Source organism: Pecten maximus, chromosome 19 (assembly GCF_902652985.1).
Source record: "Pecten maximus chromosome 19, xPecMax1.1, whole genome shotgun sequence".
Taxonomy (NCBI): domain Eukaryota; kingdom Metazoa; phylum Mollusca; class Bivalvia; order Pectinida; family Pectinidae; genus Pecten; species Pecten maximus.
The window spans coordinates 11,798,671-11,942,849 of NC_047033.1; the positions used below are offsets into that span (position 1 = coordinate 11,798,671).

The 144,179-nt window shown below is 36.1% G+C and overlaps 8 protein-coding genes across 12 annotated transcripts in view; 6 read left to right on the forward strand and 2 right to left on the reverse strand.

Moving 5' to 3' along the window:
- Positions 1–2,639: 2,639 nt before the first annotated feature.
- Positions 2,640–22,753, reverse strand: LOC117317807 (immune-associated nucleotide-binding protein 9-like). 2 transcript variants are annotated; one of them, XM_033872746.1, is made up of 8 exons: positions 22,627–22,753; positions 9,902–10,258; positions 8,974–9,057; positions 8,049–8,123; positions 7,544–7,621; positions 7,280–7,411; positions 4,617–5,571; positions 2,640–4,541 (listed from the first exon to the last, which is right to left on the reverse strand). In XM_033872746.1, the coding sequence occupies exons 2-8, from the start codon at positions 10,188–10,190 to the stop codon at positions 4,277–4,279; spliced, it is 1,878 nt and encodes a 625-aa protein (XP_033728637.1). In that variant the 5' UTR covers positions 10,191–10,258; positions 22,627–22,753; the 3' UTR covers positions 2,640–4,276. The 2 variants fall into 2 exon arrangements, with proteins under 2 accessions (XP_033728637.1, XP_033728636.1); XM_033872745.1 differs by lacking the exon at positions 22,627–22,753 and adding an exon at positions 13,410–13,801.
- Positions 17,395–20,046, forward strand: LOC117317405. Its single transcript, XM_033872215.1, has 2 exons — positions 17,395–17,585; positions 17,868–20,046. The coding sequence occupies exons 1-2, from the start codon at positions 17,395–17,397 to the stop codon at positions 20,044–20,046; spliced, it is 2,370 nt and encodes a 789-aa protein (XP_033728106.1).
- A 3,181-nt stretch (positions 22,754–25,934) lies between the features above and the next one.
- LOC117317920 (GTPase IMAP family member 9-like) lies at positions 25,935–49,851 on the forward strand. 2 transcript variants are annotated; one of them, XM_033872887.1, is made up of 9 exons: positions 25,935–25,997; positions 33,932–34,025; positions 36,187–36,224; positions 37,716–37,778; positions 38,456–38,809; positions 39,221–39,729; positions 40,392–40,700; positions 44,523–44,636; positions 46,092–49,851. In XM_033872887.1, the coding sequence occupies exons 6-9, from the start codon at positions 39,687–39,689 to the stop codon at positions 47,414–47,416; spliced, it is 1,791 nt and encodes a 596-aa protein (XP_033728778.1). In that variant the 5' UTR covers positions 25,935–25,997; positions 33,932–34,025; positions 36,187–36,224; positions 37,716–37,778; positions 38,456–38,809; positions 39,221–39,686; the 3' UTR covers positions 47,417–49,851. The 2 variants fall into 2 exon arrangements, with proteins under 2 accessions (XP_033728778.1, XP_033728779.1); XM_033872888.1 differs by lacking the exons at positions 25,935–25,997; positions 33,932–34,025; positions 36,187–36,224; ... (2 more) ...; positions 39,221–39,729; positions 40,392–40,700 and adding an exon at positions 44,340–44,414.
- A 4,033-nt stretch (positions 49,852–53,884) lies between these two features.
- On the forward strand, positions 53,885–59,014 carry LOC117317637 (mammalian ependymin-related protein 1-like). Its single transcript, XM_033872492.1, has 5 exons — positions 53,885–54,125; positions 55,196–55,305; positions 55,728–55,849; positions 56,482–56,687; positions 57,193–59,014. The coding sequence occupies exons 1-5, from the start codon at positions 53,900–53,902 to the stop codon at positions 57,393–57,395; spliced, it is 867 nt and encodes a 288-aa protein (XP_033728383.1). The 5' UTR covers positions 53,885–53,899; the 3' UTR covers positions 57,396–59,014.
- Positions 59,015–59,629: 615 nt separating this feature from the next.
- Positions 59,630–66,273, reverse strand: LOC117317638 (acylcarnitine hydrolase-like). 2 transcript variants are annotated; one of them, XM_033872493.1, is made up of 3 exons: positions 66,142–66,273; positions 63,795–65,381; positions 59,630–60,854 (listed from the first exon to the last, which is right to left on the reverse strand). In XM_033872493.1, exons 2-3 carry the CDS (start codon positions 65,348–65,350, stop codon positions 60,449–60,451), a joined length of 1,962 nt encoding a protein of 653 aa, XP_033728384.1. In that variant the 5' UTR covers positions 65,351–65,381; positions 66,142–66,273; the 3' UTR covers positions 59,630–60,448. The 2 variants fall into 2 exon arrangements, with proteins under 2 accessions (XP_033728384.1, XP_033728385.1); XM_033872494.1 differs by having other exon boundaries at positions 63,795–65,388; positions 66,142–66,270.
- A 3,882-nt stretch (positions 66,274–70,155) lies between these two features.
- On the forward strand, positions 70,156–78,485 carry LOC117317973. Of its 2 annotated transcripts, XM_033872944.1 has the most exons (7): positions 70,156–70,224; positions 72,064–72,223; positions 72,335–72,431; positions 75,334–75,532; positions 76,911–76,964; positions 77,249–77,395; positions 78,292–78,485. In XM_033872944.1, the coding sequence occupies exons 2-7, from the start codon at positions 72,108–72,110 to the stop codon at positions 78,456–78,458; spliced, it is 780 nt and encodes a 259-aa protein (XP_033728835.1). In that variant the 5' UTR covers positions 70,156–70,224; positions 72,064–72,107; the 3' UTR covers positions 78,459–78,485. The 2 variants fall into 2 exon arrangements, with proteins under 2 accessions (XP_033728835.1, XP_033728834.1); XM_033872943.1 differs by having other exon boundaries at positions 72,064–72,431.
- A 15,240-nt stretch (positions 78,486–93,725) lies between these two features.
- On the forward strand, positions 93,726–135,568 carry LOC117317395 (N-acetylneuraminate 9-O-acetyltransferase-like). Its single transcript, XM_033872205.1, has 21 exons — positions 93,726–93,861; positions 95,288–95,384; positions 96,162–96,348; positions 97,140–97,250; positions 98,237–98,288; positions 98,626–98,709; positions 99,415–99,505; positions 100,617–100,725; positions 101,108–101,232; positions 102,469–102,539; positions 104,736–104,856; positions 106,891–106,999; positions 110,431–110,520; positions 111,355–111,474; positions 120,293–120,449; positions 125,192–125,271; positions 125,794–125,898; positions 126,742–126,882; positions 128,015–128,092; positions 128,814–128,906; positions 129,421–135,568. Exons 1-21 carry the CDS (start codon positions 93,729–93,731, stop codon positions 129,676–129,678), a joined length of 2,412 nt encoding a protein of 803 aa, XP_033728096.1. The 5' UTR covers positions 93,726–93,728; the 3' UTR covers positions 129,679–135,568.
- A 5,029-nt stretch (positions 135,569–140,597) lies between these two features.
- LOC117317299 (kynureninase-like) overlaps positions 140,598–144,179 on the forward strand; it is a 10,827-nt gene continuing 7,245 nt past the window's right edge. The window contains exons 1-5 of the mRNA XM_033872084.1: positions 140,598–140,688; positions 141,244–141,315; positions 141,808–141,882; positions 142,519–142,665; positions 143,095–143,193. Coding sequence (XP_033727975.1) covers positions 140,602–140,688; positions 141,244–141,315; positions 141,808–141,882; positions 142,519–142,665; positions 143,095–143,193 — 480 coding nt within the window. The 5' untranslated portion in view covers positions 140,598–140,601. The remainder of the gene's footprint in view (positions 140,689–141,243; positions 141,316–141,807; positions 141,883–142,518; positions 142,666–143,094; positions 143,194–144,179) is intronic.

The window sequence follows — 144,179 nt, forward strand, 5'->3', positions numbered from 1 at the left end:
CTCGTAATAACGTAATGTTATACAGAAGAGCAATTTGGAAGGATGCGTTATATTTTGCTGTTTGATTTCTGGTTAAACAGTTATATCTCAATACACATGTTAAAAAATATTAGTGTAATATCAGTTTAATTTTACTCTAAACACACTGTAATCAGTTCTAACTTAATTATTGAAATCACGACAATTCGATGTTTCAACATTAAAATCACCATTTGTCTCGACGTCATATTTTTAGCTTACCTTCTCTCGGGGAAAGTGAACTACTGCCGTGATGCTGCGTCCACCGTCTGTTCAGCTTCTAAAGATGATGTGAACTTCGTGATGTATAAATAACGTCAAAGAGAGTAAGATTAAAGGACCTCAAAGACTAGAATATAGCAATGTATTTCAAATAGCTAAATAGCGTTTTCAAATATACGGAATACCAAATATTTTCTCTCCTCTCCACTTGTATGCCAAGGAGGCTAAACAACCGTCACGAACACCCTACTAACGGGGACCACATCATTCACATGGTCATCTTATACAAAATTGTGTCAGCTACAGATGAACTTTGGATAAAAGACCAACATGGCACGATACCGAGACCTACTCCTCCTCCCCAGAGGATGAGGGAGGGGAGGGGCAGCTTTTATCAAGACAAAATGCTTGAGGGTCGTATCAGTCGCTTTTGTGTTATATAGATGATATATATACTGATAGATGGTTTTCGCTCGTAAATTGTTCTGTTTTCATTTGTCTTTATTGAGCTAAATACGTACTTATCTTACTGTAGACTATCTTTATTTGTGGCACCGGCTTTACTTCTCGACTATGGATTTTTGAACTCCTGAAGTTTTATCTCTGTAACTGCGTGTATGTAGACGAGACTAATTTATCAGCTTAATGTTATGTTTTTATGTTAAGGCGTAAGTGGACTGCCTTCATTTTATATATCAACCACATTTTCTCTCCATCCTCGCTTCTCAATATTTGATGAGTGTGTGCCAGTCTGAACGAGTGCTGATTACATATTTTGTGCGAGTAGCACCATATGTGAATCCTTCTGACCCTTCTTTCCCTCCTACATTAAGTTCAGTCAGTTATTATGTGTCCGTTTCCTGGCGGCAATCTTATTGGGGAAAATAAAACTTTTTTTTTTTTTTTTTAATGTCTTGACCGTTCTGGATATTTATGTCAAAAAGTTGCTTTTCAAGTTTTAAAATACGTCTCGCAAACCCAAATGAGCTTGTTGTGTTTTCTTTTGTTTAAGATCACAAAATCATTTCCAAAGAGTTTATATTCTGGTTTATTTTTGTATTGAGGATTGAAAATCTATTTTCAGAACTGAATAAAAAGAATTTCAGCACTACCTACCTACCCACATGTAAAACTATATGTGTCAGACTTGCAAATTATTCAAAGCCCTTTCGTCTCTGCCTTAGCAATAAAATATCGACAAACTATCAAATAACACACAGAGATAGGTTATGAATTTAGGTATCCATTTCTAATTAATGTCTAGCATGAACCGGAGGATGCTGCATGCATGCTTTAACACAGTGTCGATATATATAGAACGACGTTACACCCTGAAACGTATAATGAGATTTAGGAAAAATAAAATTACTTAGAAAGAATAGAACAAACGAGATCCCAAATATAATGGTTTCTTTTATGTACTTGCACCTGCATGTTTGGAAAGAATTGTTATGTAGGTACACATCATTGAACACGTTTAACATGTGCCTATTCAATCATGGCCAATCGGGACAATAGGAATGAAGGTATATTGTCGTCGTATTACCATACAGCGGGTTAGTCTATTCAATAAGAGAATGTAAAATTAATGTGACATTATCTTTAATTCAAGCGAATCAATAGCGGGAGAAAAATCACATAAAATGGTGTCTGTACGTTTGAGTAGAAAAGCGTTTTAGATAGGCGTGTCAGTCACGGTTCGTCTTATAAATACAGTTTAGGTTTATTTATCTATCGTATAATACTAACAAATATACATGTACATGTATATCAGATTGTTAGTGGCAGACAATTATCCTGCGATTGTGAACTATAACTTTTTCAGTGTCTTTTTTTTCATCATAGCACTGTTAGTTGGATGTTTAGCATGGTAATGTAGTGTTATAACATTAAAACGCCATGTGTTTTATCGAATGTCTGATCAGGAAGTAATTCACGAATCATGATATAATGATTAACCCCGTTTTGTAAATGAAAAAAATACAGTAGATATGTTATTTGAGAGTTTATATAACCAAGAACGTAAACCCAATGTAGACCTATTTGACACCTGTAAAGTTACATATCGCTAATTGGGACACATGTTGATAGACAAGAATGCTAGTCAACAAAACATGAAAGGTTGGCCGAGTACCATTCTTTTCATGTTAACCGACGAGGCCTGATAATTAATTCACAATACCCTGTTTTACCATGTTTCATTGTTATCCATTTGTCTGTATTCTTTTTCTCTACACTACACTGTTTACGAGAATAAACAAATTGCCATTGTCAATTGTCATTGCCTGTAACAGGGAGCCCCAGCATGGAGCTATGACAGGGGTGCATTGTTAACGTCTTGAATAATCTAGATACCTAGTAAACACAATAGTTGATTAAACACGGTTGAATTTACAGACTGCGACGTGACATTAGTTTATCGTTATCTGTTATTATCAGTTTCCTGTGTGCAAAAAGAAACTGAAAAACAAATATATACACGTATATAATACATATAAAATTACCCTTTGCAAATGAATCTGCTGAAAAACAAGAACACCTTTACCCCAAGTACTAGACGTTTGATGGAAAAGTATTATTTTTCGTACTTCACGGGTCTCTGGTAATATCATATAAATGTCTTTGAAGCTATATAGATACACAAGGAGTCCAGGGCTGGACGAGTAGTATACAGAATGATGGACTGGGGGAAGCTGGAATGACTGTCGTTTTAACAGGACTTGTAAAGAAGTGTTTTAAATACAATAGGAACATCTTTTAGGTCTTTTCCACTTTCCCTAATTTGACTTAATATTTTCAAACACAGACAACTGCAACGGAAATGCATGTAATTGGCATTATCTGCATGTGTGTTCCGACATCCCTATACACAACACTTAGAAACAAACACTTAGTGTTAAAATAAGTGTCTGTGTACGAATAACTTCTATGCATCTATGCATATATCGCAATGAAAAGAAGATCGAAACTTTGTTTAATCACATGATAGGCCGAACATATTATGGGACATCGCCCTATTATTAGAAAGAGTATGATAGGGCTGAGTCGACCGCGTTGAATTTGTGACGTCACATATCTAAGACATTGAAACGGGGTCATCGCTCTCGGCTTACATGTGAGATCTGAAACGAAAGTTGCTATGATGTTCGCACTTTCTCGATGTTTCGTTTTATGAAATGACGTGTTTTCAAACTTAATATTGTGAATCATTCCGAGTCCATTTTAAGACCGAATTATAGGAGTCTGATGTCTTTGGTTTCGTGTCCATTTTTCACGAATCAAACATTGTGTTGTTTTTGAAACGTAACGGTAGGTTCCTAATCATATACCATGTTAAAGTAAAAGGCCAAAGATTTTGGGCTGATATATTCTAGATAGAAACTTTGATAAGGCAACATATTATTAAACAATTCAATGATAATATTTGTATGACACAACGTCAACAATGAAGTCATTAAAAATAAGAGATTCTTAGGTGGATTTAATTTAGTTATCATCTATACAAATATACATATTACCATGAACAATTTCTTTTCACGAATTAAGAAATAAGCGTCTAACTGAATTTAAACAGGTAACCATAATGATGAATAAGCGCATGAAAATATGCGGAATGATTTCAGCACGAAAAGACCTGAAATACCGCAGGATCTCAAAATGCGGCACCAAGAACTTCATTTTGGTAAGTTTTGAGAATTAGAAAAAAATTCAAATTCGACTAATCCGTTTAAATTCACTTACACATTCATATGTATTGATTTATTGATTTTACGTTTCATATCTTTGCCTACTAATGTAGAGTTCCCAGTTACTTTACCACTCTGACTTTACAAATACGGCAACTGAGGACGACTGTCGAATGACTGACTTACACTTCCTCTGAACGTAGAAGGTATCGGAGCTACAATGCATGCCTATCAATTAGGCGAATGATTTGAAGGATGATATTTGTAAAACAATTTAGACATCGACATCACAAAAAATAACACTTCATATAAATGAGTATGAGAGACCGTAAGTGTCCATTTAGATTCATTTACAGTATCGAACAGACTGATTTCTTTTTAACGTTTTCCATTTCATTTTTCTTTCGAAATTTCAGTATTTCATTATGCTCCTTTTCATTTTGTTCCTTTACTCGATTCAACTTCTCTTCAAGTTCCTGTTCTCTTTTCTTCGCATCCTGCACGAATTTGTCATATAATTCTTCTTGTTCCAAGCGAGCTAATTCAAAGGCTTTTTGTTTTTGTAATAACGATTGATGCTTTTCTACATAATTCTGCTTTATCTTGTTTTCTTCTTCCATTTTCTCGTTTTTACTTGTAACGAAAGTTTCTAAATTCTTTCTTAATATTTTTCCTTTTTCAGGATTCGTCGAGCAGCCTTCACTCATTTGCTTTGATAATTTTGCCTGTGTCTTTTCTATCAGCTCTTTCATATCACAATACTCTTCTTCGCCTTCTCTTTCTTCCATAAGCTTACTATTGCGCTTCTTTTCATTTACCAGTTCGACAAGCTCATTTCGAGTCCTCTCAGCACGGTCTTTTGCTTCCTGTTGCTCACGTCTCAAACGCCGATTTTCGTCTTCTAGCTCTTCTTGCGTTTTGCGGAGGTTTGTCTGCATTTCGCGCCTGACGTTTTCCTCTTTCTCTTTCTTTTGACTTTGCAATGCAGTCTTTCTGAATTCTTTCATGGCTTTCCGATACATATCGTTGGAGTAATGGGACCCACCATTGTCAGCGTTGCATTTATTTATCATTTTGATTAATGCTTTAGCTTGTTTTTCTCTTATATCCGGCGAAGCACGATTGTTAAAACCGATATACCGATTATCGCATTTATTCAGCAGTTTTTTCAGAGCTTCTGGGCTTCCCTCGATATATTTTGCTAAACTTTGTTGATCATGTTCCAAGTCATCCAACCGCGTAAATACCACAATAAGGTATTTATACATGGCTTTACCAAACAGTTTAGACAAATCTGAAACAGCTTGTTTTTCTTCCTCTGTAAATCTCCCTATACCAACTACAAGAATAATAGCATGGGGACCTGGTACCGTCATGTTGACAAGACGTCTGACCTCTTCAATTGTGTCCTCCCTTTTAACAGTAGTATCGCATGTTCCAGGTGTATCGACTATATAGATCCTCCTCCCGAATCTAGAAGCTTGTGCAGACTGACATTTGAATGTCACGGAACTTCCAGCAGCCTGAGATTCAAAGACATTTGCTCCAAGTATAGTGTTGGCTGTTGCACTTTTTCCAGACCCCGTCTTACCAATCAATGCAATTCGAAGCTCATCGTCTAACATCATGTTTTCGTAGTTTTGGGCTGAAATGTTTAATATTAAAAATCTGAGCACAATATGAAATATAAAAAGATAGATATGGAGACATCTTTGTGGCTACCAAACCAGCTAAATATCCCATTGGTAATTTATTAATCACGAGCTTCAAAGAGTTTAAATATCTCTTGTTCTTAATAAATAAAAATAAAAGGGAGCGAGCGAGCAATTTTATTATTTTATTTTTAAATTAATTTATTGATTTCTACTTTTTGGCGTAATCTCATTTACAGATTTAAGAGTCGAAGGGTCCCGATCTCGTGCGAGCGATATTCCTCCCCCTCCCCCCTAACTTTTTAAGTTAATTTGTATATTAATCGAGATTTCATGTACAAAAAAACTAAAAAAACAATAATTTGCATTTCAAAAAATCAAACTTGTGTCATTTGTAAAAAAAAATCCATATAAAATAGCAGAAAATTGGTGAGTGAGAGGAATGTTTTTGAAGAGTTCACAACAAATCTGAAATTTTACTTAGTTGACTCAAACAACCCATTTCCCATCCACCCTGCAATGATTACTTATATGAAATAACAATAACACAATATCATCGCACTGCTATTTTTCAATTATATTTAATAGGCTGTGAAATATACAAAATGAGTAATCTCGTACCAAAACAGAACAGATAAAGTAAATGAAATATAATAATTACTCTTGACAATTGACCGTATTACAATAAATTGTAATGCTTAATCTCAAAATGAAATCGTTTGAAGATAGACGGAAAACAATACTGATTATTATATTACAACCAATTCACATTTCAATTCTGCTCACACAGACAGAACCATGGTTTACAATATATTTCTATTGATTCAAATATCAAAGGCGTAGCTGATATTTTAATCTTCCAGGTTATCGAGTGGGATGTCTGATGCTGCGTGTGTTAATCGGCTTAATGAATAAATCGCAAAATATTTCATCATCGTTAGCATCGATGGCCGTTTTATATATATTTGTGTTGTTGCGCCCCTTGATACACTTACTTTCAAAACACCCAGATTAATTCTAATAGTACACCCGAAATCGGTTTCTTGTATTATTTATTTTTTTGTAAACCTATATCTCGTCTTCCCTCGTGGTTTCTTGTCAACCATTTTATTGTTATTATTCATCGGAATCAATGAGACGCTTACGCGACTCGTGTTTCAAACGTATAGGTGTGTTATAAATGACCGGGAACAAAATGGAAAACGGATAAAAACATTCCAGATTTGCCCGTGTGCGGCCAATTTTTTTTTAATTTTTTTTTTCGACATAAACATTTTATGAGCGGGATTCCCAAGTAATCATGTGCTATGTTACAATAACAAATATATTTCATTTTATCTTGCCTCTCAGTACCACGCATGCACAGCTTTCCGTTTTTATTATTTGGAATTCTGTCCAGAAAAATGACTGGAAGCAAATTCCGTGGGAAAACACTAAACTTGACCACTAGTGGTTTCCGCTATCGAATCGCAACGTTTAGTCCTACAGCAGGGTTTGAAAAATAATTATTGTTTCACATAGATGTTATGGGTCCGTTATTCTAAAAACAGCCATGATAATTATTTCGAAACAAATTAAGAATTTTATGATGTATGATGAAAGGACATCGTCCTACCGCTTGTGAGATTGATAAGAATGACAAATAGGCAAACATGAATAGATGCAACTGTTAAATCTTAATAGTTAATTCGGCTTACATACTTTGTGAATCACCGGAAGGATCGGTAGGAGACTGACTGCTACCAACTGGCTGTGAAATATGTGGTTGTTCAAAGGAACGGCGTATTTCGCTTACACGTGCTTTCTTATCTTCTTCGCCTTGCATTGCCGAGTCTAAAATAGCAAATGTCATCACCGATAACCAAGATGGCAACTGATATGTGTTATCATGACTCGAAAACTTAAGCGAAAACTCAAACGTTACACAACAACATGTATATTATGAGTGTTGTTAAAATGACCTACCTGATTTGTTTACTTGAGCATGTCTCAACTGTTCTTTGGTTAGTTGTAGGAAACCACCATGTTTCATGTCAGCAACACCTTTTTTTTGTAACAATAATTATTTCTATATTATTGCTTGAATATTTGCCTTTTCACTAGCCATTTCACAAAATACGAATTGCACATATCATGAAATAGCCTTTGTGTGAAGTGTTAACCAAATGTGAACGGTAAAATCTGATCAATAAAAGCCTACATTATTGGAGGCATAAATTGTTGCAAGAAATCATTGTTAACGGCTCTTCGAAAGCAGATACGGTCTTTTTCTTTACATTATAATCAATAAACATCATAAAACATCAAATTGAAAAGATTTTTTTTAAATCATTAAAATAAAATGTAATCATTAAACAGAAGAAATGGAAAAAATAAAAATCATTGAAAACATTTCTGTTTATTAAAAAAACATAAGATTATCAAAATAAATCAGTAGATCAATTCATCCCATACAGCTGAAATGTTTTACCTTTCCCGGCAGAGTAAGGCCTTGGATGAGGCATGTTTGATGACTTATCGATGCTTGAATCGCTTTTCCTTTTTTCTGTCAAAAAGAGTAGAAATAACTGGGGAAATTTGTTGTTATTGATTTGATGGCCCATATTAATTTTATATGATTTACAATTAAATAAAAAAAGGAGAACTATTTCAAAACGAAGTATATCACACTTGATTCAACATTAAATAAAAAAGTTAATCAAATTAAAACAAAACATTTCTTTTTACGATATTTGTTTCAATTGTGTATGGTGGAATATGTAAATACACAAATAATGATGAGGGAGAAAATGTATCAGACAAACGATTTATATATTTACTGACTTTCAAATAAATTGGGGTAAAATTATATAAAAGACATTTTTACTTTAATTTGAAAGATCCTCAAAAGCATATTAGGCCTAGTGATACGCTGGAACGAAGTACTCTCAAGTTCGTCAGAAAGAAAGATATAGACCAATTATTAAGTGCACGGTATGGAAATGTAATAAAATCTAGAGCTCCAAGGAATATGTAAGAAACACAGTCTCGTGATATTTCATTTTGGACATACAAGAATGAAGATGTATTAAGATTCGGATTCACATACATATAAAAAAGCCTTGAAAGTCGTATGAATAAAGTCGTCAAACAAAGTTTCTTATAACAATATTTTTTTAGCAAGTTTAGTCTACCTATCTGGATTTACGATATAATTAACTGGTGAGCAAAACAGGTCAATTCAAGCCTCTTTTTTAAACAAATTTATTCGTATTTAATAGTCATTTTATACTGATCATCAATATATAAAAGTTAATTAGCTAACTCTGTCATTGACAAGGAATGCAAATTGTGTATTTCTTATTCTGAACACGATTTATTCGTTTAATAGTTGGAGCTGTGCAGTACATATTTACCATGTGGTTCAGGATCTCGTTCAAAGGTACGTATTAAGTTTTTCAATGATTTGTTTCCATCTTCATCTTTTTGCGAAGTCAGATCTGAAACATCAATAACATTACTTAAATAAATTATGTCTGCTATTTTTTTCCCATGCACGTCTTTATTTACAAAAAAAATGTCTTAAATGTCGAAACGATTTTTAGCTCACCTGCCCGAATGGTCACAGGGATCAAATAGGCTAAACTCTTTAAATAACTTCTAAGCAAGCAAGAGATCGTAGGATGGTCTGTAGGATGTTAAGGTAAAGGGCTATAATACGTTTGTTCAATTGAATGACCTATGACCTTGACGCACATTAAAGGTCACAGGCGGTAAAATAGGCTAACACCTTTAAACAATAATTTCTAGATAGCCTCTTAGACGCTGAAATTATGCCTTAAGTATACTGGAAGAAGGACTAGGAAATGTATTTTGAAGAATAAGCCTAGCCTATTGTGATACTTAGATAAAGTGGTAATCAGCATAGTTTCTGCAAAAACGACCTATACTATAACTTCAAAATTGTTGTAAAATCAGGTGAGAGATAAGGCCAATTTGACCTCTTGTTACCGAAACAAGTTTTGCCCCTGTGCTGTGTACTACGAAACCGTGATTCGTTTTCACAACCGATTCATTTCAATTATGATTTTTTGCTGCAATGTTTCCAAACTTACTCGAAAGATTTATCTATTTTTACTGATCGAACTCACTACACATGTATATCAGGGTAATTCCTCATTGAGTATTTTCTTTTGAATTACAGATTCACAATTATTAACTACGGGGAGAACTTTAATCATACTGGTTTATTTTGGTATGGAAAGGGTCGTTTAGATAACTTCAAAAGATGCAAACGAAACGATATTTAGGGAGATCAAACGGGCTCAACAAATTCAAACGAACCTCGGTTTTGTTCAGGAGATTTCTTTTCATTTTCGTGCAATAAGTTGTGCGTTTTCTCTGTCTTATTTGAAGGTAACCGCTCCGGTTCTTTCACGTTTTCCTCTGTTATATGTTCGGACTCTTTTTCAAGCGGTTCTGCCTTTTCGGTATATTTCGATCGCCTTTGTGCTAGAACTAGCTCATATCTTTCCATTTCTTCTTTTAAGTCCGTGTCTACCTCCAATTTTCCCTCCTTTTGCTCATTGGAATCCAAACACTTTTCTGTCTCAGATTTTGGATGTGATGCCATATTGGTGCCTACGCCAATTTCATCCCTTTCTGTCAATATACCTTCTTCATCATTTTGTGAGTCCGTGTCTGAAATATCAAATGTTATCACCCAATAAATTTGACACTACCTCACTTTTGGCTTTGATTTGAAGGTTAGCCTCTGTCTAGAAGACAAGGTTATTTACTCTGTTCATAATTAAAATATCATTTGACAGTGCAATTTTTGGCTTTGATTTAAAGGCTAGCATATAACTTGGTATCATCTGCTTTAGCTTTAAAGGGACCAACCAACCAACCAACCAATTGTTTTCCCACAGACTTTAGTGTTAACGTTTTGGAGTTTTTCATTCAAATTCTTGAATTCATTATGACAATTATGGTTTATGGCAAAAGTTTAGGGTCTGATATAACACCTTATCAAAACATAGTTGGGTCCTTCAGCTCAAATTTTCTCCAGGGTAGCCATTTTGAAAATGGGTGAATTTCGCAGTAAAAAATCTTTAAAATCTTAAATGTTTACCTGTTAATTATTATTACCTGAAGTTTTGGGGAAAACATCAATCGGGCTTACGAAATTTATATCAACATTTCTTATTGATAGTTACCTATCAGGCTACATATCTTTTTTCTCACTTCATAACGTACTGGCCAATCAGTAGCTACCAGACATTTTATCCTCGGCTCAACTTTCGGTACACAGGGGCTGTTTCAAAAATATATTTTTGTTGGTTGTTACCTAAAGTTGGCTATAAGGACTGGTTCAGAATATAAGGCGACTCGTTGGGATGACTTTCAAGTGTAATTGCACTATAAATACTAGCTCCATCATTAGTAGAAACCTTCCTTCATTGAGCTTAATGCAATAATGCGGCGAAAAAGTACAGTTGTGGAATCGCACAACGCACCAGACGCACAACGCGAATACATCGTCCACACAAATGTACGATGCGCGATCGAATCGCTCAAATGTTACTGCTTCTTAAGACCAGACGATCAATATTGTGGAATAAACAGGTAACCATACAGGTAAATTCACTCTCCGTGTGTAATCATCTCACCGCGGGTAAGGGAATTATCGTAGTATCAATTAATTCAGTACAACATATTCTGCATTATTCAATTTTATCGTGTGTTCTTATATTGAATATAATCGCACTTGAAGCGTATATATTAAATGGGTTAAAGAATATTCGTTATGGCTCCTCTATGCTATGTTACACCTGAGATGTCATACCTCGATGGCGAGTCATAATGATTTAAGACATGGACAAGACAACTGTTTAAGCACAGGAAAAATGGCAACATTTAGTTTTATTTCTAAAAAAAAGAATCGGAGATTGATAAGCTGACATCTATTGGTTATTTCATTAACGATGTATATATACATTTTTTTATCAAATTTATTCCGAACGTTTTAACATCATTAGTAATGAATTCCTAAATTGATATCAACCGCGATTACTATTGAAATCACTTCGTTTTGATCGCCAATCACGCGCACGTGCGATTGTACAGTGCAATCGCACATTTACTCTATCGAGTTACATATATTAGACCATGTCATACATTTATTGCACTTGAAATGAGGCTTCCTGGAGCAATAGTGTTTGTCTGTACTACATTAAACTTCATACCGACTGCAACTTAGATTAATTATATTTCGTTCTTCATGAATGCATTACGTATGATCCTCCAAGAAACCATAGCAAACGTTTAGACTATATTTCAACATTTGAATATATCTAGTACTTTATTTCAACATTTTAGCATTAACAGCGCTGTATAGTGATGTATGATTATTTGACATTTTAAAGCAGAATATATCATACTTTTAGCCTCATTAAACAGAGCTTGGTAATCACATCAACAAATTCAAACTCCATTGAAATGAAATTCGTTATATTTTATAGTGACATCAAGACGGTATGGATACTTCTTCAGATATAAAACGTTCACGGTTCTATAATTATTTATCTCAGGTAAGGAGGAATACTGTACATTGTCATTATAATTCGTTAAGGTGTTCATATTAAGCCCATTTATACCATAGGACTTTTTTGATAGCTTCACGGAACTACTCGATATATTTTGATACTCGGTTTATATCAAAATGGTCCTATGACATATAGACTAGTTTTTGACAAAATACGCCCTTGACGTTAGCTATTCATGCACGAAATCTCCGATAATAGCAGAAAACGCTTAAATTGCGTTGGTCAGTCCTTTCAAAATGGCACGGACAAGTTGACGTGGAGTAACGTTACAAAGAGATGACGTCATAAATTAAGTTACTGATTTCTGCACTATTTGATACTATTAATTTATTTAGTTTTTAGTATTTAGAATGCAATTAAAAGGAAATTGAATGGTTTCGCGTTTAATATTACACATATTTCACTCGTATGACAGAATATTTTGATATATTCACTCGTGCTTCGCACTCGTCAAAAATATAGATATTCTGTCATACTCGTGAAATATATGTTACATTAAACGGGAAACCATTAAATATATTCTATTTATTTGTTTTTATTTCAAAGCACATTTTATGAAACTTGTCTCGTTTTTGTTTTTGTCCTGATATCTGGAGATTTTCTTAAATTCTCTAAAATCGATCTCTACAGCGCTTGTTTGTTCTAGTTTAAACGATATACAATTATGGCTTACATGTGTTGTGATAGAAATACGCATGTGGAATAAGGTCACACGTCCATTTGAAAACCACCATAACGACTGTATATTAAGATACATGTGCTATTCTATCTTCTCCCGGTTAGTTCTACACGTTTTAGAATGTTGTATTTGATGCGTAAATTGACGTTTTTCGTTAATCTCCATGATATTGGTTAACAGTATTTGATTATATCTAATCTAAAATAAAAATAACAAAACATTTGAAAGCCCTTAATTCAGCCTTCGTGTCAAGCAGTGCAGACACAATGTGGGGCCTGTTAGCAACATGACGTCATCGAAATGTATAAGTTTCAACAAAGTAAAATAATGTCTATTTGACATGAATTCTCTAATGAGCAACATGATGGGTCGCAACATTAACCCGAATGCGCAATTCGTCTGGCTACATTTTCTTATTGTGAACACTTCAATGCACTAACATATGACAGGTGTGACCACCTGTGATAAATATCCACAGTGGAAGTGTTCATGTTTGTAATTCATTCATGTGTAAGAAAACAACTTAATGCACATTTATTATTGTAACCATCCTACCATAGCTTACCTGGATGGCTGTCCATTTGTGGTGGGAGGCTGTCCCGATTCATACCACCAACGCCTTTTACAGTGATGTGGATATTGCCGTCATCGGATATTATTGGTTAATTTTCCTTATTTAACAATTTACCGTTATAGAAAAAGAAAAGTGAATCTCCAGGAACGGTATGCTTATGGAATATTTCGGCGCTAATACTTTCAAAATGTTTGTGTTATTTCGAACTATGGTACACATAGGCCTTAACAAAACGACCAACTGTTTTCTTTGTAACATCATGTGATTGCTGGAGATGTGTGTTCTCATTAAGTTCTCTGGATGAGGTCTTTGAATATTGTGTAGACGTGAAATTAGCTTCAAATGAAATGTTCCTAATCGGATCAGTTTTAGTACAGTGTGAAGGACAGTCACCACTGAAGCCAAAGTATATGTTCTTGCTAACACGCCGAGGTTTTGCACTCGTCTAAGGGAAGGGACACTAAAAACCAAGAAACAAAATAATACCGAGATGATAACGAAACTATAATCCGGAATCAATATGGATGTAAGGAGGGCAAAACATCACCAAAGATATATATTTGCATAGAGATCATTGAATAGTTACAGGAAAATAAGACCATGGGTTACAAAAGAATGAGCGCTTTCCGCTTGATTAACGACACGGTGATGCAAATATTGGTCAAATGAAAACTAAGGTTGTAACAACTGGAACCACTAGGTATATCAACATATCGTATACGTCCATAGAATATCAAAATGTCGACCGTAGAACGTTCCCAATGTCCTAATCAACATGTCCCAATGTCCTAATCAACATGTCCCAATGCCCTAATAAACCTGCATCATTCGAAACCTGAAGTTGTTAATCTCTCCATTAGTCGTCATCATCTGTCACGAAAAAAAAAAACAATGGGTACAAGCCATTAAATATCGAATCAACTCGGACTTATAAAATGCCATCCATCACGCGCTACACTTGTCAGCGTATTAATACAACACAAACCAGAACTACAATATCCAGGATAATTAAGTTTAACGACTTATTATTTTGTCTACATTATTTGTTATAAAAAATATGCCATTTGCGCATTACGTTGATAATAAAATGATTAACAAAATTGAGTTTTTAAACATTTTTCCATGTACTATTTTGTTTGCCAAACAGCACGCGACCATGTTCCGGCTGTTCCAACGACTGACAAAAAATCTGCCGACTGTCGGTAAGGCGGGAATTATGAATTTTAAATATGAATTATAGCATTTAAAAAAAAATAGAAAAAATTAAAGGAATGTAAATATAAGCATATTATGTTTTGTTTGCTTGCAAAGCTCTGGCATTCAAATATATCATAAATACCATACAAAAACAGTTCAATGCTTGATTAAAGCAACTTTTCAACAACTCATGAGGTAAAAGGGCCTATGCCAGTTTCCTTTTCCGATTATGAAACAGACATATCGTAATGTTGTTGATTGTATAAAATTGAAGAAATATAATGATAGTTTCGTTTTTAGTAACGTTCAGAGTGTATGACTGCTGTTGTAGTTACTCCTCGATGCGGTGATGGTAAGGACAAATACATTTCAATCTTCTTCCATGGTCTGATCTGTTTGCGTTTTTTGTAAAGGCATGCCACATCCATTGGTTCTCTGTTTGGTCTATCACGTTGATATTCCGCATATGTCTGCAATCCAGCAGTACCACAGTGATACGTTAAGTCTTGATGATGGAACATTCGGTTTAGAGGATCCTGTACTAGCTTATGGCCCTGTCACACTGTTGCGTATGAGAGAAACGTATGAGTTGCGTATGAAAATTCATAATATAATTTTCATACGCACAAAAAGCCCTTGGAAATACAGAATTGTGCGTATACTTACCGTATTGAACATATGCGTAGCGTATGAGTAGCGTATGGCCAGCGTATTGAAAGCGTATTGACAGCGAATGTCAGCATATGACCAGCGTATGTCAGCGTATGAACTGCGTATGCCCAGCGTTCCGCCTATCACGTGACAAAGTGCCTATATAAAGGCGGAAACATTGCTGCATTATTGCAGTAGACGGCGGACGAACTGAAGATGAGCTAGAAATGGGAGCCTATATATACACTTTATCAAAACGCTTGCAATACGCTGAGAATACGCTGGCCATACGCCAATAATACGCTAGTTGTACGTTAAATACGTTACTCAATCGTCAGACATACTTTAGAAGTACGTTACTCATGCGCTATCAATGCGCTAGCTGTACGATACACCTTCCGCCAACGTATGGCAACTTATGTCCAGCGTACTCGACCTATGAGTAACTTACCTATATCGTACCTCTAGCGTATTCAGCGTATGTCTAGCGTATTCTTAGCGTATTAACCATACCGGCATACGCACAAAATGTTTGAACATGCTCACAAATTTATTTCTGCCTCACTCAGCGTATGCCAGCGTATGCCATATGCCAGCGTATGCCAGCGTGTTTGAAACGTATACAACCTATGCCTAACGTACCCCTAGCGTATGTCAGCGTATACCAGCGTAAGAGTGATAATTTTCATACGCTGGCATACGCTAGTACGATACGCAACAGTGTGACAGGGCCACTAGTACATTTTTTGTATCCTAACCTTCCGATTTTCGGTCTTTGAAGAACTAGCGCGACGTTGTTTACTTCAACATTCTAATAAGGAAATCGAACAAAATGTTGTCACCAGGTTCCTAATGTCACTAATACTTACAGCAATATTGTCGATTAAGTTGAGTTCATACAAGTTTAAATGAAAACTTTCAGCAGAAAAGGGGAAAACCCGGCACAGAAATATGCGGATATTAATAAGCTCAGGTACATAATTACAGTCTGCTGACTACGTCAGTGAATGCTACATTGTCATCAGTAAGGTTTAGGAAAACAATTGGATAAAAACATGAAGTTGTCCGGGGAGCATTCGGTCTAATGACAAATCGACAGAAGGACCGACAACCTCTTTTTGTGTGAAAACAAGATATAAAGCAATTACTGCAGACAACTTTTGTTTACCATTAAAAAGATGAAAGCTCACTTTATTCAACGTTAGAACAATATCCACAGATGATTCAGTGTACAAGTCCACGAATGCACATCCCTGAAACGTATTTTTTTTCATAGAAACTAAACGCAAAGCACAATACAGTTACAAGTGACCAAAAGGACCTGCATTACTCACCTGGATATTTTCATGACCATTGCAATAGTCTTATTTCAATTTCATCAATTAACACATAATCTATTTTTTTTTTATACTTAGAACTGTGTAAATTAAATTCAATCGAAAGTCCTCAACTTTGATATCCTTTGCTGAAGGACACACGAACTATAACTACCACCCAAATGAATTATTCGTATAGCAGGCAACTTGATTTTGGACCCAGCCTTTTCTCTCCCTTCTGTTAGACCGAGACAAATCAAGCCAAAGTATATATTTTGCACGCGATGCTCGCTGACTTTCAACTTTAATACATTCGTTGATAAAATCATCTCGCTGCCGTTGTATTCAAGTGTAGCATTTCATTGTGATGGTACCATAAAAGATCATTTGTGGATATCGTCCTTGCCTAATCTTATTCATCCATCGACGGGCAGTGATTTGGCCAATCACTGTCGACTCGCCACCTTTAGGGCGTTCCAGGATAGGAGTCGAAACGCCCAGTGAGAGGTGGTCCTGGCTGATGACGTCGATGGATTTTGCAGTCAGAAGACTGTATGAAGGTACTTTTCCAACTGGGGAACCCAGTGACTGCCAGGAAAGACTGGATGACAACCAAGAACAGAATGGTGACACTGGAAAGACAGATGGCAACTAGGAACAGACTAGTACCGGGGTGTAGTGGGGTAGCATCCCACTCCACAGCTTCCGCGAGGGGGCAACCTACAACCAGCTACGAGTAAGAATACAAACAACACCCCCAGAGTCCAGAGTCTTCCGAGAAGGGGGGGGGGGGGGAAGATGAAAGACTCAACATGACAGATAACACGGCAACGACTAAGCTAGTACAACGGACTTTGACTGGAGAAAAGACGAAGGAGACCAAATGCAAGTGTGGAAAGATCTGCAAGAACTTGCGTGGATTGCGAATCCACCAGGCGAAAGCGAGGTGCCAACCTGAGAAGATACAGCAGCAGCGCACAGGTAGAAGACCTGATGAGACGCAGTAGGTTCCCAGCCAGGAGTCACACCACAGTGCTGAGGACCTCTCCGCTGATGTGTCATCGCAGCGAGACACCCCGAATTCATTAGGGGGAGAAGCGAGCCAAGGGGCGCAAGTAGACAATGACCACACAGAGAGGAGGGAACGGGTGAAGTGGCCAAAGATAGTCGACAGAAGCAGATGGAAATAACTTGATGAAGACCTAGATAGTATTTTGGAAGCAACGCTACAAGGCGGAGTGGAGAAGAAAATTAAGTCTCTGACAATGATTGTTTATAAAGTCAGCTGTGAGAGATTTGGTGTAGAAGGGAAAAAAGCAGAAGTAGCCCACCAGCCTAACAGGAGACAACAGGAAGTGGTCAAGCTTCGGAAAGAACTGAAGGTACTGAGGCGACTATTCAGGGATGCTAACGAGCATGAGAAGTTTAGATTACAGCAGTTAAGATCCGACATTAGAGGAAAGTTGACAACACTACAGAAGGCAGAGAGATCTAGGAAGAGAAGAAGAGAGACAACAAGGAAAAGGGCAGCATTTATAGCCAACCCATACAAGTTTACAACCTCACTTTTGGGTGGAGAGAGATCTGGCAAGTTGGAAACCTCCAAACAAGAAATAGAGCAACATCTGGAAGAGACACACTGTGATGCTGAACGGAACAATCCTCTGGGAGAGTGCGACAGAATACCATCAGAGGAAGAGCCAACAATTCCATTAGATGAGAAAGAACCAACCTGGAAGGAAGTTGTAGAAGTGGTGAAGAAAGCAAGATCAGGATCAGCACCGGGGCCGAGTGGTATACCTTACAAAGTTTACAAGATGTGCCCGAAACTTCTACGACGGCTTTGGAGGCTACTGAAGGTGATTTGGAGGAAGGGGAAAATACCAGAATGCTGGCAGACGGCAGAAGGAATATTTGTTCCGAAGGAGAAGAACTCTGCATCCCTAAACCAGTTCAGAACCATATCACTCCTGAGTGTAGAAGGAAAAATCTTCTTTGCCATACTCGCCAGAAGGATGACAACATACCTGACATCTAATGAGTATATAGATTCTTCTGTGCAAAAAGGAGGGATTCCGGGATTCCCTGGATGTATTGAACACACCAGCGCAATCACACAGCTTATCCGGGAAGCAAAGATTAATCATGGAGACTTAACAGTTGTATGGTTGGACCTCGCCAATGCATACGGTTCTGTCCCCCACCAACTGATCTTTAAGGCTCTGGAACATTATCACATCCCGGAACATATCCAAACAATTGTGAAGAGCTATTTTAGTAACATCAGGCTACGGTTTACAGTTGGAGAGATAACAACATCATGGCAAGCACTTGAGAAAGGTATTGTGACTGGATGCACGATATCTGTCATACTCTTTGTGATGGGGATGAATTTGATCATCAAGGCTGCAGACAGGGAAACTAGAGGACCTAAAACTTCATCAGGAGTGCGATTACCACCAAACAGAGGATTCATGGACGACCTGACGATAACAACTACTACACATGTACAGGCGCGATGGATCATATCTGCTCTAGAGGCAACAGTTGGATGGGCAAGGATGAAGTTCAAACCGGGGAAATCTAGATGTCTCATCTTGAAAAGAGGGAAGGTGACCAGAAGGTTCAAGCTCTCAATACAGCAGGAGGAGATACCCACGATTGTAGACAATCCAATCAAGTGTTTGGGGAAGTGGTTTGATGCCAGCCTGAATGACAGCAGGAACATCAAACGGTTACAGACCCAGGTAGAGGAGGGTTTAAGGAAGATCGACAAAACAGGGCTGCCTGGGAAATTCAAATCCTGGATTTACCAGCAGGGACTTCTTCCTCGCCTGACTTGGCCTCTTACACTGTACGAAGTCACCACTACTACAGTTGAAGCTCTTGAGATGAAGATCAACAAGTGTCTACGACGTTGGCTTGGAGTCCCTCCAAGTTTCACCAGTGTGGGCCTGTACAGCACAACAGCCAAACTACAACTACCCATATCATCATTGGTGGAAGAGTTTAAGGTGGCAAAGGCTAGGCTGGTGATGACGGTGAGAGACTCCAAAGATGAGAAGATCAGGAATGCTGGGATTGAGACTCGGACAGGACGAAAGTGGTCAGCAAGCAGCGCGGTCCAGGAAGCAGAAAGCAGATTAAGGCACAGCGACATTGTTGGGACTACCTGCATTGGAAGACAGGGGCTTGGGACAACACAAGTGCAAAGGTGGGGAACAGCGGACACAGTTAGTAGGAGGAAGATGGTCCAAGACAACATCAGGAAAATGGAAGAAGAGATACGGAAAGCAAAGATGTGGAAATGGGAGCACAGGGTGCATGGACCAGATGGGAGACAACTGAAAGGCGTCTTACATGGTCAGACATCTGGAAGTTGGAACCATGTAGAATCCAGTTCCTCCTGCGTTCAGTGTACGATGTTCTACCAACACCTACCAACTTGCATCGATGGGGAATGACAGAAACCCCCAACTGCTCGTTATGTGATCGTCCGGGAAACCTGGCCCATGTACTGTCATCGTGCAACACTGCTTTGACCCAGGGGAGATACACATGGAGACACAACAAGGTTCTGCGGGAGCTAGCAGACACGTTGGAGAAAGAAAGGCAGAAAAAGAGGAGATGTATGAAACAACAACCCTACATCAACTTTGTAAGATCTGGAGAGGCAGGCAGTAAAGCAACAGCACACCAGAGAGGGATACTGGACGGAGCTCAGAATTGGGAGATGCGAGTTGACTTGGGACAAAGACTGGCTTTTCCAGAGGTCGTCCAAACCAACCTGCGTCCAGATATTCTACTCTGGTCACAGCAAGGGAAGAGAATGATAATGATTGAGCTTACTGTCCCCTGGGAGGAAAAGAGAGAAGTACGCCAATCTTGCTGATGACGTGAGAGCAAAAGGATGGTGTGTGTGGGTCATGCCAGTAGAGATGGGGTGCAGAGGATTCCCTGCACAGTCCATGTGGAGGATGTTTGCTGCTGTAGGCATCTGGGGGAAAGACCGAAGGGCAGCTGTACAACGACTGGCAACAACAGCAGAGAAGTCGTCCAGCTGGCTTTGGTGGAGAAGGGAGGACAAGAGCTGGAAGCCATCCATCGACGGGCAGTGATTTGGCCAATCACTGTCGACTCGCCACCTTTAGGGCGTTCCGGGATAGCAGTCGAAACGCCAAGTGAGAGGTGGTCCTGGCTGATGACGTCGATGGATTTTGCAGTCAGAAGACTGTATGAAGGTACTGTTAATAGGACCAGATTCGTAGACTGTTCGATTGTCTCAACCAAACTAAAAGTTAAACGTGTTTAGTTTGGTTTGGTTTTACTTGTTTAACGTCCTATCAACAGCTAAGGTAATTTGAGGACGGCCTCCCGTGCATGCGATATTCATGCGTGTGGTGAGTGCGTATGTGTGTTTTGGAAGGCGTCGGTATGTTAAGCCTCCTTGTGATAGGCCGGAACTTTTGCCGATTTATAGTGATACCTCACTGAAACATACTGCCGAAAACACCCTGAATAAAGTTCCGTGCTATCATAAGGAGAAAGACGTAACACAGTCCCCGAAAACATACACTCATTACATGCGTGCATTTCTCACACAATCCGTCATTAAATGACCTTAACTGTTGATAGAACATTAAGCAATACTAAACCAAGCCAAACAAAATCTTGCAGAAACTGATTGAAATACAGCAATATACCAATGTTACCTTTGACTCTACGACACTAATTATACAGTAGTAGAAAGTTATATTCAGTAGGCAGGTATTTGAATATATCAAATATCAGTAGATAACAGATAGTGTTACGTAGTATGTATTCAGCCATCCGTACAAGACCAGATATACATACATATTAGGTGATGTTACTGTAACTACGAAAATGTTATTGTGACGAACGTTTTAAGAGAAGAATACCGACATACGACTGAAGCCTCCATGAGTGTGCTTGTTCGTAAACACCTGTTTTAAATTATCCTAACTTTTTAAATAAAACGTTAAACAATATAAAGCCATGGTTCTCTCAGCTTAATGAAAATTTCGTAACATTCTGTGTTCATACACCACTGGCTTAGCTTTGTATGGATATTTTTATTTATTTATTTGCTATACAAACTTTCCAAAAATTGTCGGTACCAGTTGCTAAACTAGACAGGTTTCGATTTCCCTTGCTGCGGTGCAAGTCACACTGAGTATACCTATATAGACAGGTATGGCATTTAAATAAAAAAAAACGTATCGTATTTCAGCGGTACATATACATGTATACACGTTTATGTAGCTACGAAGTATACGACCTGCTACCTTTCCTTACTAGACCCGCTGTAGATACATTTCGCTTTGCTTGACGACTATAGTCTGTTTCAGTTTTAATACTCTGTTGCAATTTTAATCATATCCATTTATTTATTATGATTTTGAAATAAAATAACAGACGTTACCATTAAAAATGCATGTTATATCTGAAATCAGCGGTCACATATAACCTAAATAGGTAGCAAAGAAACTACCTATGTAAAATAATACTTTGATAGTACGAGCTGTATTGGGAGAGGCTTTGCTGGTCATGTTGCCTCAATAGATTACCTGCAGGTAACTAGCGTTAACAGCAGGTTTTGATCAGTTATTTTGTGTTGGAAAGACAAAGAGCATTCTCCAAATTTTGATGAGCACTAAGTGACATGTATCATTATAACTTGGCAGATGCATACAATTCTACGCGTAATTCTTCGGCCGGGGACACGTTGCCATAAGTTCGATAATCAGAACTCTTATAACTCCCGGGGATCGCCAAGAGCCAAGAAGCAATAGCCAAGACAATGTAAATAGCATGGTAACTTAAATTTGAAATATCTCTCTACTATCAGTTCCATCACAATTATCACATATTTGTTGGTTTCCGCTTTTCCCGATTTCTGAACTTCTAACAGATTACCTTATACATAAAATATGTAACCATGGAGGAATCTGTTTAACTTTAACCCATAGAAAAAACATTCCTTAATCTTAAAACATTAATACGTTGATTAAGTTATTACCTACCTTTATATGACCACCATGTAATCGGAGGTAAATCACACTAACGATCTATCAAAAACCCAGGCGTAGTCACTGTATCCCCTGTTGTACGGATTACCATGTAAGTAGTACGTGTATAACGCTATAATCACGTGACATGAATTCTAAAGAATCATCCGTGTAAGCTTTAGGTAATATGTTTACACCTCACAGTCTTAACGCCCTGGCTGGCACAAACCGGATCTATGATGTAAGCAATCTTTCCCTCTCTTTTTTATTGTTAGTGTAATGTGACAAGGGTTGGTTTTCTGCCGGGTGTCTTGGCTGCATGTTTCAGCGAAATAGTACTATAATGTCGACATAATGCAAGGGAGTCCGTCCTTCAATGACCTTAGCTATTGATAGGACATAAAAAATATCGAAATAAACTAAATCAAACCCCGATTTCTCCTGTAAGGAATAAAACATTTGAGAGGTTGTCAAAGATTTGTTTAAAAAACACAAACAAACAAAAACACGAGGGCAGGTTATAGGTAATATTCGTCCACATTTCCATGCGGTGCATAGTTTATATGGATATGATATATAATTGATTGTACATTAGGATATTTATATCTATTGCATTTTTGCCAGTGAAATATAGAAACTAATAAAACTTATATTTTCACTGCAGCGGTCAGCAATGAAAATATAAGCTTTTGCAGTGAAAATATAAGTTGTTCGTTTTTGGCCAATCAGAGCAAACCTCTGATTCACATTGCTGATTTTTCCAGTCGAAGCGAAGATAGAAAAAAATGGTTATTTTGCTGTATTTCGGAATTATTAGACTATTTTTTGACAAAATACTCACTTGACGTTAGCTATTCATGCACAGATTATCTGATAACAGCAGAACACGCTTTAAATTGCGTTGATCAGTACTTTCAAAATGGCACCGTCAAGTTGACGTTGACTCGCATGTCAGAATATTTCGATATTTATCACTCGTGAAAATATCGATATTCTGTCATACTCGTGAAATACATAGAATAATAAAAGGTATGTTTTATTCAATTTATTGCATTCTTAGTGATAAATCACAGAAAATTAGTTCAAATAACATCTATAACTTAACAAGAATAATCAAATTCAATTTTTTAATGTACAGAGTATTGAAAATAAACATTTATACTATCAAAGATCAAGAGTAAGCATTAATAATATTTTAATCAGTCCGAATCACTGTCAATGCTCATCCTTGCTCTTTTCCTAGTACTAGTACAGTTAGAACAACAACATGAACTACGTCAAACCCCGAGGGACCCGAATGGTTTGATGAAACACAAAATCTAGAGGGGTTCCGTGAAGAGGGTTTTAGGGTGCATTACTGAATCAATCATTCAATAATGCATGGGTGACGATTACAGGTCGGGCGATTTGGCGCCATTATGTATTTGAAAAAAAAAACCTGTATTTATTACTAAGTATACAATAAACAGTTTTATTAAACGGGAAACCATTCAATATCCTCTCTACATACACGCATATTCTATCGTTCCTCACGCTTAGTATAAAGTTACTGTGTGGGTTGTCTTGCTGAGTGCCAATTGCAAATTCAATGGATATTCGTTACCGCGAACTTATATCACCTCCAGCAATTTAATCCCATCAGATATTTTGTTAAAAGGGTCATCTTAGGCAATACCAACATACTTTTGATATTTCAATGCACTAACGTGTCTCAGTTGTGACAGTGATACCACTCTCACGACTTCACTTCTTAGGGAATTCGATGAGTCGTGTGCTCTGCTATTGAATAATTTCTTGATGTTATCCGTAAACAAACCCACCAGCACGTTAAAATGTTTGTTAATTGTGGCACAGATTGACGAACACACACAATCTCACTAACCCACCTACATACCTTCACACACTCACCCACAACAACACACGTATTTGGTGTTTTACAAATGATAAAATTATTCAATGACCTTCAAAAGTCCCACCCGGAAACGGTGTATTTGTGTTACTCTTGCCAATGGTAAGTTATTTTTGGGCACGGGTTTATGTTGATGAGGTTGTAGGTCTTGGTAACAAAAGTAAGACACTTTAACCCGCATTGTTATGTTCAGCCTGCATAAAAAAAAACCTAAACAAAAACAAAAAAACAAAAGCGATGAAACATGTTTCGCCGAATGCTTCAATTTAATAACATATATTGCAAGATTTTTATGGTCCGACCCTACCATTAAGGGACCATATTGTTACTTGTGGAAGAATATCGAAACAGCTTATATGTATTTGTTAGATATATTTCTTCACAGATGATGCATTTTTATGCATTTTTCTAATGGGCAACGACATTCTGATTAAAAAATACATCACCATTTTGTATTTTATTCAGGTTTAGGCAGAGGATATGTTGTCGACGATGTATCATCTTGAAATAGTTTATGTTTAGTGAACATTGAACCACAAACCGTCAACGTGTCATGTAAATGTCAATTAAAACGCTAAACAATTACCTTATGACTATTGTCTTTTGGTTATTTTTTTTTAATTCTTCTTCTTCTTGTTTTTTTTATCTTAATATTGCAGATAATGTATTTCTTTTAAATTGCACAAAATCCGGAAACATTATGCAGAATGTTTCGATAACCGAGAACTGACGGAAACTTTTATCCGACATATTGGTTCTTTTTTTAATTCTTCTTCTTCTTCTTCTTCTTCTTCTTCTTCTTCTTCTTATCTTAATATTGCAGATAATGGTGGTTTTTTTTAAATTGCATAAAATCCGAAAACATTATGCAGAATTTTTCGATAACCGAGAACTGACGGAAACTTTTATTCGACACAGACACCAACATACTTTACCTATTAGTCTATTGCTTTCCTTTGATTTATACAAAATGCAATTATCGGTAGATATATTGAATATAATTTGAAAGTACGAACTTGTCCCCCAACACGCTCAGCCCTCCCTGTAGTATATACATATCCTCCGGACACGTTCAGATCCCTACTGAACCCTTCGTCAGTTTGCACTAAAATTTGAAGTATAGTCTGTTTACCTAAATGCTCAAGCTAATGTGATTGCGATAGTAGGATAACGGTAGCCCGTTCATATCCTATCTGCCGATCTGTTGACCTGGGATTAGGTCATAGTTCTAAAAACCTGACATAAAATATTTACCTAAGAACTTCCACTATGCAGCGTACAAATGATTAACGCTCTTGACTTATCGCACCAGACGGTACCCTCGTCATTTATCGTGCTGTCTTAATGATGTATCTAAAGAATCTCCGGCTGGATCGATAACGACATGATCATTCAGGAACGCGTCTTAGGGGGTCAGGGTACGGGTATCAACACCCCCTCATGACCAGATTTCTCCATATCTGCACATATCGTTCATGTAAGTACTAATGCTTCATATGATAAATAATTTTAAATATATTTTTTTCTTTAGTTTTATTAAGCCATAAAAAAACTTTTTTTTTCAAATGAGGATATTAACAGTGTTAAACAACACTGACAATCTATCCACAAAATACTATAACTACTGCCATTCAAAGTTGTTATATTGTTTGTTTTTCTTGCAAAGATAACAATGGAAGAAAATAAAGAGGAAAAAAAATGAAGAAGAAAAAGGAAATGTAAATACAGAGAGGGATATGTAATGAGTTAAGCTAGAGAAGAAAAAATAATAGGAAAAGGTTGAATTACGACTGACATAGTCAAGCTTGTTTTTATTTTTTCTACCATGCACACGGAAGTGCAAAATGGAAAACGAGGTATACAGATGGTCATATTCAAATTAAATCATAATAGCTGAAAATCGATGAAGTAAGATGATAAAATTTGCAAAAATGATCGTATAAGATAAAATGTTCACATATAGGAATATACTTTTAGATCTAATAAAATCAGATATCCAGGCAGAAATCTAACATTGTATATAAAGTATGTTAAAGAACAGGAGAAATTGTTGTTAAATATCAAAAATTAGTCAAACGTATTATTTAAAAGGATATGTGTTGTATGCATATTACAGGGAATGTTATTTTACAAACTTATTTCAACCTAAAAAAAAAAACCCAGCACATACACAAAATTATCATAAATCCTCGATTTGCTTATAACCGGGATATTCAGGTTCAGAGGCTCATACACTATTTTGTATCATTGCCGTCTTATAAATGCACACATACTTTACCCTTGATATACTGATAAACATACAGCTGAAAGACAATATACTATAATAGAGGCAACTTAAAAAAATAACACCATATTTCGAACACAACATGCCATCAAGTGTCACCCACTTGGATTAACGAACAGTACCTATGGAAACAGAATTATTGCCACAAATGACATCAACGATAACAATTAGTTTGCTTATCGGTATATCACGAAAACCCTTTCCATTATGAACGAGTGAAACTATTACCCACCCAGCATCAACTGATTTGTAATAATTGTTGTTTACCTTACAGGGTAATATAGCGTGCCAATTTGTTACAACTTCTTTTCATAACAAATTGGGACGTTCTTGTCAAATACGCCCGAAATGATGTAAGAGATATTCTGTGAAATCTTCATCAATGTCAATATGTCCTGTATCAGCTTAGTTCTGGAAAATATGTCCTGTGATAGCTTAGTAAAGGATGTATTTGTTCTGTGAGAGATATTTATACATGACTATATGTCCTGTGAGAGATTTATACCTGGCTATATGTCCTGTGAGAGGTTTATACGTGGCTATATGTCCTGTAAGAGATTTATACATGGCTATATGTCCTGTCAGAGGTTTATACATGGCTATATGTCCTGTGAGAGGTTTATACATAGCTACATGTCCTGTGAGAGATTTATACATAGCTACATGTCCTGTGAGAGATTTATACTTGACTATATGTCCTGTGAGAGATTTATACATGGCTATATGTCCTGTGAGAGATTTATACATGGCTATATGTCCTCTGAGAGATTTATACTTGACTATATGTCCTGTGGGAGATTTATACATGGTTATAGAGAGATTTATACATGGCTATATGTCCTCTGAGAGATTTATACTTGACTATATGTCCTGTGAGAGATTTATACATGGCTATATGTCCTGTGAGAGATTTATACATGGCTATATGTCCTCTGAGAGATTTATACATGGCTAAATGTTCTCTGAGAGATTCATACATGGTTATAGAGAGATTTATACGTGGCTATATGTCCTGTGAGAGATTTATACATGGCTATATGTCCTGTGAGAGATTTATACATGGCTATATGTCCTCTGAGAGATTTATACATGGTTATAGAGAGATTTATACATGGCTATATGTCCTCTGAGAGATTTATACTTGACTATATGTCCTGTGAGAGATTTATACATGGCTATATGTCCTGTGAGAGATTTATACATGGCTATATGTCCTCTGAGAGATTTATACATGGTTATAGAGAGATTTATACATGGCTATATGCCATGTGAGAGATTTATACATGGCTATATGTCCTGTGAGAGATTTATACATGGCTAAATGTTCTCTGAGAGATTCATACATGGTTATAGAGAGATTTATACGTGGCTATATGTCCTGTGAGAGATTTATACATGGCTATATGTCCTGTGAGAGATTTATACATGGCTATATGTCCTCTGAGAGATTTATACATGGTTATAGAGAGATTTATACATGGCTATATGTCATGTGAGATATTTATACATGGCTATATGTCCTGTGAGAGGTTTATACATGGCTATATGTCCTGTAAGAGATTTATACATGGCTATATGTCCTGTCATAGGTTTATACATGGCTATATGTCCTGTGAGAGGTTTATACATAGCCACATGTCCTGTGAGAGATTTATACATAGCTACATGTCCTGTGAGAGATTTATACTTGACTATATGTCCTGTGAGAGATTTATACATGGCTATATGTCCTGTGAGAGATTTATACATGGCTATATGTCCTCTGAGAGATTTATACTTGACTATATGTCCTGTGGGAGATTTATACATGGTTATAGAGAGATTTATACATGGCTATATGTCCTCTGAGAGATTTATACTTGACTATATGTCCTGTGAGAGATTTATACATGGCTATATGTCCTGTGAGAGATTTATACATGGCTATATGTCCTCTGAGAGATTTATACATGGTTATAGAGAGATTTATACATGGCTATATGTCATGTGAGAGATTTATACATGGCTATATGTCCTGTGAGAGATTTATACATGGCTATATGTCCTGTGAGAGATTTATACATGGCTATATGTCCTCTGAGAGATTTATACATGGCTATATGTCCTCTGAGAGATTTATACATGGTTATAGAGAGATTTATACGTGGCTATATGTCCTGTGAGAGATTTATACATGGCTATATGTCCTCTGAGAGATTTATACATGGTTATAGAGAGATTTATACATGGCTATATGTCCTGTGAGAGATTTATACATGGCCATATGTTCTCTGAGAGATTCATACATGGTTATAGAGAGATTTATACATGGCTATATGTCATGTGAGATATTTATACATGGCTATATGTCCTGTGAGAGATTTATACATGGCTATATGTCATGTGAGAGGTTTATACATGGCCATATGTCATGTGAGATATTTATACATGGCTATATGTCCTGTGAGAGGTTTATACATGGCTATATGTCCTGTGAGAGGTTTATACATGGCCATATGTCATGTGAGATATTTATACATGGCTATATGTCCTGTGAGAGGTTTATACATGGCTATATGTCCTCTGAGAGATTTATACATGGCTATATGTCATGTGAGATATTTATACATGGCTATATGTCCTGTGAGAGATTTATACATGGCTATATGTCCTGTGAGAGGTTTATACATGGCCATATGTCATGTGAGATATTTATACATGGGTATATGTCCTGTGAGAGATTTATACATGGCTAAATGTTCTCCGAGAGATTCATACATGGTTATAGAGAGATTTATACGTGGCTATATGTCCTGTGAGAGATTTATACATGGCTATATGTCCTGTGAGAGATTTATACATGGCTATATGTCCTCTGAGAGATTTATACATGGTTATAGAGAGATTTATACATGGCTATATGTCCTGTGAGAGATTTATACATGGCCATATGTTCTCTGAGAGATTCATACATGGTTATAGAGAGATTTATACATGGCTATATGTCATGTGAGATATTTATACATGGCTATATGTCCTGTGAGAGGTTTATACATGGCTATATGTCCTGTAAGAGATTTATACATGGCTATATGTCCTGTCAGAGGTTTATACATGGCTATATGTCCTGTGAGAGGTTTATACATAGCTACATGTCCTGTGAGAGATTTATACATAGCTACATATCCTGTGAGAGATTTATACTTGACTATATGTCCTGTGAGAGATTTATACATGGCTATATGTCCTGTGAGAGATTTATACATGGCTATATGTCCACTCAGAGATTTATACTTGACTATATGTCCTGTGGGAGATTTATACATGGTTATAGAGAGATTTATACATGGCTATATGTCCTCTGAGAGATTTATACTTGACTATATGTCCTGTGAGAGATTTATACATGGCTATATGTCCTGTGAGAGATTTATACATGGCTATATGTCCTCTGAGAGATTTATACATGGTTATAGAGAGATTTATACATGGCTATATGTCATGTGAGAGATTTATACATGGCTATATGTCCTGTGAGAGATTTATACATGGCTAAATGTTCTCTGAGAGATTCATACATGGTTATAGAGAGATTTATACGTGGCTATATGTCCTGTGAGAGATTTATACATGGCTATATGTCCTGTGAGAGATTTATACATGGCTATATGTCCTCTGAGAGATTTATACATGGTTATAGAGAGATTTATACATGGCTATATGTCATGTGAGATATTTATACATGGCTATATGTTCTCTGAGAGATTCATACATGGTTATAGAGAGATTTATACATGGCTATATGTCATGTGAGATATTTATACATGGCTATATGTCCTGTGAGAGATTTATACATGGCTATATGTCCTGTGAGAGGTTTATACATGGCCATATGTAATGTGAGATATTTATGCATGGGTATATGTCCTGTGAGGGGTTTATACATGGCTATATGTCCTGTGAAAGATTTATACATGGCTATATGTCCTGTGAGATATTCATACATGGCTATATGTCCTGTGAAAGATTTATACATGGCTATATGTCATGTGAGATATTTATACATGGCTATATGTCCTGTGAGAGATTTATACATGGCCATATGTCATGTGAGATATTTATACATGACTATATGTCCTGTGAGATGTTTATACATGGCTATAGGTCCTGTGAAAGATTTATACATGACTATACAGTCAAACCTCGTTAACTCGAAGTCGTCGGGATCGTGAAAAAACTTCAAGTTATCCGAGTCTTCCAGTAAACCGAGTTTCAAGGTAACACGCATCCTTAACAGAAACACGCCTATTTGATTTCAAATACTAATTATAACAAAATCGTATTTATTATTGATGCTAGACACGACATTTCTAAAAAGTAAATTATATATGATACAATACTATCATATCGTTTTGAAATCAAGTAAGCTAGTATATTTGTGATTGGGAGTCGTGTCCGACATGCCATTTCTAAGTGAGTGAAGACGAGAAGATTAACACAAAATTTCATCACTTTAAAATCTATTTAAATAATTTCTATCGTGGTACAAAAATTATATTATCGTAAAAAATCATAAAAAACCAATATACGAAGTCTGCGGCAAATAATACATACACAAATGTATCGGCACAGATCACGTGTTGACAAGTGCAGTAGCAGCAGGAAATGCACAGTTTATCATAGTTCGATCAGAAACGAAGTCCTGGAATTAATACACCCGTTACCCGGCCATAGTTGTGATTTCAGGTGTGTCGGATAGTTCTGCCTGAACGCACATGGTGACCTAGACAGCTGTACAGAGGCGCAAGCTTGGTTGTAATTTGGGTATAATTATCGCACTGCTTTAATCATCAAAGGGATTATGTAAGTTCTGTTTGTCAACATCAATACTGTTGGGTCTTAATAAAGACAGATTTTACAGTAAAAATAGTCCGATATGTTTAAGGTAATTTAATAACAAAACGAAACAAAAACTGGATATTTCCCGTGCACGAAATTGTAAACAATTTAACCAAGACGTACGATGAGTATTTTGCTGACACATTTCGTTTAGAAATGAGAATGATGTTTTCAACTTCGAGATAACCGGTACATTTTACATAGGTTTTATAATATCGCGACCAATATTTTACCTCGGAATAACCGAGTTTTTCGAATTATCCGAGTTTTTATTATTAAGAAAAAGAAGGATTTTTGCCGGGACTGGAGTAATACTTCGAGTTGAACGGGGTTTTCGAGTTATCCGAGTTCGAGTTAACGAAGTTTGACTATGTCCTGTGAGAGGGTTATACATGGCTTTATGTCCTGTGAGAGGGTTATACATGGCTATATGTCCTGTGAGGGGTTTATACATGGCTATATGTCCTGTGAGAGGTTTATACATGGCTGTATGTCCTGTGAGAGATTTATACATGACTATATGTCCTGTGAGAGGTTTATACATGGTTATATGTCCTGTGAGAGGTTTATACATGACTATATGTCCTGTGAGAGGTTTATACATGACTATATGTCCTGTGAGAGGTTTATACATGGCTATATGTCCTGTGAGAGGGTTATACATAGCTATATGTCCTGTGAGAGGTTTATACATAGCTATATGTCCTGTGAGAGGTTTATACATGTGACAGCCTAGCTCGAACGTATTTGTCCAGTGACAGCTTCATTCGGGAATATGTCCTGTGGCAGCTTTATACTGGACGAATATGCCCTAAGATAGCTAATCACACATCAAAATCATCATAAAAAAAGATACAGAATTTGACACAAAATGTTCATCAATGAAACTACAAAACATGACCTTGACATCCGACATGTGACTTTGACCTCTGACCCCAGGACCTTGACTATCATTCCACATGTTTCATTCTGAATAACTGTTTTAAAAAATGAAAAGATGCAATATTTGACATTAATCTTTAAACCTAATACAATATTATTGGGATTCATTATCCTGAAATACGGATGATTTGTTCCACAAACCATTAAAAGCCAGGTTTGAAATAAATAAAAAAAAAAACCATTCACTTAAACCTTCTCTCAACCGTATAGTAAGGGAAAATGTCATAAACTGAATTTCAGCTTCAAATAGGAAAGTTAACAATAGTACCGTCATAGGTACAACGCTCGCCTCAACATTGAGTATCACTTCACCTCTCTCTAACATTAGGGAGCGAGTTATCGAACAGGAGTGCATATTGCAATATCTCAAGGTAAAATAGACATTGTTTAAATTAGGTTTTGCATAGTAGTAAGTATTGAAATAAGGAAACAAAACACCAAAATACCTAAGCATCCCGAAACCATTCACCACACTCGTGCATCTCGCATACCGGGAAGGCCATTCTTAAAGAACCTTAGTTGTTGATAGGACTTAAACAATGCAAAACCAAACACTCTCTTCGGAAGGCGAACTAAATACTGGTAAATCATTCGGATTTTACGAAATAAGAAATTGGATTCTTGAATGATGAAAAGATATGATAGAAATTCTATGTCAAGCAGTACCATTTAAACCATCGGGATATGTCAGTCGTCACACTGCATAGCAATACGTAAATGGAAAAAGTTGGTGGTAATACGGACCAATCTTACTCGTTTTCGTTTATGTATCTACGAATCGCTCCGAGTTATTTGGTTTAGTATTATTTAACGTCTTCTCGACAGCTAAGAATAGACCGCAAGTGTTGTGCCGTAATGCTCAGAACATGTGTCGAGAATTTGGATTTCTTGTCAAACGATATTTATTATGAGTAGTATATGCGAAACATGTAAGCGAAAGGTCGATGACATTGAGAACCATTTATTTATAGACTGCTGCTACAGAGAACTTTATTCAGAGATTTTGAACGACGTCCTACGTGAGACCAGTAAGTCTTGAAATATTGCGACACGTTTAACACGTACATTGTTTGTGAAGAAAGTGACATTCAATTTGATATCACATATTTCACTTATCTCTTATTAGGGGTATTAGATTTTGGCATTTAGATTTCCACACAATATCCTTCAGTGATAAATGCGTACTATTATGAAAACTCACATTCATTACATGCATTGAGTGCATGTTTACGTACATGGGAACAATTTGCAATAGAATATAGATATTACTGAAGACAATATTTATAACATTGTTCCTTAATTTGTAGGAAACGAAAATGACGCGCATCTTTATCTCTGGTATTCCAAAAGGCCTAAAGCATGGTCCTGTATCCCGGATTATTAAGCAAAGTATTGAAACAGGTAAGTCCATAAGTGTTTTTGATGAGTAATCAATTAGGATTTGTTGTAAATAGAAAAATTAGATGAGATATCGTTTTAACGAATTTCTATTTGACGTATAATTCTGAAAATTTAAAAGAGTTGGTGATGGTATTGTCAGACATCAACAAAAGTGATGATCGCCGAAATGATTTACAATTTTCTCATAAGATTGAACAAGTATCAATTTTAGATTGTCTGTATCACTCGATTAATTCCACTTTACGTCGGCTTCCAAAACATGTATAATTACAATAATTGTTGGTTGTCTCAGTCGTCAGGCCTAAGCCAAGAATTCGAATATAACATATTCCGTCGTATAGTATAGACAAAATTTGAAACACAAAACTCAATCTTTGCATGAAATGATATAAATACGGGACGTCGAAGCTTCTTATGGTCACATCCTACTTCGGACGTGTTGGGTTAAAATGTGTATGCCTGACAAGTTTCACGTATTCGGACTGTGAACCTTATATCCTGTTTCTAAGCTTCAACGTTTTTAATGAAGAAAAACTAAATTTATGTTAAATTCTCATAAGATTTGAATATTTCGTAAAGATGCAGTTCAGAGTTCGGGTATTGGAAACTGGTCCGAGACGTAAAGCGACATACATGTACACGCATTCATCCCAACCATTATTAGATCGTTAAGTTTATATCTCATTGGCGTCGATTTACATTTTGAGATATTTTGTAGATTGGGCTACATTTAGGAAAAGTATTTTTCTGATTAAGCTGGGCATTTAATTGTCAAATGAAGTAGGCATGGCAATCTGGCGGCAAAACATGTTAGTGTATGCGTGTGGAATATAGTAGTTTTGCGTTGTTTTATTCCGAGGGCGGTAACAACATTACATAATTATGTTGCTCAAAAATTAGTTATAAGATTAAACCTAGCTCCAATACCGTCCTTTTGTACTTATAACACGAAACCCGGTGTTGTACTCAACTAAAAATAAGGTCGAGCATTTTGCGTTATAGAACGATTGGTTGACTGATATTACAGATAAAGAAATCAAAATTAAAGATGCTGAACTTAGATTGCATCAACATCTGTACCTAATTTGGTTGGTGATTAAAATCTGTTATTAGACAATCATTAACGTAAACATGTCATGGACCATGCATAAATGCAATCTCCTCATGTTGTGTACGAACTACAAAATTGTAAATCTTATAAACAGAGACAACAAAAAATCCTATAAAATGTTTAGATTGGTTAATGGAGTCTTATAGGTAACAATAATTGAAAGAAGACTTTTGAGAGGAGAAGTGCCGATTCTGCGGCCTCTTAGTGATAAGCTTGATATTTTGCAGGAAGATATTTTATGGATAGCTGCATATTGTATGCCATTAAAAACGTCAGATTTTTTTTCTGGGCTCGTAGATTTTTCAGGGTTCAAAATTCACTGAGTGTAAAAGCGAATTGCACATTTCGAGATGATACAAATTCAATATTGAACTAAAAATGATACTTTTGAGCTTTGATATAGCACATATCACTACAGAAGGCGAATTGGAGATGAGAAGCAAGCGATAAGAGTACCTAAGGGATTACAGAGTGCACCCCGGCTTTAATTGTCAAAACTTGGAAATTGGCCCCTTCCTTTGCTTCTGTGTAGAGCACTTATTGCAACCACCGATTGGACAGAAAATGATAAATTTCAAAATAGATACACAGAGACTGATAGGTCAAAATTCTTCAAAGTCAATGTTGCTATAAATTTGGGAGTATTTGTCCAAAATTACATGTCACCCTTTGGAGCTGTTATATTAGACCCGAAAATTGAAATCATGATGGCGAAATTATAACCAAGCATTTTATTGATATACAAGAACATTAACACTTAGGTCTATGGAAAAACAATTGTTAGGTTTGTCCCTTATATGCCGGGAACGTACAAAAACTGGTCACGTGATATAATTTGTTATCATGACCGGTATAATTGACACCTGTTTTAGACATTATATCATATATCTCTGTATCTTAAAATATCATTATTTAACTTAGCCAGGAATATACATTTTAATGCATACGTGTTTGAAAATTATTCCACAATTCTGCGGTATTAAAACTGTGTCTTTAATCAATAGTATTGTTAATAGTTTCATTGATTTAGCCTTCTTATCTGTTTTATAGTGGCACAAGTAAAGAATATTTCGGTTCATCCAAACAAGGTAAGGTATATTTTGAAAACAAATGTACTTGAATAAAACAACAACAACAACAACAAAACAATGAATGTGAATGGCCTCCTTTAGTCGTTCTCATGGCCAGTCTCAGTCTGTGGTATATTCGTTTGTTTCTTATGATAATGCGAAACTATTGTTGACTTAGTGCGATCTCATTGAAGCATACTGCCGAAGACATTCAGCAGGACATCCCATCCGGTAACATTCGTCTCAAACCCAAATGCTGAGCGGTTAGTGAGGGTGTAGCAACTATGATTTCATCCGCTCTGGTATGTCTTGGCCAAACCTTTCTTCACAGGGGTGAGCGCTAAGCTAAAGCGATGAACATTGACATGTGTGATCTTGGTTCCAATATTTGCTTTGTTGCAATAAATGCATTGCCTTTCTTGACCTTTGGGAGAAAAACATATTTAAGAAAAAAACAACCCCCTCACTTGGGAATAACTCTTACAAACCGAACTCAAACGTAGGTTTACCCTGCCCGATGATTTTATACGTATAGCAGGAAAAACAGTCATCATTGGCTGCTTTAAAGCTGAAAATCAAACAGAGAGTATCGCGTGTTAATGTATAGACTTCGTTTTGTCTCGGTCCTACAGTAAGATGATAAAATAAAGTCGCCTCTTACGAATCATGCATCGGGGTATCAGTTACAGCTCGTATGTCCTTCAACATGATATAACAGTTATTGGTGTTCAAATGAATTTGCTTTGCAGAGTACTTGATATGAAATTCGAAAACAGAAGAGAAATAGTATTATGTCTCTTTTTCGATTGGAGAGAGGCACATTGTATTAATACTGGTCCTTCTATTAATAATGTATTTAATCATATATGATGATGAAATGTGGATGATACTTGCATCACCTAAAAGTGCACTGCCCTTTGGTCACTGTGACCTTAACCTCAAGGTCAAAGGTCAAATACGTGGGTTAGTTACTTGTTAGTTCGTGACGGCTCATCAACTCTATAAAGGTCAATAGGGCCAAAAATGGTGATTAAAATTATATGATCAAAATGGGCAAAATGGGCAAAAGACGAAATGACATCAAACAAACGAAACGTTTAAAAGTGTAGATATTTATTGGTACATTAATGATTAGTTTAGAATAAAAAAAGTGGTCATGGTTACTCAAATCTTTTTGTACTAACAGACCTGAAAAGGACCTTTAGACTTGCCATGCTATTATAAAAACTCTCTCTTCTAAGTTGTAGATCAATGCAATCAAATAAGAAATTGTTACAATAACTTACCTAAAGGTTAAATGTCAATTGAGTGCAAAAAGTCATATGGAAAGGAAAACAGATATTTTTGTTCACCAAACAAATGTCTAGTTCAAATAAGGCTGTTTTGCAATGATCGTGAAAAATATCCAGGTGAATAATGCAGGCCCTTATGGCCACTTGTTACATGTATTTAGATGTAACTGTATTATATCTTGTAAATGGTTTTTATTCTATGAAAAATATATTTCAGGGATACGCATTTGTGGACTTGTACTCTGAATCATCTCTGGATATTGTTCTAACGTTGAATAACGTGAGTTTTCATATTTATAATGATATCTTCTTAGTATTGTGTGAAATAGAAGTGTTCTTTCTTGGCCCGTCCTGGAACGTCGTCGAAAATACCAAAATATCTCTTTCATTTTAGTTTACTATCTAAGAACATTGATCAAAAATCAGTTTATAGAGGAAATGGCCTTCCAATATTAACTATATCTTGGATAAACTCGAAGTGTACTTTCGTCATCCTCGTGTGTTTGCTCTCATCATGTTACCTACCGTTTTGAATTTTTATCTGATTTCTAATAATTCCATTATGAAAAACTAAGCTATTTGTCAACTACAATTTATTTCCTGCAATTTCTTCTCTTTTTGTAATTAATTCGTTTTCTTTTTACTATCACCTTTGGTTTTGAACATGCTAATATGATGCTGACATTTCAACAAAGAGTCTCAAAGATATTTGAAAGAAAAAAAACCCAACAACTTTCATTCAAGCGTATATTGAAAAGAAAATGAATATTTATTTGAAATAATCTTTAATCTATAACAGAATTGGGGTTTTTTTCATTGTGAAATGTTTGCCTTGGACGTCGTATTTATTAAACTTGTTATTTAAAAGCTAAAGACATATACTCGTTTATTAACTCATTATCAAACTAGTGACATTATGAATCTGGTGATAGCATTTTTGTTTTATTTCTTTTCCAGAAAATTGAAGTAAACGGTGTCGCGCCAGTACTGCAAAGATCGAAAATCGGGAGGAAACGACACCAAACATCTAATAAACAAGTGCAGATTCAGCTAAATCGACAGTTCAAGCATCAAGACTTAACGTATCACTGTGGTACTGCTGGATTCCAGACATATGCGGAATATCAACGTGATAGACCAAAAAGAGAACCAATGGATGTGGCATGCCTTTACAAAAAACGCAAACAGATCAAGCCATGGAAGAAGATTAAATTGCAGTCGTCCTTACCATCACCGAATATAGGAGTAAAAACAACAGGCAGCTGCTTTGAACGTTACAAAAGACGAAATTATCATTATATCTCCTCCAAGGTATACTTATGCACAATCAAGATCATTTAGACTATTTAAAGAAAAGAAATTTATCAAAAGTTGAATATATATTTTTTGGCCACATCACCAAGTCATCCATTGTACCATAGAACATCTGCAAGATTTCAAGCCATGGTAATTAGAGTATCACTTATCTTACATCTTATCAAAAGTTATCAAAAGATATTTTGAGAATTGTTATGGCATTTTTAGCATGAAGAGGAATTTTGAAACTTGGTGCCAATATCGAAGCCCTTTGGCCTAAATATAGCTGATCATTTAGATTCCAAATAAGCACTTGCATGTAGTTATAATGCTGAGATCTTTGATCGATAATTTGATTACATATCATTATTTTAAACATGTACTTCATATACACGTTAAAAGCATGTTTGTCATTCTTTAATTTAGTGTACTTCTCCTGAGACAAGTGCAAAGCATCGTAATGTTAACAAGAAGTTACACCTCGGTGTCAATGATGGCTGTACTGAAAATGATGTGACGAAAAACATATCCAGTCGAGGGCAAGACTTATCTGCAAAATTCCACGGCTACAGAAAATTCCAAAACCTCGCCCAGGGCACTGAGTGAGACAACACGTCTCCAGCAACGTTTCCAGCAATCACATGATGTAACAAACAAAACAGTTGGTCGTTTTGTTAAGGCGTATGTGTACCATAGTTCGAAATATCTTTTCGAAATAGATGTCGATAACAAAAACGTTTTTGGAAGTGTCAGCGCCGCAATATGCAACAAACATACCGTTCCTGGAGATTCACTTCTCTTTTTCTATAACGGCAAATTGTTGAATGAAGAAAATCAACCAACAATATCCGATGGCAGCAATATCCACATTACTGTGAAAGGCGTTGGAGGTATGAACCGAACCGACTGCTCCAAACAAATGGAGAGAAAGCCAGGTAAGGCGGGGTACGAGAGATACAATAGTAAGGTGTATACAATTGTTTTGTTACGCATCAATGAATCACAAACATGAATACCTGGGAATTTTCATCAGAGATGGTCATGATGCAACGTGACATATGTTACTGAATCAAAATGTACAAAAATTGGAACTGTAACAAGCAGATTTATGATAACAAACTATATGTAATCAATAACGCTCAAGTGTATATTACAGTAGTGACATATGCAAAAACATTACTTCACGAATTCACTGAATAACGAGTGATAGGAGATATATAGCATAACAAGTTTTTATTGATAGGTTGCGTTGTTTGGTATTGCTACGCTTTATTTTTGCATTAAGGTCATTTGTGAATCGAATTTGTTAATAATGGAACCGATTTACATGTACGTAAATAAAGTCATGCTGCCAGGAATGTAAATAAGTTATTGGAAGCATAATAAAGTTACAAGAATATAATTTAATTATAGGTGAGTGACGCAGGTCTATTGGACCTCTTGTTAATGACATTTGTTTGTCACCATATAGGAAGAGAACCCCTAGACTTTCTGAAATACATTCAATAAAAAGCAAACCTATGATGCATTGCCAAGGGAGGCAGGAAAAAATCAAGAGTGAATTGATTGTTATCGTTTATATTTTACTGTATTTCAGATTATCTGTTGACAGAAAGAGTTGAATCTGGCGCGGCCACCAGTGTAGCATCACATCCAAAATCCGGGACAGGAGAATGTTTGGATTCTTGTGAACAAGGAGAGGTAGAGGGGGAGTTAGACGATTTAGAAACTGAAATGAAAAGATTAGAGCAAGCTCTAGCAAAGCGTCACCAAAAAAATATTGAACATGCAGAACTACTTGAAAGAGAGTACAAACAACTCACAGGGGAAAACCAAACGGAACTGAAGAGGTTACTTTCAAACACAGCAGAAAAAACGTGCAACATAATCCCGGAACAAGCAGAAGGTACGTTTGTTTTTGTGTAGCGTAGCCCGGTTGTACACAACTCTGCTATTGTTAGTACTCTACTCCCTAAATATCGTTGTTTCTTTGGTCTCTTTTGAACTTGAACACTTGGCAATTAAATGCATACCGAAATATGATAATGGTTAATGCATTAGAAGTTCTCTTCGTAGTTGAAACGTACAGTCTGATTGGTCGACAATTAAAGTTAATATTTTGAAAGAGCTGTCGACCAGTCATATTGTCCGTTGCAAAGCCGCTCTAAAATATATATCCTGCTTCCGTTCCACTGTCCATGCATCGTCGGTCCCCTTTTGGTCAATTTTCTCATCTTTTAAATCATTATCACCCAACAAAAGAATAGCATGCGTTGATATTTGAAGATTCTAAACCAGAGTACGTTTCCGAAGTTTGTGTGCATTTCATATTTTACTTCGTTTGAACTTAAAAGTAAATCTCGAAGCTCATCCTTCACTTCGGGTTGTTACACCTTGTTGATATAGTAGGAATAGGGGCTAATATTTCTCTATAAATACTAACCAGACGCAGATGACTGTGGTATATCAACTGATATTAATCACTTGCTTGGGCGAAATCGCGCGAGAAGGAAACCATAGTACCCCGGGAAACCCACGTGGTCGGGCAGATGACCTCATACCCATTCAATTCCAAAAATAGAAAATGTTAATATCAGGATTGTCACTGATACAGGCTTATTTATTGTTCGATCATGCGTAACAATTAATGAATAAAAGATAAGACTTTATGGGTAGGTTTTGCATTTTCGCCATGAAAACTTTACATCCAAATTAATTTTGTATTACACTACAACTGATTTTTGTCAAACATTTGACGTTTCAGACTTAGCTTCGCAAAATGATGACTACGTAAAATAATTATTGAATAAAAAGAATAAAATATTTGTTAAATGAGAGGCAAAACCTTACCTTTATTGCTCTGTATAGTTTCTGTTTCATCATTATTCACAAACAATTTATATTTTTCGATGAGACGAATGACGGTATATGACACACTAAAAAGCTACCACCCTAGAAAATGATTTCCAATGGAACGTCAGACCTACCCCTCAATACAGTTCGTAAGATTTATCCCCTTTATAGCGCTGATACATAAGATATTGTAGTCGTGAAATACGGGAAACCATTCAATATCCTCTGTGTATTATTTTTATTTTCATGGTAACATTATATTTGTATTTTCCATATTCTAATACTGTATGCACCATTATGCATCACTGCAAAAAGGTTATATGTTTTCATTAATGACAAAATAGCTTCGTGAAACAAATGTCCATATTTTTGAAAAATAAAAATGCCGCCAAAAAAATAAAATTCTTACTTGTAGGAAACGTTTCTCAACTAAAATAGGATTCTACTTAATAGTTACAGAGAATTGTGTCATTTTCTCATCCTTTTTTTTTTTTTTTTAAATAAATGTTGCTTTTTTTGAAAAAAATGCATGTTTCTCAAACAATGTCTAGATATCGAAATAATAAGCGTGGATTTTTTTTGCAACAAAGGATGGTGTGAAAATCACTCATGTCAGTTTTCATGACAAAACGTTCACTATTTCCTGACATAGAATGTGAAGCAATCGTGCACGCGCATGGTTATGCCCCTGGATGATAAACAGCAAAGCATGAGTTTGTTGATTAAATAGAGATGTTTCACTGCTAATTCTTTGTTGCTTTTCACGTTAAACCTGTCTTTAAAATTTGGTCTCAAAGGCTCAAGTTCACGCTGTAATTCGTAGATGTGGTGTGGTTTTGTCCATTCCTGTTTTGCTTTTGCGGCAGCAACCATTATGTCTAATCGACTTTATCCTTGTTGTGCGTTCACATCCTCCGCCAATTTTAAAACCAAACAAGTGTGCGCATGCGTATGACATATTTTCCGCGCCTCATTAACTATAGAGAGTGGAGCACCGCATTAGAAATTCCCCGTAATTAGTGGGTAGTTTCCTGATTCCAATTGTAATTGTAAAAAACTACGGTATTTATACACATCATAAAAAGTGTATATATTCTATCATTAAACATATTTTGTTTAAATTTATACGTTACGAAAATACAGAAATCCTTCAAAATGAAAACGCCCGGTAATGCAATATAAAGTATTATTTTTTTTTGTTTATTATTGATTTTGATATATTCGTTTTCCTTAATTGTGAGGATTATGCTTTTTAATTGATTTTGATGATTTCCTGTTTTCATTGATTTTGGTCAGCCAATGTTTTGCATTGATTTTGATGGAGGTTTTTGAATTTGATAATATATGACTTCCATTGATTTTTTTTATGAAACGATGGCTTAATTTTGCTGGTTTTCATTGTTTTATAAGAGCTCATAATTTCTATTTATTTTGTTTATGTTAATTGTTTTCATTCATTTTTAACGAGTTGCAATTAGTTTTGCTGCCTTGCCTTGTTTCATTTATTTTGATCATTTATTTTAAATCACCTGGACCCTTATGTCGTGTTACGGCGTCGGTCGTCCATTGTCAATTTTTCATGTTCATCCCAACTAGACATATACCGACGACCGTATTTCGACTAATATCGTCTGAACCATCCTTGGGCAAAGGGGGATCAATTTTGTATAAACAGTTGGTCTCGGCGATCTGGGGACGGAGAGGCTGGGCCAAATAGGGGAAATAGGGACATTTGTTGTAAAATCTTCTTCTAATAAATTCCAGGATGTTATTCTAATCTGTCTGAAAAGTCCTTATGTGAAGAGAAATCAGTTGATTTTGATGAAACGTGGTCTGGACAACGGTTTGGAAACGGGGCCCTTACTGGGCAATACTATAGGGGCCCAATATTGTATAAATGGGGTGGGGCCCTTTACTGGGCAAGACAATAAGGGGCCAATACTGGAAATTTAGATGAATCCTTTAAATCGCTATATATCTACCTGTCCGGAATGCCTGCATGGAGTTTGATAAAATTTGGACTGGAACATCATTGGGCAAAGGAGATCCAACGTTATATAAACGGAATGTATGGCTCCTCTGGAGCCGGAGGGGCGGGGCGCAATAGGGGTAATATAACTTACATAATAGTATTTTGCCATGATTACTGAAATATCCAGGTGAGCGACACAGGCCCTCTGTGCCTCTTGCTTTAAATTGGATGTTGTGTGAATTATCCTTATTTGTTTTAATGATTTGATACTTTTTTTTGATGTGATGGATGATTCAATTGTTCTCATTGATATTAACGATATGATATTTGTAGATAGTTAAAGACAAATATCTCATAACTTTATGTGTTTGAACTGGCGTGCATACGATAATTTTGTCATAAAGAAACCTGCAACAATTCAGATTCAAAAATGTGTTAATTGTTTTTTATAAACATTTATTTTATATATTGTCAAAGGTTATCAATAGTTTACATTAATAACATTAGTACTGCTTTCAAACTGTGAATGATTCTCCCCAACAAGTTTTTCTTAGAATCAGATTTTTACCGTTCCGATTTCTGCTACCACTTCGTACAATAATTGTTCATTATAGATACTGATGATTGTGAAAAATACAGTTGGTGTAGGTGAGTTTCGTCTTTTCTGAAATGGCTACTCAAGCAATGTTATACAAATATTTTATTGGTACAAAAAAGGCGTTGCTGATATGAATCAAGAATGCTTCTTGCAACCTACAGAAGACCAGTTCAAACGTGCCCAAGTAAATAAGTCAGGTAGGTAATATAACTAAACGGATTTTTCTCGTCTGAAGGTCTAGGTTCGTAATACACATTAAATTGCTAGTTAATTGTGTTTAATGATGACGACATTGGCTATTTCAGACATAACAGTACGAGGCGAAGTAGAAAGGAAAGCATGCGTAATCGGAATACGCCGTTCCTTTGAACTACCACGTGGTGCACAGCCTGTAGATCCTCCTGGCGGTATTTCACAAAGTACGTAAGCAGCATTAACTTGTCAAATTTGACAAAAACATCGATTCACATTTGCCTACTTGTCATTTCATTGAATAACACAAGTGATCACCACGGTTTATGGCATGAGACAAGAGGTTGTCATTTTAAAAGATTCTCGTTGTATCAAATGATGAGTGCTGTCCGCAACGTCTTGTACAAAGGTTTGTCTGCGCTCTAGCGGCTTCATTACATGAGGGATTCGTATTAAACTTCAACCAATAATAAAGTACCATAATACAATAGTTCAAGTTTCAGGGATATTGGCTCATGGTCACCTTTTTCATTTTTAGAAAACCAATCCTCATGATTCGTAGTGACTAGACTAAATTTGTACTAAGTATGTATTAACTCAGAGTACTATAAGAATGGTATTTTCCTCTGAATGTGAGACCGGATGGAGTGGTACGCTGCATTGTCGATTTGTGTTATTTCAGTGATATAAACTCTGTTAGTTACCCATCAATCGTGGGCATTGTCATTATTGTGTTTAGAGGTGCTAAAATCATATTCCAAACAAAAAAGCACCTTATCAGTAGTAATCAAGATTCATCGATATTAAGAATTGAGTGTTTATGAACCAAATTAGCTTTCATTGATTTTTATGGATCAAGAAACGTAATGATGAATAACGGAAACCAGCCTGAATGGTACTAAGGGACAGACATTGTGAATATGTCTGTTTTGATAGCAATGAAGATAATAGGTTTTTTTTACCATATAATGTGATTTTATGTCTACTGTCATTGGCCGAATTGCTTACAAGTGGCTTTTGTTAAATAGTGATAGTGACTGGAAAACTAGTTGATAACATCAAAAACGGTTAATAACAGCGCTGCTTAAATTCTGGAAATACCGTAGCATTCGGAATACTGTATGTATATATGAAGAGCTCTACGCACGGCAAGATGGCGGCCGAAGTGTCTGCAACTGCTGCGTCAGTGCCCAAGGAGTGTGTTTTGCATCTTAAGGAGATGATAACACCTCTTGTTTTCCTGGCATTCTTGTTAATAATGTTATAACTGTTATTCATGACACAAAATTCAACGAAATTGATCTACAGTGTGTTTGTTGACCTTGGAATTCATGGTTGTCATCTTTCATGCTTACTCGTCATACAATAACGTTATTATACAATCATCGGGGTTTTTTTTACTTGTTTAGTAATCACAGCATGTAAAAAGTCCATAATTTTATAATACATATTTCCATCCCTACTGAGAGGCATATAGAAAAATAGAAAAAGAAAATAGAAATATATTTGTTCATAATTGCTTGAATAAATTATAGACATTAGAGCCACATATGGTCTTTGAGCCTCTTGTTAAATTGATAACTGGTGGAAAGTTGAGTTGGTTTGGTAGCTATATAGATAATGATCCATATCCTCATATATATTTTATATTTCATATTTCACATAGACATTGAACATTTCAGTCCAAAACTACGAAAACATGTCGGAAGATCAGCTTCGCATTGCACTGATTGGTAAGACAGGGTCAGGAAAAAGTGCAACATGCAACACCATTCTTGGAATCGATACCTTTAAATCTCTGCCTTCTGCACGTTCCGTGACTGACAGGTGTCAATCTGAGCAAGGCTCTAGATTAGGAAAGAAGATCATGATAGTCGATACACCGGGGATGTGCGATACTACTGCTACAAAGGAGGACACATTGGCAGAAGTAAGAAAACTAGTTAACATGACAGTACCTGGTCCCCATGCTATTATTCTTGTTGTTGGTATAGGCAGATTTACAGAGGAAGAAACACAAGCTGTTTCAGATCTTTCTAAACTGTTTGGTAAAGCCATGTATAAATTTCTTATTGTGGTATTTACGCGGTTAGATGATTTGGAACATGATCAACAAAGTTTACCAAAATATGTTGAAGGAAGCCCAGAAGCTCTGAAAAAACTGCTGAATAAATGCGATAATCGATACATCGGCTTTAACAATCGTGCATCACCGGATATAAGAGAAAAACAAGCCAAAGCATTAATCGAAATGATAAATAAATGCAACGCTGACAATGGTGGGTCCCATTACTCCAACGATATGTATCGAAAAGCAATGGATGAATTCAGACAGACCCTCAAAGACAGCCAAAAGCAACAGAAAGAACTAGTTCTAAAGAAAGAGAAAGACTTCAGGCGCGAAATGCAGGAAAACTTCCGCAAAAAGCAAGAAGAACTAGAAGAAGAAATTCGGCGTTTGAAACGTGAGCAACAGGAAGCAAAAGACCGTGCTGAGAGGACTCGAAATGAGCTTATCAAACTGGTAAATGAAAAGAAGCGCCATAGTAAGGTTATGGAAGAAAAAGAAAGAGAAGACGAAGAAGAGTATTATGATATGAAAGAAATGTTAGAGAAGGTACAGGCAAAATTATCGAAGCAAACGGCTGAAAGCCGCTCGAAGAATGTTGAATGGGTAAAGATATTAAGGGAACATTTTCAATCTTTCATTACAAGTCAAAACGAGAAAATAGAAGAAGAAAAGAAGATAAAGCAAAACTATGAAGACAAGCATCAATCGGCATTTCAAGATGCAAAAGAATTTGAATTAGCACACTTAGAACAAAGAGCGTTGTATGACAAATTTGTACAACTCGCGTGGAAAAGAGAAGAACAGCTAAAGAAGGAAGCGCATGAAAGAGAAAGGCAATTTCAGGATGAGTTGAATCGAGTGAAGGAACGACAAGAAGAAGAGATGAAGAAAGAATTGAACAAATTTCGGAAGGAAAAAAGAAATGGAAAACGTTAAAAGAAAATCAGCCTGTTCAATATTGTAATGATACAAAAAGTTGGATATTAGCGGGACATTTTTCTCCTTTCTCCAAAGTAAAAGCGTGTATTCGCGTGTATTTAATTCCCATGCTTTTGCGCTCAATTTCCCATCCTGCAATTGTTACCTCACATTGCCCGAAGGGCAGGTGAACTTATGCAATTGCGCAGCGTCCGTCGTCCGTCGTCAAGCGTCCGTCAACTTTTTTTTTTTAAACCCTGCTAGTCCTGAACGCCTGAATGAATTTTGATGAAATTTGGTCTGGAGCATTATTGGGTAATGGAGATCTAACATTGTATTAAAAAAGATGGTGTGTGTGGCATTGGGAGGGAGGGGCGGGGCTCAATAGGGGAAATTGAAGTAAATACTTTATCTCCCTACTGGTCCTGAACAGATGAAGGGATTTCGATGAAATTTTGTCAGTAGCATAATTGAATGAAACAGTCATTCCTTTGGGACAAGAGGGGCGACGCCAAGTAGGGCAGATATTGATAAATCTTTTGAATCGTTCTTAGTCCTTAAGATCCGACTGGATCTTTGTCGAAATTTGATCTGGTGCATTATTGGGCAATGGAGATCTCATTTTGTATAACCAGCGGGGTGTGGCTGCCATTGAGCCGGAGGGGGCGGGGCCCAATAAGAAAATTAGGTTAATTCTTTAAATCCCAACTAGTCGTGAACTCCTGAATGTAATTCGATGAAATTTTGGGCGGAGGGGCAGGGCCCAATAAGAGAGTTAAACCATTGAAATCCGTACTAGTCCTGAACAACTGGATTTTGATAAAATTTGGTCCGGAGTATCATTGGGTGAAGAAACTCTAATATTGTATAAATCCAAAAGTAATTCCCTCGGACAAGAGGGGCTGGGCACAATAGGGCAAATATAGACAAATCTTTTAAATCGCTACAAGTCTTGAACAACTGAATGGATTTTGATAAGATATGGTCTTGAACATTATTTGGCAAATGAGATATAATATTGTATCAACGAAGGATATTGTACTTCTTTCAAGAATTCCAGGATTTGATTTACTCGTAGTTTGAACCATTGTGGAGAGGCAATTCAAAGGTAGGAAAATAAACATTTGAAATATAACTGAAGTTAGACCATTTTGCCATTATAACTGAAAAATCTAGATAAGCGATGCAGACCCCCTTGTTCTCTTGAATTCACGATTACATAGTAAGGGTACACATGTCTCTCTACTTGATTTGATCGGGAAAATTCCTTATGCATGGTAGGGTATCATTTTGTAACGTAATAGCAACTCCCAAATACAGTTTTCTCGACCAGACACACAGAAATAGTCTTTTCATTTAAGTTCACTTGGTCCGAAGGGATTAGCTTATGCCATGGCTCAGTGTCCTTCAAATCGCTACTAAAACGACTGAATGGATTTTGGTTAATCATGAGCAACCGATTGAATTTAGATGAAATTTAAACGGAGAATGTTGCTTCCTTGGGGCCGCTAGGGCGGGGTTATTTAGGGGAAACGTAGAAAAATCCCTCTTCATCTTTAAGAATATCAGGATGTGATTCAAAGACCGAGGGACGGGGCAAAACGGGGTCCAACTGACTGAAATTTCAAAAATCTTCTCAAAGTCCAAATTAGGTAGAATCAAATACTCTGCATAGATGGAAGGGTCTGAAGGTGCTTTATAATAATTTTGAACTTAAGATATCGCGATCTTACGTTTGCCCCTGTGGAGGGGGTAAACTTTACTATAGTTTACATCGAGAAGATTTTTTTTTCTTGACTATTTTTGGTTGAATTTCTGTTCGGATTAATTCTAATTTCGTTAGAACTATCAATACGGGATGACAGTTTGTTGGTATGCATATTGGCCCTGACTAACCCTCGCGGACAAATCCGTTTACATAAGTAGGATGGCTTCACGCATTGCTCTAGTTATATTAATCTAATTTAAAATTTCTGAAGTATGTTACTTTTGTTTTTGTTTTTCTATCCTGTTTGATGTAGGTTTCTTTTATTGCCATTTTATCAACCATTTATTGACATGTATAACTTATGTTTCTGTTATTGTTCCGTTAAAATAGGAATAATAGTACTCGTGGAATGGAAATCAATCAAAGAGCAATAACCGATTTGCCTTTCAACGTGGAGGTCAGATATTGATTAAGCCTGTTTATTTTACCGAAAATTAATTAATTATTCTGTGTAATTTCTTTTCGAAAGTATTTTCCCAGCTTGTGTACGTATATTTTGTAATCACAACGAGCAGTGCACCTTATTTATCCAAGAAGTGTAATGTAACCTTTCAAAGCTATCTGTTTTAACGTTTGATTTAAAGAATATGTTACCAGCATTGAAAATGAAAATGTCGACCATGAAAAAAAGACAATGAATAGACATTTGTATAGATGATAGCTCAATAAAAAGTTATTACATTGACTGGGCTCATGTTGAATGTTCACCTAAGAATCTCTAATTTTAATGACTTCATTGTTGACGTTGTACCAGGTACTGATTATCATTGAATTGATTAATGATAATGCGTTGCCTTACCAAACTTTCCACCTAACATGTCGCACTCCCAACACCTTCATTGATCTTTTACTTTGAACTTGGTATATGATTATGAACTTATGATCTCTCCTACTCGTGTTACGTTTATGCCCCTGTCACACTTGACCGGATTGGGTCACCGGACGTGAAACGGATAACATTTTTGGATATCCGGTGATGTTCGTCAATACCCGTTTTATGTCCGTTTTATGTTCGGTTCATTCGTTTCATGTCAGGTGATGTACGGTGCGTCCGGTGGTATCCGTTGGAAAGTTTTGTGCATGCACACAAAACTTGAAACGGACAGTAACGGATAAGAATATTCGTTGGCTGTCCTGTGCATGTCCGTTTTGTCCTGTATATATCCTGTCATTGTTCGTTTATATGCGGTAGGTGTACGGGGGGCATGCGTTACCCAGTCCGTTGATGGAACTTGAACGCATACGCCACGCATAAACCGGACCTTCAGCGGACACATAACGAACACATAATGGACACATAACGGACAAACACAGGATGCTTGCAGGATTAACACCGGACACGACGAATAGACAAACGGATTGAAAACGGATAACACGCACAGAACGGATTAATACAGAATACCTACAGGATACCTACAGGGGGAGGAACTGACTACCGACAGAAACTGATTAATTATCGCAGGCATATAAAAAGGTTCTTGGAAGCTTCCAAATTAGATTCACAGACAGCATGGAATGTCAGACTAAAGTTTCTGTGCAGTTTAGGGCCGCAGAAATGCTCTGTTTCAGTTTCCTGTGCAACAGCATCGACACTTCTGTCTGTCTGTGTCTTGCGCTTTTGCAGGAACGTTTTTTTTCATTTTTCTACCGCGAGGCATTTTGGCGAGGCAGTCAGCACTGTAACTTTTTGACAACTGATCGCCGGAGAAATGCATATATCTTGTTTTTTTCTGCACGCGCGCGTTAATGTCCGTTAGGTGTTCGGTTTGTCCGGAATGCATCCTGTACACGTCCTGATTCACCGGTTCATGTTCGTTTGTTGTTCGTTACTCATTCGGAGACACCCGGTTGGTAGTACGGTAGCCGTACGTTACATGTTCGTTATTGGTACGTTTTATCCGTTCCATATTCGGTGCAAGTACGTCGTCAGTTTGGATTTTTCTACCGGACTGACAACTTTGCCACCGTATACCACCGGATAACAAAAATTTCTATCCGTTGATGTCCGGTACACCAATCCGGTCAAGTGTGACAGGGGCATTAGATATAACACTTTGTTTGATTCGGGAGAAATTAAGACATAAAAACAAAGAGAAAAGTCTCCAGTAGTTCTGTCTTACGTACAAATTTAACTTGAGGATTGTTCATGAAACTGAGACCAAAAGATATATTGTTATTGTCAATTGTCTTCGCTGCTTCTAATCAATGGCTACTGTCATGCTAAACTCGCTAATTGAATATATATACTAATAACCCGCCATACGGTTATACACCGACTATGCATCTCCTCTTGTTTCCCCATTACCTTAATGAGCAATTATGGAACAGGCCACAGGGACCTGACAATAAGTAATAACCAATATGTATTTGGTCCTTCCCTAATGTGTATAGGTATAACACATTTTGAGACTTTTTTTTGTTTTTATTTTTTTTTCTGTGGTTTTTACTTAACACCATGTTGATGTCGCCTCGTTTTCGATATACATTGGCACTGTGTTAAATAAAACCTGCAGTATTTTCCTTGACAAACAAGACACTAGGCTGTCTAATGAAGTCAGAGAAATTAGAAATGACATCAGGATTTAAAAACTATATATGTGTGAATGTTTTTTCGATATTTTATTACTTAGGTGGTGACGAAAGGGCTTTGTTGTACAACTTTTGCCAGTCCCCTTGTTTTTAGAAAATGCAATAAAATGTTTAATTCAAGCATTTAATTGTCTGCAAATAATTACGGAGCTAACTGTTATGTTTGAAAGTGAAAATATATGTAATCTCCGACGTTTTACGATAAGTTGTTTATCAGTTAATGACCCGTCTCGTGATAATATCTCGTGACGAGCTGTCGTCACGCGCTGTCCTTGAAAGGTTGATGGTTTGATAACAGAGATATGCAATTCTAACAAACTTCACATTTTATTGACACAGAAACTTGTCAGACAAATAAAACACTTGGTATCATTTTTACTCACCACTGTTTGGCCCTTATGACCTATAAAATGCTGATGGACCGTTAAGAATTCATAACTAACTTACTCCCTACCGACTAGTCTGAATCAATTCTTTATCTGTATTGATAAAACATTAAAGTAAAAAGATAGGATAAACCAGCCACGCACTTGATTCCTAACGGGCGAGTTCGATTCCTAACGGGTAATTGGGCAAGGTCGAATTCTAACGGGCGAGTTCGATTCCTAACGGGTAATTGGGCAAGGTCGATTCCTAACGGGTAATTGGGCAAGATCGATTCCTAACGGGCGAGTTCGATTCCTAACGGTAATTGGGCAAGGTCGAATCCTAACGGGCGAGTTCGATTCCTAACGGGTAATTGGGCAAGGTCGAATCCTAACGGGCGAGTTCGATTTCTAACGGGTGATTGGGCGGGTTCGATTCCTAAAGGGTGAGTGGGCGAGTTCGATTCCTAATATCTCTAAATAATGGTAGAACGTTAAACAATAATAAACCCAAACCGTCGGGGTGACAGTTTTAGTTTGGTTTGTTTTTGTTTAACGTCCTTTTAAAAGCCAGGGTCATTTAAGGACGTGCTAGGTTTTTGAGGTGGAGGAAAGCCGGAGTACCCGGAGAAAACCCATCGGCCTACGATCAATACCAGGCAACTGCCCCACGTGGGTTTCAAACTCGCAACCCAGAGGTGGAGGACCAGTGTCGGGACACCTTAACCACTCTGTCATCGCGGGCTGTCATATATTTTTATACAATTTATATATAAATTACGTAACATACTTTAAGCTTTTACCAACCTCCAAAAGATGAAGGTTTTAATTTTAAGTTCAAAATTGAGAAATAATTATTTGCATCCCGAGATAATTCTATTATGTTCTCTCTTTAGTATGTAACTTTCGGTCTGATAAGCGATCATTGTTACATATTTTGTTCCTGTCTGTTTGTGTTCATTATTAAGATATGCTTCCACATAAGGGTGTTGCTCTGTTCAATTTTTGTGAGAGGCAAAGTCAATCAGATTAAAATACATATGAACATATCATTATATACTACGAAACACAACGTGTATAATGGTGGTCTATGTTTTAATCAGAATAAGGCAGGGTATGTGCTTTTGGTGATATGGCATCTTTGATTAGTTAATTGCGTTTGCTGAAATTTGAAATAAACTCCACTGTAAAAATAAAACATAAATGCCATTATCATAAGAGCTTGCAACAATTAGCTGTGTCATGCATTCTTAATATAAATCGTATGTTCACTATGTTTTTTCATGTTTGTTGTTTTATTACATTTTTCGTTTGTTTTTTTTTTATGTATATATATTTTTGATTTACTTTTTTTTCATTTTTCGTAAAAAAAAACCTTTAAGTAAACAAAGTTTTTGGACAATCGGGATTTGACGGAACTTTTCTTCCTACATCGAAATACTGTCTTATATTTCTTTCCTCTGATGTGAACCAATGCAACTTTGGGTACGTATATAGTATATGTAATTGTCCCCAGACACGCTCAGACCGGCAGTACAGTGTATACCAGTCCTGGGGACACGTTCAGACCCCTACTGAACCCATCCTAGGGTAGTAGTAACGTGTAAAGGGTACACTGTCTGTATCTGTCGATATCAGTGCCTTTATCTTTACAACTGCTACAACTACTTTGATTACGATACGTGGAACATTGGTAGCCCGCTCATCCTATCTGTCGATCTGATGACCGACGATTGGGTCAAAGTTTTATAAACCCCGATATCATATACATACAACCACATGCCACTTCAGCATCATGCAAGACTGATAAACGCATACTCAATAAGGCACTCTCGTCATTTATTGTGCTGTCTGAAGAATAACCCTAGAGGCATTCCGAGTAGATTGATAACGACAGGATCATTCAGGAACGGGTGTGAGGGTCAGGGACGGCAGTCACATGACGTAGGTATAAAACACCACCCCCACAGAACCAGAATTCTCCAAACCGGCACCTGTCGCCCAAGTAAGTACTAATACTATATGTCATAGATAATTCTAAAGTATATTCTTTATTTCTATCAAACAATAACTAACTTCATTATAATTATTTTAGTAATAATTCCTATGATGTACTGTAGATAATTGTGTAATGCAAGCATGTTATGCAATCAGATATCCGGGCATAATTTGTATTATAAATATCATACAGGATGTTAAAGAACGGATGAAATTGATGATACATGTTTAGTGTTAAAAATTAGTCAAATATATTATCAAAGAGGTCAGGATGTGTTTTATTCATAATTTCATATTACAGGAAATGTGACTTTTACAAATTAATTTAAATCTCAATACAACCCCAACACACGCACAAGATTACGATTAACCCGAGATTTTCTTATCGCCAAGATATTCAAGACCTGAGACCCGTCCACCATTTTGTAACAATATCCATGTTACTATAATAAATGCATACTTGACTGATATACGTTTTACATGCATTTTCAAAACCTTTCATATTACGCCAAAAATTTTGATTGACGGATCTAATTATGACAAGATTTTACTTTGACACGAAAAAAAGCCTTATATAACTTATGTAGCATATAATTTAGAACACTGTTCTATCTTTCCGATGACAAATTATCATACCGGGAAACGTCTTTAACTCTTGAAACAACAAAAACCGTTCTTAAAAAATCAACTTCCGGTTTTGGAACCGTTGACTTCCTGTCCACCATTCCAACTGTAGCTCTGTTACATCAAAATGTCATCATATTACAAAAAATTGCTCATCAACATACCAACATAAAATAGTTGGTTATTTCATATTGAGGAAAGTCAATAATAACATTTGTAGAAATACAATAACGAATATGAGATTTTGACCGTAAGTAAAGTGACAACTGACAACTATAGAGGTTTATCTTAATTTGTAGACTTTAGGAAAGCGGCTCTCGGACTTTGTATCAGCCATTTTAAACCATAAACACTTCAAGGGTGAAGAACCGATACAGGTAGCTTTTGGGATAACAAAAGTTTATTTGAAATTGCTATCGATTCTATTAGTCAAATGTTTTACTTTATCTCCAGATCAGACTGAGGCAGACATGTTGAGAGCGATTCTGTTATCCGTTCTAGTGTGTTTTGTGTCCGTCCAGGCACAGAACCCACGACCATGTATAGCCCCGACACAGTTCCATGTAAGTATATAACAGTAAGATGCTCAAGTGTTTCATTAGTATTCCTTGATTGAAGGACACTCCATAAATTTTTCCTATAAGAATACCGAGGTTCCGTAGCTAGGACTCTTTCCTGTAGAAATTTGCAAGTATACATGTATGAATTTCCTTAATATAAGACATATCGACGAAAAGTTGGGCCATATCGATTCGATTATTTATCATTATTCTTAAATGAAGACGAAAAAAAACCTTCTTACTATAACATGTTATTCAATAATATATTAATGACATTCTATAAATCTCCCATGACAACGTCAAGTTTTGTCACGGACTTCGATTCTGGTTTAGCCAATATTTTAGAGGGAAATGTACAATGAATTAATGCATTTTAAAATTTTTCTATTTCTTCTGATGTTAATCAATGATATTTTCAATTCAAGGCCAGGGCGGCACTTTTCGACCACGAGGCGGATTTCGTCAACCGTTACTTGTACATTTACGATGCTATTAACAGGCGTCGAGTGCTGTTTGAGGAGATGGACGTAGGAATGCCGGGACAGAAGTAAGTACATCCGGGCACTCATTGACCCAGTCATCGATACATTTATCGATTAAATATGTACGACAGTTTGACACGAACAATAGTTTCGGTTAAAAAATACGAACCAAACCGGCAGGCATCTTCAACATTTTTAGTACCAACCAATCGGCAATGTGTTAATATATATATGTCTTTATGTCTTTATGTCTTTATTTTGCATTAGGCAATAATGCCTTTGAGCAGATACAAAACAATTACAATTTATATATATCTACAGTTCACTCTAAAATGGGCGGGGCCGCGGTGGACGAGTGGTAAAGGTATCCCGACACTTTATCACTAGCCCTCCACCTCTGGGTAGGCCGGTAGTTTTTCTCCGGGTACTCCGGCTTTCCTTCACCTCCAAATCCTGACACGTCCTTAAATAACCCTGGCTGTTAATAGGACGTTAAACAAAATAAACCAAACCAAACCAATCAATCTACACTATGAGTGATTATTTATAGAATATTCCCTTTTGTCGCTATGTATTTCTTTGTATGAGTCTACATTTCTGTAAGTCCTAAATTACATTAATTATCGCGGAGCAGGAAATATAAATCTGATGTGAAATTATAAAATAAATGGATAGGGACTTTTTGATTTATTTGCAGATTTTACGAGTTCATGGAGTTCGCCAACGAAAACGTCATGTACAAAATTGACATAAGGAGCAAAGAGTGTACGAAAAGCGTCCCGCGGCAGTGGCGCCCGGTCGGAATCCCCGCCAACGCTACGTTTGAAGGGGAGGCGACTCTTGGTGGACCAGGCGAGAGCTTTGTCGTGCAAGAATGGTCAGACAAAATCCCCTACCGTAAAAGTAAGACATAATCTTATTTGTTTATTATTTATTTTTGTAACGGATGTTGACGGTTCATAACCACTAGGGGGACATAACTCATGACATTCTTCCGAAATAGTTTTTATATTGGTTGAAATGTCTTCCATCGGCCCCATTCGGAGTGATTAGTATTCTAATTGACTGACATAAATTTGCTGATCTTCATGCATTTACATTCATAATGCTACATGCTCGTTTGAATTGTAATATTTCCGACATGTCAACAGATTCACGATGACTTTGTATACATACTTATTCTTCGCTCATTTACACACTTTATCAACAATATTTCATGAAAAAATGGTTCTTTATAAACAACTTTTAAATTGTACTTCCAACTCTCATCAGAAAACTAAATAGGTTATTGCTATCATATATCTTTATCTAAAAATATGTTTTGCGATCAGGACAATATAATCCTTAAACACATATCTCAATGATAACGTATTTTCCACTCAATTATTACCTTTTTTTCAAATTTCAGATGCGATGTTCTACATACAGTTTTCATTGGTCAACTGTTACCCAATAAAGATGGTTGAAATATCAGACAACAACGTCACCAACTCTGTCACCACTAGCTGGTACGATCTAGTCGAGGGTATTCCGAACCCAAACGATTTCATTGTTCCGAAGGAGTGTCAAATGGCCAAGTGGGAAAAGAACATGCAATTCACACACAAGTAAACAATACAGGAAGTGACGTCATAATGAAATGTAAGAATGCTATGCATGGAGAATGAACGAAACAAAAAAAAAAAAAATAGTAACGAAAGGAAACCTTATATTTCAATAAACATGGTCATCTTAGCACAAATTTTAAACTAAAATATTTACTTGTTCCGCATGGTGCCAATTTTAGTTCTAACAGAAAGTCGATTTAGCTTTTTAAGTGCATTTGTCATGCCTAGCTTTTAGAGTGAAATCGATTTCAACTAACATCAAAATGTCATTGTACTCGTTGACATTGAAATATGATTTTATGAAGTGAAAGTGAATCTATTTTTTGTCCGTTTGATTACGGATAATGACATCATATGTCATTTTAAGTTAGTTAGTTAGTTAGTTTGTTTGTTTGTTTTTGTAAGGGTTTTGTGCGAATTAATGTGAAATAATATCCGGACGTCTCTTAGACGAAAGTTTAGACCAATTTCCTTAAGTTGGTGCTTTGAACTGTTTGGTTTGTATAAATGTGTTTGATATATCGCGTCTTTCAATAGAATTATATGTTTAAATACGTTCGCAGTTGTGCGAAGTATACTGGCAAGGCAATAGTGCAATACGTAGTCAAAAGTAAGATATAACCATTTAGTTTGGATATCATAGTTACCTCCCCTTAACGTCATAGTTACCTCCCCTTCACCGTCATAGTTACCTCCCCTCACCGACAATAATAAACTTCCTTCAAAATGATTTATCTTGAATCAATCCGCGCTGTATAGTGTAAACCCTCCGAATCGAAGAACCGCTCTGATATTTCTGACATTCTTAAGAGTAACGAAAATGTATGAATGGTTTTCCGACTGGGATACCTCTAAATTAAAGCTTATTTGTTATAGCCATACTATCCTTACCTGCCTTGTACATGATCCTGCTGATTTTGTATATGGTTACCCTAGAACACTCCCGTTGTAATAACTTATATGAATTAGCTCCCTTGTTTATAATCTTGCTTCCCCTGCCAATGTACGAGTTATCTCCCCCTGTATATAACGCCATTTTATAATGGAACCTCCAAAGCTGTATTGTGATAGTGCTTCATTCACGAACAAAACATTTTTCACCTTTTCTTTTCGACAAGAATTTGTATGCGCATGCGCTGGATATATTATTCAAAATATATGCCAAAACGTTGACGAGCATCTCCTCTTTGATTAATTTGATACTTGACTGGATTATTTGCTTGTAATAATGAAAAGATAAAATATGTTTGTTTGAGTTCGTGTATGATATGCATGTAGTAAATCTATTTGTTTATAGCTGTTTCGTCGTGTTAGCTTTTCACCGCATAGTGTAGCCTTTAGAATCAACCATTGCACTCATATATATCATATATGTATTGTTTATCGCATAAAGATTTAAGAAATATATTTTATGAGATTTTGGAGTTGTGTGAGTACGTGAGGATGTGCTACAGTGTCGTATGACTGTTATGATTGTAAATATGTGTCCTTAGCATGTGAAACTTCTTTCTTGATTCCGGAACAAAAATCGCAAAATTGTAGATTATTTCGGATAAGTACCTCTTAATACTCAAATGTACGAAAAATGACTTTGTGTTGTTCAATAAATGTTTAGAAGACTTACATCTGGCTTTCTGTTGCGGTGACTTTTCCCTTTGTTGGACGTACATGTGGACAACACTATACTACAGAATGTTCTTACTTTTGCGTACAAAAGTTTTAGCGTCAGTTAAAAGATTATCACAATGACGAATTGGCGCTTCCCAACATTTTTTGTTTCAGGAATGCTTCCATTGAGAACATTAAAGAGTGTAGTTAACAATAGATTTGGGCAGGGTCATTATAAAATTGACCTATATCATTAACACACGTAATTAGACACGCCTACATTACTTTTCCGTCAAAATGAAATAACGAAACATGTTGTGCGAGATTTCGTCTCACTAAACGTCAATATCTCATTACGACATAATGAAAATCTACGATTATCGTTTTTGAGATTTATTTGATGAAATAGCGATAAACAGCAGTGTATAATCCTTCGTATCGCTAGAAAGTGACTTAATGTTATCATTAGTTTTCGTTATTTAAATCAGTCTCTACGAAGAGGCGACGCTCAAATGGCGAAATAACGAAATCGCACATGTCCCTCATCATATAGTTAACTTTTAAACAATAAAACACACAAAAAAATCATTACAAAAAAGCAGAGAAAATAAACAAATGTCATTTAAAATATTAAGACTTGGTGAATATTTCTTTTATTTAAAAAAATGATACAAATTCATGCTTCAGGTATACCTAAATACTACATGGCAAGATTTTCCTTTGTTCTGATTGGTTGAAAGATCGCACGGGCTCTATATTTCTAAATATGCATACCTGTATTTAGGACTTTTATTAGTTTGCATGTTTCAAATTTTCGTTTTCTGTAAGAATAGAACACGTTTGTTGATTGTATGCATTTGTCCGGATTACCACTTTTAAGATAAGACTATTTCATAATAAATGAATGTTCATACATTGTTCAAGACAATAACTATAAACAGTTAAATATGTATACAAATGTAATAAAAAAGTTAAGAACCTTTGATTTCGGTTAATATGGTGTTATATCAACCTATTAGAAAATATTGACTTCAGGCTTCACCATTTGGGTAATATTTTCCTTCCTGTTGATATAACACCATAATGACCTCTTCAAAGGTTCATAAGTGATAAATATCCAACATATATATGGTCGATAATTGCGATGGGGGAATTTTTAATGCATAGAAAACTCGCTTAAATAAAAAAAAAATTGCAAAAGGACTGAATGCAATTTACCCAGATAAAACAACATGCAATGTAAGAGTTCCGTCCCTTTTCATATTCTAAGTAAAACAGCATATCTTGGCTAAGGTATTGGCATTTATGTCATCAAATAATTCAATAAACCAATGTAATTGACATAAAGTAAAACACGATCTGGGCATTCTTGTTTCATTCAAACTGAAAATAAACGTATAATACGTATCCCAGAATGAATAGTCAGTCTGTATTGACACACGAGGTCTTCTATAAGCTTGCCAAAATTGAAGCGAAAACAAACAAGAATAGGTATCCCCCAGAACTTATTCTCCGTCCGGCATTAATACCATTGTCTGTGTTTGCCTCACTTCCGGCATTGCCTGGCTGCGACGGTGCAGGTGTTGGGGAGACAGGTTTAGGAGTGGTAGGCCGAGGCGTTGTGGTTGTGGTTGTCGTGGTTGTAGTAGTAGTTGTAGTTGTAGTTGTAGTAGTTGTCGTTGTCGGAGGGGCCAATATATCTGCAACCAGACGGGGGAATGTATCTAGCCAGAAGTTTATTCTTTGAGGCCACAAGTTGTTCTTTGGAACTGGAACAAGATCCAACTCAAGATAGGCCCTCTCTTCGTACGTATACCTAGGCCACGTGACATTCGGATTCGCAGAGTTCGGGTTACTGAAAAACATAAAAAGAATATTCTGTTTTCATTTTAAGTATAACAACAAAGTGCATGTACTACGTGTATTCGAAAAAAATGTATAGACATATGAGGATGGCTGTCATAGAGACACCAACATCCAGGGCCATATGACGACTGCTGTCAAGGCGTGGTCATGGTCATACATGTATGATGACGGGTGACTAGGAGATACTAATGCCAAAAGTCATATGCGTACGGTTGTCAAGGCGACACCAATTGCCATGGTCATATGAAGGTGGGTCTAGGGGGTGCCATCAGCAATGGTCATATAAGGACTAATGCTAAGGAGAAACCAACCATATGGGGATGGTTGTCAAGGGTGACACCAACAGCCAGGGTTTTATCATGACGTTTGTCTAGGGGACATTAACAGTCAGGGTCATATAAGGGAGGTTGTCAAGGAGGCAATAAGAGTCAGTCATACAGGTACGAGGGCGGGTGTCGTAGATATATCAACAGTCATAATCATACAGGTACGAGGGCGGGTGTCAAGGAGACATCAACAGTCATAATCATACAGGTACGAGGGCGGGTGTCAAGGAGACATCAACAGTCATAATCATACAGGTACGAGGGCGGGTGTCATGGAGACACCAACAGTCATAAGCATACAGGTACGAGGGCGGGTGTCATGGAGACACCAACAGTCATAAGCATACAGGTACGAGGGCGGGTGTCATGGAGACATCAACAGTCATAATCATACAGGTACGAGGGCGGGTGTCATGGAGACACCAACAGTCATAATCATACAGGTACGAGGGCGGGTGTCAAGGAGACATCAACAGTCCTGGACATATGAGGACGGTTGTCTAGGGGACGCCAACAGCAATAGTCATATGAGGATGGCTCTCAGGAAGACACCAACAGCCAGGGTTACAAAGGAATGGTTGTCAACGAGACACCAACCCATGGTTGTCAAGGAGTCAACAACGGTCATTTGGACAATTGTCGAAGAGACACAAACAGCCATAGTCATATGAAGATGGTTGTCATGGGAGACAAGGTCATATGAGGACGGTGTCAAGCGGATTCTAAAAGTCAGGATCACATTTTGACGATTATCAAGAAAACTCAAACATATTAGGATGATTGTCGAGGGTATACCAATAGCTCTTGTACATACATATACAACAAAAAAAGAATGTATGAGGAAGGTTGTTAAAGCCTTTCTAAAAAATGTTAAATGAAAGAAAATATATCCTAATTATGATATAATGGGAGACTCAATGCCTTCGTCCATTATAATTGTGATTAAAACCGGGAAACTACCCACTGATTACGGGGGATCGCTATTGCGGTGCTCTTCTCTCAATATAGGTAAATGAACCGCGACAAATATGCCATACACGCATGCACAAATTGTTTTGTTTTGAAAATGGCGGATTGGCAATCAACGTCATGAATGATTAGCTTACATAAAGCAAATCTATTGGCTGCTACCAGGAAGGCCAAGATAAATATTGGGTCAAATGTCAACATCATCTACAACTCACAGAGTCGGTTAGACAAAGCAAAAATATAGGTGTAACATAAGAAGCCACCGTAAATTAGCAATGAAACTTGTCCGCATTTTATAAACACATGCTGTTCTGTTTACCCTTCAGGGGTGTTAGTCGGCGCGCTCATTGTTGATTCACGTTTTATTTTCAGATGTTTGTTCCATATTTCACTATGGATTACTGACGTATCTGAGGAGATTTGGCGGAAATTTACTAAACCCTTAAGGTGTTATGAAGTTTAACTTGATTACATATTTATGCAGAAAAATATAAAGACTTTACAGAGACACTCATAGCCAAGGTCATACGAGTACAGGTGTAAGGCCGACACCAACTGCTATGGTCATATGAGGACGGATGTCTACAGCCATATTCACGTGATGATGGCTGTCAAAGAGACGCCATCAGCAAAGGCCACGTTAGGACTATGTTAATGAGACACTGACACCTAAGGTCACATTATAACAGGTGTCTAGGGGCTATTTATATCCAATTGAGGTCATATGAGGACGGGTATCAAGGGCGACACCAACAGGAAAATCATATGGGATGGCACACCTAAAACCAAGGTCATATTAGAACGGATGTCTAGAGGCTGTCTATATACAATCAAGGTCATATGAAAACAGTTGTCAAGGGCGACACCCACAGGAAGATCATATAGGATAACACACCAAGAGCCAAGGTCATAGGGAAAGGTGTCAAGGAGACACCTGTCTTCATATAACCGCCAGCTTTTGATTTATAGAGAAAATTTTAATACGTTACATCTATTCTATAAGTAAATAGCAAAGAAAAAAAACTTACTTAATGGGATATTTACATGAAAAACAAAAACCAAAAAACATTGGAGCTGTCACCAAAAGACATTAATCTGTTTCTGTGTTAATGCATCTTCGCTAGCCAAGGCTTCTGATTACGTTACACTACACGAACCCTTGGCAGATATAGGCGTCAGTTCTGGCCCTCTAGCGGAGATTCGAAATTACCACCCTTTACACATGAAATGTTCGACCAATCAAAACGAACGTTACCGATTTACTTCATCGGTGATGTTTACAAACGCACATGGTGGTTTTTGTCATTTTGATGAGATATGTGATCAATGACTTCTATTAATTGAACAATCACTGCGAATGTTTCCCCAAAGATTGTACGTCGCTGTTTTTAGGTAAAATGTCATGACATAGTCGACGATGTAGCTCTGCACTGGGCGCCGCAATTTGTGTTTACTGTGAATCCAAGCCTGGATGTAAAACGCGATTTGATTGGGTGCCCTTGGATTCCAGGGCACGACGGTTTGAACACGACTATATCTGCCAAGGGTTCGTGTAGTGTAACGTAATCAGAAGCCTTGGCTAGCGAAGATGGTGTTAATATGGCTTTATAATTATAGAGTCACGTGTTACCTACCCATTCCGCGCGAAGTTGGCAAACCAGGTTACGTATTGCAAGGACATGTCGAGGTCGTCTTGATCCATCATGTATGGGTAAGCATAAACATCAAAAAGGTAGGACAAGTCCTGTCCCTGCCCCACTCCATACTGCCACGGCCAACGTCCAAAGTAATACCCGTACGGATATTCCTTCATAAAAATGTACTGGTACGCAGACGTCTCCAGGTTGTCACGTGCATGCGTCATGAGCATCTCGGCAACGGGGGCCACCGACAGGAGGTCACCGTATAGGTTTGAGAATGCAATGCTTTGATTCAGAATATTGACGTCATTTCCGCCTACAACAGTGTACATGTCACAAATAGCTTTCGTAGCATTCGGTGACGTCACGTCAAACAAATCTCTCCCGACGACAGGTGCCAGTTCTGTACACAGAAAATCTGTTGAGAATTCTACAGTCTCTGTAAGATTCCATTTGACATACATATCTGCTGATAGGAGGCTAGCAACAGAGGAACCTTCTTGTTCTACATTTCCCGCCAAAATGTCGAGCGATCTGATCATGTTATACTCCCGCGATTTTCTGTCCGCCAACATCTTGGAGGGATCATCCCTTATATAGTCCCCATCTGTGACAACGGTCATCACCCCCCGTAATCGAATCCCTGTAGCCTGTGCCATCAGTTTTTCGGCAAATGTTGTCATAGTTGTGACTATCTGATCGGTGCTTTTACTCTTTATACATTCCATGAAAGCTTTGCTATCGAGAGTCTCCTCTGTAAACTCACCACATTTAAACTCCGAATTAATCTCTACAAGGCTTCTACGTGGATTCTTGTTGTGTTCTCCTGGTGTAGTAGCAGATCCGCCCATGAGAATTATGCGCTGAAATCGTCCGATATTGTCTGGCATCATGGAATGGTAAGCTATGGCAGTGGCGCCAGTTGAATGTCCTAATAGAGTTATACGCGAGGGGTCACCTCCAAAAGCATCGATGTACTTGTTAACCCACTCTATACCCATCTTTTGGTCCCATAAGGCGAAATTTCCCGGACATTCGGCGTCTCCAGTTGAGAGCAGTCCGTACAGGCCAAGGCGAAAATTTAGGGTCACAACGATAGTGTTTGTGAGCACGGAAAATACAGAGGCATCCGTGTAACGAGCGCCGCCGAAGAAATACCCGCCCCCGTGTATCCATATTATCACAGGGACACTATTGGAGCGCGAGACATTGTGGGGCACTCTTACGTTTAATGTCAGACAATCCGTGGATTCCGGAAACGACTGTGGCCCCGGAAATTTGAAACCTTGTACGCATAAAGGTCCGTCGACGGTAGCGTCTCGGACCCCAGTCCAAGGACCGTACTCTTGTGGCTTTTTGTAGGCGAGATCTCCTTCCGGGGCCTTCGCATAAGGGATATTTAAGAAACTGTGGACCACACCCCTCTTCTCGTTATTTTTGGCGGGAATGGCGAAACCTTCAAGTGTTCCCATCTTTGTGTTGACAATAGTAGATTCCTGGCCTTTTACGAGTGTTACCACAATGGCGACGAGAAGAATCGTGAAATACATGGCAACTCGCCTCACCGATCCCGTATGATGGCTGCAAGCTAGAAAATAATAACTTTATTTTAAAATTCATATTCAGTTTTTAATTTGTATTTCGTGCAACAGACTGATATTCTATTTACAAAGTTGTTTCAGATTCCACGAAAACTTAAAGAAAATTTGAATGAAATGCAATAGCATGTGTTTAAAGAAAATGATAATAATTAATAAAAAAAATAAATATATAAGAAAAAAGTAGTATACTTAAGTCCCAAAGCAAAGGTCTTGCAAGTTATATAATGTCATGTTCTGTTCAGATAATGATAATTGTTTAAACGACGGGCCACGGCTCTTCAGGCTATTGCCCAGTATAGCTAAAGTGCAACGTGAAAACAAACAAAAACGGCAATTTTTCATTTGTCAAAACCATGCTCAAGTGGGCTACCCTGCTTATTAACCGTTGATAGATCATTATTTTTGGAAACTCTTAGGTCAGATTTTGCACTTCAATGACACCGACATTAATCAAATCAGAATATGTTATAAATTTAATCGTTATTGTGACTTATACATGACACACTCAAATTATTTATATTTCTGCTGATATCCATACTAGTATATGAAATGTAATCTAGATTTTTCAAAGATATATAGGGATATTTCTTTAAGTATATCTCTATATAAGACGACTTTGATTCAAATAAAAAAAATTATATACAAATAATACAATTCAGCGCAGAGGGTGTTCTTCTTACAAATTTTAGAAATTTTATATTTTTTTTGCAGTAGAAAATTGTCTAGAAAGTCAAACCTACCTATATGTAAATGGCTAGATCCGTTCAACAGGGAAACACCCGTGTCTATGTGACGACATTGGCCGGAGTGACTGGACCAGCGAACATTCCTTATGGTCTGTATTAGGGCGGATCCTAATCCTTACTAATGACCATCGTACCCGTCTGTGTCCGAGACAGAAATGACCAGCGTGTTGCCCGATTGTACATCCAAGCTTAACTGGTAGTTATTTCTATACAACGAATATTGTAGCAGCTTTTGCATAATATTTTTCATGGCTATCTTTAATTGTGATCTGATGACAAGGTCAGTAAAATTATACACCGTAAAAATATATTGAATTGGGATTTAGACAGCTAATAAAGCGTGCTGAAAGATGACCAGCCACTGTTAATCTGCTATGTATGACTATATATTTTATTCAGGGTAGATGTAGCGTTAATATGGGGTGTAGATGTTCACCCTACAAAATCTTTTATACTTGACACGGTGGATGGACATGGTGATAATGAGACTCGGCCATGGTACATGTAGTTTATCTTGTTTATCAACACTAATGGTGTAGATAGAAAACATTTAATTCAGCCACGACCCTCATTTCTGACCGTTTCTACATCGCAACAAAAGCCCGATTCTACAATATTCTTTTGTATTGCTGTTTTGGAGGAGTAAATTATTACATTATTCCAAACATTTTAGACATAGGTTCGACAAAACACTGTAACTTTATCTTATTAATGAATGGGTCATCTCTGAAGTGTTGTATACCTAGAGTAATATTAACATACATGAGGAAATGTCGTTCTCTTACCATGATTGATAATGTTTAGCACGGTCTGTGTCTCGTCAGCTACATTTTTTTTTATACTAAGTGGCCATAATCACCGTTTGGTTTCGGTTTGGTTTCGTATTTTCTATGAGTGATTTTATTTAGGAATTTTATTTTTAACCCTTTTTGTCCGAGACTGGATTATCAGCCTTAAAACCATTTCTCTCCGCTAGGCTACGCTCATGAATAAAAAGTGAAACCTAGTGGAGAGTAGACAAACTACGGCAGATAACCCTGTCTATGTTTTGATGCTGTTTAGCCCTTAATTGCGCTGTAAGTAACTAGTAGTTGCTGCAAAATATTTCACATATTGGCGGGATTATGGCATATTTTTATGATTATTTATGGAATTGTTCATATAGAATTATTTATAAAATATCTATACAATTAGTTATAAAATTAACTATGAAATATTTGTAGATTTATTTATAGAATTAGCTCTTCGATCGCTGGGGTTAGTTTAGCTGTATACCGTTTTCTATAATTCGCATATCTGTTGTGCATCAATATCAGTTGAGGTCATCGTTACTCTAGTTAGCTTGGCACTATAGAAGTCATATCATTCGAAAGAATCCACAAATACCTTGTTAGTAAGTGGATTGGTCTGGTTTGCGTTTTGCCTAGCTTAATGTAAAAAAATGTATGACTTGGGCAGTTTTCTGTTTTTGTTTTTGTTTTCTGGAAAGCCTTTCACCTAGGCGGCCGAGGTTCGATTCCCCCGATCAGACGTGAAAAGGTATTGGGTCACCTGCCCCGACCACGTGGGTTTTCCGCGGGTACTCCGGTTCCCTCCTACCGTAAGACTCCTCGCGCACTTCTATCCGGGTCAACAAGCGCGATAAATATAAGTTGATATAGCTTGTTTCGCAATTGTTGCAAAATAGATGAAGTTTATATTTACACTTAGCACTAATGTATTGTAACAAGAAGCCAAAGGCCACGTGGCGTTTATATTTAGGTAGCACACCACAGTAAGACAGCCTGGCCATGGGCAATTTTTTTGTTAAGCAAATAACTCCTGTATTATGATATGTATAAAAAATGAAAAAATAAATGTACACTATAATTGGTATATCCAGTATGAAGTAGTACATACAGGCTTCACATTTATTAAAACAAAAATCAATAAATTGGTTCCGGATTTTAAATATCCGGATTTTCCGAACGTGTGTTTACACAGGAAATTTAGTTTCGCCTACAGCGCAAAATGGAAGCCCACAGAAAAGGTAAGATAGCGGAAAAACTTAATTTACAACATATGTCCAAACAAGATTAATTCTGTCTTTGGGATAGAGATATTTAATTTTAAATAGGTTTCAGAGAAAAAATTGTGTAGAGAATTGTGCCATTTTGGGTCAAATATCATAATATTTTGCAATTTTTGAGAATTTTTTAAGCCGTTACCATGGTATTCACAGCTCTAAAAGTCACAGAAAATATCAGTTTACTTATCCTTCAGAGCTCTATCAAAATTGCAAATGTTGTACAGATTTCAAATATATATACTTTATTAGAGGTTATATGTAAGGTTAACTGGCAATGTTTACATATCTAAAGCATGTGCCATATTTTTCAGAATTTGGCATTTTTACTGTACACTGCTACCTTACACTTAGCACTAATGTATTGTAACAAGACGCCAAAGGCCACGTGGCTCTCGGCTAGAAGAATGTGTCTTACCTTTTATTCGCTTAGTATGTTTTCTTCCTATTATTTTGATTTGCTATACAAACTCGAAATTTTGTAGGATAGGTTATCTGTTATCGGCTTCAATTTCCCTTGCTCTGATGGAAGTCTCAACTGAGTATATAATAATGATAGACGATGATAAGTCTGTGAATATCTTAATTAAGCGGCACCTGTACACACTACTTAAATGATACAAGCTATACCGGGAGAGAGTTACTCCGTTCTCACTAGATACATGCTGCTGTTCTCGACAGCAGAATAGCTATACTAGTCTGTTTCGATTTTAATTATATGTGTCGATGTTAAAATAAAAAAAAGCCTGGTGTACTTTCAAATTTTTGAATTCATCGATCATAGATGTAGATGATAGCTGGACATATGTTACACCCCCTCCTTCCTTCCGCAATAGGTCAGCAGCAGAGATGTATGTTACAACTATATATATACATGTATGTGCTATACTTTTATACGATAATACTAGACGTTATCAGTGAAAAGGTTTGTTGTATGTGTAGCTACGAAACACACGGTGTAAAATAATATACAAATGACACGAGTTGTAACAGGAGAGACAGGCAGGACATGTTACCGCCTCCTTAATTGATTAGCTGCAGGTTACTACCATTTATCTACCTGTTTTTCATCAGTTTATTTAGCTTATAGATTGCAAAATGCTCTTTTTTTAAATTCGAAGTTGACACAAACTGTTACGTGTTGTAGCTGTGCTGAGAAAGTTGCGCCCGTGAAATAACCGCTTATAATATGACCAACTATTTGTGAGTTGTATGTTGACTTTATAAAGAAAATAAAAACATGAGTCTTCTCCAATGATAGAAATCAATTTTCCAGAAACCTACGAGGTCAGTGAATTCTCGTTATAGACGATGGCATGTCTCGAACAGGGGATACCCAAAGCTATTCTCAGAGGGGGGGGCTGACGCTGAACTAGAGGCCAACAGACCCGGCAGACTGCCGGCTTCAATCTCCTTTTTCAGTTTGGTTTGTTTGGTTTGTTTTTGTTTAACGTCCTATTAACAGCCAGGGTCATTTAAGGACGTGCCAGGTTTTGGAGGTGGAGGAAAGCCGGAGTACCCAGAGAAAAACCACCGGCCTACAGTCAGACCTGACCACTGCCCCACGTAGGTTTCGAACTCGCAACCCAGAGGTGGAGGGCTAGTGATAAAGTGTCGGTACACCTTAACCACTCGGCCACCGCGTATGATAGCCCTATAATTGGGCCCATCTATCGTTACGAACACCGCCCGCCCGATCTAACAGTCGATCTAATAGATAATGAAAGTTCATTCTATCATGTTCTTTAACCTCGTCTGTCTATAGTTTAAAAAGCCGAAATTCGTTCAATCACTTTTAAATTAATGTTGTTTTCGGAAATGTCTTGATGCATTAATTTAATTGATATATTTCTCGTATTAAGTTTCATGTCCCTCGGGTTATATGCATGTCATATGTGGTTCCGTTATATGTTTTAAGTTGTGAGTTTATAAAGAAGCTAACAAAGAAATCAGACATGCGGACCTAGATAGATAAGACCCGCACCTTTGAGTGCAGCGGGCACGATTAACAGGTGAGTATGATTTTATCATTATAATTATTTAATGTCTCAAAGTCAGAACTTTAAACTGTCGACTTGCCGTACCCGACACTAGTGTTACCAGAAATGACCAATTCAGAGTCTCTACGGAATCAAGTTGTAATTTCTTTTACTGTCACCAGACCAACATATATGAACCATTATCATATAACTTCGGTATGATGTAGTCGATGAAATATGTGACCAATACATAAAGTGAATCTCCATGTCCCCCTCCAGACTAGATATAAAAAAATATCTTTAAACAAATATTTTGTGTCAATAATGTTCTTTGATACACATTTCAATTAAGAAGCATTCATTTCGTTATCACATTTATGACACCCATAATGTGACGTGTTTTCTCTGATGTACTGTATCTCTGTATTGGGCAAACCGAGACACCGTTGATCTAAAGGTACGCTTTTCTAATGTGGTCAAAGACTGGTTAGATAGCTCGTTGTCAGAGTTGATTATAAGCTCTGGCTGTTCCTTGGTAGATTGCTAACATTGGTTAGCCTATTGCTAGTCTGACAAGTTTACTCTTTTAGCTCATTGTCTTGGTCGAAATCTATTTTTGTTTATGGCTACTCCATAGTTTGAATAATGTTAAGTTTTTAAGTTGTTATTGTTTAATTTTCTCCCAACCTGTGACAATTCAATGAAAATGAACATCTGGGACATCATAGCCGATTTATGTATTAATTATTGGGTAACTTGGAATACGTCATCATTTCTAGTGTGTTATTTACACATAATGCATGAATCAATTGCGAGTGTCGTGTTGGGTTAGAATTCTTTTGTCCCCGACACCTTCAAACCCTCTGTTACGCCGTCTTACAATGGGTTCAATTATACTGATGTTCCATGGAGACAATACGACCTACCTGAGTTATTTATATATATGTATATATATGCCTTTCTACTCCCATCACGTGCCTTTTTAAGATCCGAGGAAATATTGATAATTTGTTTTAATACAATTAATGGTTGGGATGCTTGCACAATTAGTACAGTTAACCGAGAGTTGCCTCTAAATCTTTACTTCGAGGATGATGTGGGTGTTCTATTCTGGAAATTTGAATTCTTACATTGATTCAAAATGTTGATACGTCATAAAACACTTAAAAGCATGTAAAATATGCAATCAATTTTTGGGTACCTTGGAATGCGTCATCATTTCTAGTGTACTTGTATCCATGTTTGGAACTTTTTAAGTGGTTCTACAACCGGCCTAATAATGGAAGTACGTGACTAAATACATAAATCATTTTATTGGGGTAAAATATCAAAAACAACACAGAATATCGACATATTAACGTAATTCTACCTCTACATCTATAAAATAATGACAATATACGAAAAAGAACCTGCTTCTTTGGAGACATTGAACGAGAAAAAGGAAAATAAAGCCAGGTGCGCCGGGAGAATAAGCGTCCTCTAAGTACTTCATAGACAACATCCACCATACAAATCTAGGTCAAATCAGAGTAAAGTCACATTCTCAAATGAAAAGCTACATATCAGGTGGTGACAACGAAACAACTAGGCGAATTCAACAGGTATCGGACACGTCTGAGTCTGGAGGAAACAAACCATATATTTTGATTATATTGATATATAATAGAAGGGTATATTCACAGGACTCTCGGTGATGATAATATATCTATGTTCAAACCACTGTTATTTCCCTATCATGACACGCATATTTAGTAAGATGTTATAGACAATTTATGCTTGAACCTCAATTTTAGAGACAAAATTTCGTTAATAGATATTGGATATGATCTTTTTTTTTGGGAATGATATTTCATTTCCAATTATTGATTTCAGACTAAGCGATTTTGTGTTAGATGTAACCTTACCTAAAACAAGCCATGCTGTATTTCGCTATGCTTCTGGTGATACCAACAGTGACGCCATACAGCAATGTTTACCACTGTGTGTGTAACTTTGGGAAAGGCTCCTTGCCGGTCTTTGCAGTAAATAAAAGGTATATGGGTCACATTTCTTCAGTCAAGGACGAATTTGATTTCTTTCCGTTCCCGGAGCATAAAACACCAGCAAAATCTTATATACAAGAAAAGGCCATATTTGTCAACAGATTCTTTCCTCGCCTACTTCCGGGTCGATGTTTGAGGCGTCACCACGAATCCAGTGAAGCACTTGTGGATGTATTCCTGGTTTCTCTGTCCGGACAGGTGATTTTAAGATATTTATGAAAATGCGATTTTAATGACGATTTACGTTGGCCTCATATAGTTGATGCTTACCAGTATATTGATTTAGGTAATTTTTTTCAGTTCAAATATATATTACGTAAATCACCATCAAATATTTTAGCTAACAAACTGCATATAATGTGGAAAAGGAATAACTTTTCCTAGCTTTTACTTCATGTAACATAATGTGACTACATACCATTTTTGACAATATGGAATAAGCCTTATCTTGTTATCTTTTAGTTTATAGTATTTTATATTATAGTGTCTGAATAAGTCGTAGCATGCTGGACATTCCTTATTTTTATTATGTACAGTATTTTACATGTTTAAAGATATCTGTTACTTCATTTATTTATTTATTTACTTTTCATATCTTTATTCCTGAAACAGTTTATTGTTCTATCTTGCAACGTTACGAGTTTAATGCATAGTCTTTTTGTAATGCAGAGTAATCTGTTCTTGTGAGGTACATTTGTATTCAATGTGACGTCATTAGTTTGTGTGTGTTAGAAAATTAGGTCGTTTTCCCACAAATCTATGACGTAACTTTCACAAAAAATGACGTAACTATCAATACTTGATCACAAGAGCAGATAACTCTTCATTACGAAAGGACGGAATATCACTAACTCAATACATATCCCAGATATTTCTTTTATTGAAACCTCATCAAATTAAATATCAACAGTCTTAGAAACTCGCTCAGATGATAATATTCAAACACACTTTTTCGTTTATTAAAGCTGGAGTGTGATAAAGTGACGTCACTTTAATAAACAATTTGAACTTGGTGATATCAGTTATAGCTTAATACCATGACATAAAAGTGTTGAAAATACATCACATATCTATATTCACATAATTACGTTATGTCACAAAAAATCTAAAAATCAGACATTTTGAATTCCTTTGATACACTTTGGTATGCGGAGTGTCATAGCTTTAATTTAATGTTGATGTGGGCTGCTATGAATATTAAAGTATTGATATAGTGACAAGATTATTAATTACAGGACGACATAACATCAGACAGAAATATTTCTACTGGTGATAACTGATGTCCTTTGTCAAGACTTAATACCAAGTTCATTTTACTTGATAAAGACTGCTAGCTGTTTATATTCTAGAAATAATATACTTGAATGGCGATAAATGTGTAGCGAAACTGGCCGCAGTTTTTCAGCGTTCGGTAACTTTAAACAAAATTCTGTATTTTCTTAAGGGAAGCTTGATCTGATTTAAGGGGGAAACCTTAGCTAATGAATTTCCCTTCGATTCTGTTTTATTGTGGAATTAACAGTGAAGGAATTTCGTTAAGTTAATGAACGTTGATGAAAGAGAGGGCTAGCCTCGACTGACCGCCGTTTGTCGGGTAGATATAGGTTAGAGCGTCTGTCTACAGTTTGGAGGTCCATGGTGCGGTGGACCTATCGTCCATTCCTTAAAGTGTTATAAATTAGTTGAAGTTAAAGCTGTTCATCATGAGCTTGTTTATTCTAAAACCTACAGAACAAACGTGTAATCATATTTTGTTAATACACATGACATAGGAATAATCATGTCAAGGAAAGACGAGGACAAAAATAGACAAAGATTACGCATACTCATAAAGAGTGTGTTTTGGTGGGTAGAGTTGTAAGATCCCTGTGGGATACCGTTTTAAACATGCTGACAAATTCATCATGATATAGACAGAATGTTCAACCAATACCTCGCTTGTTTTGTCCCTTTGTAGTAAATAATAGAGTGTAGGGTTTAGTTTTCAAGGATGCCGGGGTCATGATAATGTAGAATTAAACATCGCTAACTAATGTGTCACCATCTATGTTAGCTTGCATTATTCCGAGCGTTATCTACTGCCTGACAAATTAAATAAAGGTTTATATATGTTCTTCTCATAAATAGAATGTTTAACTTGATAAAACTGTATCAATATAAAGTTTTCATGTTTATTTTAAAATCTTACTAAAATACGAAATGACATTTTAAAATGTTTTCACATGTAAATATAACACTAAGCTTACTAAATTTGACCATCGGTCTAAGTTGTGGTGTTGGCCGACACGGTCAGATAGATACACGACGTATAACAATAGGGGGGTTTCGATCCTATTGTTATACAGTAGGACCAACCACAGCGCAGATTGTACAGCTATTCACATTTCATTTGTGTGGTGTTCTCGTGCGTAAATAAACAACATTGTAGTATCCTTGCTGGAAATTAACACATAGATGCGTTTAATGTATTTAAATGATAATAATTGATATCGGGTTGATAATATAGCATAACAAAACGGAGGTGAATTCAATATTTTTAATAATAATAATCCTGCATATATCATGGATAACAACAAAATAACAAAAACGTCGATGAATTTAATATATTGCCAATGATAATCATACATATTGTATTGATAGTGATAAAAACATATATAGATATAACGTACCATATGTATTTTAATTATTTATGTTACACCAGCGCTTTATATGTCATTGTATGTACATGTATATGATTATAATAATTAATAGTTAAGTATATATATATATATATCTAATATGATTCCGTATAATGCATATCCATTACATTTCATATTTAGATTAAAAGTTGAAGATGATCTACCTAAGCACATAGGTGATAATGCATATACAGGAAGTTTCTGTGAGAGTTTAAAGGCAAACGTAAACAGGTCAGTTTCAATTTCATTCTTGAGTTGTACAAGGATATTAGACTTCACGATAGTGGTACATGTATAAGAGGTGGTTCGTCCGTTATATAGTATGACCCCGCTTGGGATGTAATGCTACCTTGTAGGGCATTTTTGTTGTAGTAGAATGACACTATACACGTATTTTTTTCAACTTTAACTATATATTTTAGGTCGGTTACATCAACAACAACAAAGGAGGCCAACTATTTAGCACAGTCTGTGATGCTATAACGGGGAAACACCTCTCTGGAGCCACGCCCATTCTAAATACCGCTCACTCTTCAATGTACTCACCCCCACAAACCGATAGGCCTCAACGGATGAACACGGCAGCCGACTCACGGACGGAAAGGGACCAACTCCTTCAAAGTAAAATTAGTTCAGTTTGGGACCAACTCCTTTAAGTAAAATTAGTTCAGTTTGGGACCAACTCCTTTAAGTAAAAATAGTTCAGTTTGGGACCAACTCCTTCAAAGTAAAAATATGTTGGTGATATAGAGTCAAGTATTCATTTCAAAAGCAAATGAAATCTTGACAATAAAAGTGCTTAACGTCCTCACAACAGCCAGGGTCATAAAAGGATGGGTGTCAAGGGGACACCTATAGTGGTAAACAAAACACAGAGCAGTGGGGAAAGAAAGGAACGATTTCAGATCTAGGCATTGCAATAGGGGAAGCAGATCTATTTCATTCTCATCAATATCCCCCAACTATCAGACACGGAAGAAAATCACTCATTCTTCAGGGGACCCTCTTTTTGTCGCCTTCTCCGGTTAACATGCAGTAGGATACAGCGCGCCCTATTCTAGTATTCTCCAATGTCTCCCCTGAACTGAAGACATAGAAACCTACTCCCGACCCAGCTAGAGGGGAGGGGGAGGGGCACAATCAGTCGCCTCTTACGTCATTCCATGAGATTCATCAGGCATATGCTTTCCCCGCTCTGACAGTAAAGTTATTAACAGATACCATGAAATCATATGATATTGACCAATGCCGTGGACCTCAATTTTGGCCAACAGCACGGTTTGATGAGAATATGATGCAGTTTGTTCTTCAGCAGTCTATACACTTTTTGAGGTATAGATTATATATATGTTTACTGTTCATTAACAGGTGAAAATATTTGTATAGGCTTCACAGCTGGCTCGTTTTGGTTATGAAAACATAACAAATATTGTTTCCAACAACTAACATTTATTTAACATGGCAATAACGTTGTTTATGAATATACATTTAAAAGTGTCTGCAAGTAACATATTACTGTAGTTATAAGTAGTCGTCCAGAAAACGCCATGGATTCTAGAAAAGGCCAAAAGATGGCGATCAGAAAACACCAAAAAGATGGATTCTATAAAAAGCCAAAAGATGGCGTTCAGAAGACGCCAAAAGGACCAAATGTATTTTCACTATGATATAGAGGCCCCATGACATATACACATGTAAGTGTCTGGCAACGACTTTTCTTCTTCTGTTTATGAAATGGGAGGTACCTCGTTATTTTAACAATTCTGTAGGTCAATAATATTTGATAAATCATGCATATTGAAAAATGTATGGGTCAATATGGGCGCGAGTGCTTACAAGCTAGAATCTGACGTAGAACGAGGGATAAGGAGGGATATACATATTGTCTATGACAAGTACTTTAATAATCTGACAACGTTTAACCATAACATAACCTAAAGAATCGCCTCGTGTACAAAATAATGTAATACAGAACGATCTGTCGACATTGCTATTTCAGAGAAAGATCTCACCTGCAGTTCAAAACTCTGCATCGGTTGCCATTGCGAGTTAGGTAAGTGTAATTTACGGAATGAATCTAATTCACATGGGCATGATTTTTAGCGATTCAAAACCAAAGATGCAGCTGAAAATTACAAAAAAAAAAAAAAAAAAAAATTTTTTTAATGAAGACAACCATGATCCGCTAAGATGGCCATAATGGCTCGATCTGTTTATAAAGGTAAAACCATTCCATTCAACAGCATATATTATATTAGAAGACATTAAAGTAGCTGATATTACACTGCAGATTTTTTTTTTGTATATAATTGAGGTGATTTATCTTCTTTTTTAAAGGAAAATTCACACAAGTCGTGATGGGGCTCGTTGGGAAGAGAACCGTCTGCTTGCCATGCAATTTTTGTTCTGTCACTTGCAATTCAGCGACAACGGTCCAAGCTACACCAATCCCTCAGACGGCTTCCACCGATACCCTTGATACTGGTATGTTGTATATTGTGCTTTATTTATTAGGCGGGAATGGTGACGACGTAGAGTATGTGAATGGGTGTGTCCGAGTGTGTCCGAATGTGTGCGAGTGTGTTCGAGTGTGTCTGAATGTGTCCGAGTGAAACCTGAGGGAATTCAAACGTAATTATTTTGTACATCGATCATCCTCAGTAATTACGTTTGATTTTAGTTAGATTTTAAGTGAGAAAGTGAAGTGTGTATGAAAGATTAGTGCGTTTCGATGTGGTCGTGGATGTAAATAGTGTGTCCTCGCAACAATCAGGGTTATTTGAGGTTTCGGCTGCATTTTGTTAAATGTCCTATCTACAATTGTGGCCATTGAAGGCCGGCACACCCTGTATGTAAGATGCATTCGTATGTGTATGTGTTTTTTGGAGTCTGTGACATGTTTGTGTTTGTCTCCTTGTGATAGCACGGAACTGATGTCGACATTATAGTGCTATCTCACTGAAACATGCTACCGAAAACATCTAGCAGGACTATCCACCCCGCTCACATTATACTGACATCAGACGAACCAGTCTTACCACATAAAAATCCTGAGCGTAAGAAACTATCATTCTTTGATCGCAGAGGAAAGAACTCAAAGCTTACCTCACAGGGTCGAACGATCTACTAAAGGCCAAAAGTGAGACAGTTGTTTAGAAAAAAAGAGAAGTTTCCTCTTACGGGACAGGTAGGTAACCTTCTTCCTTCCTGTTATTTTTACCGAATTTAATCTGGTGTCTGAAAATGTGCTTTATACTCTAGGAAAGGTCCAAATACATGTAGACTGTAACAAATTATCAGGTCACTGTGAATATGACGCCATATATCGAGATGCAGCAAGAAACATCAAGCTATAATTTGCCGTTCTATAATATTTTCAGGATGTAGCGATGCTGTGGACAGCTGTGCCCTTTTTCACAGCCAGACTGTCTGTACGGAGTTTGCCGACTGGTCCCGACAAAACTGTAAAAAGTATTGTGGCATGTGCCCTACATCCGGGTATCAAAAACCAACAACGGGTCACTGGATCTCATTTGGAAAGAAATGATCCTCAAAAATAAAATTTAGAAAGCTGCATACGTATGTTCATTCCTTCATCAGAAATAAGAAAGTTATATTTGTATGAAAACATTTCTGATTTTTTTTTTTTTTGTACTCGTTTTGCTGATTTTGAATTGGAATTATGATCTAATTTGAATGTCGGTATTATCTCTTGATTTTGTCCAAGGCGTGCGCTATTCAAACAAAATGTTATCATTGAAAAATCTGTGCCATAATGTAGAATTATTCTATCCTCACTTTGGGATTTTTCGTCAGGTCGAGAAATACGAATTTCACCCCGACGGATAATGCTGGAGGGTGAATTCCGATTAATAGAGATTAATACGAGCGGAAAAAAGAAAGTTCGGTTTTTCTAATATAACTAAATAATCTAAATTTCACACTGAGCTATCTCCGTGCACTGTGAAAATGTTCTACGGTTAAAATTCAGTCGACCGTGACCCCGCTCGACGCTGCATCCATCAAAGGGCAATAAACACATTGAGAGCAGCGACTGATGTCAGGGGTGGGGACACACGCGAATGATTTAGATGAGTAAACAGAGTAGGGTACCATTGTTTTAACGGTATCCACTCAAACACCGTTTGTGATACATGTAGGACAACAAAAAACAAAACAAAAAATATCGAAAATAAGCTTGCGTTTCTTTTTTTTCGCTAGTATATTATCTGTATTGTTTTCAACATATTTGGGTAAAAATGAAACGTATGATTGGTGGTTTATTATTGTTTAGTTTTTCTTTCTTTTTGACACAATAAGATAACTTTAGTCCAATGATGGGACCACTGGATGACGTTTTTGTAGTGTTATCACACTGAAATACCACACATGGCCACAGTAGTTTGACACCCGGTCACATTATATAGACAACAGGTCCATACCGCCACCTGACTGTTATAGTGTCATCACAATGAAATATCACAGCTGGTCTCAGTAGTTTGACACCCAGCCCGGTCATATCATACATATAACGGTTCCATAACATCACCTGACTGTTATAGTGTCATCACACTGAAATATCACAACTGGTCTCAGTAGTTTGACACCCCAAAGCGGTCACATTATACTGTCAACAGGCGAACTGGTGTCCTTACTGCCATCTTTTAGCTGATACTTATACAGACTTTGGTTTGCCTCCCTTTGGAAACCATCTTCAATGTGCACGATATAAAACCTTAAAATTCAGTTTGTGTTAACTGCTTAAAGTCTAAGATATATCTTCCTAAAAACACCGTTCGTTTTAATTGATACAACAATATAATGTGAATAGAAAAAAATCAACTATCAGTTATAATTTGCAGTATAGCTTCTTCTAATGTCGTCAGTCTTTGTGTTTTATATGACGTTGCACTATATTTGATATTATCATCAGGTAATATAGAGCCTAATCCCGGTCCAGTGTCGTTATCATCTCTGTCCTCTAGCGACTCCACCATCATCTCGTCTGTTTACTCCACTGACGAAATTCCTTCTTCAACTTTAATATCCAAAGTCTCTTTTTCTTTAATTTCTTCTATCCCTCGTCCTTTCTTTCATAAATACAGTACAGTACATACAATATTTTTAAAATGATCTTCAATATACTGTTGAATTTTAACTAATTATAAAGAATGGAAGGATTGTATGTATGATTTATGGATAAATTTAATTGTAAATGTATTATGTACTGTTGAAAAATCTTCAAAAATTAAAAAAAAAAAAAAAAAAAAAAAAAGTCTCACCAAAAATTGAGACTCTTCAGTTCGAATTACTTCATCACTCTGATCTTGTCTTTAACGAAACTTAGCTAAAGGACACTGATCTTACACTGCATGAAATAGTGAGTTTAATTAGGAAGGAAACCTTAACTAAACTCAATTAAACCAGTCGTTTAATAGGGTTTCATTCCAAATTAAATTCCCCTAAACTTGAAGTTTAAGTCTAGTTTTGTAGCCGTTTTCGATCTTGGTAAACTCCGCCATTTAATGACGTTTTGTTGACCTCTTAAACTGCAAGTAAACGTCAGATTTTAAAATAAAGTAAACCACGCAAAATTCTCGTAAACTCAATTTTTATTTCAGGAAACTCAATGTAAATTTCAGTAAACCTAATGTAAATTCCAGCAAACTCGCGGTAAATTCCACTAAACTCAACGTAAATTCCAGGAAACTCAATGTAAATTTCAGTAAACCTCATGTAAATTCCAGCAAACTCGCTGTAAATTCCACTAAACTCAACGTAAATTCCAGGAAACTCAATGTAAATTTCAGTAAACCTCATGTAAATTCGTGCAAACTCGCTGTAAATTCCACTAAACTCAATGTAAATTCCAGGAAACTCAATGTAAATTTCAGTAAACCTAATGTAAATTCCAGCAAACTCGCTGTAAATCCACTAAACTCAATGTAAATTCCAGGAAAATCAATGTAAATTTCAGTAAACCTAATGTAAATACCAGCAAACTCGCAGTAAATTCCACTAAACTCGCTGTAAATTCCAGGAAACTCAATGTAAATTTCAGTAAACCTAATGTAAATTCCAGCAAACTCGCTGTAAATTCCACTAAACTCGCTGTAAACTCCAGGAAACTCAATGTAAATTTCAGTAAACCTAATGTAAATTCCAGCAAACTCGCTGTAAATTTCGATACACTCCCTATAATGTCTAGTAAATTCAATGCAAATTCCAGTAAACTCAATGTAAGTTCCACTAAACTCAACGTAAATTCCAGTAAACTCAATGTAAATTCCAGTAAACTCAATGCAAATTTAATCTTGCCATTAAGTTTATCTCTTTAAACTAGACACTCAATTTTCTTGCTATACCATTCCGTTACTGTTTTATTGTCAATCTCAAGTAATCGTATTAATCCGGACATTTTCTGCTGGACACTTCTGTCGTTTATACTGTTGTCTTTTAGAACTTTTCAGTTTTTTGCCTAGTTCCGTAATGATCTTATCTATTTCATCGCTCCTTCGTGGTAGGACATTGATATTGGAAAGGCTGTCTTTGTCTGATTCGTCCTCATATTCTGAAGACATCATTTCTACTTTCTAATTTTTCCCCTTCGTTCTATGATGCCTACTTCAAGCAAGCAGCTTCCCTTGTTGTGAGTTTCTGAAATAAAGGAATAAACTTGTATAAACTTTAACCGTCACCAATATATGTAATGCATTGCTGTATTAATATACATATGCATATGCGATATCAATTATTATTCAGATATATCCTCTTTCTTTTAACTTATCAAACTTGAAGTACAAAAACAAGCTCTCAATTTTCAAATAAAACAAACATGTTATTACAATCACTAAAACACTACTAATTCAGGAGACACGGAATTGTATTCTACAGGGATCAAACAGCCAATAGAAGGCATACATAACGGTTACTAGTTGAAAGTGAAATCGATATCAAATAACAGACTGGTTAATTAACTTATCAGCGTGTTTCTGTCATTTATTCCATGCAATACCTGTATTTATATACTGAGTATATATTCTCTAGTTTCATTGGTTAAATTATTTTTTTTTTAAAGTTTTTCTATAAACTGAATGTTAAACCAAATGTAGGTCGTTGACCGCACGGTTTTATTGACTTCAGACTAATTATCTATAGTACATGTATACTGGTAATGTTTACACTAGTACACTAACATCAGGCGTAATCCGATCCGGCGTTGCCTTCCTGCTGCTGCTTTGTCCACTCCCTGGCGCGCTGCTTGACCTGTGTCCAACATGAGTGCGCACATATACATGTGTGGATCTCGATGAAGATCCTGCCGGAGTTTTATTGTTTATATCTACTGTACCATTTTTGTAAGTCTGCGATTTCGTATTTCATTTACTCGAATCCTTTCGGAGAGACCTGGACTACGGTAAGACGTTGTCATATATTTAAATCTCGACGATTGATTGGCGGCACGTACATCTCCTCATCTTCCGATAAACTATCCACAACATGATCATGAGAAACATCACTTCTTCCTCAAATTCGGCGGAAAATAAATCGGTTCGTCGACCCAGATAGAAACGATGGATTATCCGACATACTTGAAGGTTTTTCACCTATTATAATCTCACATAGTCACACCAGTTTGTAGTATTTCAATTGACTGACCACTTGTGTGTATAATCTAGGCAATGTTTAACTGTACACATATGTAACCGCCGGAAGTAGAAGAAAGCCGCCAAAACTTTATATTAATTTACAGTTTTGATTTATTATCTAAATAAGTAATGAGAAACTTATTCAATTTTAAGTAAAGATAATTGAAGTACATGTTTTTGAATTGATAAACGTTAAATTATAGTTATTTTGTAAATGTTGACATTACGTTACAAATACGCGCCTGGCTCGTATAGGTGGGATATATAAGGGAGGGGAGGGGGAGAGAAGAGGGATTCAGCTGTCATTTGTAAATTAGAGAAATTGATGTAAGGAGTGAATCCCAATTAATGTCTGTACAAAGAATTCTTTGCAGTGTGTGTTAATGCATATGATCAAGTTAGAAACAAAGTCCTTTTCATTTGTCCTTTTGGAAGAATTTTAAATATTTATACACGGAAGGTTGTAATAAAGTTATTTTCGTTGAATTTATCTTTTACTTTATAATAACAAGTCATGCAGACATAGGGCATGGTATCCTTTGTTGAAAGACGTGTTTTGTCACACGAAGAAAATATGTTGACGTGTTTTGTCACCTTGTGAAAATATGTTGTTTTTTACGACGTGTTTCGTCATTTAGTGAAAATATGTTGACGTGTTGTGTCCTGTGTGAAAATATGTTCATAAACTTAGGATTGTACCATGAATGGAGTTTACTTGGCATTTACTGGTGCTTAAATCTGGAGTTTACAAAAATATAAAACTTTTCGTAAATCTAGAATTTAATTTTCATTAAACCAATATAAAACTTAAACTTTAAAAGTTTAATGAGGTTTACTGAAAATAACTATTTCATTAAACGCGGGTTTTCATGCAGTGTTACGCAAGAGCTTGGCTTTCCAGGCGTTCACACTCAATCCCACCAATGTAGACCAGATAGACTTGGAGGTGAAGTCTCTGTTTACGTTAGGGACGACGTCCATGTTAAACGCAGACAAAATCTCGAGATCCCTTCCGTCTCTGGTACGATTTTGTTACTTGGAGCCATTTACAGACCTAACTCTCCAATATCGCTCTGGCAAAACATTGAACACTCGATAGATCTTGCTTTTAACGCGAACTGTAATAATAGTATTATCACAGGTGACTTCAATGTCGACTACTCTAAACAAAATCCCCATACACGCTACTTTGCAGATGGTCACATAACCCACTCACTGTACCAGTACATCTAATTCATTAATAGATCTGGTTCTAGTTAATAATGTAAATATTATAAAAGAGGTTATAGTAGGTGAACATTTCCTAGACCAACCTCTCAGATACCACTGCCCTACGTACTGTTTCTTGTATTTTCCCAAATCACGCCCTCCTTCTTTCAAACGTCATATATGTGGTAATTATAATACATATCGCGATATATTAAGGAATGTCTGTTGGGGTTGGGTGTCAACTCTAAACATGCACTTAATGGTGTTATATTTACTATTGCCCGGGAATGCATCCTAATAGATATGTTACTATTAGGCAAAATGACAAGCGTCAAGCAAAGTCTAGGTTCTATAGCAAGCTTTCAACTAAACTTTATAATGCTAACAATCAAAGGGATTGGTGGAAAATAGCCCAATCTCTTTTGGACGCTAATTCCACCAAGACCTCCATTCCTAGTATCAACCATGAAGGGCGTCAGTATCTTGACGATGCCAGCAAAGCTGAGGCCTTCAATTCTTATTTTTCTTCTCAGTCTGTAGTGAACGATTCAGGAATTCCTACTCCAGTCCTCCACAATCTACCCGACAACACTTTAAATAATCCTACTATATCTGAAGACGATATCAAAGATGCGATCTCTTCCTTAGACATCTCCAAGGCAGTTGGCCTTGACCTCATGAGTCCACGCCTACTCAAAGAAGCTTCACATATCCTTTGTTATCCTCTGTCAATCTTATTTAACAAATCTTTGTCCACTTACACTTTTCCGGAATTGTAAACTTTCTTCAGTGGGAATTCGAGGGAATCTATTAGTTTGGTTTGCTAACTATCTTTCCAATAGGAAACAGACAGTGATCTTAAATGAAAGTTCTTCCTTCTAGTTGGTTTAGTATAAATGCAGGCGTTCCTCAAGGATCCATCCTTGGGCCTCTTCTTTTCCATATTATCCATATTAATGATATTGTTGAAAATATTCAAGCAATAGTAAAGTTATTTGCTGATGACACTACTTTATATCTTAATACTTCTCGCATTTTACAAAACGATCTATTGTTGGTACAAGAATGGTCGTCTAAATGGTTGGTAGATTTTAACCCTAATAAAACGAAGAGTCTCGTAGTAGGTAAAATAAGTTAACAAACCTCCTCATCCGGTTCTCCTTCTAAATAACATCCCTATTTCTGAAGTTAATTCTGACCAACACCTACAGTAGGTGTTACTATCTCAAACAACGCTGATTGGAAACATATTGACAATATTATTGTTAAAGTGTCATATCGCATTAACAGTTTTAGAAAATTGAAATTTAGAGTCGACAGACGAAGTCAACAACAAACGTATTTGTCTTTTATTCGTCCCTTGTTGGAATACGCCGATGTGGTATGTAACATATGCAAAAGAGTGTATACAACTTGAAGCTATTAGAATAATATGTGGTGCCACTAAACTAGTTAGTCATGATTCCCTTTACCTGGAAACTGGAATAGAGCCATTGTCGGAAAGAAGACGCAAACATAAAATTATCATGCTTCATAAAATCATTCATGGACTGACACCCAGCTATTTGTCAGAAATACTACCTAATCGAATCAATGAAATGCATGATCATAATACACGCCAATCTCAAAATAATGCTAACCTACATGTACAAGCCAAAATCACGTTTTATAATAACTCTTTATTTCCTCTTACTATTAACTTCCAGAATAATTTACCTCCTAATATAAAAGTTAATCCTTCCATTTCATTCCTGAAACTTCATCTCAATTCTAGAAAATTGAAAAGTCCCAGGTACTATTTTACTGGAAAACGATTGGGTCAAATTTCTCATGCCAGACTTCGTTCGAAATGTAGCTCTCTTCGAGATCACCTATTTCGCAAAAATGTTTGATTGAAAGTCATTTCTGTACTTGCGGTCAAATAGAAACCGTAAAGCACTATCTCCTGGAGTACAATACGTATAGCATGCTACACCGCCAATATATCAATCCTATCAACAACCTGTTTCGTCGCGTACAGAGGCAGAAAACGTTAATATTTTTAATGCTGTTCAAGCATTCATTGTTAAAAGTAAACGCTTTGATTCTGTATGAGGCTAGTTATCATATCAAAATCTATATCTTGTAATCCATATCTACAGCTGTCACTACTTTACGAGGGTTTACGAGTGTGTATTACTCCCCCAAGAAATATATTCCATCACTCCCACCCTTCTCTCCCACAACCCCCTAACCTTCTACCCCTTCTCGTTCCAATGTTTTCTCTTCTTTTCAACTACAGTATTGTTAATGTGTTAATGTTATCATTTTACTAATTGATATAACTATTATTACTGTTTTACTATTATAACGACAGTATTATCTTTTCTCTGCTGATTTTACAACCTACGGGCCTGGAGTCATGTTGAGCCATGTCCATACAAGATGTACATGTATGTCTTTGGCTCACCATGACATCTTTTCTGTTGATCATGCCTGTCACACAAAGAGAAGACGGATTAATATAAGTACGTAAGTACTTTTTTTTCTGAATTCTCTGTTATTCTCTGTTTATGTATTATCTTATTGTCATTTTGAACAAATAAATACTGTTTAAACCAAAAAAAAATCAACGACGGAAAAACATTTCTTTTAACTTTGATTTTAAGCGAGAAATGGGATTTTTTAAGCTGAAAGTTGAGACTGAAATGTATTTAATATCGGTATGATAATAATGAGTTGGCAGGAAACAATCGTTAATTTCTCTTTATGATAATGAAACTAAAAAAAAAAGACAAAGTGAGTTTTTTTTTTATTCCTTTATAATTTGTCAACTTAAGAGTGGTTACACTGAAGACTAGACATCCATTTTTCACGTGAATATCGTAGACCCCATGTAAGAAAACATATGGTAGATACATGTATATTTTTATGACGGATCTACGTACAATGTACTTTTAGATCACAAATACCGCTTTCTACTTATGTTATACAAGTACTGAATGTATAGGACTTCTCGCACTCAAACTGCTGTACAAATACACATACACGCGCGCGCGCGAGCGATATTAGCATATGGCAATATGTATGCGTTGACTGTCGAATGGGAGAACATCTGGCTCACACTGTCATTAAACTCGATGTCAACATCATGGTGCTCGCTTCTCGACACCTTTGGTCTATCTGGAAATATGTACAATCAAAAACGAAAATTAAGTAAGGTAGTATTGCTTAAAAATGGCAAAAACTAACAATATTCAATTCAGAAACAGCTCTACCCAATAGATGTTTCACAACACTATTTGTTCCCGACGGAGACATCTCACAACTAGATAGATGATCTTTATTTCCCCATTTTCATGAGATTACAAAAAAAAATAAAAACCCAAAAAAAAAAAAAATAGGCGTGGTGCAGTGCATAAAAATTACATAGTTGAGATATTACTGATATCAATATTTACAGATACGAATAACATTAATTTAACAGTTCATTGTTGGGCTAATTATCTCTTATAATATTGCGTCAATTTTCAATTACATTTTGGGTATTAATTTTGCTATACAATTTATCATTTCTTTCAACTCAGTTTCCGATAAATTTACCTCTTCGACCGTCTGACAAGAATAATTTTGTTTGGTTGATTTCACTCATCTCCGTGAACTTCACGTATAGTCGGTAACAGGGAGGAAATTGACAATGGTCTCTAGGCATTAAGCACAGGCGCTTTCATAGAAAATGTGATTTTCAATTTTTTTTTATTTGACAGTGGTATGTGTAATCTGTTAAGCTCAACCTTGAGCTTAACAGATTACACATACCACTGTCAAATAAAAAAAATTGAAAATCACATTTTCTATGCAAGCGCCTGTGGGATTAAGTCCCTTTCTGCGTAGAGAATAATTTTATTATGGCATTCGATAAGGAAGTCGACCACTATGTCACTTACCGTCTTACCACGTGACTTACAGACAACGGGATCGGCTTCCAAAACGAATGATAGCTGTATTAGTTCGTCCAACTACCATGTTTCTCTCCAGCATTACATTTAGATATTTTCCGAAAGGGATGCATATCTAGTTTAACATGAACAATGGTGAAAATACGTAAACCATCCTTGCCTGCCAATGATTCTCTCCATTTTTCTCTTCGTACGTCTGTAACACTCTTTTGATAAACTTTTTCTCATGGACCTTTAAATGAAATGTCATCATCAGGGTCACATAACCTGAAGAATGTCTCTATATTGTACTTGATCATTATTCGTGTACACGCACTCACAACACGCATGCACATCGCACGGGAGGCCGTCCTTAAATGACCTTAGCTGTTAATAGGACGTTTAACAAAATAAACCAAACCAAACCAAACGTCCGGTAGAAATCCCAAGGAACGCATGTTTTTAGTCGAATATATTATCAATCTTGTATCAAATGTTCGTTTCCATAGAAATAAGTTTCTCTTCTGTACATAGGTTTTTCCAAAGGAATAGTTTGGACTGTTGAATTTCCGTGTTAATCTCACGAAAGCGTAATGATAACGAGTGTCAAAACCGTGTATTCTATGTGGCTTTACGTTGTAATATTTCGATGTTATTCAATATATAGTTAGAAAAATTGCTCCACAATTACTAGCTAAATAAAAGATATGGTGAAATTATCCTTTCCATATTGACACGCTTGTGACAGGGCTCATTCTATTTTGGTGGCCTCCAATTGAAATGAAGCTATTCAATTTCTTTCTATTTTTATTAATTGATTCTAGTATAACAAGATCGCTTTTGGGGTTTTCATTAAAGATAACACCCGCATATTTTTTAATTTTCAGTTGGAAGTTGTTCCTGGCCGAGCGATACTTGACAACGTCGATCCTTCCTCTTTCAGGACGAAAATGCACAGCTGCACTCTTGGTAGAGTTGTAATTAAGCCCCCATTTACGCAAGTAGTTGTATACAATATCAAGAAGTCATTGCAACGTTCTATTACATCCAGATATGACACAAGTATCATCCTCTAGAAGTATACAGGGAACCTTATTATGTTATCTACCAATATTCCATTTTGCGACATATCTAGTTTCTACGGAAGCCAGTTATGGTCACAGCGAAAAAATATATTATCTCGTAATAACGACTTAGCTATGTCGTAATAACGACTCAATATATTACGAAATACTAAGTCGTTATTACGACATAGCTAAGTCGTTATTACGACATAGCTAAGTCGTTATTACGAGATACTATGTCGTTATTACGAGATACTAAGTCGTTATTACGAGATACTAAGTCGTTATTACGAGATACTAAGTCGTTATTACGAGATACTAAGTCGTTATTACGAGATACTAAGTCGTTATTACGACATAGCTAAGTCGTTATTACGAGATACTATGTCGTTATTACGAGATACTAAGTCGTTATTACGAGATACTAAGTCGTTATTACGAGATAGCTAAGTCGTTATTACGAGATATTAAGTCGTTATAACGACATAGCTAAGTCGTTATTACGAGATACTATGTCGTTATTACGACATAATATATTTTTTCGCTGTGACCCTAACTGGCTTCCGTAAGTTTCTGCGTCAATCATGACGAGAAACACCAGGCAGATTTGGTCCGGCCATGGCCGACACCCTGTGTGACGTAGTAGGGCTCCGACATTTTCCCGCCATATAGTACAACGGCTTTCACATGTTGAAATGAGTTATACATGAGTCTCCATGTTTAAGAATTCATTCCAAGCTGGTAAAGTTTGTAGAAAAGACCGGTTATCCAAACACTATTAAATGTTTTCTGGTTGTCCGAAAAAATCTAAACTTGACTAGCTGGGAATGAACTCTAATACATGGACACATACAGGCGAAGACGTCTCCTACTTTCCTGAAGAATGAATCCTGTCGTGATACTACCACATCACCAGCGAAAACCTTGTTGGAATTTAGAAGGAAAGTTGATCATCTCCGAGAACAGAACTAACCGCCTATAAATCATGTTTTCGAAAAGTTTTTGAATTACCGACATTAGAGTTATATCCCTATAACTGTTAAATTACGTCAAGCCTGTCTTTGTTATTTCCTTTGTATAACGTTACGACTTTCCCTAGCTTGAAATTTTTCGGGCAGACCTCATTTTGTATACTATTGTTAAATATTTTCACCAGTAATTCCGTATAGCAAAGTTTATCCCATTCATTAATCCAAGCCGAAGCCCAGGAATAGAGGACCTACACTCAAGGCTTTTCGCTTTGGCAGTATCAGAACTAAAAATCCCCCTAACAAATCTTTTCAAGAAATACAACAGCAAAATTTCATCATGGAAAGATGCCAATATGACACCAATTTTCAGAAATAGGAATACCAAATGTAAGTAGTCACTCAACAACATCCGTCCTACCAGTTTGACTGTAACAAGTACATGCAAAAGGCTGTAAAAGACAAGGACGAAATGATTTCGAAAACCAGTTAAAAATTAGTTTTATATCGATAGGACCAGACTCGTTCAAATGACTTAAGCAAACTATCTTAGTGCCAAAACGGATGTAGAAAAGAGCGCTTTTGTATCGCTTCACTATAAGAGGCACACTAGCACTGGGCCAAGATTCTCCTCCAAACTCGGGAACTGGAGTTGTAGGTAAAATCTGGAAATGGTGCCATGATTTCTTATAAAATCTCAAACAATTGTGTCAAGCGGAGTCCTCAAAGAAGAAAGAACAATGAAAACGTCAGCTGTCACGTTAACCCAATAATACTGTCCATAATCACGCCAGCAGATTCAAAACCTATAACGGTAACGTTCAAAACATAAAATCGTTAATATATAATTGTTAGAAATGGAAAACATAAAAAAACAAAAACAAAACACTATGAAACGGATAATTCGTTTGTGTTCAACCACGCGCGCCTCCATCTGGTTGGTATATTTATAGAGAGAAAAATATTCGCCCCTAGTCCTAATCTGTAAGTAAGAGATATAAGGAATACCTTTTTGTTATTCTATCTTGAAAATGAAAAAGAAAACTGATTGCATTTTCAAGATAGAAATAACAAAAAGGTATTCCCTAGATCTCTTACTTACAGATTAGGACTAGGGGCGTAATCTATGTACAATAATGTAACTTAAAAAATCGTTCACCTTGAGCGAGAAACTCGATCGCTCATGCGCGTCGCAATGTATGTCCCCATAGCTGCATATGAAGTTTTTCAAAGCTTATGATGTATACACTTTTAAAATGAAATGATGTTTTATACTGAAATATTTTCATATCAAATCGTTTTCATTAATATCAAATAAAACATATTTGTAGTAGCGCCTTGATATAATATGTACAAGAAAGATATATCTCAATATCACGTTGGCATTTTTTTTTTGTAATGAGCATTTTCACAGTTTATATTACATTATGATGAGGTAATACGCAAGACACAGGACAGCTGGCCATGTAGTACACTGTATATGTAGATCCTCCACGCCTGGAACACCAGCTGACCATATGCATGTAGTATATGTAGATCATCCACGCCTGGAACACAAGCTGGCCATGTAGTATATGTAGATCCTCCACGCCTGGAACACAAGCTGGCCATGTAGTATATGTAGATCCTCCACGCCTGGAACACCAGCTGGCCATGTAGTATATGTAGATCCTCCACGCCTGGAACACCAGCTGGCCATGTAGTATATGTAGATCCTCCACGCCTGGAACACCAGCTGACCATGTAGTATATGTAGATCCTCCGCGCCTGGAACACCAGCTGGCCATGTAGTATATGTAGATCCTTACGCCTGGAACACCAGCTGGCCATGTAGTATATGTAGATCATCCACGCCTGGAACACAAGCTGGCCATGTAGTATATGTAGATCCTCCACGCCTGGAACACCAGCTGACCATGTAGTATATGTAGATCATCCACGCCTGGAACACCAGCTGGCCATGTAGTATATGTAGATCCGCCACGCCTGGAACACCAGCTGGTCATGTAGTATATGTAGATCCTCCACGCCTGGAACACCAGCTGACCATATGCATGTAGTATATGTAGATCATCCACGCCTGGAACACCAGTGGCCATGTAGTATATGTACATATAGTGAGGCACATCAGTGACTGGAGCAACACGCCTGGAACACCAGCTGGTGTGGCCTTTGTCTTTCGCCAGGGTTAACAATGATTGTACACCACTGAGTCTATATTTGCCCATAGAAATTCATTAAAAAAAATCCCTGGAGGACACGTATATACATGTGTATTCTGTCCCAAATCGACACAGCACGGGGCACTTTTTAATTCAAAAGGGAAATATTTGTATATTGTATCTCAGTTTATTTTCCTTGGCTTAGGCCTAACTGTGTAAATCAATAATACTTTGTCCATATGATTAACAAATGAGGAGTGATCATTCCTTTAAAAAGTGCTTTGGTTGGGTTGGGAGGATATAATATTAGTTGGGTAGTTGGGGAGGGCGCAAATGACACCCAAATCTACGGCGGAACAGAGGTGACATGGAAAATGTGTTTTTCATGTAGACTGCATTAAAAATATTGTTTTCCTTTAAGTGCTCACGTAAAAACTTTTAAATATAAAAAAAACGTTTACGTGCTCACGTAAAAGTTTTACGTGAGCGCGTAAAGGGAAAACTTTTTTTTACCGTACATAAATGTTTTAAATATTAAAAATCTAGATTTGTTGTTAATTTTGTGTAGTTTGTTAAACTTGATACACTATTCGTCTGTCTATTCTGTCACTGTACTGTTTGGTTGGGATCTCGGGGGTGTAAAACATCATCATTTACCATCAGGCGGGGTAAGTTTTGAAACTAAAGGCTATAATGGTACAGGATATATATCTTATAACTCAGGTTCGGAAGGCTACTCCTGGACATACATACTGTAGATACATTGTGTACGTCCCTGGGCTACTGATGTCTGAATTTGATATGTGGCGTATAGACTTAAATTTGAGGTCAGTGTTGCTTTTGTTGTACGTGTACTCAATTAGTTACCACTATCTATTTTTTCTAGTTTAGTTTAAACAATATTTTATTAAATACTCAAAATACGCAAAACCCATGAAGTTTTAGTTTAAACATATTTTATTGACAAAAATGACAAAGGGATTAGTCAGCAAGTTTTACCAACTTATAAACGACTTCTCCCGTAAAATTAACAAAATAATAAACAATAACATAGTCACATGATGGTACATACAAGAATATTCAATTCAAAAATGTGATAAAGAAGAGAGAAGAAAAAAATATTGAGCATTTTGGATTAAGTTGAAGATATTCCATATGGGATAAAAAAGCAAGCTTAATTAGAGCTTATATAACGTTTTTTTTTTATATCTATCTTAGTGATCAATGCAAGTACTTGACTTTAGATTCTTCTTACGAAAAAAGATTGCAAATTAAATTGAAATATTAAAACAAATAATTGAAATTAAAATAAATAATGTTATGTGTATAATTTGACGCCCCTATTGAAACTTATATTTATAAGCTGGTGGCCTGATTTTTCGTAGCTTTTACGCGCCTGTGGTTAAAACACATTAGATGCAATTAAGCTTTTATTAAATATAATCTAAAAAAAATACAAACTGTACAACATCACGTGCACGTAGGCCTACTGTATAATCAGAGACATTTATATAGATAATAATGTACATGTAGATCTAAGTCAATATTTTAATTGTTCACGAATTATAATTTTCGGGTACATTAAAGTACATGTACATGTGTAGGCCTGTGTATATAAATACAATACAGGGCCTATACATGTTTTTTGCCATCGAAACCAATTTCTTCTTTTCTTCTAGGGGTTTCTCGAGACCTTCTTTGCATAAAAGTTCACCTGGGGGAAATATTTTACAATAAGATCTCCCATTGTGACCCCCATAAAAAATTATTCGTCTCGAATACGCTTGAAAGACAGTGCAAAGCTTTACAAGCGTTTCAGTGATACAGTCATTCGGCGTAGAAACGGGCATGGCGGACAACCGCAGCAATTCGACAACGCCTGAAATAACTTATTATTTGAACATCGAAAATGCAAAACTCCTTGCCTTTACAATGGTTATGGGGTTCGTTATGTATCATAGCGTTATACACATGAAGTATGGTAAGTATTTCTGTCCAAATTGTCGATATATTTCAATGTATCTTGCATGACCGTCTGACAGAATTATGACAGACGTGACGTTCTGTTGATTACTGTGCTATAGGTAAAACACATTTGGGTACGCAAGCTTTAAGTGCTGCTATGGAATTAATAACGCATCATACATATGTGCATAGTCGTCAATTATTGTACAGAGCTGAAAAGCCGTTTAAACGGTTGACGGTCATATGAAATCTTAGACTCCCGGAAACTTACGTCTGCTACGCTTCAGTGGTTCAAACTCCATACGACTAGAAGTCTTCAAATTCGCGATCGTCGTTGTTGAACGAAATTGTCTACTTGCATGCATATACGTGTTGGCACAATCTAGATCTGTACAACACTCTTGAGTCTGATGCAAGTTATTTGTGCATGTTTATTTTAATTTCTATTATACCAGGGACATGTATGTAACAGTTTAGTGTCTAGTAGTAGGGGCCTAGTCACAGGTGCCTGACTCGTTTTATAAAATAATAACATATAGAGTACATATAAATCTCATTTATATGTACTCTATATGTTATTATTTTATAAAACGAGTCAGTCACCTGTGGCCTAGTACAGTAGTTGGGCATGCAGCATCTAGCCCTCGCCTTTACTCCAACAATGTTAGAGAAAAACGACGAAAATTTATGACGGGCAGTGCACATGTGTAACCTCTAACTTCCCATGTTTGGTTCACACTGCAGACTGTCAAATTTTTAAAATTTAGATTTTAATCAAATTAAACAGCTTAATTACATTTAAATGTTTAACAGTGCCATATTATCATTCTTTCTCGTGAATCTATCATTAAATACACATATGATGTGGTCAGTGATCAATCCACAATTTATTTTATGAGGTTTTCCCGACTGTATTGTTAAAAACAATGAGTCTACAATGTTGAATATAACTATTTCTAAAAATTGTGCAAGTAAAATAAAAATTGTATGAGTACAGAACTTAACAGGACTTGTGTGTAGATTTATCCTGGCATGGTAATGTGATGTGATGAGTGTAGTTTTTATAAGAAAGCAAGGGCTGTATTACTTTCCATTTAAATATTTATGAGGCAAGAACTGACCCCTTTTGCTGCGGCAGTTTCACAGGCCTGATTGTCATACAAGTGTAAATTCTGCCCCAATGATCCTGGTTAGCCATCCCAGCTTTGGTATTGTATTCCGCATTATTACAATTTGCATCTGATTTCAAATGTATTTGGGGTTCGTATTTAAACTAATTCCCGATGGAAATAAGGTACATGTAGAAGTTTTTCCCAATTTAGGAACCAAATTCCCAATTTTACCATAATTTTTAACCCCAAAATAGTTTAACATGTAACCAAATTGCTGAAAATATGTTGTTTGGAAATTTTACGCATTTTTTTTATCTAATTATTTTTCAGGCAATGACTCCTGCAAGTGGTTGCTTAGTGATGGTCGTTTCCCAGGATACAATACCTGGCAACCATATGGTTGTATGATGCATAAGTATAAAAACTTGTAAGTATATCATTTATTGTGTGCAGGGATTAATCTAGAATTCAGGGGAAACTACCATTTTTGGACAAAAGGAAAAATCAGTTCTGAAATGGGGAAATTTGAAAAATCACAAAGTTTAAGTTTCTTACCTAAAAAACACATTTTCCATGTGAAAACTGCAAATTATTTGTTAGGAAAACAAATCTGGATGATTTGGGGATATCATCGCCATGAACATGAGGACAAATACAATATTTCAGTGAATTTAACAGAAGTCTGAAGTGGAAAATGGAACAAAATCCTGAGGGGAAACTACCTATAAACTGTAGTGAAAAACCCCTAGATTGATCCTTGGTGTACGTGGTACTTTTCTCTCAATATTTTACCTGTGATGTACATATTTACTGGAGAGTCATATGCACACACTGTTGTACTCCTTGAAGGAAATAGATTTTGTTTTCTACGTACTATACACAATGACACAGGAGAGAGTAAATGTGCTGGGGATAACCTTACTGTATTTTGTGACCTTAATGATAATACTATTGCTAATAGACTTAAACTCATGTGATTCATGGCATATCTCAATTCTAATTCATATATAATTAGTATAAACTAAAACAGGATATGAAATTTGGTTGTTTCTGTGGTGGTTTTTTCTGATATTTTGATCATTCATATTAGATTTTGTAACTTTGGTAACATTCATTAAATGATACATACATAACATGTTTTCACTGTGTAATCAAAGTTTATTAAAGTTGTGTAACAGCTTGTTCTTTGGATACTTAATTTCAGAGATGCCAGGATGTGTATGCATTACATATCATATTGGGGAGGAAACAACCACATAACCTTCCTAGGTGATTCACGAATCCGACAGCTGTACTTTGAATTTGTCAACCTGTTGAGTCCGACTCCAGTCAAGTCCTACAAGACCCACTCGGATCTTCATTTCCGGGACAACAAAATACACGCCACTGTGGTAAGGGGTGTGATGGGGAAATCAATGTCAGGAAGGTGTACAAATACAAAAATACACACCACTGTGGTAAGGGTTGTGATGGGGATACAAAAATACACATGCTGTGGTAAGGGGTGTGATGGGGAAATCAATGTCAGGAAGGTGTACAAATACAAAAATACACATCATTATGGTAAGGGGTGTGGTGGGGATACAAAAATACACATCATTATGGTAAGGGGTGTGGTGGGGATACAAAAATACACACCACTGTGGTAAGGGGTGTGATGGGGAAATCAATGTCAGAAAGGTGTACAAATACAAAAATACACATCACTGTGGTAAGGGGTGTGATGGGGAAATGAAATCAAGCTACTGGTAAAATTTGATCGCCCAAAAGTGTGGTTCTTTAGAAGACTGGTGGAGGTCTGGTTTCAAATTAGTTTCAGAAATGATTTGAAACGGAACAAGCATATTAATATCTAGGTAATTAATATGAAACAAATAGGTGCTATGCATGCATGGTCATTTAAGAATGGAGTTGATGTTGTATTGATCTGTCTTAGTCAGTCAGATGTTGACATAGTCGTATGGTTTGATAACGTCTTTCTGTTTTGGTTATTCTAGTCTTCTAGGCAGATAGTAAGATGTCCATTTATTTATTCAAAATAGTAAAGTGATCTAGATTTATTGGTTATCATAGATTTCCCTAATATTTGAGACTGTCTATTGCTTAGTAAAAACACATAATTTTGATGCCTTCACAATGAATTATTAAATAATGTTCAGCTGTATCAATGTAATTGTTTTAGGATTTCCTCTGGCATCCGATGGTGAACACCTCCATGTATGAGGTGTATAAGAACTGGATGATGCAGGACTTGAAGGACCGCCCCAACCTGGTCATCACAGGCAGTGGCACGGTCAGTAGACAGCTGTACTGGACATTATACTCTCGATTCTTATCGCCTTTACCTTTTGGTGCAATTTTACTACTAACACAAGTTGAAAAAAAACTGAGAAAAGTTAACATTGACATACCGTATTGTAGAATTGTATGTACCTAGCTTTAAAAATATGAATATGACTTTTTATTTATTTAGTATTTTTCTATTCATTCTGGAAAATTGCAGCATAGAAATTACTTTTTTTCATGCAGCAAAAGTGGAAAATTAGGGTGAAATGAGGAATCTAGGTTGCTTAATTTTGCTTTAAATGTCTTTGCATGAAAAATATCAGATGTAAAGATTTGGGGAAGTTTGATAACTTCATTATAAAATATAAACAACATTTCAATGAAAAATGGGTCCTTAATTTGGACCCAAATCTTTAAATAGGAAAGACAGTTGTTGTACCCTTGGTTACATCCACTGTCCCAATTTATCAGGGTCAGCTTTACAAAAAGTACTGAATATAAAATGGAATGATCTTGGGCATTTGCCATCAACCGTTTTAAAAGGCATTATATTTAAAATAGAATGCAAAAAAAAAACCAAAAAAAAAACAAGAAATATCTTTAAAAAAGATAAACAGCATAGTTTTAATGTTGGTGGTTATAATGTTAAACTGCTGGTAAAAATACATTAACTACATGACTTTATTAATTTCAGCACGGATAACAAAATTATATCAGTTTGAATCATTTTTGGTGAAAATAAGACTGCATTTGAATCAGGAATATAATTTTATTAATGTGTCATGTGAATAGATACATCCACTTTTGTTTCATCTTTAACTGCATATATCTGCATTTTGCATTTACCGCTACATTGACCAATCACATACTTCATCTTGACCAGTAACGCCACCTGTCGCGTCATATCCAGGGCCAAAAGAGAATTATACGGCTATGCCAAAAAAAGATTATTTCACTGTTACAGTATATATAACTTTCATGTTGCTTTTTTAGTGGTGTATAAAGCAGTTCAATGGAAGTGAGGACGCAAAGAATAATTTTGCAGGTAATTACTATTGATAGCCAATAAGATAAAAAAAACCCACTATAATTCATTGATAAAATCTGAATGAGAGGAAAACATACCTGTGTAAGTTAAATTGTTTTAGAAATATATTGTCTTTATTTATAAAAATAATTTCAATATTTATAAAAATTAATTGTAATATTTTCATATTCCTAGAAATAATTTTACAGAACTGGTGTACATGTATGTATATAATACAGGTATTACTACTACATTGTCAAACCTTTTGTTATTGTTGTGTACCTTTGGGGATTGTCCTTATAACCACAACTATTAATAGGACATTAAATACAAAACCAATTTTTACGGATTGTAGTGAACCTGACCTTGGTCATTCCGCTGATGAAGAAGATGAAGCAGGCAGGAGAAGGCAAGACCAACATCATCTGGATGTTACAAGGTATTAGTAATTGAATTGTTACGTAAAAAGTGTTTCAAGGAAGAAATATTTCTGCCCTCATATCTTAACTGGCTGAAATGAATACCAGATTCAAGTCACATACATAATAATAAATAATGAGGATGGAGCATCAACATCTGGATTCCGTAGTTTTATTAGCAGGTTGACATGTTTCGGCTAGCTAGGCTAGCCGTCATCAGAACATCGATATACAGTTTTTGATGCTCCATCCTCATTATTTATTATACCTACTGAACCTGATGGAGGTCTAGCGAATACTGTTTGGTAACCATCGAAGATTCCTATAACGTACCGTTACCGTCTTACCACAACCAGGATGTTGGTTCTCTCGCCCTAATTCAGGGAACTTTATTTTACATAAAAATAATTATATAGATCTAGAGTTAATGTTGAGTTATATCAGATTTATTGCGTCCAGGTTGGAGTGCTAATGAGCTACTTCTCAGTTTCATATAAAAAAAGTATTGCAGAGTTGGTCTTACATTCATTGATGGTAAAAGGATGCAGATAATTTGCATAAAAATTCTTAAGGGATGCTGTGCAGTCAATTATTGTTTTGGACTTTGCATGGATTTGAGATAATGTGGGGACACTAGATGAGATTGTTCATGATTTTGTTGTACCTGAAGTAAGCCCAATTTCAATCAACACTGTACAGGAGAATACATGTTTCCAATATTTCAGACCCTGTTGATGAAACAAGACTGTACGGGAATAGGAGTTCTATAACCAACCAACAGATAGATAACTACAACAGAGTAGCCCTTGACCATCTGTAAGTATATTTGTTTGTCAGAGTAGCCCTCGACCATCTGTAAGTATATCTGTCTGTCAGAGTAGCCCTGGACCATCTGTAAGTATATTTGTTTGTCAGAGTAGCCCTCGACCATCTGTAAGTATATCTGTCTGTCAGAGTAGCCCTCGACCATCTGTAAGTATATTTGTTTGTCAGAGTAGCCCTCGACCATCTGTAAGTATATCTGTTTGTCAGAGTAGCCCTCAACCATCTGTAAGTATATCTGTTTGTCAAAGTAGCCCTCGACCATCTGTAAGTATATCTGTTTGTCAGAGTAGCCCTCGACCATCTGTAAGTATATCTGTTTGTCAGAGTAGCCCTCGACCATCTGTATATATATATCTGTTTGTCAAAGTAGCCCTCGACCATCTATATATATATCTGTCTGTCAGAGTAGCCCTCGACCATCTGTAAGTATATCTGTTTGTCAGAGTAGCCCTCGACCATCTGTAAGTATATCTGTTTGTCAGAGTAGCCCTCGACCATCTGTAAGTATATCTGTCTGTCAGAGTAGCCCTCGACCATCTGTATATATATATCTGTCTGTCAGAGTAGCCCTCGACCATCTGTATAAAAATCTGTTTGTCGGAGTAGCCCTCGACCATCTGTTTTAATATCTGTTTGTCGGAGTAGCCCTCGACCATCTGTTTTAATATCTGTTTGTCAAAGTAGCCCTCGACCATCTATATATATATCTGTCTGTCAGAGTAGCCCTCGACCATCTGTAAGTATATCTGTTTGTCAGAGTAGCCCTCGACCATCTGTATATATATATCTGTTTGTCAGAGTAGCCCTCGACCATCTGTATATATATATCTGTTTGTCAGAGTAGCCCTTGACCATTTAAAAAGAAATATTTGGGTTTAAAATGATTAAATTAACATGGTAGATGTGTTTCACCTATGTTTTCAAGCCTATAGGACATCTTTTTGTTAATGACTTGGTAATGACATTATGATGTAATAGACATATATATATATATATGTATCAAAGTTCCTAAGGCAGGAAATCTTTGTTTACAGCTAGTGGTAATTTGTATGATGATATTACAGATTTTGTTGTTCACAAAGTGAAATTTGTTTTTGCGTAGAGATGACGAAAGTGTGGCTAAGGTATGGAGTTCATCACGCCTGATTGCCCAGGGGATCAGGGAGAGGTCAGAGGACGGTCTTCATATGACAAAGCCTGCACTTAATCTAGTAAGTATACATGAATCAAATGCTTCTCGAACTGGTAAGTCGACATACATCAAAAATTTCTCCAGGACCTGAAAATTGTGCTGTTATAAAATTGAAATAAAAGCCTGTCTGTAATTTCTGAAAATTCAGCAAGACAAAAAATCAATTTATGGCCACCCTCATCTATAAATATATTTTATAGATAAAAAAAAATATTAAAATATAAAAAGAATTAAAACTTAAAAAATGGACCAATTGTTCATTTCTATTTATGTGTGTTTTACCATATAGAAGGAATTGATAAATGATATGTATGTACATGATTGGCTTTGAAGACTTTGAAGATATGCTTCATTGTTGTGTTCTCAGAACATTTTATGACATGCCTATTTTTCTTGCAAAGGATGCCCAGATGTTGATGAATATGTACTGTAATGATAACATGAACCATGTGGACGGAACATGTTGTCGTAGTCCAGAAGTAGCCACCACACTCCAGATCATTGTTGCTGCTTTCTTCCTTGTCTGGTAAGTAAAGGATGATTTAGTTCCATGATTAATCAGATAAATGATAATCTTGCAATTCATGTGAAAAATGTCTTCTTTTTATACAATATTTCAGAAAAATGTGGAAATAAAATTTGTTTTCAAGCATGACATCCAGGGAAATCCAAGCCCACATGCTAATGTGAAGTTGTGAATTGGTGACATAATTAATTATTGACTTAAAAAATATTTACCGGTACATGTTTGTCTCTTTCAGTATATTCTCTGATTTGTGAATCGCTATGTTGATACAATCTTGTTTGTCAATGATTTGTGAATCGCTGTGTTGACACAATCTTGTTTGTCAATGATTTGTGAATCGCTGTGATGACACAATCTTGTTTGTCAATGATTTGTGAATCGCTGTGTTGACACAATCTTGTTTGTCAATGAATTGTGAATCGCTGTGTTGATACAATCTTGTTTGTCAATGAATTGTGAATCGCTGTGTTGACACAATCTTGTTTGTCAATGATTTGTGAATCGCTTGTGTTGATATAATCTTGTTTGTCAATGAATTGTGAATCGCTGTGTTGACACAATCTTGTTTGTCAATGAATTGTGAATCGCTGTGTTGATACAATCTTGTTTGTCCATGAATTGTGAATCGCTGTGTTGATACAATCTTGTTTGTCAATGAATTGTGAATCGCTGTGTTGATACAATCTTGTTTGTCAATGAATTGTGAATCGCTGTGATGATACAATCTTGTTTGTCAGTGAGTTGTGAATCGCTGTGTTGATACAATCTTGTTTGTCAATGAATTGTGAATCGCTGTGTTGACACAATCTTGTTTGTCAATGAATTGTGAATCGCTGTGTTGACACAATCTTGTTTGTCAATAATTTGTGAATCACTGTGTTGATACAATCTTGTTTGTCAATAGTTTGTGAATCGCTGTGATGACACAATCTTGTTTGTCAATGATTTGTGAATCGCTTGTGTTGATATAATCTTGTTTGTCAATGAATTGTGAATCGCTATGTTGATACAATCTTGTTTGTCAATGATTTGTGAATCGCTGTGTTGACACAATCTTGTTTGTCAATGATTTGTGAATCACTGTGTTGACACAATCTTGTTTGTCAATGATTTGTGAATCGCTGTGTTGACACAATCTTGTTTGTCAATGATTTGTGAATCGCTGTGTTGATACAATCTTGTTTGTCAGTGATTTGTGAATCACTGTGTTGACACCATCTTGTCTGTCCATTTCAGTATGGTTTCTGCTGTTGCCCTGATGATGTACAGGAGGAGACTCCGTCGTATCAGTGTCAAGGCTAGAGCAGGTATTGTTTATATGTTCAAAACAAATATTTTCCTTAAAAAACTGGAAAATAATGTAAAGGGTTATGGAAGTTGCTTGAATTTTTGTATCTTCTTCCAGATATATATTTATTAGCTCACCTGGTCCGAAGGACCAAGGTGAGCTTATACCATACCGTTGCATCCGTCGTCCGTCCGTCCGTCGTCTGTCGTCCGTCCGTCCGTCAACAATTGACTTCTTCTTCATAACCACTGATCAGAATTTGACCAAATTTTGTCAGAAGCATCCCTATTGGATGTGGACTCAAAATTGTACAAATGGTGGGGCTGACCCCCCAGGGGTCTGAGGGGCGGGGCCAAAAGGGGTCAATTTGGCTCTATGAATATAAACGACTTCTTCTCTGAAACCATGCAAAGGATATCGCTCCTATTTGCCTGGTAGCATCACTATGGGATGAGGATTCAAAATTGTACAAATGGTGGGGCTGACCCCCTGGGGGCCTGAGGGGCGGGGCCAAAATGGGTCAATATACCTATATTGATATTAACGACTTCTCTGAAACCAAGCAATGGATCTTGCTCATATTTGCCTGGTAGCATCACTATGGGGTGGGGATTCAAAATTGTACAAATGATGGGGCTGACCCCCTGGGGGCCTGAGGGGCGGGGCCAAATGTGTTCAATTGGGCTATATTGATATAAACGACTTCTTCTCTGAAACTGAGCAATGGATATTGCTCATATTTGCCTGGTACCATCACTATTGGGTGGGGATTCAAAACTATGCAAATTATTGGACTGAACCCCCCCAGGGGCCTGATGGGCAGGGGGCCAAATGTGGTCAATTGGGCTATATTGATATAAACGACTTCTCTGAAACCGAGCAATGGATATTATTCATATTTGCCTGGTAGCATCACTATTGGGTGGGGATTCAAAATTGTACAAATGGTGAGGCTGACCCCACGGGGGCCTGAGGGGCGGGGCCAAGAGGGGTCAATTTGGCTAAATTGATATGAACAACTTTTCTTCTGAAACCAAGCAATAGATATTGCTCATATTTGACTGTGAACATACCTTTGGGGTCAGGATTCAAAATTGTACAAATAGTGGGGCCGACCTCCCTTGGGGCTGAGAGACAGGGCCAAAAGGGGTCATTTTGGCAGATTTGACATAAACAACTTTTTCTCTGAAACTAAGCAATGGATATCTCTAATATTTAACTGGTAGCATTCCCTTGGGTTAAGGATTCAAAATTGAACAAATGACGGGGCCAACCCCCTTGGGGCTGAGGGGCGGGGCCATAAGGGGTCAATTTGGTTAAATTGATATAAACAACTTCTCTGAAACTAATCAATGGATATCACTCACATTTGTATGGTAGCATGGTCATGGGGTGGGGATTCGAAATTGTACAAATTTTAGGGTTGACCCCACCAGGGGGCTGAGGGGTGGGGCCAAAAGGGGTCAATTTGGCTAAATTGATATGAACAACTTCTTCTCTGAAACAGCTCATATTTGACAGGTAGCATTCTTTTGGGTAAGGATTCAAAATTTTATAAAGGAAGGAACTGACCCCCCCCCGGGTGCAGAGGGCGGGGTCAAAAGGGGTCAATGGGTTTAAACAACTTCTTTTCTGAAACTAAGCAATGGATATCACTCACATTTGTGTGGTAGCATCCCTAAGGGGTTGCGCCAAAAGTCATTTTTTGGCATAAAAACCTCATGTACCCATATAAAATGCCTATGATATATTGACATAGCAATACCAGTGACAAATATACTTAATCATCATTCTTGTTTCATATATCATAAAATCCAGGTGAGCGATACAGGCCCTCTGGGCCTCTTGTGTTAAAAGTGCTCTAGGGGAATTTGTCTGTTACCTGAATCACTCACAGTGTTATATTTTGTATCATATTATAGTATTGACAGTACCATGACATCATGAAATGAACAGGGTGCAACAGAATAGCTGTTTGATTTTGTCTTCTGCATTTTGACTTTAAATCCTGTCAAAACTCAGTATTTCTGCATTATGTGATAAAAATTATGTTTAATTAAAATAATTAAAATTGTTTTTATTTTATTAGTGATTTTATGAAACATGTCTCAAAGATTTTATTTTTGTGAGCCTTGGTCTTTGTTTTTGCTTTGCCAAGGCCCACAAAAAATGAAAATTCTGATTTGAACAAAATCTATGAATGTTTTTGTTACAGAAAACGGCCAGAGGAATGGTCAGACATCCAGTGTTATCGAGCCGTACCAGCCTTGTTTTGATGTACTTACCTCCCTCGCCAAGTTTGGGATCATTATGGCTTACTTCTATATCTGTGACAGGTATTATCATGGTTTGAAGTACTCCATTATGATGTTTGTTGAATTTATACATCAAAGTGAAGGAAACACCCATCTCTAATGACATGTACATTTCAAGACCCTGACCATTAAAATTGGGGGGGGGGGGGCATACAGTGTTATTGTGTCAGTTCATCCAGTCCAGCTGTGCCTGTCGTGTTCAGAATCAGTGACGTCTTAAGAACACCTCTAAAGATTTAGTTTATATCATTAAATATGATAACATAACATTTAGTTCTACAATTTATCATGTTCTGGTGGTCAGTGGTCAAGGTTAAAGGGTCGTATCACATTCACATTCTGGTGGTCAGTGGTCAAGGTTAAAGAGTCATATCATATTCTGGTGGTCAGTGGTCAAGGTTAAAGGGTCGTATCACATTCTGGTGGTCAGTGGTCAAGGTTAAAGGGTCGTATCACATTCTGGTGGTCAGTGGTCAAGGTTAGAGGGTCTTATCACATTCTGGTGGTCAGTGGTCAAGGTTAAAGGGTCAAATGTAACCGTCTGCACATGATGCTTTATTTCTTCTAAAGGAGGGAGGGCATTCATGTCTTACAGACACTTTCTATCCCATATTTGACGTTGGGGACCTAGGAATGCTAGCTGTGTATGTAATATGATCTGATAAACCCTATTCTAGACAGTCCAAGTTCATTTACATAAATAACAATCACCATCAGGGCTACATCTGTAATTGAGAAATTTATATATTTAGTGGTAGTATATTGTGGTTATACTGCCTCTTTCAATGGTATTCTAGACTAAGTTGGTCTGATTTGATTTAGGACTTGTGACGAGATGGATGTTTTCTGGGTCAGGTTTGATTTAGAACTTGTGATAAGATATAATATGTAACAAAAAAATTTAAGGCACGGAAATGAAAATAAGAACAATGTAATTCTGCATTTGATGTAAGAGTGCTTTATAAACATGTTTTTACTGTATTGTGAAAGTCTTTTCCACTTTGAACCCAAGGACTTTTTTCAAAAATAGACTGCATGATAGAGTTGATGGTGTTCCCCATGCCTCCTCAGTTTTGGTGCGTATGGTTTTAGACCATCATAAATAAACATGGACACCGAATCACATGGTAGCCCAGTCTGTGTAGCTCAGCTAGTCTGTGCCTCACACACTATTCAATGGTTTCTGTGTGTATTTGGCTTCCTACAGGACTACTTAGAGAAATCCAGTCAATGAAATAAATCAACATAATGCTTGTATTAGACTCCTCATTGCCTTTATAGTGTTAAATCCAGCTAAAAAGGTCAAACTCTCAAGTAAGAGATAATTACTTCCATCGTATAAGATATTCAGGATTATCAGACTCCAGACTTCAGAAAACCACATAGAGAATTTATGATTTTTGTAAAATATGCAAAAACTTGTCCAATCATGGGCAGAACATGTTAATTGTGGAGTCCTGGATTCGGGCTGGTTTTTTGTTGGCAAAATATGATAGATTTTTCAGCTGATACTTGAACTAGAGAAACTGGAAAAACCAACTAATATTCTATAATTATTAGTGAGAACACCTTTATTATCATTCTGTTGTTAAATACTATATGAACTGATCATGCATGTACATCAATTTTACTTTTTGATCATTAGTTATCTTATGAAATTTGTAAACATTTATTACTCTAATTGGAAATTGATGTTTACTCTTTTTTCCCCTCAGTTAATATTGATACAATGTCATGTTTTTCAAATGATATAGCTCTTGTCAGAATTTGTTCACATCGTACTGAGCTGACAACAAAGGAATTGTCGAAAGTTCCTACCATCTGAATAAAATTTAGGTATCTGCATATCTGGACTTGGAAGCAAAGCAACACATGGTAGCCTTCGAATATTTAATGTGCATTACGACATTATCTCCTTTTAGATCCCTCATTATTTTCTTGACCATTTGTTAGATTGATTCTCATTTATACTAAATATTATATTTGGTCATAGATTTCATGGAATTAGATCGAAATGATTTGATATGAGTTAATTTTCGTTCTTGTATTTTTCAGAACTAATTTCTTCATGAAGGAAAATAAATATTATACGCATGTGAACTTTATTCTTCCCTTTGCCTACGTTATGATCTTGGGATTCTTCTTCACAGAAAATACGGATCAGGTAGGTTCTATGTACCTATTGGACTTTGTGCTTAGGCAATTTGCATCACAACACAATACCATGAGGCAATAGTGCCCGCTCTCAACAAGGCCATATCAGACTTACATTTTTAGGTCACCTGAGACAAAGTCCTATTTTAATCGCTTTTTGTCCGTCATCATGCGTCGTGCGTCCGTAAACAATTTACATTTTCGACTTGATCTCCAAAACCGCTGAACTAAATTCAATGACATTTAGCAGGGAGCTTCTATGGCTAAAGGTCAACCAAAATTGTGAATTATATGGTCCTCACCCCACAAGGGCCAAAGGGGCAGGGCCAAAAATGGTCAAATTGACTAAAACTTCAAAAATCTTCAAGTGCTTTACCAAAATTGTGAATTTCATGACCCTGGGGTCATACGTTTGCCCCTGGGGAGGGGGTAAACTTTACTATAGTTTATATAGGGAAATCACATTTTTGACAATAATTTGTTAGATTTCTACTGGCATTCATTCTAACTTTATTAACATTATCAGCATGGGATGACAGCTTAATGGTATGCACATGTTGGCCCTGAGGTAGCACACCACAGTAAGACAGCCTGGCCATGGGCAATTTTTTTGCTAAGCAAATAACTCCTGTATTATGATATGTATAAAAAATGAAAAAATAAATGTACACTATAATTGGTATATCCAGTATGAAGTAGTACATACAGGCTTCACATTTATTAAAACAAAAATCAATAAATTGGTTCCGGATTTTAAATATCCGGATTTTCCGAACGTGTGTTTACACAGGAAATTTAGTTTCGCCTACAGCGCAAAATGGAAGCCCACAGAAAAGGTAAGATAGCGGAAAAACTTAATTTACAACATATGTCCAAACAAGATTAATTCTGTCTTTGGGATAGAGATATTTAATTTTAAATAGGTTTCAGAAAAAAAATTGTGTAGAGAATTGTGCCATTTTGGGTCAAATATCATAATATTTTGCAATTTTTGAGAATTTTTTAAGCTGTTACCATGGTATTCACAGCTCTAAAAATCACAGAAAATATCAGTTTACTTATCCTTCAGAGCTCTATTAAAATTGCAAATGTTGTACAGATTTCAAATATATATACTTTATTAGAGGTTATATGTAAGGTTAACTGGCAATGTTTACATATCTAAAGCATGTGCCATATTTTTCAGAATTTGGCATTTTTACTGTACACTGCTACCTTATAAGGGCTGAAAAATGTTATTTTTTGGAAATTGTGCTTAATTATGCTTGATTAAGCTTCATTTTAGTTCAGTATTGCTCAAAAATGCATAAAAACAATTTAAAACTTGTTTATTATCTGGCTTGTCATATTAGAGGAATCAAGGGAGGTAACTCGCATATTTACCCATTTTAAGGGTGGGTTAATTAAGCATAATGTTAATGAGTCAGTGTAAATTGAAAAGATATTCTATGTTTTATAACAAACCCAAAATAACTTATTGGGTATCTAACAAACCATATAGACTGAATTCTGGTTTGTTTTACCTGATTTATTACCCCGTATCCATGGAAACTATTACAGTAAGTGTTATTTTTTGAAATATTTGGTGAAACCATTATTTTCAATTTATTTATACATTGGTAAGCATGTAATTTCAATTGGTGGAGTGTACGGTTGATACAATATTGTCAATTATTGTCACTTCCTTCGGTAAAGCAGAAAAAATTGCATTTTCCGCATAAAATGGGATCAGCGGACACTTTCATATGATCATTGGTACATATCTGAATTACCGGGGTGGAAACAGATGACTGTGATGTCATAGGCATGACATTTTGAAATCTTGGATGTCATGTCATGATTTATCAGTTAGAATATTGCATGTGTTGCTAAGCTGAGGTTTGGAAAGGAATTTGGTTATTTATTATGACACCATTGAGTATTTATGACGTCATAGATACCATCTGATGACGTCATAGTTACTGATGACGTCATGGTAACTATGACGTCATATTACAAGGCTAGATTTGATAGTTGTATAGTTTTTTTTGCTTGATTACATGCACAGAGACTCAAAGTACCACATTCAACTCAAAACACAACTTTATTCAAGAGATATACAGAATTATGGGAGTTTTCATCTTTAAAATTACCTCCCCTTATTACTGGATTGGGAGAAAAAGTTGTCAAAATACACCTTTCAGGGAAATCAGCAATACTCGGTGACTATTAAAGATACACAGTAACCCGATATGTCATTTTGTTCGTCGGAACATATTCTAGACATTCATGGGGTTTTTAGTAAAATTAGAATTAACAAAAGTGATGTATAAGGTAGCACACCACAGTAAGACAGCCTGGCCATGGGCAATTTTTTTGCTAAGCAAATAACTCCTGTATTATGATATGTATAAAAAATGAAAAAATAAATGTACACTATAATTGGTATATCCAGTATGAAGTAGTACATACAGGCTTCACATTTATTAAAACAAAAATCAATAAATTGGTTCCGGATTTTAAATATCCGGATTTTCCGAACGTGTGTTTACACAGGAAATTTAGTTTCGCCTACAGCGCAAAATGGAAGCCCACAGAAAAGGTAAGATAGCGGAAAAACTTAATTTACAACATATGTCCAAACAAGATTAATTCTGTCTTTGGGATAGAGATATTTAATTTTAAATAGGTTTCAGAAAAAAAATTGTGTAGAGAATTGTGCCATTTTGGGTCAAATATCATAATATTTTGCAATTTTTGAGAATTTTTTAAGCTGTTACCATGGTATTCACAGCTCTAAAAATCACAGAAAATATCAGTTTACTTATCCTTCAGAGCTCTATTAAAATTGCAAATGTTGTACAGATTTCAAATATATATACTTTATTAGAGGTTATATGTAAGGTTAACTGGCAATGTTTACATATCTAAAGCATGTGCCATATTTTTCAGAATTTGGCATTTTTACTGTACACTGCTACCTGACTGATCCCTTAGACTGATGGGTCGGGCCAAAAAGGGTCAATTAAATTAACTAAAATATTTCAAATCTCAGGTGATCGTTAAGGCCCATGGTTCTCTTGTAATTCCCTGATATTAACATCCAACTGTCCAGCACCACCGGATGCACCACCACTTGATGGCCTTTCAGTGTCAGTCATTTTTGTTTGCAAAGTGAGAATATGGTGCTACATTCTTGTCGCGCTGTCGTGAACATTTCACTTAAAATTTTGTTTAGATTTGTCGCTCAAAATGTATATGTCCAACTTTATAGTTCTTCTTCTTATAGAGCAACTCCTTTGTCAGTGTTGACAATTATGGGGTGGGGGTGTAGTGAGGTGCACAGTGGTGCTAATAGTGGCTTATTACCAGACATTAATTTTTGCTGGATGAATACCTTGTACTGGTAATTGATTGAAGATTAAAATTTTGAGAAGTTGATTTTTTTAAATTTTTTTACAGACCGTAGTTTTACACAGGGACCAGACTGATGAATGGAAGGGATGGATGCAGCTTGTTATATTAATATACCACTTAACAGGAGCATCTAAGGTGTGTACAGTTATAATAAATGTTTATCTGTGTCGTCCAGACTGTATTTGCGACTATGTATGGAGAAAGTTTAGATATATAGATTTGTTCCCCTTATTTTCTGCCTCAGAACATTGATAATATAATGACTCCTACAAAACAATATCAAAATTCAATGTGTCGGATATGACAATGTGCCAGTAAAGTCAGTGTCAGCACTGACATTGGAGCATGGTGCCATTCCGATAGACATGATCGGATGACACAGAATGTCGTAAACATCAGTGGTCGGTATAAGTTAGGTTTTCACTGTATTTATAACTGTGACATAAATATACATCACTTTGGCGGTCAGGGTTGATATAGGCTTGAGTAATAACCATTGATAAGTCTTTAGAAAGCTTGTAAGTCCAAAAGTATACACCTCACACCCTTCTAATTTGGTTTATACATTCATTAGAGGTCCAGGAGTGATGTTATAGCAAAATCATGCTGAAAATGTTTTTGATATTTTTTACATTTTACCATTTTGTGGACTTAATTTCTTTGGCACCAAAACTACTTTAAAGATTTTGGGGTAAGTTTTGGAAAGCTTGTAAGTCCACACCCTTCTTATTTGGTTTATATATCCATTAGAGGTCTAGGAGGGATATTATGTGACATACATTTTCAAAATGACATGCTTATACATACATAAAAAATGAGTGCATAGTGTAATTGCTGCTGCCGGTGAGCTTTCGCAATCATTGATTGCACTTGCTACGCTTCTGCCAACAAAATGTTGCTGCTTTCGGTATCTGTATATATTATATAATTACTTAACCCTGTAATATATGTTTCTTTGTTTAATTGCAGGTGCTCCCGATATATATGCATATAAGAGTATTGGTATCGTCCTATCTGTTTCTGACGGGCTACGGACACTTCACATTTTTCTGGAAGAAAGGACAGTATAGCATCATTCGTTACTGTCAGGTATGTGCAACTACAATACACATTTGTATTGTAAATTAGTTTCCTTAGGTATTCCGTAATGTTTATTACTGTAGTACTGTAGTGGTGTTTAAATGCATGTACTCTATACTTAAAAGTTCTTACTATTTGAAAGATGTTAGCACCGAAATGGCTTTTCTTTCATTCCTGTCTTTTCATAATTTTTGAGGTGATATTTTCCTTCCTAACATTCTGAGAGGCATATGGACTTTCCACTACCAAAATTGAAGTGTTGATGTAGTCAAATACTGTAGTTGTGTATTCTGACAATCACCAGGTATTTTAACTGTTATTGGCATCTAATCACAATTTATTCTTCATATATTCAATAAACCTTTGCAAATTTTGGAAATATCACCACATTAATGGCCTACATTAATGGTCTACAGGAGAAAATTATTATCAGATCTTCGTAGAGGAGGGATGTTGAGAGAAAATCAAATAATTAAATTTAGATTGTCATTGTAGTAGTATATAGGCTTCAATAATTCGCAAAATCTTTCAGTTAAATTTTCAGATTATTTGTATTGGAATAATTATGGTAAAAACTTCATGAAAGGCATTTTGAATATTCAGGTTATTTGTATTTGGCAATAAAAAAAAATGTATGTGGAATGGGTGTTTGGAATGCTTTCAGACATACTCACTGCTGGTATATTGACCTTAATAATGGATGCTTGGATATTGGTGAGCCAGGTTTAAATATGAGTGTGACTTGGTGGTCAAAGATACTAATAAAAATAAAATGGAATTTCATAGTCCCAGTTTTGTGACATTAGTAGTTGTCTTATTGAAAAAAAAATAAATTAAAGATGTGTGAATCTGTCTGGGACAAATTCAGTTGTAGCCATTGTAAAGCAAAGGTCAAGGTCACTGTTATTAAAATAGAATGGTTCCAAGGTGCTGTAAGCAAAATGGAATTTCACAGTCCAATATTTTGTTTACTCTAAAGACTAGTAATCTTTTTGATAGGTTTTAATAAAGAAGAACTCAGAAATGCTTATCTACAGGTATAGCATGGATAATTTAAGTCAAAGGTCAAGGTCACTTATAAAAATATAACTCCACCACTTGTCTTCATACCACTGTTTGCCATTTGTAACTACATAATACACATCATGTTTCTAATGACTTAGAGAACCTCATGTTCAGTGACTGTAATTCACTCTTAAATCATTTATTGATATACAACTTGTAGGAAGCATGTAGTTATATCCTTTTCAAATACAGTCGAACCTGGTTTTTAGCTCACCTGCCCGAAGGGCAAGTGAGCTTATGCCGTGGTGCGGCGTCCGTCGTCCGTCCGTCCATCCGGCCGTCCGGCGTCAACTTTTTCATTCAAACAACTTCTTCTCAATAACCAAGAGGCCCAGGGACTTGATATTGGGCCTGTAGCATGCTGGGGTGAAGGGCTACCAAGTTTGTTCAAATAAATGACCTTGACCTTCATTCAAGGTCACATGGGTCAAATAGGCTATAATCTTCAAACGACTTCTTCTCACTAACCAAGAGGCCCAAGGACTTGATATTGGGCCTGTAGCATGCTGGGGTGAAGGGCTACAAAGTTTGTTCAAATAAATGACCTTGACCTTCATTCAAGGTCACATGGGTCAAATAGGCTATAAACTTCAAACGACTTCTTCTCAATAACCAAGAGGCCCAGGGACTTGATATTGGGCCTGTAGCATGCTGGGGTGAAGGGCTACAAAGTTTGTTCAAATAAATGACCTTGACCTTCATTCAAGGTCACATGGGTCAAATAGGCTATAATCTTCAAACGACTTCTTCTCGCTAACCAAGAGGCCCAGGGACTTGATATTGGGCCTGTAGCATGCTTGGGTAAACGGCTACAAAGTTTGTTCAAATAAATGACCTTGACCTTCATTCAAGGTCACATGGGTCAAATAGGCTATAATCTTCAAACGACTTCTTCTCAATAACCAAGAGGCCCAGGGACTTGATATTGGGCCTGTAGCATGCTGGGGTGAAGGGCTACAAAGTTTGTTCAAATAAATGACCTTGACCTTCATTCAAGGTCACATGGGTCAAATAGGTTATAATCTTCAAACGACTTCTTCTCAATAACCAAGAGGCCCAGGGACTTGATATTGGGCCTGTAACATGCTGGGGTGAAGGGCTACAAAATTTGTTCAAATAAATGACCTTGACCTTCATTCAAGGTCACATGGGTCAAATAGGCTATAATCTTCAAACGACTTCTTCTCACTAACCAAGAGGCCCAGGGACTTGATATTGGGCCTGTAGCATGCTGGGGTGAAGAGGAACAAAGTTTGTTCAAATAAATGACCTTGACCTTCATTCAAGGTCACATGGGTCAAATGGGCTATAATCTTCAAACAACTTCTTCTCAATAACCAAGAGGCCCAGGGACTTGATATTGGGCCTGTAGCATGCTGGAATGAAGGGCTACAAAGTTTGTTCAAATAAATGACTTTGACCTTCACTAAAGGTCACATGGGTCAAATAGGCTATAATCTTCAAACGACTTCTTCTCAATAACCAAAAGGCCCTGGGACTTGGTATTGGGTCTGTAGCATGCTAGGGTTAAGGGCTACAAAGTTTGTTCAAATAAATGACCTTGACCTTCATTTAAGGTCACATGGGTCAAATAGGCTATAATCTTCAAACAACTTCTTCCCAATAACCAAGAGGCCCAAGGACTTGATATTGGGCCTGTAGCATGCTGGAGTGAAGGGCTACAAAGTTTGTTCAAATGAATGACCTTGACCTTCACTAAAAGTCACAGGGGTGAAATCCGCTTAAATCTGTAAACAATAATTTTGCGATAGCCAAGGTCGAGACCTGATATTAGGCCAATAAAATGCTGGAATGAAGGACTAGAAAATGACCTCAATCAACTTCAAAGTTGCCGGAGAGCCAGGTGAGCGATACATGCCCATTGGGCCTCTTGTATTGAAATGTTCGGGGAATGGAAAAATACTTCAAATTAACCGGTTTTCAATATAACCCGGATCCTTTTGCTGACATATTTCAGTACTGCGCTACGTCAAACAACACACCATTGTTCAATATAGTTGATTTTACTTAGTCAGTATTTACAATCGGTTCCAAAATGATAATAGTTTCACAGTTTATTAAAAATAATGTTAAGTTCGAAGGGAGAAGTCTTCGACTGTTGCTTGTTTTTGTTTATGTTGAGTTCGAATTCGCGAACACACGTGAGAACAGTTTCCAGTACATCTGGGCTACTTTCCAAGAAACTACTGTCTGAAATCGGACATTCATTGTCGATGATAGATGGATTTTCATGAATTGTTTGAGGGTCGTTGTCAATATCACTGTTCTGGTTACGTTGTTATCATTTTCTGTCGAATCCCTAAGAATGGCTTCGTCATTTGTAATTGTCTCGCGTGTATACGTAGTTAAATGAGAGTCTATTTCGATGTATATATGTAGCAGAAGCCAAAATAAGCTGTGTCCCTCAAGGTATATTCGTAAACAAATACAGATTCATGTTCATAACGGACGCATTTAATGATTAAAAGTCACAATTTATTTGTATTGTGTAAATCAGAATTTCATTTTTACCTATCTATTGATCGGACGCACGTACCGTAACGGCCGGTAATTATATAATCTAAGCCAGTCGTGGCGACTTTCAATTTAAGCGATACATAAACAATGGTTTAGCATTGCGGGGGGGCAATAATTTCCTTTAAAATAAAGCGATATTTCAAATAAACCGATTTCAAAATAACCGATGAAACAATACAAAGACAAAGAAGGCATTTGGACGGGGATTTTATTTCACTTCAAATTAAACAATATTTCAATATATCCGATTTCAAATTAAGTGGGTTCGACTGCAGTTTTAAATTATGATAATTCTGTGTACTCTTATATAAACTGGATATTTCTATGAATGTTTACTTGATTTGGACAGTTTGCAGTTTATTTTGAATTGTAGAATATTGTTACACATTGTCATAATCAAAATCAAAACATTGGCCAATTAACTCTTTGCCTGCTGGTGGCTGAACACCCTGCCTGTGCCAATCTTACCATCTACTCAGAGTTCTCGCTTTGCTGAGATATATCAACATATATTTCATCACCATTCATAATTCATTTGGTCTCTTTCTTTCCGAGGGACCTTTGTTTTCTAAATATAAACATAGGTTACTTTACCCACAATTCATCTGGCCAGTACTCATTATCACATTCAAAACAATCGGACCTGCAGACTTGTTCGTTAATGAGCTAACAATGGACCTATAGTTATCTTATGTTACTTTTAGACCAGTCTTATCAAGGCCTGTATATTAGCATCTGCATGTCCCTCAAGATTTATGCATGAATCGTTACATTTGAATAAATCTGCATCGGTTTTGTCTGCATAAACAAACAGGCCCCAGTAAAAACAAGGACGGCAGTTCTTCCTGAATTTGAGATGTAAATTTACTCTTTGAATATTATAGATCAAAACCTTACAGGCTGAACAGATGATTTAAAGTGAACAAAACTATATTTAGATGAGGTTGATGCCAGGAATTTTTAAAATAAAAAAATTACTTTGTTAAAACAAAATGTTAGAGTAAAGCCATATGACTATAAATATAGTAGAGATGGTTCCATCAGTCAGCAGGAGTTTCTCACGTATTCGGTATAAGTCAAAAGTATTTTTTAGATATTGTATGGTAATTCAAAAAACAAAAAAACAAAAGCACCGACAAAATAAAGAAAAGGGGAAAAAAACAAGGGAGATAACTATCTCAATACAAGGGAGCCAACTTACTCAAGTCATTATGTGATGTGTTTAATACAGTAGAGTGTAGAATCATGTAGTTTGTCTGTTTAACTCCATGCATGAATACCCATTATTACCCAATCTTATTTCAGTTGTCTTCATCTTGTCTTTGCTGTATACCGCATCCTAGACATTCTAATTGGCATTGTTCACTCGTCGTAAGTCTTCCAAAGATTACCTGTTGTTATACAAGTGCCTGATGCTTTATTCCTTATCTATCCCTTTAACCTGATTACTTTGCATGTATCATTTAATTTAATAGCTTTTTTATTATGTTGAATATAATACAGTTACTCTGGAAGTATATACTGTAACAGTTCTTAATCAAGAGAATTAGTGAAAGAATATGAATTTATATTAGATTTTTTTTAAAATTTTGATTAATATTTCAAGCTAGTAGTCATATATTCCATTTAAATTTTGAGGGATGCAAAATTCCAGTATCTCTGTCAGTGTCATATTATCTGGGTTAGTTATATAGAATGAATATTCATGCATATGCACTGCTCTCATGTAGGGTGTGAAACCAGGCCCGTAACCAATAGTGTAGCAAGCCTGATGTGATTCAGATTTGGTGGTATTATGTCCAAGATTATAGTTTTCTCGGATAAAACACACAGTACTGGGTATCTCATGTACTTTGATGATTGTGCTATGTGTAAACAACATTCATTTCAAAAACCTTACATATTACATCATTTTTTTTGAAAATAAATAGATCGAAAATGAATAAAGACACAGAGAAATCCATTTAAATATATATATATACTGCCTTCGTTGATACAAATGTCAAGGTCAATTTCCTTATAAGGAAAGCGAGATTTCAACAGATAAACAAATTCAGAATTATATACCTTGGTAAGCAAGATAAAACATTCTGAAATTGAATCATTTCACAAAATAAAATGCATGTGACTTACAAAAAATTAATTTAACAGATCTCTGATTACATAATTGTTAATATCTTCATCTATATATGGTCATGAAAACCATTATTTGGATCAGCATCTCTATGAAAGATCTCAGAGGAGTTTCATGGATGATTGAGACAACTCCGGAGTTGTATATTATTATCACAAGTTTTAAGAAGTGATGGTAGGCAAAAACATTGCTAATTTGCATTTAAATTGTTTTAATCAAACCAAATAGTAATGCAATAATACGCAACATCTGCTAATTATAACGTTTTCAGGGTTCATTAATATGCTACCCTATCGTGTTCATGTTATTACTATTAGTATTAAAATAAATCTATTTTCAACTGTCAATGACATTTATCCCTCCCTATACAAAGCTTGCACACACTCACCACACAGAGCATCTAGCTGCTAGTGTAAGTACATGTATATATGGAACCCGTCCTGCTGACGCAGTGAGGGTTGTCAGCAATAGTAGCCAATACATTCACTTCACCAACACTGAAGTCTAAATTCAGTCTCCAGGCACACCTCACCCCATGGTGAGGTTATACAGAGCCTCAGAATAGTTCTGATGGCAGTGAAATGAAACAAGAGTTTTTATGATGTTAGTGTGTTGTTTATGTAACATATAAGTATGAATACAAAAAGTAGACATCATCCTAAAATTATTGTAAAAGTCAGGAACTGGACATTGGGTGTCCCCATCTCTCTGTAATATTGAGATGGAGACCCAGCTGTGCATGCTTTTAGAAGAAAGTATATACCGGTAATGTTGATTTTGTGCTTCTTGACTTACTTCGTGTTTGTGCTGATGCTAAAACAGCTAGTCGACATTGCTTTACATCTTCATCTTTAACAAAATCAATGATGACCAATGCTGAATTCCATCATATCAGTTTTTTACCAAACTATGCAAAAGATGTTATTTAGTAATTAGATTATGATGCCAGTACAGTTGTATATGCTTTGAGCTCCAGGTCAAATTGTTAATTCTGCTTTGGTGTGGCGTCTAATCCCGTCTATATAGCTGTTATCTGTCGTCCATCCACAATTTAGTACTCAGATTACAAAGTAGCCTACATGATATTGGGTAAATATTCTGTGGCTTCTGGGATTAATTAAGCCAAACATTGTTTGCAAAAAAAAATTACTTTGACCCTTATCCAATAGACAAATTGTCAAGGTCCATACTGCAGTATTGTTTAAATTAATTGTTTCTTTTTCCTTTATGAAATAATTCTAATAATTTTGTTTGTTGATAGTAAAATTATTTCAGCGTATCTAATATTGAGTGATAGGTACCTACATAACTTAAAAAAAAATTTTACTTAAAAAATCTATTTTGTTTTGTTTTTGTTTATTGTTTAGTTTACGATAGTCTTTTTAGTAAAACATGTTTGATCTGGTGATTACAGTTTTTCTGACACCATTAGAAAATATGTTTTAAATCATGTTATATTAAAAAGAGCAGAAAAAGTGCAATACATCAATCTATCCCAAGTCTGTATAAAGATTTACAATTAGAAGTTGTTAGGATCTTGTTATATATACTCTCCACTGTTGGTGAGGTGTTATTCCTAGTCCGTTAATGGTCAATTACATTGTCAAATTAGCAATCGTCATAACCTGAAAATGGCTCTGTAAGGGACTTTTTAGTTCACCTGAGACAAAGTCTCAGTTGACCTATTGCGATCGCCTTTTGTCCAGCGGCGTCTGTCTTGCATTGTGTGTTGTCCGTTGTGCGTCGCCCATCGTCCGTTGTAAACAATTTACATTTTCAACTTCTTCTCAGTTACCAACAGGCCCAGAGATCTGATATTGGGACTGTAGCATGTTGGGATGAAGGGCTACCAAGTTTGTTCAAATGGATGACCTTGACCTTCATTCAATGTCACAGGGGTCAAATATGCTAAAATCTTTAAATGACTTCTTTTTTGATAACCAAAGGGCCCAGAGACCCAATATTAGGTTTGTAGTATACTGGGATGAAGGACTATAAAGTTTGTTCAAATGGATGACCTTGACCTTCATTCAAGTTCACAGGGTTCAAATATGCCAAAATCTTTAAATGACCTCTTTTTGATAACAAAATGGCCCAGAGACCCAATGTTAGATTTGTAGCATGTGCGGATGAAGGGCTATCATGTTTGTTCAAATGGATGACCTTGACCTTCATTCAAGGTCACAGCATTCAAATATGCCAAAATCTTTTTAACGACTTCTTTTTGATAACCAAAGGCCCAGAGACCTGATATTGCATTTGTACAGTAACATTTTGTGGTAAAGGGCTATAAAGATTGTTTAAATGATAGACATTGACCTTCATTCAAGGTCACGGGGGTCAAATATGCTAACATATATCTCAGGTGACCGTTCATGGGCCTCTTAATTGTTGCTCTGTGAGAATATGAAATGGCAACCTTGGCCTGCAATTACGTTGTTTGTTTTTCATTGTGAGTAATTATTGTCTATGTCAGGTCATATAAAATCTTTGAAATGACAATTTTTTTTATTCCAAATGAATAATATCATTTGACAACGGAAATATTAGAGAAAATCTCAAAACTCGTCAAATTCGACGCATCATTCCAATAAGCATAGTCATGTGTCCGCCGTAGGAACACATAGCAGACACCAGCCAGGGCTTTCTGTTGACCCTGTTAGTAATTTCGGAAGTAAACTCACAAATCTGAAAGATAACATATATGCTCAATAGACACATATACATTCAAACCCAAGAGTCAAATATCTAAATGGACTCTGTTTAAACTTGTACTGTATTTATCGTCAAATAAGCCTCGTCCTCTAGTGTTAAAGTTTTGCATCAGTTGAATTTGGACTGGGCATATTTGTGAACAACATGGCTTGCTATCTTGAAATTGATCATTCTGTAAAAATAAAGATGAGCTTAATTGTCGGCATGAGCTTATTTGCAGATAAATACAGTACTCTCAAGGGTCAGAAAGCTCTGTCAAATGAAGAAGAGGCTGAATATCTTGTATGAAGCAATGGACAAAAACACATCCTTATTAAATGTATTTCCTCACATGAGTATTTTGATAATTGTGTTACCCTGTTTTATGTTTTTCAGGTTTTATTCCGGCTAAATTTCCTGGTAGTCTCCCTTTGTTTTGTGATGAATCGTCCGTACCAGTTTTACTATTTCATTCCTCTTGTGTCCTTCTGGTTCATCATCGTGTACCTCACCATGGCGATCTTTCCCCAAGTCACTGCGACCTCTGCGGAAAGTAAGTGCAACATACAAAGGGTTTGTAGTCTGGGCTTGCAGTTTAGAGTGAACTGGGAGTATCAAGCCCTTCATATGTTAAATGGTAGTTCATCTTTGATTTTTCATCAATCTATCATAATTTTCCATGCAAAAACATTTACATAAAAATTCTGATGCAGTATACCAAATGTATTTAGAACATAAAGCTACTCTCCACAGTGCAAAAAAAGCACTCGTCCACTCGTCCTGGACAAGTTAAATTTGGCTGGGGACGAGTGAATGTCGTCGTGCACTCAGTCCTGGTGGTGAGTAAATTTCAAAAGAAAATAATAAATAAATCATGTTTATAGATATTGTCTTTGGCGTTTATTCCACGAAGTCTATAGAATTTCTAAACACATCAGGATTAAATCATGCTTGAAGTAAGTTCCATCAACATGATATGGATGCGTTTATGTGACCACACTTCTGTACACTTTTATATCTCCGATTCGTTTTTAGCTCACCTGGACCGAAGGTCCAGTGAGCTTATGCCATGGCGCAGCGTCCGTCGTCCGTCCGTCCGTCGTCTGTTGTCCGTCGTCCGTCCGTCCGTCCGTCCGTCCGTCAACATTTGCTTCAAATCGCTACTAGTCTTAAAGTTCTTCTTGGATTTTGACCAAATTTGGCCAGAAACATCCTTGGCAGAATGGGAACAGATTTTGCATAAATGGTGACTCTGACCCCTGAGGGGCCAAAGGGGCGGGGCCCAATAGGGGAAATAGAGATAATTCCTTTAAATCGCTACTAGTCATAAAGTTATGAATGGATTTCAACCCAATTTGGTCAGAAACATCCTTGGGGGAAGGGGAACAGATTTTGCATAAATGGTGATTCTGACCCCCGAGGGGCCAAAGGGTCGGGGCCAAATATGGGAAATAGAGGTAATTCCTCTAAATCTCTACTAGTCATAAAGTTACGAATGGATTTGAACCCAATTTTATCAGAAACATCCTTGGGGGAAGAGGAAGAGATTTTGCATAAATGGTGGCTCTGACCCCCAAAGGGCCAAAGGGGCGGGGCCCAATAGGGGATATAGAGGTAATTCCTTTAAATCACTACTAGTCATAAAGTTATGAATGGATTTGAACCCAATTTGGTCAGAAACATCCTTGGGGGAAGGGGAACAGATTTTGCATAAATGGTGATTCTGACCCCCGAGGGGCCAAAGGGGCGGGGCCAAATATGGGAAATAGAGGTAATTCCTCTAAATCTCTACTAGTCATAAAGTTATAAATGGATTTGAACCCAATTTGGTCAGAAACATCCTTGGGGGAAGGGGAAAAGATTTTGCATAAATGGTGGCTCTGACCCCCGGGGGCCAAAGGGGCGGGGCCCAATAGGGGAAATTAAGGTAATTCCTTTAAATCGCTACTTGTCATAAAGTTATGAATGGATTTCAACCCAATTTGGTCAGAAACATCCCTGGGGGAAGGGGAAGAGATTTTGCATAAATGGTGGCTCTGACCCCGAGGGGCCAAAGGGGCGGGGCCCAATAGGGGTAATAGAGGTAATTCCTTTAAATCACTACTAGTCATAAGTTATGAATGGATTTGAACCCAATTTGGTCAGAAACATCCTTGGGGGAAGGGGAACAGATTTTGCATAAATGGTGATTCTGACCCCCGAGGGGCCAAAGGGGCGGGGCCCAATAGGGGTAATAGAGGTAATTCCTTTAAATCACTACTAGTCATAAAGTTATGAATGGATTTGAACCCAATTTGGTCAGAAACATCCTTGGGGAAAGGGGAACAGATTTTGCATTAATGGTAATTCTGACCCCCGAGGGGCCAAAGGGGCTGGCCCAAATATGGGAAATAGAGGTAATTCTTCTAAATCTCTACTAGTCATAAAGTTGTGAAGGGATTTGAACCCAATTCGGTCAGAAACATCCTTGGGGGAAGGGGAACAGATTTTGCATAAATGGTGGCTCTGACCCTAAAGGGGCCAAAAGGGCGGGGCCCAGTGGGGGAAATAGAGGTAATTCCTTTGAATCGCTACTAGTCATCAAGTTATGAATGGATTTGAACCCAATTTGGTCAGAAACAGGGGAACAGATTTTGCATAAATGGTGACTATGGCCCCCGAATGGCCAAAGGGGCGGGCCCAATAGGTGAAATAGAGGTAATTCCTTTAAATCGCTACTTGTCATAAAGTGATGAATGCATGTTCTATAAACAATTCTTGAGGTCTTTCAGACCTTAGAGAGTCTGGACTTCATTAATCTTTAAAGCAGTTCGGATTCCCACACTATAACCATATATAGCATTGTTAGAGTTTTACAAATAAAACAATTTGAATATGAACATTATTTCGACATTTGGTCTAATCCAACCAGGTGAGCGATACAGGCCCCATGGGCCTCTTGTTGTGTATTCTAATACCTGATATTAAAAAGTATCACAGGCGAATACATGATGTAAAACAAAGTCCGGAAAAAGGTTTTACTGATTAGAACCGACTTGTTAGTTCCTGTTAGGCCATGGCGAAGTGAACGTAAATTTTTTTTATGAAATGTTCTCAAACTGCAGTTTAAATTGTATAATATTACAACTAGTTATGATCAAAACATTTCTTAAAACATATTTACACAGGTTTTGTGTTTTTTTTAATTGAAAATTAGAAGTCAGAGGGACGAGTGATTCTAGTTCAGGGACAAATGATTCCCATAAGGCACTCGTCCAACGGGACGAGTACTTTCAAAAATATTTTTCTCACCCTGCTCTCAGTTTATTTGTAGATTTTGTACTATTGGGTCTAAGATGTGTTTTTCCAGTCATTATTGTCTCCTTTCGATGAGTAATGGAGATGATACAGGGATCTGCCTGTATGTAACCTCAATGGCATCCTCACTCTAATGATTAGATCTCTTATCTGAAGCTTCATACACTTCGACAGGTTTCTTTAAAAATAATTCAAAATATTAATTTCATAAACTGCCTTTGATATTGTCTTTATAGTTATTTGTCATTGGTCAGTACGATGTTGATCAATTCTACGATGATGATCAATTCTACGATGATGATCAATTTTATGATGTTGATCAATTCTACGATGATGATCAATTTTATGATGTTGATCAATTCTACGATGATGATCAATTTTATGATGTTGATCAATTCTACGATGATGATCAATTCTACGATGTTGATCAATTCTACGATGATGATCAATTTTATGATGTTGATCAATTCTAATCTATGATGATGATCAGTTTTATGATGTTGATCAATTCTACGATGATGATCAATTCTACGATGTTGATCAATTCTACGATGATGATCAATTTTATGATGTTGATCAATTCTACGATGATGATCAATTCTACGATGATGATCAATTTTATGATGTTGATCAATTCTACGATGTTGATCAATTCTATGATGATGATCAATTTTATGATGTTGATCAATTCTACGATGATGATCAATTTGATGATGTTGATCAATTCTACGATGATGATCAATTTTATGATGTTGATCAATTCTACGATGTTGATCAATTCTACGATGATGATCAATTCTACGATGTTGATCAATTTTATGATGTTGATCAATTCTAAGATGATGATCAATTTTTTGATGTTGATCAATTCTACGATGATGATCAATTTTATGATGTTGATCATTTCTACGATGATGACAATTTTATGATGTTGATCAATTCTACGATGATGATCAATTTTATGATGTTGATCAATTCTACGATGATGATCAATTTTATGATGTTGATCAATTCTTTGATGATGGTCAATTTTATGATATTGATCAATTCTACGATGATGGTCAATTTTATGATGTTGATCAATTCTTCGATGTTGATCAATTCTACGATGATGATCAATTCTACGATGATGATCAATTTTATGATGTTGATCAATTCTACGATGATGATCATTTTTATGATGTTGATCAATTCTTCGATGTTGATCAATTCTACGATGATGATCAATTCTATGATGATGATCAATTCTTCGATGTTGATCAATTCTACGATGATGATCAATTCTATGATGATGATCAATTTTATGATGTTGATCAATTCTACGATGATGATTAATTTTATGATGTTGAACAATTCTACGATGTTGATCAATTCTACGATGTTGATCAATTCTACGATGTTGATCAATTCTACGATGATGATCAATTTTATGATGTTGATCAATTCTACGATGATGATCAATTTTATGATGTTGATCATTTCTACGATGTTGATCAATTCTTCGATGTTGATCAATTCTATGATGATCAATTTTATGATGTTGATCAATTCTACAATGATGATCAATTTTATGATGTTTATCAATTCTACGATGATGATCAATTTTATGATGTTGATCAATTCTACGATGTTGATCAATTTTTTGATGTTGATCAATTCTACGATGATGACCAATTTTATGATGTTGATCAATTCTACGATGATGATCAATTTTATGGTGTTGATCAATTCTACGATTGTTTGGTACCCTATGCTACAACTCTGTAAACACATACTTTGCTTGAAGAAGAATGTTAATGCGAGATCTATTGTTTTTATAGCTGATTTGTCAGGGGCGATAACTTGAGATTTATTTTGTTATAGTTCATGGATGTTGACATCTTGTACATGTATGCTTTTTAACTTCTTGAGACACATCTTGATGATGTCACTCATCTATGACTAGAGGGGAAAAAATATTGTTATAAAAGTGTAAATTTCTTCTTCTTTTTTTTTCAGCTAAGAAGATGCACTACCTGTATCTGATTCTGAAGTTCATCATACTAGCTACAATTATAACTCTATTCTATCTCTCTGAGGTTAGTGGACATAATGTCTGTTTATTTTATGAAGTAAATATTTTTAATTTGTAATGCATTTATGTCAAGAAATGTCCTTATTTTGATGTACAACAGCTGTGCTAGTTGGAGAGTACTAGTACATGCAGTATCATTAAAATATTTATGTTTCACATTAAAAAAAAAAAAACAAAAAAAATAAAAAGACTGAAAGAGACTTATTTCTGAATCTTTATATCTGGAATTTGTCATCAGTTTGTCTTAAAACTTAATCATTAGTATTTTTTAATTTCATTTTTTTTGTTTTTGTTTTTTTTTTGTTACAGAATTAGCATTTAAACTGTCCACATTATGAATGATAAAGCTACATGAATCACATTTATTTTCATGAATTAATTTCAAACTATAGAGAAGGACCAATTTGTCTGTAAAGAACCCAGTTTATGAAATATCCGGTGCAAACCCTGATTTAGAATTTAAGAGTAATAAATGTGATAAATTGTAAACATTTGATGATTTTTTCACATTGACTCACTACCCCAGGTGTTCTTTGAGAAGGTGTTCCTCACCCAGCCACTGAAAGCTCTGTTTGTTACCTCGGATGATTCCATACATGAGTGGAGATTCAGGTGGAAACTGGACAGATACGTAAGTATATATATATATATAAAAATATATTAAAAGATTAAAAGATAATGGGTTTGATATCAGGGTTTGTGTTTTAAGTAATCTTTAATTTATAGCCTTTTGATGATAGTTAAAATTCATCGTTGACATCAACTTTATGTTCACCATTGACAATAGAATTGATGTATCAAGAAATATATTGTCAGTAATAAGACAGTGGTTCTCTCAGTTTGAGTTTATAGACTTTTGAAGTACACAATGTAGTTGAATTGAAAGGATCTCCCCAATTAATTTCAAGGAATTCCATTGAAAGTACAAAATGTATTTACAGAAAGACATTCATTGACCCCCCCCCCCCCCCCTAAAAAAAACCAACAAATCAAAACAAAACAAATATCCAGTGCATGCTCTGTATATATGTGTATATAGGGGCTGAAATAGTTCATTCAGCTAGAGTGCTGGCCATGTAATCTCAGGTGAAAAAAATCTGAGTTGCGTAGTTCGACACTCTCCGCCTGTGGCAGTTTGTGTTTCTCGGTAAGCTGAGAAATGGGCCGGTCTGTGCTGTGGTGGTTGTGTCCTTGGAAAGAGACTTTACCCTCATTGATTTAGATGATTTGACAGGCCTCTCTCTGTTGTTCAGTGAGATAGTCACCAACTACTACAAGGAAATGCTGCCACAAATTTGCCTTGGCTGTTTATAATTACGGGATGTTAAACCCAGCAAACAAACTGTACGCCAATTGAAAATAATGTAGGATTAGTAACTAATGATACACTGTCCTTTAATTATTGATGAATCCTTTTGACTTTCTGAATTATTGAGAAATCATTACAAAATTACCCAACTTTATCTCTTTACAGAGTGTTTTATTTGGAATGCTGTTTGCCTTTGCATACCAGATGCTCATCAAGTTTAGAATTATCAATGACACGACGGATGAATCACTTGTGTCTAAAGGTTTCAGTTATTGTCTCATGGTGCTCGGCTTCATAGGACTTGGGGTAAGTACAGGAATGGGGGGGGGGGGGGGGGGGGGGAAAACCAAGTCAATAGAGAAACGGGGTAAGAAAAAATAAGAGAATTAGGATTGGAGGAAAATACAAAGTCAGGAGAGAAAACGAGAGGAGTAGGAATTAAGGAAAAAACAAAGGTGAAAAAATTAGAGAATTAGGAATTGAGAAAAATACAAAGTAAGGAGAGAAAACAAGAAGAGTAGAAGTGAGCAAAAAAAAAAAAAGTTAGGAGAAAAAATGAAAGGAGTAGAAATGAGGGGAAAAACGAAGGAAAAAAAATTACAGAATTACGAATGGAGGAAAATACAAAGTAAGGAGAGAAAACGGGAGAAGGAATAAGGGGAAAAAAACAAAGTTGAAAAAATTAGAGAATTAGGAATTGAGGAAAATACAAAGTAAGGAGAGAAAACGAAAAGAGTAGAAATGAGCAAAAAAAGAAAAAAAAGTTAGGAGAAAAAACGAAAGGATAAGTAATGAGGGAAAAAAAACAAAGTTAGGAAAGAAAATGGAAGGAGTAGGAATGAGGGGGGGGGGGGGGGGAGAAATTAGGAGAGAAACGAGGAGTATGAGAGAAAACAAGAGGAGTAGGAATGAGGAAAAACAAACAAAGTTAGGAGAGAAACGAGGAATATGAGAGAAAACAAGAGGAGTAGGAATGAGGGAAAAAAAACAAAGTTAGGAGAGAAACGAGGAGTATGAGAGAAAACGGGAGGAGTAGGAATGAGGGGGAAATCAAAGTCAGGAAATGAGAGAAAGTGTGAAAGTACAGATCTGGGATGAACAATTCTGGTTGAAGAACATTGACTTGTAAGCTGTTATTCTAGTTTTGATTTAATGACGAGGAGTTTTGATTTAATGACAGGAGGATATAATAGGAAAGAAAGATAGGTTTGCATTGACAGTCTAAAAAACTAAAATAAAAAATTATAACATCTGGAAATTATTGTCTTCTACATATGATACAATAAAATATAGGTAAAATCCACATAAACTAAGAAGTGGATTGTTGACAATAAAGCCATCGGGCATGTTAAAAAATATCTAATAATAGATTCTGTAACCAGGTTTTTATGTAGGACCCTATATACTTCAGACTAACAGTTTTTGTATCATTTTACAGAGCTATGCTGCTTTTGCTTTTGTGTGCAAGAACAAAGTTGAATGTAATGACTACCATTCCTACATTGTGTTCATTCCAGTAAGTATATTCTAGTACATAATTCATTTAATACACTATTGTGTTTATACCAATTCTGTTTCAGGCTATTCCAGTGAAATAAATGTCTAACAGGAGGGCACCAACATTTAAGAAATTCTATGCATGACATTGTGTAGAAAACACAGCTTTTTATGTTACTGGTTGAATCACTTTTATGGTGCCGTCTCTGTTTCGACACACCTGGAGTCCTGCTGTTTGGTAGATATTTCACTGGAATTGTCCTTAACAGCTTTATCTCTGATACTTAAGTCCTCCTCGATAGTGAGCCCTCCCTCAATCTCGGCTACATCAACTTTAAATGTTTCGTTTCACCTTTTATGGCATTTACTCCTGTAAGGAACTTGTTAGAACAATTTTAAACATACCATGGTAAGCATATTTCTTTATCTCGTCACAAGTTTACAAGAATACTTCTGTTATTTGTACGAGTGATCCACAGTAACCCTTCAACTTTAGATTTAATTTAACAGTTAGGTATTTGTTTGGAATGTATAAATATTTCCATCCTGCTATATCACCATTCAAATAATCTATCTGGAGACCTTTAAGGTATACAAAAAAAATCTTATATTTATTGTAGTTTTTAACAATAAACACAAACAGAATAGATTGGTGTACATATTATTTGTCGATAGTTCTCTTTGGTTTCTTCCTCTGTTGAAGATCTCATATTCATAGCCGCTTGTTGATGCATTTGCAGATTATCTCGTACATAACAGTACGTAATGTCCCCGGTTGGCTGAGAACAAAATACAGCTCCTTCTTTGCTTGGTTTGGCAAGATCTCCCTCGAGGTAAGAGTGAGCTCTGATTTACGGACTGATAACAGTGGAATTAGAGAACTGACATGCATGTAGCTCAAAATAGTGAATACATTAAACTAGCTGATGGTAATTGATTCACTTTAACAAGAGAGAGTTAATCTCAGAATCAGAAAATAAATTGTGTCATGTTGATACTGTATGTGAATGTCATTGTAATCAGCATGGATACGAGTGACTAATTATTTTACATCATTCAAATTTAAATAATTCCGATTTTTTATTCACTAGTTTTTTACCTGGTGTTATTTTTGAATGGATGTTTTCAAAACAATGTCATTATTCTTTTAATTACATTTCTCAAAGAGTTTGAGAATACTTGATATTTAGGCATTATTATAATAATTTTATATATTAAGCTCATTCCAATTTGTCATGATATTACAAAAAAGCAATATTAATGTAATGATGTATTAATTGAAAAAATAAACAACTTAAGAATTGATTTTTCTGGCACATTACTTAAGTGTGTTGTTTTCCTTCTCAGTTGTTCATAGCCCAGTACCACATCTGGCTTGCAGCTGACACTAATGGAGTTCTCGCCCTGATACCAAGTTACCCTGTCCTCAACGTTATCATCACCTCCTTTATCTTCATCTGTGTTAGCCATGAGATCTCCAAAGTCACCAACACGCTGGCCAAGTACTTCGTACCAAATGAATGGAAACCTTTGCTACGCAACATTATTATTTTTATGCTAGTTCTACTTCCTGTGGCGATCACACACGGTGTGCTAATGGTTTGATTATCATATGTAATTTCCTAGTTATAGTCTCAATATTTTCTGTTATTTCCGTTCTTCAAAAGGGAAAAAAGTTAAGTTATTTATATGATTATGTAAAGTCATGTTAATTTTTTTGTTAAAAAATAAACTGTTATCTGTAAATATATGGTCGTGTGAAAGTCAGCTGAGTGGTAACATGTTTTTGTATAGTTAGAAAACTTGAATTTGTTATATTCGCATGCATGAGATATAGTGTAAAAATATATATCCAACAAATTTTAATATATTATGTATAATTACACACAATTATAAAGTTACTGCAGAATGATTACAGGCAGGGTTGCGCAAAATTTAACTAGGTCAGCCTGGGACAGTCATGAAATATTGGCCTCATGAAATTTCACATCTATACAGTGTGTTATGAATGTACTGGTAATGATATTAGTTCAAAGACAAGGGCAGGTCCCTTGTAAGTGTATAAGTGAGAGTTTTGTAGATATAGTAAACTATATTCTGGACACAGGGAAAGATAAAATACTCTTGTCAGAGGCCAACTCGATTTGCACCCTTCTCCTTCTAGAATATAACTTCCGGTCACTTGATTTGTAGCTCTTCTGCTTCTGGAAGATCTTCTACCTCTTCTGTCTCGAAGTTGGAAGATTTATCTGCCAAGATGGCGGCGACATGTTTAAATGTGCGAGTGATGAGTTTCACTATAGAAGGATTTATGATTTATGAAAGTTTGTGTCACAGTGATTGAGAAAACTTAAAAACTTATTTGTTTTTGGGTTATGTTCTTTCGGTTTACTCGATTTACATATAATGGAATGCGATCTTCTGAGAAGGCTTCTCTCCGAGAAGGGTGCATATCGAGTTGGCTTCATACGATACAGGGCTTTCTTACCTACAGGGGCACTTTGTATTCTTTAGGGATGAAACAGTTCATCAATGAGTATGATTTATGATCTTAGTAATCGTTAAGATGATAACAAAACAGTTTTGGTTGTTTGACAAAAGTCATTCATGTTTGTGTAAAAGTAAGCTTTCATAATCATTGTGTAATTATTTGTAGAATTTTAATGTCCATTCCACATGTGTCATGGATAGGCTTTTTGGCAATTAATTGGTAAATGGTCAGTAACAGGATTTTCTACTGCTTACTACTGACAAAATCTACATGTCTATATGTCATTGCACAAGTACAATATCATATCCATATCTTCTAATCATAGCACGATTCAATTTCTTCAGAAATTTAATGAGTGGGACAGCTTTAAGAGATTACTGAAATTTGTTGTGTAACTTAATTAATTTAGTAATTACCAGAGTGTGAGCCTGAGAGGCATCTGTGATAGGCAATAGAATTACATTATATATTGGTACAAACAGTGCTTTATAATTATCATAATTGTAATTTCAATAATTTTCTTGCTCGGTTAAATAATTTTCTTGCTCGGTTTATTTGTGATATCTTGCTCTTAGTACACATGTACTGCATGTGTTACCATTTTCTGCTAACTAAATGTTACCTCAATCTGTTGTGGGGTAAAGTCAGAAAAGAAAAAAATCTTTATAAATGTAAGATGCATGCCAGGGTAATTCTACTAGTCATGCAGTAGTAATGTCATTTGAATTGGATGGTTTTAATCAGTGAAATTAATTTTAGAAACACATCAGATAGATATCTTATTAATAATTAGGTATAAGGGTATAGATAATTTTATAACCAATATTGCCATCTTAGGTGACATGACTAACAGTTGAGTAAATTCAGACTGGGGAAAGTCTAGATTGTTTTGTTAAATTTTATTATTGATAAGAGTGCAGTGTGTATTTGTCTTAAATCATTGAATGTGGTATCTGTAACTTATATAATGTACAAATCAGCTTATTATTTAATTTAGTCAGGTTTTTATGTTACTTTTGTTTTCCATATATTATGTCTACCTGTAGTTTTCATTCTTGTGTTGTATGAGAGATACATGTTGAACTTATGGGTACATAAAGAGGTACAATGTCAGGCGAAGCTTTCATGAACATCCTTAATGGCTAGTTAAGATGTTAAGGCTGATCCTTTTGATGAGTGTATATAGTTATCATGTATTTAACGGTGGGTCATAATTAATACCGGATATGTTTAGATATTTAAAAGTGGGTAATTTGAAAGGTAATATAACATTTTCAACTGATTATTTAAACAATTTTACTTATTTATTTTAGTAATATAGGAGCAAACTAATTTTCTGTTTGTGTAATGCTCAAGTTTATGAGTTTTTACCAATATCGATTCTATCGAACAATATTTCCTAGGGAAATGTTTCAGTCAATCTGGTGTATTGCAGTTGTGCGGTGACACGGAAATAGCCATGATACATGTTTTCAGTAGTTATATATTATATATTACTGAAATCTTTGAGGATGCTGTTTCTACCAAACAACTATAGCGAGAACCAATTGCGTGGATTGGAGTGTAACTATGGTCAGTTTTAAGTGACAGCTTAGGTACTTATTCCAGCACTTAAAAAAAAACAAAAAAACTTTGCTTAAAAAAAAAACAAAAAAACTTGGCTTAATTACTTTAGAGTTATCTCCCTTACAAAAACAAATGTTTTCAAATATTTGTTAGAGAATTGATTAAGCTTCTTAAAAATGTCTGTATCTTGTATGAAAAGTTGTATTTTAGATAATAATAAGGTAGCATAAACCCTTCAATGGAAATTTATGAGTGCATGTAAACAAATAGAGTGATGCTTTAGACCCAGTGTGTGCACTAAGGCTGATTTACTTTGACACTGGTATCATTTAATCGATGTCCTCAATTTAGTGTTGAATGCATGAACAGCCTCTATTATGGTTTATGTTCAAATTCCTCTTGTGTTGCATGTAATAAATAAATGTATAAATTTAAGATGCTATCTTTAACTAAGAATTATATTCTACTAGTTTGGTAAAAGGAATTATGTAGAGTTAGATATATATAAATGTACACTGTCATGTTGGTTTGTGAATATTATCTGAAATTATCAGCATAATATGTTATGTTTAATTTTGATTAATTTCAAAACCAATGAAGTTCTTGATTAATGTCAGAATGTTTTGGGGATCGTGAATCTCACAAAGAACCATAAGATGTTATATATGCCATTCATAATCTACTGAAAAAAAAAAAAAATTTAATAGGATTGTCTTGGGCAGTATTCATTTATCATGGTTCAAACAATTTAACTGGGCGGAGCAGAATCGTTTGTGTATAAGAACTAACATACTTTACTTATTGTGGGCCTTGACAAAGACTTTCATGACCTGCATAATATCAGCAAACATTTCAAGATTTATGACTAAAATTAATTTAAAAATAGATTAACTGATTTGTTAGGATAATTAAAATGACAATTTGAATGACTCTTAGATTTAACTGGTTTGTTAGGATAATAAGAATGACAATAATTGAATGATTCTTAGATTCATGTTAATTCCTTCATTGGTTATGGCAGTTTTGATATACGATATATGATCTGTTGAGGGGATTATTTTTTTTTGATAATAGGCAAATTATAAAGAAAAATGAAGATTTCATTGCCAGAAACATTTCAATAAAATCAGCAATGACTACATTTAAATGTAGTTGTTTTGCATACCCAAATTTTAGAACATCATATATTTTTTTTAAATAGATGTCCAATGATGAAATCTGCCTCTACACTCCTTTCTATAGAATGATAATTAAAGACCATAATTAGCTCAATTTGATTTTAACACAATTAAATGTTTCCATTGTGACGATAGGATTGCCACTATAGGTAGGATGTAGGTTTATGGTATAATATTGTTATTTGGCTGTGTCTTATGTACATGCTATTGTATATATGAAAATAGGCTGTGTTTGTTTTAATACTGTGGTATGTGTCAACCAAGGATTAATTTTAAATGTACTACTTCAAAAGATGGTAATATTGTTTTTATTAATATTTTTATCAGCTTATTAGGTCCAAAGGACCAAGGTAAGCTTATGCCATTCTGTGGCATCTGTCGTCTGTCCCCCAACATTTTATTCAAATGACTGCTCCTTCTTAAGTGCTCATTAAAATCTAATTTCAATTTTCTGGAAGCATCCTTAGCTGGTTGGGATTCAAAAGTGTACAGATGGTGGGGCTGGCCCCTCTAAGGGGCTAATGGACAGGGTAACATGAACTGAATATGGTTTACCCCCCTTTAGAGGTAGAGGCACAGAACCCATGAAATTAAAGGAAGTCAAAATTGGTTATTAATAGTGAGTACTTTTCAGCTTAATTTGTTTTTAATATTCTTTTGAACCAGTAATTTGAATTTAAGTTAAAGGAAATTGTTGGTTGACCGCAATGCATGGTACTGATTAGCAGATTCAAAACCGGAAAAGTATTTGTATCATTACATAAGAATGTTTTGCCAAAAACACTGAAATATTCTGGTGAGTGATACAGGCCCTGAGGGCCTCTTGTTATTATGTAAAACTGTTAATTATGATTTGTTGTTGGGAGAATTGTTATTGAATTAAGATCAATGTATATGACCTTGGTTAAAATTTAATGATTAGGAGCCATATATCATTTAATAATGATAAAACAAATATTTGAGTTGGTATGATTTTTTTCGGTGCAAATATAATGTTATAAATTTCATTCTGTTCATCAGAGACTTAAAAAAATACTCATTCTGTGTTTGTTCATAGCAACCCCTGCAGATAATTATGTAATGTTTCAATGTTGTTTAAACAGTACAATGTATTTCATTTCCAAGGACAAACACTTGTTATATACGGTAGTCAGTATTGACTCTATGAAACAGTATCCGTTAGATACTTATGTAAAGGGGTCGATGACCATACCCTATGTACTTCTATAAAGAGTCTGAGACTGACATTACATGTATATTAATGATTTTTCTATTGAGATCACGGAGGACCCTTCCTGTCTGAAATAATTCTGACGCTGTATTCACACAGATTTTCTTATCCCATGATATACACCTATCCAGTACACATTCATATACCCAGTATTGAAGTTTAAATCCATTTCATTCTGTTATGTTTTTGATTTTCGATCCAATAATAATGACAAGTTTTTTCTCCTTTTGTCTAATTTCTTCAATCTTCTGTTAGTATTCCGGAAAAAATCTAACAACCTTAATTATTTTTGTTATTTTTTTTTAATTGTCGTATGGGAAACTGATTTTGTATATTATAGGCTCTTCGTGGGTCACCTTTAAAACAATCATGTCATGATTGCTCAGTCTGTTAGAGCACTGGCCACTTTACCTCCAGTGAAAATCCGAGGTGCAAGGTTCAAAGCTCCCTACTGTGTCGGTTTATGTTTCTCGCGAAGCTGAGAAATGAGCTGTTATGGTTATGTCCTTGGGAAAGACACTTTACCCTAAGTGTTCTGGATGGTATGAGAAGGCCTCCGATACGTTGTTCAATGAGGTAGTCACTAACTACTACAAGGAGACCCCTCATCAAAATGACTGTTCACGGAAATATCATAAATCAAGCAAATTAACAAACAAAACAATGTTGTAAAGACATATTTTCTCTGAAGTTTGACCAATATATATAAATACAATCCTATAGAATGCTAGGTTCTTCTATTACAGTGTTTGTTTTTAATCAGTAAAATTTGTTTAAATTTCTGGGTCTTTTTGAACAAAAACAAAATCTTATTATACCATTGTAATGTTTGGTTGGCCATTTTGTATAGTTTGCTGTTTATCCACTGTAATGTCGACATCAGCAGTATAACAAGGTTATAATCAAGGAGTGACAGTTCAAAATAGATTTACAGTAATCATTTTGTCATTATATTTTGTATCTGAAGATATGTATAAAATTACTCTTTTCAGTCACAGACAGAATAAAATGTTGCTTTCTTCAAAATTGTTTATTCTTCAATGTTACTATCAATGGTAATGAAAGATGAAGGTGCATTTTTAACTCACCTGAACCGAAGGTCCGGTGAGCTTATGTCATGGCGCGGCGTCCGTCAACATTTGCTTCAAATCGCTACTAGTCAAAAAGTTGTTGTTGGATTTTGACCAAATTTGGTCAGAAACATCCTTGGCAGAAGGGGATCAGATTTTGCATAAATAGTGACTCTGATCCCAAGCGGCCGGAGGGGCGTGGTCCAATAGGGGAAATTGAGGCAATTCCTTTGAATCACTACTAGTCATAAAGTTATGAATGGTTTTGAACCCAATTTGGTCAGAAACATCCTTGGGGAAGGGGAACAGATTTTGCATAAATGATTACTCTGACCCCCAAGGGGCCAAAGGGGCTAGGTCCAATAGTGAAAATTGAGGCTCCATTAAATCGCTACTTGTCATAAATATATGAATGGATTTGAACCCAAATTGGTCAGAAACATCTTTTGGGGAAGGGAACAGATTTTGCATAAATGGTGACTCTGATCACCAAGGGGCCAAAGGGCAGGGCCCAATAGGGGAAATTGAGGCGGTAATTCCTTTAAATCGCTACTAGTCATTAAGTTATGAATGGATTTGAACCCAATTTGGTCAGAAACATCCTTGGGGGAAGGGGAACAGATTTTGCATAAATAGTGACTGATATCCAAGGGGCAAAGGGGCGGGGCCCAATAGGGGGAAGAGGTAATGCCATTAAATCGCTACTAGTAATAATGGTATGAATGGATTTGAACTGAATTAAGTCAGAAACATCCTTGTGGGAAGAGGAACAGATTTTGCATAAATGGTGACTCTGATCCCCAAGGGGCCGGAGGGCAGGGCCCAATAGGGAAAATAGAGATAATTCCTTTAAATCACTACTAGTCATTAAGTTATTTATGGATTTGAACTCAATTTGGTCAGAAACATCTTTTGGGGAAGGGAACAGATTTTGCATAAATAGTGACTGATATCCAAGGGGCAAAGGGGTGGGGCCCAATAGGGGGAAGAGGTAATGCCTTTAAATCGCTACTAGTAATAATGGTATGAATGGATTTGAACTGAATTAAGTCAGAAACATCCTTGTGGGAAGAGGAACAGATTTTGCATAAATTGTGACTCTGATCCCCAAGGGGCCAAAGGACAGGGCCCAATAGGGAAAATAGAGATAATTCCTTTAAATCGCTACTAGTCATAAAGTTATGAATGCATGTTGTAAACTTAGATAGTCTGTACTTCATTATTTCTTTAAAGCAGTTGGGATCCCCACACTATAACCATATATAGCATTGTTTGAGGTTGACAAACAAATTGAATTGAACATGAACATTATTTTGACATTTGGTCAAATCCAACCAGGTGAGCGATACAGGCCCCATGGGCCTCTTGTTTTGTTTTTTTTTTAAAGAAATATATTGATCTAAAATTATATTATGAATTTATTCATACAGTATAAGGCCACACAAAAATTTGTTATTCTTTTAAAAGGTACAAGAGTGTTCAAATAATGTCATGACCTTCATCCAAGGTAACAGGAGTCAGATAAGCTAAAATCTTTTAACAACTTCTCACTATTCAAGAGGTCTTGAGACCTGATATTTGGTCTATCGCATACAGGGGTGAAGGGCTATCAAGATTTTTCAAATGAATGTCCTTGACCTTCATTCAAGGACACCGGTCAAATATGCTAAAATATTTAAACTTCCTCTCAATAACAAAGAGGCCTAGAGACTTGATATTGGGTCTGTAGCATGCTTGGAAGATTGTTCAAATGAATGAGCTTGACCTTCATCCAAGGTCACGGGTCGAATTTGCTGAAATCTTTTTAACAATTTCCTTCTCATTAAGCAAGAGGTCCAGAGCCCTGATATTGTACCTGTAGCATGCTGGTATGAAGAGCTATCAAGAGTGTTCAAATGAATGACATTGACCAATATTTAAGGTCACAGGGGTCAAATATGCAAAAATCTTTCTTCTCATTAAGTAATTTGCAAGATATTTGGCCTTAATCATGCATGGGCATTGACTTCTAAATGGATTCAAATCTGCCAAAATATATCAAAATTCAGGTGACTGTTAAGGCCCACGGGTCTCTTGATTATTGAAATATTTAATATTGAATCCAAAGAAGTACAAATTCATTTTGTGTGGCGTAAAACATTTATTTGGGGATTTTTTTGTTCCATGAAATACTTGCCATCCACGTGTAAATTCCATCCATGTTTATCCATTCATAGTGAAAGCATCGAGTATAATTAACTACAGGGGTAAGCTGTGCTCAATTACACATTTGCTTATATATATCTATGTATATATTATGTAGATACAGTGTACAGGTCTTACTTTTGAACTAAGGTGAGTAACATATTTAAATATGAAAAATAAACAAGAAATTCCACTCTACCAGTGTGCATGTTAAGAGAATACATACATGTATATTGTAGAGAGCTAGCAGGTTATCATGAAAATGTGCTTATCTTAATTAGCATATTCATGATTTAATGCAAACCCGTATTAGCAGAATGATAAATGATTCCAACACAAAAATCGCTAAAAATCGGATTACAGCTAAAATGTGTGTGTTATATGTGTACATTATTTGATTAATAATGTGTGATATTTTTGCACATTTGTATCGAAACTACAAACTCAAACAATAGTATTGAATTTATTGATTTTGATTGCTTTCTGTAGGAAACAGTTGCTGTTAAGTTGAAATAACATGTACTCATCTTGTTGCAAAAATCAGAAGTACATTCTAATGGTCCGAATGATATACAAGGCATGTAATTGTACTGTGAGAACTTATTTTCCTTACAAAAAACAAAAAACAAAAAAACAATAAAAACTAAAAAAATCCCAAAACAAACAAAAAAATAATTACATGTATCACAGATATTATTAAGTCTTATTTTTTTTCACTATACCCTGTAGAAATGCCCTGCACTTTTGAAATTATTTGTTTTAGAGGGAACATTTTGTGTAATGTATGTAATATATAGAAGGACAAAGAACTGTTTAAAGGGTTTTACAGGCATCAGGAGATATGTAAATACATGTAAGAAATCTGGAAAACTGAGAAATAAGCCAAGTTAGAGTGGTTTATTGAAAGGATTACGGTAACTCCAGGAGATATGTTAACACATCTTGAAAATCTGGTAAACCGATCAATAAACCAAGTTATAGTGATTATTAAAAAGGATTAAGAGATATGTAAAAACATCTTAGAAACTGGGTTTATCCAAGTTATAGTTATTTATTGATAGGATTACGGTAACTCTGAGAGATATGTAAATACATCTAAGAAATTTGGTAAACTTAGAAATAAGCCAAGTTATAGTGGTTAACCAACAAGGTTTACGATCACTCCTGAAGATATGTCAGCACATCTTGGAAATCTGGTAAACTGAGAAATAAGCCAAGTTAGAGTGGTTTATTGAAATGATTACGGTAACTCCAGGAGATATGTAAACACATCTTGAAAATCTGGTGAACTGAGAATTTAACCAAGTTGGAGTGGATTATTGAAAGGATTACGGTAACCCCAGGAGATATGTAAATACATCTTGGAAAATCTGGTAAAATAAGAATTAATTGGATACATCATATAAATTGGGGTCTTATGATTTATGTTATTCTGTACTGTAAACTAATGGGAGGTTTGGGATTCATACAAAGTCCCTGTGCTAAAATGATTAAAAGATAACTCTGAATTTACCTGTTTACTTTCTACTCATTAGTTTTTATAATTCATTGCTATTTTTTTGTGAAAGGAAACAACTTAACACAAATTTGATTTTCATTGTCAATTCTGACGCTCTAATATTAGAGATTTCGAATGTAAAATGTTTTTATCACTTTCTTTGTGAACCGATATGGATTCTTACTTTATTTTATAAGTAACAAAGTTTTTTTTATTGCTGTTTCCATGTATCTGAACAGTATCATCTTAATAAATATGTTTACAATAAATTACAAAAATGTTAGTCGAAGTTTTGTGTTGTCAGTCCTATACTTGCAGCCAAATTCTGTTAAATACTAGTACATTGCAGTTGGAAGTAAACTTGACATTTTTGTGGAATTTGATAAATCGGAAGAAGAGTCTTTTCTGATTTACACATTTGATTTGGCAGTGTAACACTTTATAACAGCTTAGGGTCAAGTTATGTTCTGGTTTATAAGTCTAAATATGAGACTATTAGATATTTTAAAATTGGAGAGTTTGAAACGTTTTCAGACCATTCGTATTTACTTGATGTACCAAAGATTGTAATGACAACTTTCCTGTAGAAAGTGAGTTATCTTATGCTACGCGATGGAATCCGGATAATGTAGAGGTAATAAAAAAATTGATTAATGAATATGCTCACCAGTTGATAGACACTTGTGTAAGAGGTAGCCTGTCTTTTGTTTTTGTTTTAACGTCCTATTAACAGCCAGGGTCATTTAAGGACGTGCCAGGTTTTGGAGGTGAGGGAAAGCCGGAGTACCCAGAGAAAAACCACCGGCCTACGGTCAGTACCTGGCAACTGCTCAACGTAGGTTTCGAACTCGCAACCCAGAGATGGAGGGCTAGTGATAAAGTGTCAGTACACCTTAACACTCGGCCACCGCGGTCTGTCTAAGGGTAACATGAATGGCAGCGTCGTAAAATGTTCTGATATGGTGAGAAACATTGTTGAACCACATTGTTATCTACGGTAGCCTAAGACGGCCTGACAAATCACACATGTAATATGAAACATATCAAGTTGATAAATCTAAAGACAAACCTTAGTTCACAGAAACAAGTCATGTAAAATTAAAAACAAAACATATAAAGCCGCTCACTCAGTTTTAATAAAGTTAAGTCTAGAGCAAATCATAGATGTTTGATTTATGAGAAAAAGATGTATAACAAGGGCCTTACTGTACCAAATTCATCCTGACATCCATTGACTTATTTGCATGAAAAAATCTGCAAAGAAATAAGGAATTCATTCATGCATCAATTCTACAATATTCTAAAAGAAGATGTTTGATTTCTCTGCAATTACAGGAGGTATCCCAGGAGAAGTAGCCATAATGAATGGATTGTCAGTGAACCTTCATCTACTGCATGTAAGTAACTTATAAACATCGCATTTTACAGTAACCCGGGCGCTTTTATCCGCGCACACAAGAGGGATTAATACAAGTTTAAATAATTTATTTCGAAAAAAAAAAAAAATGAAAGATGTAAAAAATATTTTTGTTTTGTTTGATAAAAATGATGTTCCCTCGACTAAAGGTACAGATGTTTTAGTAAGCTTGAACTGTTTCTAAGTAAGCGGAAAACCATGTATTTTACATACTTTGTGTGTGATTGTGTATATATATGATCCCAAAATTAATTCATAGTAAATAGTGGTACCGAATCCCGATTGCCCTGGGGTCTAACGATTACTGAAGGTTTAAATATTGGTGTTGTTAAGATACGAGGGTTTCCGTAGGATAACGTATGAACCATATGTAAAACTACACCGCCATATCACAACAATAATGCTGTTAAAACCAGATTTACGCAACATGACGAAGACCCAGAACTCGTCAGATAATATATGAATGGGACTCAGCTCTTCCATATTATCCCTTTTTAGTGAATAAACAAATGACACGTTTGGGTATATTTTACAGGTGTCCTTTTATCGACCGACTACCAAACGTCATAAGATTCTGTGCGAGAGAAAAGCATTTCCATCCGACCATGTAAGTATAAATAGACATTATGCATAATTCTCCCTTCGTAAACTTGATCTGGGTTACTTACGTTAGGTCAAAGGTTAAGTGATTAAAGTTCTCATGCAACAACATTGAGACTGTCTTTAAGCAGCCTTTCCTTCAGTTTAGAATCTTAATGATGTTTTACCCTGCATGTTTATATCTTAAAAGGACCACGAAACTTAACGAAAATTTGGGTTCATATTGAAAAGATGTGTTATTGTTGTTTATGGGGCAGAACAATGAAATAAAGCTTCTGCAAAAGCTGATATTTGTTTGACTGCACATTTCAAAAAGGTCTTACGAAAGCTGTATGCATTTTGTTAGTGTTTGTGATCAAACACTTATTTATCGAAACATGAATGTTCTGCCTATATCTTTGTTCTAATAATTGCAAAAAATGAATTACTCATGGCTAGATAATACCATTAATACTGATTAAAGTATATCCATTTTCCTCCGTCTCTTTTTATTTTTTAGTACGCATACCAGAGTCAAATATCCCTCCATGGTTATGATCCAAACACAAGTCTGATATTTGTGGAGCCTCGTAAGGTAAAAATATGGCTTCGATTAGGAACATTAAATTGGGTTTAACATATAGAAATGCCAACGCCTATTCCGTAACAAATGTTATAAAAACGCCATTCACCTCGGTTCATACTTGAAAAGAATGTTGAAAGAAGGAAGCTTAAGCCGAATGGAGTTACAAGGGGTGCGAGTGACGAGTATGCACAATAGTCTACTTATGAGCGATGACATATGCATTCTTGTAGTACCTAGCGATTTGTGTTCCTACAAAACACGGTTGTTAACACTTATTTCTTGTGATTATGATTTATCAAATAAGAAATGTTGCGCTTGATATTATTTTCAACAGTGCTTGCTAAGCAACATCTTTATCTATTAAAATCATAGCACGCGTTGGTTTAATTTTTTTCTAGATGTGGCAATTGGAAATTTGATAACGAGGTCAAAATTCTGAAAACTAGAATAGAGTAAAGGTCAAATATAGGTAGGTTAACATTGGCATACAATTTTGAAACATTGGTAAACGAATGTTTTGCAATCCTCAATTCATGACTGGAATATGTATAACATTACACTGTAAATGTTCTATATTGGTCTCTCGACATCGTAACAGTATAATCTATTTTGTTATAAATGTGTGTTCCAATACATATGTAACAGGGCGAGGAAACATTAAGAATGGATGACATCCTCTCAGTGATAGAGCGGGAGGGCGAGTCTGTAGCGGTGATTTGTCTTGGTGGCGCGCAATTCTTCACCGGTCAGGTCCTTGATATACGAAAAATAGCACAAGCTGGACATGATAAGGTAAGTCAGTAAGATGTTACTAACATGTACAGCAAAACCGTAATTCTAGCAGGCATTTGACACAACAAGACATATCTTCACGGAGACCCGGTATTCCGGAAGGTTTAGCGTCTTAGTGATTGGCGCCACCATCATCCATATGTCTGACTTTCGAATTTTCTCTGGAGGTAGCATTTCATTGGATTCGTGTTTCTTAGTCCTATTAAAGGGTAAATCTGATCGATATAGTCTATTTTTTGTTATTTTTTGTTATTTGAATATAGCACATCGTCAATATACATTTTTACCTACATGTTATGTTGAATGACTTTACAAGGTCTATTCTACCTATTCTACTCTTCAACACAATCAGGCTCGCATGAAAAAGGTCGGTCAACAGAGTCGCACAGCTTGTTTAACCGATACGTTTTGTACTTGTTTCTGTTTCAGGGATGTTTTGTTGGTTTCGATATCGCTCATGCTGTTGGTAATATACCTCTGTATTTGCATGACTGGGACGTTGACTTCACTTGCTGGTGTACTTACAAGGTATGAGTATGGCTTAGTGAGATGAAGTTATTATCTATATTGGGGTGCCTAGAAACGTTTTGTTTAGACAAAGACTTATTCCCTGATCGGATATAGATATATATGGAATAACATGCTTAAACACATTCTTCATCTAGCACTAAAATTGATATCGAAGTAATAACATTTTTATATCGTTTTAACGATAATGTACTTTCCTTTGCACATCTTCATCTAGATTTAACATTTCTTTCGACCTTTATCGATTTTCGATCGTATCGTAAAATCCCTTATGAGTCCCAGAAGGACGAAACAACTATAAGGCAGAGTTTAATTAATTTCAGGTCTATTGAATGTAACACATAATTTCTTTAGAAAGATATTAATAATTTGGTTTGGTTTGGTTTATTTTGTTTAACGCCCTATTAACAGCTAAGGTCATTTAAGGACGGCCTCCCGTACTTGCGACATGCATGCGTGTGTTGAGTGCATATGTGTGTTTTGGGAGGCTGCGGTATGTTCGTGTTAAGTCTCCTTGTGATAGACCGGAACTTTTGCCGATTTATAGTGCTATCTCACTGAAGCATACTGCCGAAGACACCCAGCAGCACACCCCACCCGGTCACATTATACTGACAACGGGCCAACCAGTCGTCCCACTCCTTGTATGCTGAGCGCTAAGCAGGAGCAACAACTACCATTTTTAAAGACTCTGGTATGTCTCGGCCAGGGGACAGAATCCAAAGCCTTCCTCACAGGGGCGAACGCTCAACTAAAGGCCAAAAGTGAGGCATTGTCAAGGGAGACGTTAGGAAGAACAAAGTTGCTAAGAAGAGAAAAGATAAGATCCCAAATTTAGTCGCCTCTTACGATCATGCAATGGGGGCAGCAGGTACAATGCCTACGCCCTACCTGCAGGGCAGGGTATTAATACACTCTATGTCTATTGTACAATGTATGAACATCTTTTTTTATTTGTTCTTTCCCGTTGACTCCTCAAATGAAAA

Bases quoted from the DNA above. Each gene is read 5' to 3' on its own strand.
- LOC117317637 (XM_033872492.1), top strand. From the start codon at position 53,900: ATGCCACTTCAGCATCATGCAAGACTGATAAACGCATACTCAATAAGG. The intron at 54,126-55,195 runs GTAAGTACTAAT...CTTTATCTCCAG, and splicing joins AACCGGCACCTGTCGCCCAA to ATCAGACTGAGGCAGACATG. The intron at 56,688-57,192 runs GTAAGACATAAT...TTCAAATTTCAG, and splicing joins CAAAATCCCCTACCGTAAAA to ATGCGATGTTCTACATACAG.
- LOC117317395 (XM_033872205.1), top strand. From the start codon at position 93,729: ATGGCGGACAACCGCAGCAATTCGACAACGCCTGAAATAACTTATTAT. The intron at 101,233-102,468 runs GTAAGTAAAGGA...TGTCCATTTCAG, and splicing joins GCTGCTTTCTTCCTTGTCTG to TATGGTTTCTGCTGTTGCCC. The intron at 125,899-126,741 runs GTAAGTATATAT...ATCTCTTTACAG, and splicing joins GGTGGAAACTGGACAGATAC to AGTGTTTTATTTGGAATGCT.
- LOC117317920 (XM_033872887.1), top strand. From the start codon at position 39,687: ATGAACCGAACCGACTGCTCCAAACAAATGGAGAGAAAGCCAG. The intron at 39,730-40,391 runs GTAAGGCGGGGT...ACTGTATTTCAG, and splicing joins ACAAATGGAGAGAAAGCCAG to ATTATCTGTTGACAGAAAGA. The intron at 40,701-44,522 runs GTACGTTTGTTT...TGGCTATTTCAG, and splicing joins AATCCCGGAACAAGCAGAAG to ACATAACAGTACGAGGCGAA.
- LOC117317807 (XM_033872745.1), bottom strand. From the start codon at position 13,452: ATGAATCGGGACAGCCTCCCACCACAAATGGACAGCCATCCAG. The intron at 10,259-13,409 runs GTAAGCTATGGT...TTGATATTTCAG, and splicing joins ACAAATGGACAGCCATCCAG to ACACGGACTCACAAAATGAT. The intron at 9,058-9,901 runs GTTCGTTTGAAT...TTGATGTTTCAG, and splicing joins ATCTCCTGAACAAAACCGAG to ATCTGACTTCGCAAAAAGAT.
- LOC117317973 (XM_033872943.1), top strand. From the start codon at position 72,108: ATGCTGTATTTCGCTATGCTTCTGGTGATACCAACAGTGACGCCATAC. The intron at 75,533-76,910 runs GTAAAATTAGTT...TTGCTATTTCAG, and splicing joins AAGGGACCAACTCCTTCAAA to AGAAAGATCTCACCTGCAGT. The intron at 76,965-77,248 runs GTAAGTGTAATT...TCTTTTTTAAAG, and splicing joins CGGTTGCCATTGCGAGTTAG to GAAAATTCACACAAGTCGTG.
- LOC117317405 (XM_033872215.1), top strand. From the start codon at position 17,395: ATGACAGATAACACGGCAACGACTAAGCTAGTACAACGGACTTTGACT. The intron at 17,586-17,867 runs GTAGGTTCCCAG...TTATAAAGTCAG, and splicing joins AGAAGACCTGATGAGACGCA to CTGTGAGAGATTTGGTGTAG.
- LOC117317638 (XM_033872493.1), bottom strand. From the start codon at position 65,350: ATGTATTTCACGATTCTTCTCGTCGCCATTGTGGTAACACTCGTAAAA. The intron at 60,855-63,794 runs GTAGGTAACACG...TATGTTTTTCAG, and splicing joins GCCAACTTCGCGCGGAATGG to TAACCCGAACTCTGCGAATC.